At 41.9% G+C, this 144,179-nt stretch overlaps 5 protein-coding genes across 11 annotated transcripts in view; 3 read left to right on the top strand and 2 right to left on the bottom strand.

The window, feature by feature from the left end:
• The window catches only part of slmapb (sarcolemma associated protein b), an 18,423-nt gene extending 17,643 nt beyond the window's left edge, over positions 1-780 (bottom strand). For both annotated transcript variants that reach the window (XM_060936928.1, XM_060936927.1), the window contains exons 1-2: positions 716-780; positions 358-439 (exon numbers count right to left, since the gene is read on the bottom strand). In XM_060936928.1, coding sequence (XP_060792911.1) covers positions 358-412 — 55 coding nt within the window. In that variant the 5' untranslated portion in view covers positions 413-439; positions 716-780. The remainder of the gene's footprint in view (positions 1-357; positions 440-715) is intronic.
• An 11,979-nt stretch (positions 781-12,759) lies between these two features.
• Positions 12,760-18,952, bottom strand: atp6ap1lb (ATPase H+ transporting accessory protein 1 like b). The gene is made up of 7 exons (XM_060936926.1): positions 18,852-18,952; positions 14,800-14,840; positions 14,333-14,418; positions 13,867-14,108; positions 13,589-13,639; positions 13,232-13,475; positions 12,760-12,996 (listed from the first exon to the last, which is right to left on the bottom strand). The coding sequence occupies exons 1-7, from the start codon at positions 18,950-18,952 to the stop codon at positions 12,760-12,762; spliced, it is 1,002 nt and encodes a 333-aa protein (XP_060792909.1).
• A 7,074-nt stretch (positions 18,953-26,026) lies between these two features.
• Positions 26,027-93,376, top strand: dnah12 (dynein, axonemal, heavy chain 12). Its single transcript, XM_060938155.1, has 74 exons — positions 26,027-26,075; positions 26,507-26,684; positions 37,870-37,948; positions 38,039-38,065; positions 38,170-38,359; positions 39,321-39,387; positions 39,480-39,638; positions 41,284-41,479; positions 41,561-41,749; positions 44,565-44,718; positions 44,859-44,950; positions 45,046-45,224; positions 45,349-45,484; positions 45,568-45,693; positions 45,823-45,957; positions 46,056-46,249; positions 46,419-46,653; positions 47,737-47,922; positions 49,283-49,483; positions 49,657-49,851; positions 49,968-50,089; positions 50,231-50,513; positions 54,019-54,138; positions 54,259-54,415; positions 54,655-54,827; positions 54,959-55,111; positions 55,227-55,466; positions 55,586-55,831; positions 55,925-56,044; positions 56,484-56,593; positions 56,921-57,104; positions 58,951-59,091; positions 59,961-60,044; positions 60,210-60,398; positions 60,564-60,683; positions 65,188-65,376; positions 65,473-65,624; positions 65,828-65,966; positions 66,077-66,243; positions 66,330-66,585; positions 66,717-67,016; positions 67,108-67,286; positions 70,816-71,008; positions 71,092-71,253; positions 71,377-71,571; positions 71,713-71,846; positions 72,414-72,576; positions 72,718-72,798; positions 72,909-73,085; positions 75,503-75,634; positions 75,723-75,812; positions 75,898-76,038; positions 77,346-77,587; positions 77,689-77,836; positions 78,101-78,246; positions 81,576-81,790; positions 82,114-82,306; positions 83,318-83,510; positions 83,599-83,771; positions 83,875-84,015; positions 84,141-84,299; positions 84,413-84,557; positions 87,186-87,336; positions 88,104-88,357; positions 89,865-90,005; positions 90,089-90,226; positions 90,390-90,623; positions 90,736-90,924; positions 91,739-91,842; positions 91,958-92,162; positions 92,355-92,492; positions 92,608-92,699; positions 92,787-92,854; positions 92,968-93,376. Exons 2-74 carry the CDS (start codon positions 26,509-26,511, stop codon positions 93,159-93,161), a joined length of 11,871 nt encoding a protein of 3,956 aa, XP_060794138.1. The 5' UTR covers positions 26,027-26,075; positions 26,507-26,508; the 3' UTR covers positions 93,162-93,376.
• A 913-nt stretch (positions 93,377-94,289) lies between these two features.
• asb14b (ankyrin repeat and SOCS box containing 14b) lies at positions 94,290-113,261 on the top strand. Its single transcript, XM_060936925.1, has 9 exons — positions 94,290-94,396; positions 94,489-94,544; positions 100,567-100,698; positions 100,794-100,952; positions 101,218-101,463; positions 101,947-102,124; positions 104,190-104,733; positions 112,037-112,190; positions 113,083-113,261. The coding sequence occupies exons 1-9, from the start codon at positions 94,290-94,292 to the stop codon at positions 113,259-113,261; spliced, it is 1,755 nt and encodes a 584-aa protein (XP_060792908.1).
• Positions 113,262-125,375: 12,114 nt separating this feature from the next.
• tasorb (transcription activation suppressor b) lies at positions 125,376-142,860 on the top strand. Of its 6 annotated transcripts, none has more exons than XM_060938154.1 (23): positions 125,376-125,803; positions 127,663-127,808; positions 128,310-128,402; positions 128,737-128,809; positions 129,162-129,253; positions 129,356-129,490; positions 129,616-129,731; positions 129,897-129,928; positions 130,070-130,175; positions 130,385-130,488; positions 130,667-130,770; positions 132,824-132,896; positions 132,987-133,061; positions 133,149-133,829; positions 134,748-135,073; positions 135,368-135,491; positions 137,923-138,791; positions 138,895-139,014; positions 139,154-139,313; positions 139,697-139,796; positions 140,050-140,228; positions 140,405-140,542; positions 141,072-142,860. In XM_060938154.1, the coding sequence occupies exons 1-23, from the start codon at positions 125,497-125,499 to the stop codon at positions 142,466-142,468; spliced, it is 5,550 nt and encodes a 1,849-aa protein (XP_060794137.1). In that variant the 5' UTR covers positions 125,376-125,496; the 3' UTR covers positions 142,469-142,860. The 6 variants fall into 6 exon arrangements, with proteins under 6 accessions (XP_060794137.1, XP_060794136.1, XP_060794135.1 ...); XM_060938153.1 differs by having other exon boundaries at positions 125,376-125,821; XM_060938152.1 differs by having other exon boundaries at positions 125,376-125,821; positions 129,897-129,964.
• Positions 142,861-144,179: the final 1,319 nt, after the last annotated feature.

Genomic DNA, 144,179 nt, shown 5'->3' with positions numbered 1-144,179 from the left:
TGCCACTCTGGATCAGGCACACAAGCTCTCTACAGAGTGAGGACACAGAGGGACGCAGACGAACGCTCTGGCCTATATTAGCTTTGGAACTGAAAATATCCTTGCTTAAGCTGCACCGCACGTATTGTATTGTATTACATTACATCCATGCAGAATGAAAGAACAGAACAGCTCAGCACACCATTTAATGTCAGTTTTCTCAGCTCTTACTTTACATCAACAATAATGTTTACAATGTACTCAAGGATGATTTCAAGAGATGCTTAGAAACTTGAACATGCTTTAGTGTGTCTACTAAGTAAGTTAAAGATGTTGTTGTTGTTGTGTGTTAGAGTTGTAGCTACTTGAGTCAGGTACCTTTGATTAGTGAAACTTTACTCAGCTGGTCAGCCTTCAGTTGTTGATCCTCCATTTATTCCTCTTTATCCCTATCACTGGACTGTGAAGGGACACGACACCGTGGATTAAAAACTAGTATTAACTAAATAAAAACACAATGGCATCCTGAGGTTTTTTTTTTTTTTTTAAATCTGTTTGGAGCTGATAAGATAATCTCTAAACAAAGCTGAACAAACCAGTTAGATTCAAAAGTTTAACAACGTTTAATGCACAACAATTATAAAACACGATAGTCTAAGCTTTTATTTACCAAAAAAAATTAATATACATGTATGTAAAATCCTGACAACCGCTAATGAAGGTTTGTGAAGGATACCTGCTGTTCCGCTGCGTTGCTGAAGGTGAAGCTGAGGGCTTTTACAACCTTCTATACATTTGCTTTTCTGAGGGAGCTAATGGACGATTCCATTTCTGAAGAGAGAGGGGGGGACTGCAAAAATGATATATTCTGCTTCTAAAGCAGAGTTTCTGTTTTACAGAAAAGGACAGGAAGTTAAGTCAAAAGGATATCAATGAAACTATTGAACCCTATGTGGATTATTATTATTTGTGAAATGCGAAAGTTTGGGTTTAGGAAGTCACTCTGTTCTACCCCCGACCCACGTATTTGGAGATCCCGTGTGACCCATCCGGTCACAGAGCCGAGCCGAGGCAGTGGATGGAGGCTGCAGCTGCACTCTAGCACACTCAGCCTCTTTGTTTCACTGCGCCTCACTGATGCGCTCGAGTAGGCTTCATCATACAAGGGTCACTTGTGTTGTGTACTTGTGCCCTTTGGCCCTCTTACGTCATGGGAGTCATCCCCACCAGATGACACACATCACATATTAAAAGTATCAGCTGTGCATGTAGATCTATTTTGCTGGAGGTTGTCTTCATTCTGTCTGAACAGTTTGATACTCATCTCATCTCATCATCTCTAGCCGCTTTATCCTGTTCTACAGGGTCGCAGGCAAGCTGGAGCCTAACCCAGCTGACTACGAGCGAAAGGCAGGGTACACCCTGGACAAGTTGCCAGGTCATCACAGGGCTGACACATAGACGGTCTACGGTCAATTTAGAGTCATCAGTTAACCTAACCTGCATGTCTTTGGACTGTGGGGGAAACCGGAGCACCCGGAGGAAACCCACGCGGACACGGGGAGAACATGCAAACTCTGCACAGAAAGGCCCTCGCCAGCCACAGGGCTCGAACCCGGACCTTCTTGCTGTGAGGCGACAGCGCTAACCACTACGCCACCGTGCCGCCCGTAAAAGTAGATAGACAAGCATAACTATATTGTTTAAAATTATGTTAAATTTCATGTGTTTGAATTATATGCTGTATGGGCTGTATAGTCACATCTCATCTCATTATCTCTAGCCGCTTTATTCTGTTCTGCAGGCAAGCTGGAGCCTATCCCAGCTGACTACAGGCGAAAGGCAGGGTACACCCTAGACGAGTCGCCAGGTCATCACAGGGCTGACACATAGACGGTCTACGGTCAATTTAGAGTCACCAGTTAACCTAACCTGCATGTCTTTGGACTGTGGGGGAAACCGGAGCACCCGGAGACCACGCGGACAACATGCAAACTCCGCACAGAAAGGCCCTCGCCGGCCATGGGGCTTGAATCCGGACCTTCTTGCTGTGAGGCGACAGCGCTAACCACTACACCACCATGCCACCCGTCACAACTGTGATCAAGAATAAAGAAGAAGCCTTTATTTGCAGCCCTCTGATGACCTGGCGACTTGTCCAGGGTGTACCCCGCCTTTCGCCTGTAGTCAGCTGGGATAGGCTCCAGCTTGCCTGCGACCCTGTAGAATAGGATAAAGCGGCTAGAGATAATGAGATGAGATGAGAAGCCTTTATTTGTCACGTGCACACTCGAATTGAGTGAAATTCATCCTCTGCATTTAACCCATCTGAAGCAGTGAACACACACAAGTGAGCAATGAGCGCACACACACATACTCAGAGCAGTGGGCAGCTATGCTACAGCACCCGGGGAGCAGTTGGAGGTTAGGTGCCTTACTCAAAGGCACTTCAATCCAAGGCTGACTCACGTTGTCTTTGAACTGTGGGGCAAACCGGAGCACCCAGAGGACACCCACGCAGACATGGGGAGAACGTGCATACTCCATAGAGAAAGGCCCCCGTCGGTTGCTGGGTTCGGACCCAGAACCTTCTTGTGTTGCTGTGAGGCAACAGTGCTAAACACTACACCACCATGCCAAACATGTGGCCAATAATAAAACTTGTTTTCAGACTTATTTATAATTTTCTAAAATGCATATACTCACATCCATCCATTATCTGTAGCTGCTTATCCTGTTCTACAGGGTCGCAGGCAAGCTGGAGCTTATCCCAGCTGACTATGGGTGAGAGGCGGGGTACACCCAGGACACGTCGCCAGGTTATTGCAGGGCTGACACAGAGACAATCAACCATTCACACTCACATTCACACCTACGGTCAATTTAGAGCCACCAATTAACCTAACCTGCATGTCTTTGAACTGTGGGGGAAACCGGAGCACCCAGAGGAAACCCATGTAGACACGGGGAGAACATGCAAACTCCATACAGGAAGGCCTCGCTGGCTGCGAATCCAGGACCTTCTTGCTGTGAGGTGACAGTGCTAACCACTACACCACCATGCCGCCCCATATACTCACATAGTTTGGAATATTTGTGATGAAGTAGGTTAATATCTGTTCGGCCGACCAATTCATCATCAATGAGAACATCCACTGGCATTATCAGACTGGATACAACAAAAATTATGGAATCACCACACTTTTTTTTTTACACGTCATAGCAAATAATATATATTACACAACATAATTTTTGTTTAATAGCTGAACATTCTGGCTTTGTAAAACATTTTTAAATTATTTTAATAAATTATTTTAATTAATGACATTTTTTCCCCCAGATCAAGTACAGGAAAAATTATGGAATCACTCAATAATGAGGAAAAAATATGGGATCACCATCATTCAAGATTCAAGATTGCTTTATTGCCATTGCGTAAGATACACAACGAAATTCAGTGTGCTGCCTTACGAAACAGTCCTCAATATATACATACATAAAAGAGATTTACATAAAGGATACAAGATTAAAAACAAAAAGATGTGCAGACATAAGGGTTTACAAATTTACAGGATATGGACAAAATTTACAAACAAGAAAGATATACAATCTGCAGATGTTTGTATAACATACACTGAGTACTTGGTACTAGATATTGCACTGGTAGTAGATATTTCACTGGTAATAGGTATTGTGGTTATAAATATTGTACAATACAGGATAGTGCACTTGATAATAATCATAAAAATAAATATTGCACAAGATGTAGGTAGATTGACACATTATTGACTGTGGTGTGTGTATTACATCAGAGCAGAGTTCAGCGTGGTGATAGATCACCACCACCATCATCATCATTAACAACAAATTACAACTGATACTTTTTTGCTCCGGGGTGGCACGCTGGTGTAGTGGTTAGCGCTGTCGCCTCACAGCAAGAAGGTCCGGGTTCGAGCCCCGTGGCCGGCGAGGGCCTTTCTGTGTGGAGTTTGCATGTTCTCCCCGTGGGTTTCCTCCGGGTGCTCCGGTTTCCCCCACAGTCCAAAGACATGCAGGTTAGGTTAACTGGTGACTCTAAATTGACTGTAGGTGTGAATGTGAGTGTGAATGGTTGTCTGTGTCTATGTGTCAGCCCTGTGATGACCTGGCGACTTGTCCAGGGTGTACCCTGCCTTTCACCCATAGTCAGCTGGGATAGGCTCCAGCTTGCCTGCGACCCTGTAGAACAGGATAAAGCGGCTAGAGATGAGAATGAGACTTTTTTGCTCCTGTTTGGGATTATTTGAGGTATGGGCTTTACTAATTTAAAAACAATATTTTACATCAAACTGGTTCCAACTTTCTTGAATAGGACTTGGTGGATCAGCTTTGCAGGATGGAGCCTCATCATGGACCAATTTAATTTAATTTTTTAATTTCCACCATAAATTTTCAATCAGATTGAGATCCAGACTGTTTGCTGGAAATGTCATATGCTGAGATGCTTTTCCTGAAGAAAACACTCTTTGCTCTGTGGCAAGGTGCATTATCATCCAGAAAAATGATTTCATGACCACCAAACCTATTTTGTATCGATTAAATTTTGGACACTTTTATCATTCCAATGTATACTTGTGCATTGTCTGTTGAGGTAATGACTGACATCCCCCCTGGTCCTTTACCTGATATGCAGCCCCATATCGTCAATGAGTGGGGGACATTTACTTGTTTTCTTCAGGCAGACATATTTATATGTTTCATGAGAACGGCACGAGAGAAAAGTTCCAGAATCATGTTTTTGGTCAATGCAGATTTGTGATTCCTTACTGAATATCACGTTCATCCAGGGTGGCACGGTGGCGTAGTGGTTAGTGCTGTCGCCTCACAGAGCAAGAAGGTCCGGGTTTGAGCCCCATGGCCGGCAAGGGCCTTTCTGTGCGGAGTTTGCATGTTCTCCCCGTGGGTTTCCTCCGGGTGCTCCGGTTTCCCCCACAGTCCAAAGACATGCAGGTTAGGTTAACTGGTGACTCTAAATTGACCGTAGGTGTGAGTGTGAATGGTTGTCTGTGTCTATGTGTCAGCCCTGTGATGACCTGGTGACTTGTCCAGGGTGTACCCCGCCTTTCGCCCGTAGTCAGCTGGGATAGGCTCCAGCTTGCCCGCGACCCTGTAGAACAGGATAAAGCGGCTAGAGATAATGAGATGAGATGAGAGACGTTCATCCAGTCATCCATACTCCATGATTGTTTCTCTGTAACCTTGTTTTCTTCTGTTTAGGTGTTAGTGCTGGTTTTCGTTTGTCTTTTCTGTATGTAAATCCCATTTCGTTCAGCCGATTTCATACAGTTCAGTCACAAACATTTACTGATTCCTGGTTCTGCCCATTTGTTTGGTTGTGCATTTCTATCCTGACACTTTGACATCTTCCTTCGTCTACCCATATAGTTTCCTTTTATAACCTTCCCATTTTGTTTATCCATCCATCCATTATCTGTAACCCCTTATCCTGTACAGGGTTGCAGGCAAGCTGGAGCCTATCCCAGCTGACTACGGGCGAAAGGCAGGGTACACCCTGGACAAGTCGCCAGGTCATCACAGGGCTGACACATAGACACAGACAACCATTCACACTCATATTCACACCTACGGTCAATTTAGAGCCACCACTCAACCTAACCTGCATGTCTTTGGACTGTGGGGCAAACCGGAGCACCCACGCAGACACGGAGAGAACATGCAAACTCCACACAGAAAGGCCCTCAACAGCCGCTGGGCTCGAACCCCAGAGCTTCTTGCTGTGAGGCAACAGTGATAACCACTGTGCCGCCCCCATTTTGTTTATACGTGTACCAAATTTTAGACACAACTGACTGGGAACAACCAACATTTTTTGCCACACAAGGAGTTTTATAATCTTTTCCATTGTGCCAGTTGACAGCTCATGTTGGGGCCTTGTTTCCTTTCCGTTAGCCATGTCCAACAGCTTTTTAAAGTCTGTAAGTACTCTCTTTTAACAGCAGACTTATTTTAATTTTTAGACGTGTTGGCATTTGTTTTAGAAATGCAAATTATAAAGTGGTTCCAAAATGTTTTCCTTTGAGTGATTCCAATACACCCCCCCTGCCAATTTATTAGGAATACCTGTACACCTGCTGTTTTATGCAGTTCTCTAATCAGCTAATTCCTTGACAGCAGCACAATGCATAAAATCATGCAGATACAAGTCAAGAGCTTCAGTTAATATTCACTTCAAACATCAGAATGGGAAAAATTGTGATTTCTGTGACTTTCACTGTAGCGTCGGTGTTGGTGCCAGATGGACAGGTTTGTGTATTTCAGAAACTGCTGATCTGCTGGGGTTTCCGCACACAACTCTAGAGTCTACAGTTTACACAGAATGGTGCGAAAAGCAAAAAACATTGCGTGAGCGACAGTTCTGTGGGTGAAAACGCCTTATTGATAAGACAGGTCAGAGGAAAATGGCCAGATCGGTTCGAGCTGCCAGGAAGGATATAGTAACTCATATAATCACTCTTTACAACCGTGGTGAGCACAAAAGCATCTCAGCATGCAACCGCAGAAGACCACATTGGGTTCCACTCCTGCCAGCCAATAACAGGAACCTTAGAATCAAGAACAAGTTTCTATTAAAGTGGCCGGTGAGTGTATCTCATCTCATCTCATCTCATCTCATCTCATCTCATCTCATCTCATCTCATTATCTCTAGCCGCTTTATCCTGTTCTACAGGGTCGCAGGCAAGCTGGAGCCTATCCCAGCTGACTACGGGCGAAAGGCGGGGTACACCCTGGGACAAGTCGCCAGGTCATCACAGGGCTGACACATAGACACAGACAACCATTCACACTCACATTCACACCTACGGTCAATTTAGAGTCACCAGTTAACCTAACCTGCATGTCTTTGGACTGTGGGGGAAACCGGAGCACCCGGAGGAAACCCATGCGGACACGGGGAGAACATGCAAACTCCGCACAGAAAGGCCCTCGCCGGCCACGGGGCTCGAACCCGGACCTTCTTGCTGTGAGGCGACAGCGCTAACCACTACTGGTGAGTGTATATGCCATAAATTAAAATAATTTAATTTGTTAGAAGTACATTTCACAAGGCCAGAATGTTCAGCTTTTAAACAAAAAATTGTTTTGAGTTATATCTGTGATTTGTTTATTTGCTGCCAAGTAAAAAAGTTGAGTGAACATGCTCTAACTGTGGTGATTCCATAATTTTTGCCTGGGGTTGTATTACAGGAAACCTCTCAAACCAGAGATCATATTAACCTGTGCTGCTATTGTTATTTTTTTCCTCTATTTGCATGTAATGTATCAAATGATGTAGGCATTATTTAAAGACAAAATGTAATCTTGCACAAGTTGCACAGCATTCACATTCAAAATGTTCGAAAAAATATTCAAAATGTATATTTTAGAAAGCAAGCAAGCAAGCACAACTTTATTCATCACACACTTGTGAAATTTCTCTCTGCATTTAACCCATCTGAAGCAGTGAACACACACATGCACACACACGTGAGCAATGAGCACACACACATACCCAGAGCAGTGGGCAGCCATGCTAACAGCGCCCGGGGAGCAGTTGGGAGCTAGGTGCCTCACTCAAGGGCACCTCAGCCCAAGGCCGTCCCATATTAATCTAACCACGTCTTTGGACTGTGGGGGAAACTGGAGCACCCGGAGGAAACCCATGCAGACATGGAGAGAACATGCAAACTCCACACAGAAAGGCCCCCGCCGGCCGCTTGGGCTCGAACCCAGAACCTTCTTGCTGTGAGGTGACCGTGCTAACCACTTACACCACCATGCCGCCCTTATTTTGTCATTCTTTCCAGAGAAAGGCCTGGCACAATGATGGCATTTCTGTAAACATTTAATTTAATTTCAGCTACATAAGAATTCTCAATGCTTCTCATCTCGGCAACTGCATGTGACAGTGGAGGTCATAAAACTGTTATATGAGAAGTGTCAGGGAAAATAGAGCCTACATCATAAAGTAGTCATTTTAAGAACGTGTTTAGATTACGAATGTGAAACTAAGCAAAAATTTCATAAATTAAAAAAACAGCTAGACATAAGTTTGTTCAGTATGCACATGCATTCACGATATATCCAGAACCATATTTTAAATCATATACTCAGGTCCTCTTTCTGCCAGATATTGATCTAGCTTTGAAGGAGTTTGAAAAAGAGAGACTGATAGATAGTTCAACATGCATGCACACACACAGAGCGATTGAAAAAAAGAGACATTTCCTTACAAAAGGAAATAACTTTGTATAGGCAAAAGCTAATTGACAAAAAAAATGTTTATAAGCTGTGTATAATGACATGATACCCAACACACTCCAAATCTTCTCATCTCATTATCTCTAGCCGCTTTATCCTGTTCTACAGGGTCGCAGGCAAGCTGGAGCCTATCCCAGCTGACTACGGGCGAAAGGCGGGGTACACCCTGGACAAGTCGCCAGGTCATCACAGGGCTGCACATAGACACAGACAACCATTCACACTCACATTCACACCTACGGTCAATTTAGAGTCACCAGTTAACCTAACCTGCATGTCTTTGGACTGTGGGGGAAACCGGAGCACCCGGAGGAAACCCACGCAGACACGGGGAGAACATGCAAACTCCGCACAGAAAGGCCCTCGCCGGCCCCGGGGCTCGAACCCAGGACCTTCTTGCTGTGAGGCAACAGCGCTAACCACTACACCACCGTGCCGCCCCTTATTTATCTTATTTATAAATAAATAAGATAATGGATATGACAGTTTCCATAATGGAGACTACTTTACTTGTGATCTCATTTGGCCTTGGATGATGAAAAAAGAAAAATGTGCACTGAAGACCACTGGCCTGGAATGACTTTGTCCTTTTCTGATTAATATCTATCTGAAAGGGATGAGTCATTTGTCCATAAATGTTCCTAATATAGCTGGCTCTTTGAGTGGGATTTAATGATCCAAATGATACATCCCCCCCCCCCCCATTTATATCTCTCTCTACCTATATATCTAAGCTTCAACTTGTTACCTTTAAAAGAAATAAACAAAAATTTGACATACCACTATTCAAAATGTTCATACAAACAGCAAAGAAAATCTTTCCTGTAACAAAAAACATCCTCATGTTATCTTAAAACACATGTGCCAAAATTACTGACACCCAAATGATGCCTAAACAGATCCTGTTTCCCTTTGTATGAATATGAGGTTCCTGGATGTATTTATGAGATTGGTAAATGACGTTAAACTACACAAATGGATAAAATTACCACACAGTCATGGCTGTAATAAAAAATAAAAAAAATTTTAAAAAACAGTTGGAAATTTGTGAGGTGTGAGACTTATGAGCATAATATCTCCGCACAGTGAGAAGGATGGTGAATTTCACTATACTTTTCACAATTTAGTCAGTTTTTGGGGTTGTAAAGTTCCAAAATTTACTCTTAGACATAAAGTCGATAAGAACAATGTATTTGGAAACGTAGCACAAAAGAAATCCTACCTTAAAGGGGCCAACTCACCCTTCCTAGAATCCAATTCGTTGTTTTCATTTTGAAAGCATACGACCGCTACCTGTTAGCTCTCTGTGCAGCAAAACCTCTGCAAATTCACTGTTAGTGATCCATTCAAAACCCATCTCCAACTTTTCTTCATCTGTGTCATGCGTGGAAGCTGTGAACAAATATGCTTTACTTTTTCTTTCCTTCACGGCTGGCCATGAGACAGACAAGGCTGGTTTGGGTCTATTACAAAACAATAACCATAATGGCTTGGTCAAAAGAATTTAAAATATGGATATTTAAAATATCTTCAAGTTCACGTTACAATTTAAGATCTATGGCCTTGGATGTTGCTGAATGGTTGTGGATCGTTTTTGAATATCATTAGCATTGAAAATGGCACCATGCTACTTGGTGCAGAGGATTCTGGGAAGGTTGAGCTGGCCCCTTTAAACAATCACAAATGCAATGGAATTGAATCCGTCTACCTGCTATATCTGTATGCCATACTTTTCTCTTTATTTTTCCTCCGAAGATCCCCATTCTTCCATCCATTATCCATAACCGCTTATCCTGTGCAGGGTCACTGGCAAACTGGAGTTTATCCCAGCTGACTATGAGCAAGAGGCGGGGCACACCTTGGACAAGCCGCCAGGTCATCTCAGGGCTGACACACAGAGACAAACAACCATTCACACTCATATTCACACTTACGGTCAATTTAGAGCCACCAATTAACCTAACCTGCATATCTTTGGACTGTGGGGAAAACGAGGGCACCCAGAGGAAACCCACACAGATACAGGGAGAAAATGCAAACTCCACACAGAAAGGCCCCCGTCAGCCACTGGGCTCAAACCCAGAACCTTCTTGCTGTGAGGCAACGGTGCTAACCACTACACCACTGTGCCACCCCCTTCTAAAACGATAATCAATTAATTTTTTAACTTAAATCCATCCATCCATTATCTGTAGCTGCTTATCCTGTTCTACAGGATCGCAGGCAAGCTGGAGCCTATCCCAGCTGACTATGGGCGAGAGGCAGGGTACACCTTGGGCAAGTCACCCGGTCATTGCAGGGCTGACACATAGAGACAAACAACCACTCACAATCACACCTACAGTCAATTTAGAGCCACCAGTTAACCTAACCTGCATGTCTTTGGACTGTGGGGGAAACCAGAGCACCTGGAGGAAACCCACACAGACACAGGGAGAACATGCAAACTCCACACAGAAAGGCTCTCGCTGGCCGCTGGGCTCGAACCCAGGACCTTCTTGCTGTGAGGCGACAGTGCTAACCACTACACCACTGTGCCACCCCCTTCTAAAATGATTGTCAATTAATTTTTAATTTAAATCTGATTGGTTTAATTTTTCTGTTTGCCTAAACGGTCTGAACAGTCAGAAGGTATAGATGTAATTGGAGAACATAACCCAATACATTCGTTCATTTATTTCAGGCAGGAATGAACGCATCCTGGATAGGATGCATAAGGCACCATGCCAACACACATTCACACTTAGGGAGCAATTTAGAGTTACCAATTCACTTGCTGGTATGTTTCTGGGACATGGGAGGAAACTGGTGATTCTGGATGAAACCAATATCACATTAGAAACAATCTAAATTTTGTGTATTAAAAAATTGAATAGTAATGACCAAGACTGGATAAATAATAATAGACATTATTATTATTATTATTATTATTATTATTATTATTATACAGTACAAATTTTGGCAACAGACACGTGTCTCTGGTTCAGAGCCGACAGGTAAACTGTCCCAGTGAGGGGTTGGCTATGCTCCTGTTGTGAGGTGAGAGGGGAGAACAGATGGCAGAAAGGACAGAGAGGAAAAACAGAGGCAGGAGGATGAGGTTATGTTCACTCGACTCCAGTATCAGGAACTCTGAACCAGGTGACTGCAGCCAGTGAGCTGGCGTCATCTGCAAAATTAACCACTGATTCTCCTCTTGCCATGTCACATTTCTGACTTCCTGGTTCTTGTTTTGAATACTGCATATATGCAACACGCCCACATATGGCAGTTCTAAAGACTGGAAGTTGATGCACACACCATTTTCATCTGATCGTTGTTTATTTTTCAAACTACATTGACTGGAAACCTTAATGTGTATGTAAGCTTCCATTTGGACAAAAAGAACAAGTTACACATGAGTGTCAGAGCCCCCCTGAAAGGTTTTCTCTTTAGCTGTTGTCATGCTGTGGGTTATTGCAATAATGAGTTACTGATGTTACTTGTAGATATATAAAGGCTTACTGAATATGATACTGAGGGGATACACCTACATGAGTTATCATACAGAATTCGTTCATTCTTTTAACAGGACTTCCCTATAGTTACACAGCATTTGCTGGAAATTAGTGTATGTATATTAGACCTAATACATTCCACCTAGAATCCAGGAGAGAGTTTAAATAGGTCTAATACATATGTTCATATAAAATTTGTTGCACTGAAATTTTTTTTAAACATATTTATGAATTAGAAACGAAAACGTTTTTGATGCATGTTTGATATATGTTTTGTACTTGTAGGCTGTTAAATACTGAAATCAGTAGCCATGATCTATACAACTACATCATTAACTGCATATTTTGAGATTGAAGGCTGAACTGAATCTATTGTACATGTGGTGTTTGGATTACTTAAAAAACTACAGTCGAGTTTGTAAGCACTGTACATTTGCAAGTTTGTTTTCTTCTTTCTTATATTGTTTTCATATTCACATTTTTACTGTCAGTGATTTGTCAAGGCTGACAAATTTCGCCAAATTGGCATTCGCAAAACGTTTTGTTTGTTTTGTTATTCACATCAGTAACCTCCACTGTTTTTTGACCATTGGCTCACAGGAACACTTTTTCACTTCTTCATTCATTTCTTCTTCTTCTGTACTTGTTCAGGTTGCTCTAAAGTCTACCTATTTTTGGTCCAGTGAAAATCCAGTTCAATACTCCATCTTCACAGGCTTCCCAGTCCTGGTCCTGGAGAAGCATGATGTGCCCAGGTTCTGGTTCCAGCCTGGGATTAAACACAGAATTCAGCAGATTATCTCACCTCCTGTCTCAAGACTTAAGACCAACAGCCAATCAAGTTTATTTCCAGGCAGGACTAAGACTGAGAGCACAGTGCAGCAATCCAGAATCAGAAGAGGCAAGATTAAGAAGAGGTCTCTGTCTGGTCCCTTGCAGAGCTGCGATTGGTTCATAGATGGCGCCATGGTGGCAACCCTGCCCCTAAACACTGTTCTTGTCAGGGAGTTCAGCCTCAGGCATACGTGGAAAGTAGACAGTGGCCTTGTGCTCTTCATATCGGTCAATGTGCTTGAGGTGGACTACCATGTGCAGGGCATAGGCCAACACCAGCAGCAGAATCAGAGACGTGATGAGTCCCATCAGGATGGCTGGCGTAAAGAAGGTTGCACAATCACTGGCCGAGGCAAATTTGTTGGATTGCACATTGAAGGCTTGGATCTGGCGAGGTGAAATGGAGAAGCATATCAGTTGGTCCATATGGCAAAGAATAGAAGCCTGTAGGTAATGCTCTCTCTGTCTATAAGGCAACATTCAGTTAATATTCTCCATATTAAACTTGCTGAACAGTACTGCAAGTTACTTGTAAAGATAAATATCTAAAATCTTGCAAATTAGTATACTACTGCTTTCATTTTTACATTAAGAAGCAGTATTAAGGAATTTGTGCACCTACTTGGAAGTCTGTAAAAGTGATGTGCCAGTTCGCAGAGCTATCTGTGTGGGAGCTGGGCACCAGTAAGGTGTCATATTTCTGTAGGCTACTGACGTGCTGGCAGTGGTATGAGTAGGTAGCGGGAGCGTAGACTTCAGTGGCGTTGAATGTAGCCTCATGGGTCCAGTTGTAGTGGATATGAACACTGTCCAAAGTGAACCAGTTCTGGCCGACTGACTCGTAAAATGTGTTGGACATTTGGAGCCTGTGGTAAAATCGTATGATCACAAGCAGTGTTATAGCAGTGGTCATTCTGTCAGATTCTATGTTTAGCGTAATCAGGTGGGATAAAAAGTTGGAAAAGAAAAGGACACTCACCTTATGACAAGTCCCTTAATGTCCTCCACATCTCCCAGGCGAAGAGAAAGGCTGTTGACAAACAACACATACAAATGTCACTGGTGCCATCAGGTAAATCTTTAAAGTCAGTCAGTATAGCTCGTAGCGAATGTTAAATTTAAAAAAAATTGAATGCTACTTTTTGATAAATTTTACAATCTATGACAGATTGTTCAACATTGAAAAAATGAATAAACATTGAAAAACATTGAAAAATTGAACAACAGCTGAAAAAATGAGGTTTTCTAATGACATACGTAGCTTTTTCTTTGGTGCATAAGGAGCCTTTGGTGTCTACAGAGGCATTGGGCCCAAATACCCTTTCTGTTAAGTCCAGAAAAGTGTTGTTTCTGTAGCGAATAGCCAGTCTCTTGGCCTTGAACAGGATGCATATCTTGCCATTATAAGCAACAGTCAGAGGAGAGTATGGCCCTGAGCTAGTAGACTGAAGTAACTTCCTTTTAGTTCTGGGCTGAGTGTGCAAATGCCATCCGTAGGGCTGTTGGCAGGAAAGAACAGGTTGCTATTGGTATTTAAACCTTAAACACACAGCTTTCAAAATAGAACATTTCAACACTTTAAACACATTTCCTTCGAATTCATTAAACATGTCTCTATTGTGCATGAGTATCTTGAATATCATGGAGGATGCTTTGGATTGACTTGGGCAGTGATAATATTCTTGTTGTCCAAGGTCACATTGGCAATGTGAAAATGCAATACCTGCAACATTTTTCGGAGTGGGTTTTCAGCTGCAGGCGAAAAACTCTCCTCATGTGAGACACTTGAACTTTCAATGCCTACTCCATCTGCATCATAAATTGTGGAAATGGGACAAGCAGGACAGGATGACAGTGAGGTCATACAGCAGAGTGAATCAATGCCTCATTTAACATCAGATACTTCACATTTACCACAAGAAAGAAACTGCCATATACACTGCACATGTATGTATCGTGCAAAAGCACGAAAAGAACAGAACCAGACAGCTGAAGATTGGACAAACGTTATCTGTTTTTTTTTCTCCAGTTTTCAACTGCATAATATTTTATTTTTGCTCTAAAATTGCCTTTTTACATTTTAATTATGATTGTACAGCATTAAAACACAGAACAGTGTATACAATTAATTTGAATGATGATTCAATATGATGAAATCACACAAAATCATATCAAGAGCTTGTCACTGACCTGGTCTGATTCTGATACTTTGAAATGGTGGGACCTCCAAGCTTAGAAAAAAAAGGAAAGGAAAGAAAGGCATAATAAAACGAAAGGTTCTCATTTTACTTGGAACAGAGCATTTCACAACCTTAAGAGGTAACATGTCGATCTTTAATGCAAGTTCAGTGATAGAAATCCAATTGATCCACTGACACTGATCCATCCATTTAACTAACAAGTCTGATGTCTAAATTAGATGTAAATCTCAGTAAAACTTTAAATAAAATAAATTATGACGTTCTTTTCTTCCAAAATTACTGTACTGGCAATTCTGACATGACTAAGCCTATTTATCTGATTGATCCATCCATCCAGCTATCCATTATCCATAACTGCTTATCCTGTGCAGGGTCACTGGCAAGCTGGATCCTATCCCAGCTGGCTATGAGCGAGAGGCGTGGCACACCTTGGACAAGTCGCCAGGTCATCTCAGGGCTGACACATAGAGACAAACAACCATTCACACTCACATTCACACCTACGGTCAATTTAGAGTCACCAGTTAACCTTACCCGCATGTCTTTGGGGAAAACCAGAGCACCTAGAGGAAGCCCACACAGACACAGGGAGAACATGCAAACCCCACTGGGCTCAAACCCAGAACCTTCTTGCTGTGAGGCAACAGCGCTAACCACTACACCACTGTGCTGCTTTATCTGATTGATCTTACTTCATAATTGTCAATAAATGTAAATCCTCCATGGTGTTCCTCAAAGACCAATCTTTGGTTCCTTCCTTTATCACCTTTTATATGCTTTCTTTTGGCCAGATCACTTGGCAGCATGGTCATAGAGTACATTGCTATAGGTACTAGATCTACCACAGCTCTGCCTCCCACCTCACTGAACTGCAGACATCCCTTAGCTGTACAGGTATGAACTCCAACTTCCTCCAAAGTAAAAATCAAATCCTGATGAATTTTCTAAACTACCTGAATTGTAATTGAAATAGATGGCGTTCCAGTCTACAAATGTTTGATATATTGGCATGAGCATCTTTTCAAACTCATACCAGGTCCCTTACTAGATGCACTTCTTATCAGCTCCATAACACTGTCCAACTTTAAGCCTAACTTAATTTGAAAGATAAAAACTCTGATACTTTCTAACTATTCCCATAGCACCACAACCTGCAGGATTATCCTTAGATGAACAATATACACTTCATGATGACAAGCTTGGCGAAGGATCTTAAACATTTTTAAGAGTCCTCTGTAATTGCTCTCCTCCACATAGGTCACGCCAGGATTTATGCAGGTACTGGGTGACCTAAGTTTGGAATTGTGGGATTCATATGCAGTTAGACAGTCAGACACAACACTGTGGAGAAAATAAAGAATTTATGGCAGGAGATACAAGTGTATGACACACCTCATCTCTTAAGAGAAAGATGAATGTTGAACTGACAACAGCATGACATCTTGAGTCAGGAATACTAACTAGAACTGAATCTAACGCAGGCACTCTGTGTGTAAATACATGCACTGGATGCATCCTTTAAAGGTTCTATAACTGGTGCTGTAAACAACACAGAAACCAACTATTTATAGCAATTCTTTCCAAATGCTATAATAATTAATAAATATATTTGTAGAGCCCTGATTGTGTTGGGGTTGATGTGTGTGTAAGGAGGTTCTTGCCTTTGTTCTAATGCCATGTTACTGAGGTCAGCAACTGAGCCTCTACTGCCATTATTGGTTATGGCTAGACACTGGACTAAGTGCCGAACTGGATATTTATGTAATGAAAAGCAGTGTTCCAACCATGTCTCTACCTTCATGTTCTCAAACATGTCAACATGTGCTCTCTCTCTCTCTCTATGTCTCTCTCTCAGGATGTAGAAAAACCCTGCACCAACCAAGATACCCAAGAATAGATTACTTCATTGGATCAGATTAAGATTAAAGGTTTCTGTTTAGGCGGCACGGTGGTGTAATGGTTAGCGCTGTCGCCTCACAGCAAGAAGGTCCGGGTTCGAGCCCCGTGGCTGGCGAGGGCCTTTCTGTGCGGAGTTTGCATGTTCTCCCCATGTCCGCGTGGGTTTCCTCCGGGTGCTCCGATTTCCCCCACAGTCCAAAGACATGCAGGTTAGGTTAACTGGTGACTCTAAATTGACCGTAGATGTGAGTGTGAATGGTTGTCTGTGTCTATGTGTCAGCCCTGTGATGACCTGGCGACTTGTCCAGGGTGTACCCTGCCTTTCGCCCGTAGTCAGTTGGGATAGGCTCCAGCTTGCCTGCGACCCTGTAGAAGGATAAAGCGGCTAGAGATAATGAGGTTTCTGTTTAGTTCCACTTGCTGCCAGTCTGGTCCATCGGTGTTGGTTTTGATACCAGTGAGTAACGTGAGGATGACCAAAAACCACTGAACCAGTTGTAGTCCAAGACACATTGGATAGACACACTGGCCAAATAAATCACAGATATGTTTACTACAGGGCCATGCGACAATCATCTGTCCCCTCGCATTGGGAAGAACTGTATGGTGTGGCCAGACAAGATCGAAGACATGTGAAGACATTCTTTTTCTTAATGTTGTTTTGCTGTTGTATATTTCAAGGTGGGCGGCACGGTGGTGTAGTGGTTAGCGCTGTCGCCTCATAGCAAGAAGGTCCTGGGTTCGAGCCCCATGGCCGGCGAGGGCCTTTCTGTGCGGAGTTTGCATGTTCTCCCCGTGTCCGTGTGGGTTTCCTCCGGGTGCTCCGGTTTCCCCCACAGTCCAAAGACATGCAGGTTAGGTTAACTGGTGACTCTAAATTGACCGTAGGTGTGAATGGTTGCCTGTGTCTATGTGTCAGCCCTGTGATGACCTGGCGACTTGTCCAGGGTGTACCCTGCCTTTCGCCTATAGTCAGCTGGGATAGGCTCCAGCTTGCCTGCGACCCTGTAGAAGGATAAAGCGGCTAGAGATAATGAGATGAGATATTTCAAGGTGAAAGGACTTAAAGATGCTGTTGGAAGTAAATTGATTGAATTTATATATTTCCTACACAGTGCTAAATGGTTCATTGTTTTGCCCATTTGGGGAAACCATTAAAAGTCCCATGTAAAGCCTTAATTGCCCAAAGAGAACCTAAGGAAACTTTTTCAAGAGTGTTGGATGGGTATGCAAGTTAAAACATACAGTATGGATATAGTAGCATGGTGTGTAACATAGAAACATGGCAATATTTTAAAATATACTGTTCTATAGATTTCATGCCAGGCTCTCTGGTAGGCACAGTACCATATTGCTCCAGATATCAGAAGGTAATTCTTTCAGTTACATCACTAAGAGTCTTAAGTCAGGAGCTCAGTCGCATCAAAAACACCTCTGTCCTTATCCCCTATGGCCATATGCTCTCTCAAAAATAACATCAACTGTCATACAATGCATAGCAACAGAAATAGACTGCAAAACTGCATGAGTTTGCTGATATTTACCCATAACTTACAATCATCAGTTGTGCTAAAATGAAGTTCATATCTACAAGTTCATGAGTCCAGCGTTTTCATATTTAGCCCCCATTTTCAAACAGACTATCCTAAGAAATATGGCAAAGTACATAGGCTCTAAACTGAGAGCCATTCCAGGTAAAGTAAAGGAATGCTAGCCTAACAAGTAAACAACACTGCAGTAAGTCTAGGGAGTGTTCACTGCTTTCTGGGGTGGTTCAGTCTCAGCTTCTTCTTCTTTCTTAGCACACAATAGAGTAGCGTTTGTAAACTGATTCCTTCAGACGAAACACTGGTCAAGGGTCCGCGTCATGTCCCATTGTCACAGCCATGTTTGAACATCTTGCAGTTACAGATAGAGGGAGAAAACTGCATCACAATAAGCAGATCCTTTGTAGGGTGATTTTATTATTACACAAATATTATGCATGAGCTCAGGCTAATCCAGGAGTGTTGTTTCAACAATATTTGCCTATTATATCCCTGGTCCTTGGTGTGCACTGGCCACAGTGGAGGACTACACAGCATCACTGCCTCTCCCTCTCCACCCTCCTCCTCATGCTGTAGTTGAAAGAACTCCCCTTACCTCCTGTCCAGGATTGCAGGCACTTGATCAAAGGGCCATGCCGGCTGCATGCACACAAAAAGCCACAGCAAGAGAAGCATGGAGAACCTGTGTTTAGCCATTGAGACAAGTGCAGGAGAGCACCAGAGATGAGATCTGCTTCATAATCTGCCCTGATGGCATAGCCCCTGAACCTGAGCTCACTGACGGGCGGACCCAGCAGCCAATGAGTCGGCAGAGGGAAGATAATTGTGCGTCACAGCCTTCATTCTTTCAGCCTTGCTCTCTGTCTCTCCCTTGCTTGCGCATGCCTGCATGCTCCCTGCACCCCTCCCCTCTCTTCTCTCTTCTCTCTCCTTCTGTCTCTCTCTCTCTCATTCTGTCATACAAACAAAGCTGTTGCCAAATCTGAAGCACATGCTCTCACTGATTTAAATCATCACAATAAGAATACAATTTTTTTACCCCATAAGCACATTTGAGATATGCAATAGTTTACCATTAATTGAGGAAACTTACAGGACATTTATAAAAACAAAGTACATGCATATAAGCTAAGATCCTGACCTACATTTGCATTCCCTAGCTTAGTTGTAATGTATACAGGAATTTAAGGTTTACAGAAAAAATATGTACTGTGCTAGTGCATCTCAACCAAATAGAATACCAGCGAGTTCATTTTTTTCGTAACTAAATTCATAAAGGTAAATTTTCATATATTCTATCTATTCTATATTCATTACACATAAAGTGAAATATTTCAAGTCTTTGTTTTAAGTTTGATGATTATGGCTTATAGCTCATGACAATTAGAAATCCAGTATCTCAAATTATTATAATATTTCCTAAGATCAATCAAAAAAGGATTTATGATACAGAAATGTCCAACTTCTGAAAAAAATATATTTTTTATACACTCAATACTTGGTTGGGGCTCCTGTACCATGAGTTACTGCATCAGTGCGGTGTGGCATAGAGGCGATCAGCCTGTGGCACTGCTGAGGTGTTATTGAAGCCCAGGTTGCTTTGATAGCAGCCTTCAGCTTGTCTGTATTTTTGGGTCAGGTGTTTATCATCTTCCTCTTGACAATACTCCATAGATTCTCAGTGGGGTTCAGGTCAGGCGAGTTGGCTGGCCAATCAAGCACAGTAATATCATGGTCAGCAAACCATTTGGTAGGAGTTTTGGCACTGTGGGCAGGTGCTAAGTCCTGCTGGAAAAGGAAATCAGCATCTCCATAAAGCTTGTCAGCAGATGGAAGCATGAAATGCTCTAAAATCTCCTGGAAGACACTGCGTTGACTTTGGAGTTGATAAAACACAGTGGACCAACCCCAGCAGATTACATGGCACCCCAAATCATCACAGACTGTGGAAACTTCACACTGGACTTCAAACACCTTGGATTCTGTGCCTCTCCACTCTTCCTCCAGACTCTTGGACCTTGATTTACAAATGAAGTGCAAAATTTAATTTCATCTGAAAAAATTACTTTGGACCACTGAGCAACAGTCCAGTTCCAGGCGGCACGGTGGTGTAAGTGGTTAGCACAGTTGCCTCACAGCAAGAAGGTTCTGGGTTCAAGCCCAGTGGCCAATGGGGGCCTTTCTGTGTGGAGTTTGCATGTTCTCCCCGTGTCTGCGTGGGTTTCCTCTGGGTGCTCCAGTTTCCCCTGCAGTCTAAAGACATGTGGTTAGGTTAATATGGGATGGCCTTGGGCTGAGGTGCCCTTGAGTGAGGCACCTAACTCTCAACTGCTCCCCGGGTGCTGTTAGCATGGCTGCACACTGCTCTGGGTGTGTGTTCACTGCTTCAGGTGGGTTAAATGCAGAGAGGAATTTCACAAGTGTGTGATGAATAAAGTTTTTCTTTCTTTCTTTCGTTCCTTAGCCCAGGTAAGATACTTCTGATGTTGTCTCTGGTTCAGGAGTGGTTTGATATTAGGAATGTGACAGTTGTAGCCCCTTTCCTGAAGACACCTGTGCGTGGTGGCTCTTGATGGACTGACACCAGCCTCAGTCCTCTCCTTGTGAAGTTCTCCCAAGTTCTTGAATCGACTTTTCTTGACAATCCTCTCAAGGCTGCGGTCATCCCTGTTGCTTCTGCACATTTTCCAGCCAGCCTTTTCAGCAATGACCTTCTGTGGCTTACCCTCCTTGTGGAGGGTGTTGATGATCATCTTCTGGACAACTGTCAAGTCAGCAGTCTTCCCCATGATTGTGGTTGCATGTACTGAACTAGACCAAGAGATACACTGTATTTATACTGTTTTACTCAAACTCGAAATGAAATATTCTAATATTTTGAGATTTTTTATTTTTTGCACTGTGGGCCATAATTATCAAAATTAAAAGAAAAAAATGTATGAAACATTTTAGTTTGCATGTAATTAGTCTAGAATATACAACCACAAATCCATAAATTTGGGATACTGTGTAAAACATAAAAAACAGAATATGATGATTTGCAAATCTTGGAAACCCTATATTCAACTGAAAATAGTACAAAGACAACATATAAAATGTTGAAACTGAGAAATTTTATTCCTTTTTGAAAAATATATGCTCATTTTGAATTTGATGTCAGCAACACATTTCAAAAAAAGTTGGGACGGGGCAACAAAAGACTTAAAATGTTGTGCAATGCTTAAAAAAAACTAATTTGGTTAATTGGCAACAGGTCAGTAACATGATTGGGTATAAAAAGAGCATCCTAGAAAGGTAGAGTTTCTCAGAAGTAAAGATGGGGAGGGGTTCACCGCTCTGTGAAAGACTGTGTGGGCAAACAGCACAACAGTTTAAGAATAACGTTCCTCAATGTAAAATTGCAAAGAATTTGGGGATCACATCATCTATGGTCCATAATATCATTAAAAGATTCAGAGAATCTGGAGAAATCTCTGTATGCAAGAGACAAGGCTGAAAACTGACATTGGATGCCTGTGATCTTCAAGCCGTCAGGCGACACTGCATTAAAAGCAGACATGTGTCTGTAGTGGAAATCACAGTATGGGCTCAGGAACACATCAGAAAACCATCGGCTGTGAAACAGTTCATTACTGCATCCACAAATATAAGTTAAAACTATATATAAACAATATCCAGAAACACCGCCACCTTCTCTGGGCCTGAGCTTATTTACAATGGACTAAGGCGAAGTGGAAAGCTCTTCTGTGGTCTGATGAATCAAAATTTGAAATTCTTTTTTTGGAAAACATGGACGCTGCCTCCTCCGAGCTAAAGAGGAGAGGGACCATCTGGCTTGTTATCAGTGCACAATTCTAAAGCTAGCATGTGTGATAGTGTGAGGGTGCATTAGTGCACATGACATGGGCAGCTTGTACATCTGGGAAGGCATCATTAATGCTGAATGATATATACACGTTTCAGAGCAACATGCTGCCATCCAGACAAAATGTTTTTCAGGGAAGGCCTTCCTTCTTTCAGCAAGACAATGCCAAACTGCTTTCTGCACATATTAAAACTGCATGGCTCCATAGTAAAAGAGTCCGGGTGCTAAACTGGCCTGCCTGCAGTCCAGACCTGTCTCCGATTTAAAACATTTGCTGCATTATGAAGCGCAAAATATGACAAAGGAGATCCCGAACTGTTGTGCATCTGAAACTGTATATCAGGCAAGAATGGGACATTTCTTTTTCAAAACTACAGCAATTGGTCTCCCCCGTTCCCAAAAGTTTACAGAGTGTTGTTAAAAGTAGAGGTGATGCAACACAGTGGTAAACATGCCTCTGTCCCAACTTTTTTGAAATGTGTGATTTATTTTTCAAAAAAACAATAAAATTTCTCAGTTTCAACATTTGATATGTTGTCTTTCTGTTATTTTCAATGGAATATAGGATTTCCAATATTCGCAAATTGTCGTATTCTGTTTTTTATTTATGTTACACAGTGTCCCACATTTATGGAATTGGGGTTGTATTAAATTTTCACTTTCTTAAACAACTGATGAAAAATATTTAACTTTTTCATGGTATTCTAATTCTTCGAGATGCACTAGTATGTCCATGAAAGTCCATGGCAACAGAACGATTAGATTAAACAAAGTTTACGATAAAACAGTGTGAATACGCTAAGGAAACTGCATTTGCATTTTTCTACAGTGTATCCCACTAAATTTCCAACAACTGTCATGAGGTATTATGACCATGATATGCAGGAAGTCACTGACTATCAGTTATAAACTATAAACTATAAACTATACATTTCAAATATAAATTTATTTCTGTAAATAACTCTGGAATAATAACACACGGATTAGCCATTTCTGAGTCATGAACATGTTTGTGTCCAATAGTAAATGCTGTAAATATTACATTTGTCTAACTGCTTACAGACAGATGGTAAATGAGGGTACAAATATGCACTGTATCTCAAAGTGGTCCATGAGGTCCATGATTAAAAAAAAAAAGTTTTTAACAAAGTAATGACCCACAGTTATCATGGTTATTATATTATTATTATTATTGAGTTCTTATAGTTAATTAATTTGAATGGGTTCAATCCAACTCTCAGTAGTGCAAAAACAAGTGAGCCTTTATGCTGTATATAGTCAGCTTGGAGCATAATTTGTTCTGTCAGGAATGATAAATCAAACAAATATCCAAAATATCAATTTACACACGTAAGTAATGCTCTGAATATTTAAATAGTTTGCTGATGTGTGATGATTATTTTACAGGTTTATTTTACAGTTAAAGGGGTCTCTGGTAAGAAAAAAAAAGGTTTGAGAGCCACTGAGCACATTATTATTATTATTATTATTATTATTATTATTATTATTATTATTATTATTATTATTATACACTTTAAAGCACCGCTGACTCAGTTTGGTATGATCAATAAATCAACAGTAATACTACTTTTTGCACTTTCTTTTAGGTAGGAAGTCATTATTAGTGAGTCGAAAGAACAGTTGTAGAGCCTTTTGGGTCTAAAGACATTTTATTGTTTGATGGAGGACTTGTTTAACGCCATTTTCTTCATGAAGGAATGTCTCCCCCTTGTGGCTAATCTGAAATATTGTTCAAAAGGTTGAACGAAGATAAGAATTCAACTTTCATTTACAATTTAAAGCTAGATGCTGGAGCAATGTCAGAAAAGGTATACAATTTGAATGTGTATGCTATTAGTTTAGCGATTTTATTATGATATTTAAAAACCCTGAATGTCATTCTTGGAAAATAGCAAGGGAGAATTAACTTACTCTTATCTGCATACATTAATAATTCTACATCCAGTCACCAGATTAATTAATTATTTTAGCAGACAAACTGAAGTTCCAAAATTCACCTCTTAATTCTTAAATCCATAAGCATCAGTTAGCTCTGCATTAATTTCAAGTGGAACCTAAAATAGTAAAAAATTGGATTGATAGTGCACTAAAGTATAAGAGCGCAATGCTAAATATGTTAGATCTAGGCCCTGGCTTGTTTTTTACCTTTGTCATAAAATTAAAATTTTTTTTGCAGTCCGGTTTCCATTAAACGTGTGCTCTGATTGGCTTGCGAGCGGTCCGGAATCCTACGATCCGGACCCCGGTTACGGACCTTTAACGACTCATTCACAACAACAACAAACATAGTAGCAATTTTTTGTCAACATTTTTGTCGCCTAGATCAGGGACGTGATCTAGATCAAGTTTTCTTTTCGGAAAATTCCGAGCTGACGTAGCTTGTCAAACAGGTTTTTGACAAGCTTATAGTAGGTTTGTTCTAAATATGGTTTCCTTTTCGGGCGCTCTCATTTTTAGAATTTGGTAAAGAAAAAAATAAATATATTATTTACCAGCTTAAGGTCGGTCCGTATCGTGAAATACCGTGACCTCGGCCTTGAAAATACTGACCTTGGCCCAGAGACCTCGGTTAGTATTTTCAAGACCTCGGTAATGGTATTTCATGATATAGACCTCCCAGCTGGTAAATAATATATATGTATTTTTCTTTATTAGGAATTTCCCATAACATTCCGGCAGTAAACCTGCCTCGAAATATTAGTAGGCATCTGTACTTTTATATGACTTTAGCATCCCTGGTGTATTTAGAAGTCCCAAATATTAAATTGCTCAGGATTTCGTAGTGTCCCAAATCTGATAGCTGGTTTGTCATACACTTTTCAAGCGGAATACATTTGTGGGTAAATTAAGAAGAAGAAGAAGCCTTTATTTTTGTCACATGTACAGTCAAGCACAGTGAAATTCCTTCTCTGCATTTAAACCATATGAAGCAGTGCACACACACACACACACACACACACACACACACACACACACACAGATTAGATTAGAACTTTATTGATCCGTTTGGGAGGGTTCCCTCAAGGAAATTAAAATTCCAGTAGCATCATCATAGGATAAACAGAGAAAAGAATAGAAAAAAGAGAGAACTGAGAGAGAGAGAGAGAGAGAGAGAGAGAGAGAGAGAGAGAGAGAGAGAGAGCTGAATAAATAAATACATTCGTGGGTAAATTATAGGGCTCTGTGATGCCTGCATGTTTCAGCTTTTCGATGTAACATCATCGACTGGTACAAATAAGATTTTAATTGTTTCAGAGAGCTTGTACTGACTGCAGTCGTCTCGATTTTCATTGTTAACTGTCACGGCGGGTGGCATGGTGGTGTAGTGGTTAGCGCTGTCGCCTCACAGCAAGAAGGTCCAGGTTTGAGCCCCGTGGCTGACGGGGGCTTTTCTGCACGGAGTTTGCATGTTGTCCGCGTGGGTTTCCTCCGGGTGCTCCGGTTTCCCCCACAGTCCAAAGACATGCAGGTTAGGTTAACTGGTGACTCTAAATTGACCGTAGGTGTGAATGTGAGTGTGAATGGTTGTCTGTGTCTATGTGTCAGCCCTGTGATGACCTGGCGACTTGTCCAGGGTGTACCCCGCCTTTCGCCCGTAGTCAGCTGGGATAGGCTCCAGCCTGCCTGCGACCCTGTAGAACAGGATAAAGCGGCTAGAGATAATGAGATGAGATGAACTGTCACGGCTATGTTTATTTGTTTGCCCAGCAATATGGCGGACGTCGCGTGACGAATGAAAAAAAAAAATCTGTGACGTCAGTGAAAGGCCCCTTTATGACTGACGCCACGTGCAAGCAAACATAATGTGCCGTCATTGAAGCCCCCTTGTGACGTCAGCCATCACGTGCAAGTAATGGTTCCTTTGTTCCCATAGCAACAGTAGACTCAGCCACCAGACTTCAGCCAGTCTACGGGTGAAACTGAAACACTTAGGTAATACAAACCTTTTTAATTATATTAACTAATACGAATAGAAAGAAAACTAAAACCGTGTTTGTTTACCAAATCTGTGTACACAACTTTCACCCGAATTACAGCTCTGCAGCCTGGAAACGCGACACATTGCCTTTACTTTGGCCTCCACTGAGCTGTTAACTCTTTAACCATTTGTGTGCTTTTGCCATTGACAAGCTGATTAGCTGCGCTGCTAGAAATTAGCCTTGCCGTATATACAGTAGTCACTGCTAAGTACCTTTTTTTTTGTTGGTTGTTTTATTTATTTATTTATTTATTTATTTATTTAAAAAAATAAATTCTATCTTAATATAAATTATGTCTGAATATAAACTTATTACTGGAAACTTTGTATTACACTGAACTGTTACCATTTTATAAATATAATATGCTGGATATTATTTCAATAGAAATGACGACCACATCGGCAGAATTTAAAGGTTCCTTAGAAGATGTGTCGACAAGCTCCACAGTTTTATCTCCAGACCGGAAAACCTGCAGCCTTCCTGAGAACAGAATAGCAGTGCGGAAAAAACTGCTTCGCTACAGCAGGAGTAAACAAAAGCAACATGAACTGCATCAATACATGTGAGTCTTTCTTTCTTTCCTTCCTGTCTTCAATAATAATGTTGCTAGCTACTGTTTAGTACAGTGGGGCAAAAAAGTATTTAGTCAGCCACCAATTGTGCAAGTTCTCCCACTTAAAAAGATGAGAGAGGCCTGTAATTTTCATCATAGGTACACTTCAACTATGAGAGACAGAATGGGGGGAAAGAATCCAGGAAATCACATTGTAGGATTTTTAATGAATTAATTGGTAAATTCCTCAGTAAAATAAGTATTTGGTCACCTACAAACAAGCAAGATTTCTGGCTCTCACAGACCTGTAACTTCTTCTTTAATGCCCCTTTTCCACCAAAGCAGTTCCAGGGCTGGTTCGGGGCCAGTGCTTAGTTTGGAACCGGGTTTTCTGTTTCCACTGACAAAGAACTGGCTCTAGGGCCAGAAAAAACGGTTCCAGGCTAGCACCAACTCTCTGCTAGCCTGGGAAATCCCATGCTGCTTTGCACAATCGTTCCGATCTGAAAAGACAGCATGGAAACTATGGTCTAAAGGCTCGCCTGAGTTAGGGAGCCAATCAGAGAGTGGGGAGGGGTGGAAAGACGGTGACGTGTACTACTCGACAAACGGAAGCTTGTAGTTTATTTGGGACTGTTTACGGATCACATTTAACATGGCGGCGAGCGATACGAACCAAACTTTCGATCAAGCTTTAGACACTTCTGAATAGTTTAGAGCGAAATTTTGTTTTAAAAAAAGAACAGCGTTTGGCGTTACAGTCTTTCTTCACCTCTTCGTCTTCTTCGTCGCTCTAACTACGTCACCGGGTACAACTGCCATGATTGGCCATGGGCTACGTATACGCCAAATGATAGACATTCGCAACGTCCAATAAATGGCCGTTGATAATCGTAAACCACACCTCCCCTACGAGAAATTCAATAGGCGGATTCCAGACCATATTTCACTTGTGATATGGTCTGGTGTTAACCAGACTAACTCTCTGCTGGGCCAGAGGAAAGAACTGCTTACATCACCGGGGGGGGCGGAGTTGTTAAGACCAACAACAATAACAAGACCGCGAAAGGTTGCCATTTTTAAGCGACGAGAAGCCACAGCTGTACAAACGCGAAGTCATCCATTATTATTATTGTTGTTGTTGCTGCTGCTGCTTCTTCCATGTTGTTTTTGCTTCGATATTCACGCCAAGCTTTAAGCAAACGTAGTGACGTAACTGACATATACAGCGACGTAATGACGTATACAGCGACGTAATGACGTGGCACCGCGAGCTATGGAGAAGCAAACTGGTTCTCAGCTGGCTCGCAAGTTGAACGAGTTGTGAACCAGCACCAGCACTGGCCCCGAACCAGCCCTGGAACTGATTTGGTGGAAAAGGGGTATAAGAGGCTCCTCTGTCCTCCACTCATTACCTGTATTAATGGCACCTGTTTGAACTCGTTATCAGTATAGAAGACACCTGTCCACAACCTCAAACAGTCACACTCCAAACTCCACTATGGCCAAGACCAAAGAGCTGTCAAAGGACACCAGAAACAAAATTGTAGACCTGCACCAGGCTGGGAAGACTGAATCTGCAATAGGTAAGCAGCTTGGTGTGAAGAAATCAACTGTGGGAGCAATTATTAGAAAACGGAAGACATACAAGACCACTGATAATCTCCCTCGATCTGGGGCTCCACGCAAGATCTCACCCCGTGGGGTCAAAATGATCACAAGAACGGTGAGTAAAAATCCCAGAACCACACGGGGGGACCTAGTGAATGACCTGCAGAGAGCTGGGACCAAAGTAACAAAGGCTACCATCAGTAACACACTACACCGCCAGGGACTCAAATCCTGCAGTGCCCCCTGCTTAAGCCAGTACATGTCCAGGCCCGTCTGAAATTTGCTAGAGAGCATTTGGATGATCCAGAAGAGGATTGGGAAAATGTCATATGGTCAGATGAAACCAAAATAGAACTTTTTGGTAAAAACTCAACTTGTCGTGTTTGGAGGAGAAAGAATGCTGAGTTGCATCCAAAGAACACCATACCTACTGTGAAGCATGGGGGTGGAAACATCATGCTTTGGGGCTGTTTTTCTGCAAAGGGACCAGGACGACTGATCCATGTAAAGGAAAGAATGAATGGGGCCATGTATCATGAGATTTTGAGTGAAAACCTCTTTCCATCAGCAAGGGCATTGAAGATGAAATGTGGCTGGGTCTTTCAGCATGACAATGATCCCAAACACACCGCCCGGGCAACGAAGGAGTGGCTTCGTAAGAAGCATTTCAAGGTCCTGGAGTGGCCTAGCCAGTCTCCAGATCTCAACCACATAGAAAATCTTTGGAGGGAGTTGAAAGTCCATGTTGCCCAGCGACAGCCCCAAAACATCACTGCTCTAGAGGAGATCTGCATGGAGGAATGGGCCAAAATACCAGCAACAGTGTGTGAAAACCTTGTGAAGACTTACAGAAAACGTTTGACCTCTGTCATTGCCAACAAAGGGTATATAACAAAGTATTGAGATGAACTTTTGTTATTGACCAAATACTTATTTTCCACCATAATTTGCAAATAAATTCTTTAAAAATCAGACACTGTGACTTTCTGGATTTTTTTTCTCATTCTGTCTCTCATAGTTGAGGTATACCTATGATGAAAATTACAGGCCTCTCTCATCTTTTTAAGTGGGAGAACTTGCACAATTGGTGACTGACTAAATACTTTTTTGCCCCACTGTATGTATGTACAGTGGAGACCACGATAAATAATTTCAAAACTTTTCCCACCTTTAATGTGACCTATAACCTGTACAAAGAAAGCACAACTTTATTCATCACACACTTGTGAAATTCCTCTCTGCATTTACCCCATCTGAAGCAGTGAACACACACGTGAGCAATGAGCGCACACACATACCCAGAGCAGTGGGCAGCCACACTAACAATACCCGGGGAGCAGTTGGGAGTTAGGTGCCTCGCTCAAGGGCACCCCAGCCCAAGGCTGTCCCATATTAAACTAACTGCATGTCTTTAGACTGTGGGGGAAACCGGAACACACACACGCAGACAACATGCAAACTCCACACAGAAAGGCCCTTGCCGGCCACTGGGTTCGAACCCAGAACCTTCTTGCTGTGAGGCGACCATGCTAAACACTACACCACCGTGCCGCCCAATTCAGTTGAAAAACAAGCAAATCTGTTAGGGAGATAAAAACATTTTAAAAAACGTACAATAAGCTGGTGGGTCAGCACGGTGGTGTAGTGGTTAGCGCTGTCGCCTCACAGCAAGAAGGTCCGGGTTCGAGCCCCGTGGCTGGCGAGGGCCTTTCTGCGTGGAGTTTGCATGTTGTCCGCGTGGGTTTCCTCCGGGTGCTCCGGTTTCCCCCACAGTCCAAAGACATGCAGGTTAGGTTAACTGGCGACTCTAAATTGACCGTAGGTGTGAATGTGAGCGTGAATGGTTGTCTGTGTCTATGTGTCAGCCCTGTGATGACCTGGCGACTTGTCCAGGGTGTACCCCGCCTTTCGCCCGTAGTCAGCTGGGATAGGCTCCAGCTTGCCTGTGACCCTGTAGGACAGGATAAAGCGGCTAGAGATAATGAGATGAGATGAGACAATAAGCTGGTTGCATAAGTGTGCACACCCTTAAACTAATACTTTGTTGAAGCACCTTTTGATTTAATTACAGCATTCAGTCTTTTTGGGTTCACACCTGCCATCAGTTAAAATGACTCTGATTAACCCCAAATAAAGTTCAGACATTTACTCAGTTCAGCGCCAAAGCTGGGGGGTCCTGGGGTGCCCGTGACCCCCCCCCTTTGTCGGACCATACGTTTTTTCAATAGCCGCATAAGAATATTAGAAAAGCTCCCAGTGTAATTTTTCTAACATTTTTTAAAAACTAGATTGTCACCTCAGCCTCATTAGGGTTTCTATAACCTTGTATGGACTTCCTGTGGTTTGGGTGCGAAGACCCAGTTTGTCAGAGTGTGTGCGGGAGAGGCGGATGTAAGTGCAGATATGTTAAATAATACGCAGTGCGATATGAGCATAAAGTGCGTGAAACGCACACAACAGGCAAACAGCAGGCAAATTCGTAATTGAGGAAACAGGCAGAAGGTCAATCGAGGCGCGGACAGGATATCAGAGGCAAAACTATACAAGATCAAGGGACGAGAAACAGGAGTTGAAAAACCAGGAGGTCAACAAGGACAGGAAACAAGGCTCTGTAAGGCACACTAGACGCGGCGTGATACTTCGCATCATCCTTGCATGGGCGCAGTCCTTAAATAGCCCAAACATAGTTCATTGATTAAAGACAGGTGTTCTTCATTAACGGGGCGCGTGCGCAGGAGGCGCGCCTTCAGGTGCACGAGCCAAGGTGCGCAGGACTGACACAGTTCTGTGCAAGTGCAACACGATCGCACTAGAAAGCACGGTCAAGCTGCCAGTTGTGAATTACGAGTATTTCCTCTTGTGTTAATAATTCACCATGTCAAAACAAGTGAAACTTTCCTCCTTCTTTCAATGTGAAGAGAGGTAAGCAATTTATTATATATTTTTTCCATCAAAGTTGCATTTTGTGGCTTTGAAGCTAAGTTTTAGTGTGCCATTTCTAGAACACAACATCAAGAAAACGTGGAAGAAACAGCAATAATGGAATAGCCGGTTTCTAAGCTACCTAAAACTAGAAATGGTAATTATTTTTTTGTTACATAATGTACTCAGGCTGCCAGTTAGTGTGTGACACCCCCCCCCCCCCCCCCCCTTTGAAAAATCCTAACTACGCCCCTGCAGTTGCATCCTCCAGCAAAAGCCAGGGTTCACAGAGAGCTTACAAAGCATCAAAGGGATCTCATTGTTGAAAGGTATCAGTTGAAGGGTACAAAAACATTTCCACGGCATTAGATATACCATGGAGCACAGTGAAGACAGTCATCAAAAAGTGGAGTAAATATGGGACAACAGTGACGCTACCGAGAACTGGACATCCCTCCAAAGTTGATGAAAAGACAAGACGAAAACTGGTCAGGGAGGCTGCCAAGAGGCCTACAGCAACACTGAAGGAGCTGCAGGAATTTCTGACAAGTACTGGTTGTGTACTACATGTGACAACAATCTCCCGTATTCTCCATATGTCTGGACTATAGGGTAGGGTCACAAGATGGAAGCCTTTTCTTATAAAGAAAAATGTCCAGGCCCGGCTAAATTTTGCAAAAAAAAAAACATCAACTCTCTCTAAAGCATGTGGGAAAATGCATGATTGGTCTGACGAAACCAAGATTGAACTTTTTGGCCATGATTCCAAAAGGTATGTTTGGCGCAAAAACAACACTGCACATCACCAAAAGAACACCATACCCATGGTGAAGCATGGTGGTGGCAGCATCATGTTTTAGGGTTATTTTTCTTCAGCTGGAACAGGGGCTTTAGTCAAGGTGGAGGGAATTATGAACAGTTCTAACTATCAGTCAGTTTTGACCCAAAACCTTCAGGTGTTTGCTAGAAAGATGACGATGAAGAGGAATTTCATCTTTCAGTACAACAATGATCCCAAGCATACATTGAAATCAACAAAAGAATGGCTTCACCAGAAGAAAATTAAAGTTTTGGAATGGCCCAGCCAGAGCCCAGACCTAAATCCAATTGAAAATCTGTGGGGTGACCTGAAGAGGTGCACAAGAGATGCCCTCACAGTCTGACAGATTTGGAGCGCTTTTGCAAGGGCAAATATTGCCAAATCTAGATGTGGCAGGCTGATAGACTCCGACCCCAAAAGACTGAATGCTGTAATTAAATCAAAAGGTGCTTCAACAAAGTATTAGTTTAAGGGTGTGCACACGTATGCAACCAGCTTATTGTACTTTTTAAAAAAAAATGTTTTTCCCCCTAACAGATTTATTTGTTTTTCAATTGAAATGTACAGGTTATAGGTCACATTAAAGGTGGGAAAAGTTTTGAAATTATTTTGGCCTCTTACTTGTCTGAGATTTTAACTATTCGTGATCATGGTGGGGCCCTGCGTTCTTCGGGTCAGCTTCTGTTAGAAGTTCCAAGGTCGAGATATAAACAGTGGGGTGATCGTTCTTTTGCTGTCGCTGCTCCCAGACTGTGGAACAATCTGCCCCCCGACATTCGCACCACTATTGATCCCGGCCTTTTTAAATAAAAGTTGAAGACCTACTGTTTTAGATTGGCATACAATCCTGACTAGGGGAGTCTTGTTTTTGAGGGGTGCTTCGTTTCGTCTGTTTTATTTCATGTACTTCTGAAAGGCTTTTGGTAATCTGTAGCACGGTGGCACCTTCCCAGTTAAAACCTGTGTTTTTATGTGTTTTGGTGTTCTGTTTTATGGCTTTGATGTAAAGCACTTTGGGTACCTTTTGGTTATTGTAAAGGGCTATATAAATAAAATTTGATTGATTGATTTATCGTGGTCTCATTTTTTTACATCACAAAAACCTATCATTTTAACTGGGTGTGTACACTTTTTATATCCACTGTAAGTCCTCTGCTGTGTGTAAGGAAAACTGCAATTATACCACTATCAAATCTTCCCCTTAACCCTCAACTGATCCGCTCTGTAGGAAGTACATATACTTTGTTTGTTAGTTTCCTCTTCAGGAAAACATTTTTGTTTGAACTGGTGGCAGAGATCAATTCCAGACAAGGGAAAGTTAAAGCCTGGAATAGACAAAATGGCTACATCCAATGTACAATCCTGTTGGGACGCTGTGTAAAATGTAAATACATTACATTACTGCTGTCTGTCCTGGCTCCCCGTTGGTAGAATGACCTTCCCATTGAGGTCAGAGCTACTGACTCCCTGACCACCTTCAAGCACAGACTGAAGACTCACCTCTTTAGGCTGCACCTCTCCCCTGCTTCCCTGTTCACTGTGTAACTGCGTATTGGTCAAGACCAACCCAGGCTGTGTACTGTCGAGCCCAGGGTTAGCTGTTTGAGTTCTCTATTTAGTTGTACTTTATACGGTTGGTTTGTTTCTTTGGCTGTTTGAGTACTGATACTTCAACAGAATATTACACTAAGTATTATTCTGCCACTTGTTCAGTTGGCACTAGAACTTTTTTGTCTAGAAGTTCAACACTTGATGTACCTGACTTTTGCACTCGTTGTATGTTGCTCTGGATAAGACCGTCTGCTAATTGCCATGTAACGGAATGTTAATAAAAACAATGTGATGATTTGCAAATCATGGAAAATTTAATTGAAAATAGTATCAAGGCAGGGGTGGTTAGCAATGTCACCTCAGAGCAAGAAGGTCCTGGGTTTGAGCCCAGTGGCTGACGAGGGCCTTTCTGTGTGGAGTTTGCATGTTCTGCCCGGGCTTGCTCCGGTTTCTCCCACAATCCAAAGACCTGCACGTTAGGTTAATTAGTGGCTCTAAATTGGCCGTGAGTGTGAATGGTTGTTTGTCTCTATGTGTCAGCCCTGCGATGACCTGGCGACTTGTCCTGGGTGTACCCCGCCTCTTGCCTATAGTCAGCTGGGATAGGCCCCAGCTCGCCTGCGACCCTGCACGGGATAAGTGGTGACAGATAATGGATGGATGGATGGATGGATAGTATCAAGACAATGTATCAAGTGTTTAAACTGTATTTTTGTTAAATAATATATGCTCATTTTGAGGTGGCACGGTGGTGTAGTGGTTAGCGCTGTCGCCTCACAGCAAGAAGGTCCGGGTTTGAGCCCCGTGGCCGGCGAGGGCCTTTCTGTGCGGAGTTTGCATGTTCTCCCCGTGTCCGCGTGGGTTTCCCCCGGGTGCTCCGGTTTCCCCCACAGTCCAAAGACATGCAGGTTAGGTTAACTGGTGACTCTAAACTGACCGTAGGTGTGAATGTGAGTGTGAATGGTTGTCTGTGTCTATGTGTCAGCCCTGTGATGACCTGGCAACTTGTCCGACTCCAGGGTGTACCCCGCCTTTCGCCCTTAGTCAGCTGGGATAGGCTCCAGCTTGCCTGCGACCCTGTAGAACAGGATAAAGCAGCTAGAGATAATGAGATGAGATGAGATCTTCTACGGTACTTAATATCATTAAAAGTTTCAAAGAATCCAGAGAAATCTTTGTACCCAAGGGATAAGGCTGAAAACCAATATTGGATGCCTGTGATCTTCAGGCCCTCAGATGACACTGCATTAAAACAGACATGATTTTCTCGTGGAGAATGCTGCATGAGCTCAGAAACATTTCTGAAAACCATTGTCTGTGAACACAGGTCGTCACTGCATCCACAAATGCAAGTTAAAATTCTACTGCGCAAAGAAGAATATATAAACAATATCCAGAAACACCGCCACCTTCTCTGGGCCTGAGCTTATTTATGATGGACTAAGACGAAGTGGAAAGCTCTCCTGTGGTCTGACAAATCAAAATTTGAAATTCTTTCTTCGAAAACATGGACGCTGTCTCCTCTGGGCTGAATAGGAGAGGGACCATCTGGCTTGTTATCACAGTTCAAAAGCCAGCATCTGTGATGCTATGGGGTGCATTAGTGCACATGACATGGATAGCTTGCACATCTGGGAAGGCATCATTAATGCTGAACCATATATACATGTTTTGGAATGACATGCTGCCATCCAGATGACGTCCTTTTCATGGAAGGTCTTGCTCATTTCCGTAAGACAATGCCAAACCACATTATGCACATATTTTATTGAGCCATATTCATGGCTCTATAGTAAGAGTGGTGGGTGCTAAACTGTTGTGCCAGCAGTCCAGACCTGTTTCCCACTGAAAACATGTGGTGCATTATGAAATGAAATGATGTGATGCAACACCATGGTAAACATGCTCCTGTCCCAACGTTTTTGAAATGTGTTGCTGGCATCAAATTAAAAATGAGCACATATTTTTTTCAAACAACAATAAAATTTCTCAGTTTCAACATTCAATATTTTTGTTTTTGTACTATTTTCAATGAAATATACGGTTGTCATGATTTGCATATCCTTGCATTCTTTTTTTATTTTCATTTTATACAGCATCTCACCTTTTTTGGAAACTGGGTTATATAGTAATATTATATATATATGTTTTTTGGGGGTGGCACGGTGGTGTAGTGGTTAGCGCTGTCGCCTCACAGCAAGAAGGTCCTGGGTTCAAGCCCCGCGGCCGGCGAGGGCCTTTCTGTGCGGAGTTTGCATGTTCTCCCCGTGTCCGCGTGGGTTTCCTCCGGGTGCTCCGGTTTCCCCCACAGTCCAAAGACATGCAGGTTAGGCTAACTGGTGACTCTAAATTGACCGTAGGTGTGAATGTGAGTGTGAATGGTTGTCTGTGTCTATGTGTCAGCCCTGTGATGACCTGGCGACTTGTCCGGGGTGTACCCTGCCTTTCGCCCGTAGTCAGCTGGGATAGGCTCCAGCTTGCCTGCAACCCTGTAGAAGGATAAAGCGGCTAGAGATAATGAGATGAGATAATTATTCCAGGTCTAGAATAATTAACTCTTTGATGCAAAACATATGCACACCCCTTCTAATGCACAACATGGGTCAAAAATGACCTGCATTCGTTTTCCAGGTTATTTCATGCTGACTGAGTTTTTCTTTGCTCTATCTTTTGAAATCAATTTATTTTATGATTGAATATTCCAAGTATTTAAATATCTTGTTTTTAATTACCACAAATCATTAATTTAATTTTTTCTTTCCTACTTTATGAACAAAAATACTTTTTATATTACTACACATGGGTCATCCAAGTGTGATTTAAAATTAAATGTCTTAATACTATAATAATAATTTGTTTCAAGTAATTACTTTAGCAGTGAATGGGGCCAATTATTTATTTATTAACTATGTAGTTAGCTAAGCCAACTACAATAAAATTAGCTAACTAAAGTAGAATATGTCAACAGCTCGGTAGCTAATAGTAATTACTTGTAACTTTCTGACAAGTAATCTACTCAGTCTCAAGGTATCCTAAACATAATCAATTTTTTTCTAAGGTAATGTTAGAACAATTGAAAAACATTACTTACATGTATTAGATGGGCAAAGGGCGCTGTGCTGAGCTGTGAAATGTCTGACACAAGCACAATTCACAGTTCCCACCAAACGCTGGAGTAAATGCATGCGGGTCGTTTCTGACCCATGTGTGTAAACTTGATGTAGAATTACAAAAGCTGTGCTTGTTTATAACTTAAGAAAGGAAAAATTAAAATGATGATTTGTGCTAAACAAAAACAAGATATTTATTGCATATTTGGAAAAGTAAATGACAAAATGAATTTATTTCAAAAGTATATCACAGAAACACTCAGCCATACATGAAATAACCTGGAAAATGAATGCAGGTCGTTTTTGACCCATGTTGTGCATTAGAAGGGTAGTGATACAAAAAGGGTTTTTATTCAAAAAGTAAGAAAGGAAAAAATAAAATAAGGATGTATGATGATCAAAAACAAGTTAATTGAGGAATACCTTGAATACTGAATGATGGAATTAATTTATTGCAAAGATATAGAAGATAAAAACTCACCCGGGTCACTTTTGACCCATGTTTTGCATCAAAGGGTTAAACACTGTGCTTTTAAAAGTTATATGGTAATTTGTAACGCTAACGATTGCTATTCACCTAAACTGTATCCAAATATAAGGGTTACACAATGAGTGCTGTATATCAATTATATTATTCTGCTTGATTGAAAACATGTTGGTTATCCCTTGGGCGGCACGGTGGTGTAGTGGCTAGTATGATCACCTCACAGCAACAAAGTTCTGGGTTCGAGCCCAGCGGCCGACGGGGGCCTTTCTGTGTGGAGTTTGCATGTTCTCCCCGTGTCCGCGTGGGTTTCCTCCAGGTGCTCCGGTTTCCCCCACAGTCCAAAGGCATGCAGGTTAGGTTAACTGGTGACTCTAAATTGACCGTAGATGTGAATGTGAGTGTGAATGGTTGTTTGTCTCTATGTGATGACCTGGTGACTTGTCCAGAGTGTACCCCGCCTCTCGCCCATTGTCAGCTGGGATAGGCTCCAGCTTGCCCGTGACCCCGCACAGGATAAGCGGTTACGGATAATGGATAGATGGGCTGGATGGTTATCCCTTGATGTGACATAGCTATGATTGGACTGTATTATTCTGATCAAAATTATCTACATTTGTTTGCACAGTATTGTAACTATCAACTAATGATAGATTGTGCGTCCCTGGCTATTCTAATTCTCTATGGTCTTTTCAGTATTGCAAGTGCGGCTCAAGCCTATAAAAAGGCCAAGGACACAACCCCAGTGGATTCTCAACCTGAGTTTCCCCCAACGGTATGAAAATTTTCTTCAAATATGTTCACATTATATGTTATTGTACTTCCTTGATTTTTACTGCTTTCTAACACAAAGCGTTTTTAACAGATGATGAGTGAAGCAAGAAAGCAACGTGTAAGTACTTTTTATTCTGTTTAATACAGTACACCTTATCAGCTAAGCGTTTATCAGTTTTTCTTCTCACCTTGGCAACATCTGTCCATGCTACCTGTCTGTAGATGAACTACCTGTTCCTAAAGCAGTGTGCGGAAAGTAGACCCATTGTACCCATTCAGCAGCAGTGGCTGGACAACATGTTGAGCCTTATACCACCTCAGCTCGGGCTGGGGCCTGGCAGACCGGAGCTCCTGGAGGAACTGTGCAAGGAGGTCAGCGAGACATTCCTTAGCACCATGCTCAAGTTCACAGGTGAGCTGTAAAAAAAAAAACCTCTTACAGGAAATAATAACCCAGCATTAACAATGCTACATTTAAATATTGAGTTATTATAGTTATGAGCCTGTTCAACTGGTCACTTGAATGTGGTTCAGTCCAAACCTTTCGAATTAAAAAGCAAATAGACCTGCAAATAATGCCAGCTTGTGCCTTAAGTGTTCTGTTTGTCAAAAGTGTAGAAAAAAAATGCTAAGGCTTTTATGAATAGCCAGAATGTTCCTGCACCAATTAGAATAATTAGTCTAATATTTAAAATAGTTGGGTAAAATTAATCTGTACTGGAGAAGTTTATTTATTTTAAATTTTTTTCTTGGGCGGCACGGTGGTGTAGTGGTTAGTGCTGTCGCCTCACAGCAAGAAGGTCCGGGTTCGAGCCCCGTGGCCGGCGAGGGCCTTTCTGTGCGGAGTTTGCATGTTCTCCCCGTGTCCGCGTGGGTTTCCTCCGGGTGCTCCGGTTTCCCCCACAGTCCAAAGACATGCAGGTTAGGTTAACTGGTGACTCTAAATTGACCGTAGGTGTGAATGTGAGTGGTTGTCTGTGTCTATGTGTCAGCGCTGTGATGACCTGGCGACTTGTCCAAGGTGTACCCTGCCTTTCGCCCGTAGTCAGCTGGGATAGGCTCCAGCTTGCCTGCGACCCTGTAGGACAGGATAAAGCGGCTAGAGATAATGAGATGAGATTTTTTTTCTTAAGCAGTTGAATACAAAACATTTGACATGAGAACCCCTGGTTTAGTTGATTGAGCTTATTGCAGGCAGGTTATAGTTCGGACAGTGGAGTGCTGTTAAGGATATTTTCATTCACATCTTTTTAATTACTTACATTCCCAGAAGTTTTATGTGCCAGATTATTACCTTTTTTACTCTGCAAAAAAAATACACTTTACAGAAATACAGAATTATGATTGTTGTTGCTGTGTTTTGTTTTTTTTAGTTGGCAGTATCCTCCAGAAGCCACAGATGGATCCAGCTCTTTCCTTAGCAAAACAAGCTGCACCCATGTGAGTGCACTGGAGTCTAATAATGCACCCTTAAGCTGGATTCTTTCATATTTATATCAGTGATTATAAATGTTTCTCTCCTTTTACTGTAGGACTCTTGATTTCAGCAGCCCATGGCATAAGACCTTCATCAGGAGTCAAAAGAAGATTAAAGAGAATTTGCACATCCTACACCCAGTAATGAAAGTCATTTTGGATACCTGTTACACAACATTTTCTCAGCTGCTCCTGGCTGATATCTCAAATTGCAGGTATTGCTTTTTGGCTCAGCCTTTGGCTGAAGCCTATAGAGGCATCTGTCTGTATGTATATGTTTAACCAAGTTCGAGCGTGTTTAAGAATGTAATTGGCGTGCCAGCCTCAGGTAGGGATTCCACAGTCGTGCTGTGGCGCCGCTGCATACTGGCAATGTAAGTGCTATGTTACATAACCTCAGCTTGTAATGTAATCCTCTGTGGCTGAGTGGGCTAGAGTGCTGTCCAGGAAAAGAACAGATTTTGCAACGTTGGTTTGAGTCCTGGCGTCAGCGTATTTCTGAGCGGGCTATTTTTTCTATTTATGTACCGTAGCTTCTATCTCCTAATCAGACAAAGGCTGAGCTCAGACCTGCACAGGTCTCTAGTTTCTGAATGCAGTTCACATTTCAAATATTAGTGTAGTTACTGCTTTATACTGGTCACGGTTGCAGTGGATCTGGAGTCTATCTGGGGATACAGTTAATTAACTAAAGAGCACTTTTTTCCTGCACCTGGATCAGTGTCAGTGTTTCTAAATACTCGCATTCTCACTACAATATTTAGGCTTCTAAATCCAACTATTCCACCATATGGTTTACAAACTTTAAAAGCCTTTACATTTGGTTCTCTACACTACTGTTCAAAAGTTTGGGGTCACTTTGAAATGTCCTTATTTTTGAAAGAAAAGCACTGTTCTTTTCAATGAAGATCACTTTAAACTAATCAGAAATCCACTCTATACATTGCTAATGTGGTAAATGACTATTCTAGCTGCAAATGTCTGGTTTTTGGTGCAATATCTCCATAGGTGTATAGAGGCCCATTTCCAGCAACTCTCACTCCAGTGTTCTAATGGTACAATGTGTTTGCTCATTGCCTCAGAAGGCTAATGGATGATTAGAAAACCCTTGTACAATCATGTTAGCACAGCTGAAAACAGTTTAGCTCTTTAGAGAAGCTATAAAACTGACCTTCGTTTGAGCAGATTGAGTTTCTGGAGCATCACATTTGTGGGGTCGATTAAATGCTCAAAATGGGCAGAAAAATGTCTTGACTATATTTTCTATTAATTTTACAACTTATGGTGGTAAATAAAAGTGTGACTTTTCATGGAAAACACAATTGTCTGGGTGACCCCAAACTTTTGAACGGTAGTGTATATCAGCACCTGATATTTTTCTCCTGCTCCCATGGCTTGTCTTGAAATAGAAAGTAATCTCTATTGCCTCTTTGGTAACTGTACATGCTTGTGTGTCGAGAAATATAACAAGGCAATACTTTTCTCTGAGGCATTTTACCAGTCAGCCGTTCAGGTTTTTTGTAACGCATGTATGTGTCGTCAAAACGACTTGTAATATTACTAATAATAGGCATATCAGACGCTCGCTGGCCGTGCTGTGAAAATTATGCATGCAGATGCTCATCTAGGTTTCCAATATCTGAAGAATGGATAAACATATTTTAATTCTGTAAAAAGTATGTTGTTTAGCATTCAATTCTGAATTCAGTGAGAGCAGTTTCAAGTAATTTGGACTGAATTTTCACCTGATATGCCTACTAATATTAAACAGCCATTGCTTTCTGATAATTTTTGTCAAGATTTATTGGAGGATTTTACTGCTCCATTCATTAACTTTTCAACTGTATTTGTGATCTAAAGGTCTAAAGGGCCTCTGGACTGTGAGAATGTCAAGAACAACGTGTCTCTTCAGTGTGAGAAAAACGAGGTGAAGCTCATGAACACCTGGTTCCCAAAGATTATTAACTTGCTTACCAGCAACAACACGGTGCGAAAAATCAAAGCAGAGAAGCTTGATGCCTTTTACAACTGTGCTTCGACACTTATCTCCAATCAGGTAAGTTTGGGAACCTTTTTTTTTTGTTGTTGCCTACTCAGTACTGATGACATCTGGATGAGATATATTCTTCATTTGTAGCTGAAGGCGCTGATTCAGAGAACTGTGGAGGCATTCGTCAACGTGTTTGGACCCCTCAACAAGCAGAAGCTTCCCCTCTTCAAGATGGACCTGACCTTTGACGATGAGAAGATGGACTTCTATCCCAGCATTCAGGATCTAGAGGAGAGTATGTTAGAGAGTCTCAACGCAATCACTAGTACTTTGCAGGTATGAAAAAGTTATGGTTTTATTATCTTTATTGGCCTTACATAGTTTCAACAATGTATTTGTGAGGGTGAGTTAAAGGAAAACCTTTAATTATTTTTATTTTTGCATTGTTTATTGCAAATAAGTGTTCATCGTTTTTCCACATAATCCCAATTTTGTTCAATGCAATTTTTCTAGTGTTTAATGAGTGTCCAAATTCCTTGAGAAAAAAAAAAAGTTTGATTCAATTCTAGTTTGTCACACTTTTAAGGTTATTTGACACACCCTCATAATATTAATAGCAATAAGTTATCTATATAATAAGCGGCAAAGTTTGTTTGTTTGTCTTGAGCTAACGATGCCATTTCTTGATGGATTTTCACCAAATTTGGCAAGTAGGTCCAGAGATGACCCGGAATTTTGCAGATATAAACAAAATTCATGTACAGGCCCCAGGGAGGTCCCTGGGGGGGCACAACATCCACCCACCCCCTCCCTCAATGCCTTTCATGTTACATTTATCAACACAAACTCTCGACAGATCTTCACTAAACTTGGCACGTAGGTACAGGAGATAGCCACAATTTGGCAGAACTCAGAAATTCCATATCTGGGCCCCAGAGCATCCCCAGTGGGCCCCTGGGTGGTGGATGTTTGGATTTTTGTTTGTCTTGGGTTAACATCACCATTTCTCGACAGATCTTCACCAAATTTGACATGGAAGTCTGGGGGCAACCCAGAATTTTGCAAAACCTGGGCAACGCCAGGTAACCTAAAAAGTCTAAAGTCCTTTCCGCACAGCGCATTAGGCAGCGCCAATCTCCGTTTCTGTAGCCCTCAGCCTCTTGCCTATTACAACCCTGATTCCAAAAAAGTTGGGGCAAAGTACAAATTGTAAATAAAAATGGAATGCAATAATTTACAAATCTCAAAAACTGATATTGTATTCACAATAGAACATAGACAACATCAAATGTCGAAAGTGAGACATTTTGAAATTTCATGCCAAATATTGGCTCATTTGAAATTTCATGACAGCAACATATCTCAAAAAAGCTGGGACAGGGGCAATAAGAGGCTGGAAAAGTTAAAGGTACAAAAAAGGAACAGCTGGAGGACCAAATTGCAACTCATTAGGTCAATTGGCAATAGGTCATTAACATGACTGGGTATAAAAAGAGCATCTTGGAGTGGCAGCGGCTCTCAGAAGTAAAGATGGGAAGAGGATCACCAATCCCCCTAATTCTGCGCCGACAAATAGTGGAGCAATATCAGAAAGGAGTTCGACAGTGTAAAATTGCAAAGAGTTTGAACATATCATCATCTACAGATACATAATATGATGATACATAATATCATCAAAAGATTCAGAGAATCTGGAAGAATCTCTGTGCATAAGGGTCAAGGCCGGAAAACCATACTGGGTGCCCATGATCTTCGGGCCCTTAGACGGCACTGCATCACATACAGGCATGCTTCTGTATTGGAAATCACAAAATGGGCTCAGGAATATTTCCAGAGAACATTATCTGTGAACACAATTCACTGTGCCATCTGCCGTTGTCAGCTAAAACTCTATAGTTCAAAGAAGAAGCCGTATCTAAACATGATCCAGAAGCGCAGACGTCTTCTCTGGGCCAAGGCTCATTTAAAATGGACTGTGGCAAAGTGGAAAACTGTTCTGTGGTCAGACGAATCAAAATTTGAAGTTCTTTATGGAAATCAGGGACGCCGTGTCATTCGGACTAAAGAGGAGAAGGACGACCCAAGTTGTTATCAGCGCTCAGTTCAGAAGTCTGCATCTCTGATGGTATTGGGTTGCATTAGTGCGTGTGACATGAGCAGCTTACACATCTGGAAAGACACCATCAATGCTGAAAGGTATATCCAGGTTCTAGAGCAACATATGCTCCCATCCAGACGACGTCTCTTTCAGGGAAGACCTTGCATTTTCCAACATGACAATGCCAAACCACATACTGCATCAATTACAGCATCATGGCTGCGTAGAAGAAGGGTCCAGGTACTGAACTGGCCAGCCTGCAGTCCAGATCTTTCACCCATAGAAAACATTTGGCGTGTCATAAAACAGAAGATACGACAAAAAAGACCTAAGACAGTTGAGCAACTAGAATCCTATATTAGACAAGAATGGGTTAACATTGCTGTCCCTAAACTTGAGCAAATTGTCTCCTCAGTCCCCAGACGTTTACAGACTGTTGTAAAGAGAAAAGGGGATGTCTCACAGTGGTAAACATGGCATTGTCCCAACTTTTTTGAGGTGTGTTGTTGTCATGAAATTTAAAATCACCTAATTTTTCTCTTTAAATGATACATTTTCTCAGTTTAAACATTTGCTATGTCATCTATGTTCTATTCTGAATAAAATATGGAATTTTGAAACTTCCACATCATTGCATTCTGTTTTTATTTACAATTTGTACTTTGTCCCAACTTTTTTGGAATCGGGGTTGTACATAGCTAGGGATACAGTGGGGGGCTGGTCCTCTGGTAACTGTGAGAGTTTGACTCCCCCTTCATGTCTGTATTGCAGTGTGCCTTGCCAGATGGCAGTAGGTACCATTTTTATAATGGTCTTTGGTATGACCCGACCGCGAGTAGAACTCACAATCTCCCGATCAAGAGGCGGACTGGATAACCACTCGGCCAATTTGCGGTAACCTGCCGCATAACCTGCTAGTATAAATATACTGAACAAATTTACCAATGGACAAATCTGAGGTGGCAGCTTTTCACAACACGTTTCTATTCTGCTATCCAAAGTCAGACAGCCATGTAAGAATGGGTGTATTTAACAGATCTTACCTTTCCACAGAAAGTACAGACTGTCCAGTCCTGGCTAGATAATGCCAACAGGTCAATGGTTGATGCTAAACTGGCTGACCACATTATCGTATGGGCACAGACTACGCTGAGGAACGCTGTTCGTGAATACCTAGAGGCACCCAAGAAACACTTTCAGTATTATTGTGAGCTTCTTACATTTTTTTAAATCTTAATAATGCAGATTTAAAAACCAACACGACTGCTTTCTTTGAACTTCTGTGAATTACCAGAGTGCTTCATGATGACCTGCTTGTTGATTTACCCAAACTTCTCTTTTCTGTAGTTGACAACTATAACTGGCTCGTCAATGGGAGTGCACAGAATCTGATAGACAGCTTTATGAAGGAAGAGCATAGTTTTGATCAGTATACTGAGGTAAATTTGACCAGTCAACATAGCTTCAATTACAGCATGATAATGTGAAATGTGGTGTTGTGTTTCTGACTGTGCTGATGTACACCGCCTCCCAGCAAGTGGAGGTTTTCCGTGCTCTGTCCAAAGAGATCTCCAGCCTCCCCTCAGTGGCTCATTTTGACATGATCCAGCTGGGCTGTGAGGAACTCAAACAAGGGTTGGCAAAGAAAGCACAGATTTTTGCTCAGATCCTTATGGCACGACTCATCAGTACACATCGTGAACAATGCCTTCAGTAAGACTACCTAGACCTAATTTTTTTTAATATTCTTTCCTCAATTTAATTGATACATTTTTATATTCAACTTATTAGAAAGTCTTCAATATACATTTTTTTTTCGTCTTGATTTTTTTTAAAGAATCTGTAAAGAGTTTGAGACCATTCGGGACAAGGCTATAAAAACCCCAAAGACGACAGAAGAGATGACTGAGATGATTGCTTATATTGAGCATGCAAAAACCACGGGAATAGAAAAGCTCGGCAGTAAGATAATGGTGAGCTCTTAACGTTTTATTTTGTTATCTACACAGTGGATAACCACAAAAATATTAACAGGAATAATCAATATTTCTTCTAGGAAACACGTCATCGATTAAAGTACCTGCTGGATGTACACATATTTAAAGCAGAAGACTTGGAGCTTCATTCAACAGTACTGCTGTGGCCACAAAATATTAGTCCAGTTTTTGAGCTCAGTGATGAGGTAACATTTGCCCATCAGTCACGATTCAGATTCGGACATAGATATCTAGATTTAATGTAAGATAAATATAAGTCGTGTAAGTTATATGAATGTATCGCAACTGTAGTTGTTTTGGTTCTGTGGTTATAGGTGTTGGAAAAAGCCAAGCAGGAAGGAGCACAGGAGCTGCTGGGCAGGAAGGAGAAGCTGATGCTGGAGGTAGAGAAACTTGGCCGAAGGACTGAGGAGTTTGCAGAATGCTCAGAACTGGATATGATGCAACAGGTAGAAAAACAACATAGCATTTTCTACAAAAGAGGTTTTCTAATTATTATCAGAGCTCCTTAACTTATGAAAACATTTCCCCCATCATTCTTGTGCAGTATGTGATGGATGTAAGAACAGTGCAGAAGAGGCTTCAGGAAGTCGAGGAGTCGATTGCCTTCATCAACAAAGAGGAGGCTCTGTACAATTGGGACCCAAGTGTTTATCCAGAGGTTGATGTGATCAAGGAGGGAATTGAGCCATATCAAAAGCTGTTTGGGCTTGTCCTAAAATGGCAGCGCACTGAGAAGAGGTTTGGTTGATCCTCAGTGTATTGTTTATTCTTCATTCTTCTTATTAAGAAGATGCAGTGATGTGTACAAGTTTCTCTTTTGACTTTGAGATTGTTATGGACTGAATTACTTTGTCTAACTTGGTGCATACCTGCGTTTGTCTTTTCTTCCATCCCTGATCCTGTTCAGATGGATGGATGGTTCCTTCTTAGAATTGAATGGTGAAATCATGGAAGTAGAGGTGGACGAGTTTTTCCGGGAAATCTACAAGAGTCTGAAGTTTTTCCAACAGAAACAGAAGAAGGCTGAGCAAGAGAGAGAGCGCATGGCTGCAGCAAAGAGAGAGCCTGGAAAAGAGGACGTGCAGGAAAGTGCTACTGCTGTGGTCTGCCACAGAGTCATGGAGCAAATGAAAGAATTCAAGGTACACCAAAAATAACCAACTTCTGCATTGTATATTGTGATTTTAATTATCATGCTGAGTTTGCTTGTTCTTGTTTATTTCTTGTCTTAAAGAACTGTCCCTCATCTTTAACCTTCATCCTACCAAGTGGGGTCCATCTGGACCCCGCACCTATATGTTTGTTTGCCATTTTAAAAATATGTGACATACTGCCTCACCGTTTTATGAATTTGTCGGAATTTATGTCTTAATTAAAACACTAAAGCACCGGAAGATCAGCTTTTTGCATTGTGAAGGTATAATTAATTTGTTACTGGGGTCCAACCGGACCCCAGAGTAAAGTTTATCTGTCTTTCATTTTATAATTGAATAGCACACTGAAAGTTAACTTCTTTTATTTCTTTTATGTTCCATAATGAAACTACCAAGGCATTCCTTCTTGGGGTCCGTGTGGACCCCACTGCTGCAATAAGCACAAGCTGCAAAACAAAAGCCCTAAATTATTTTACAATTACTTTTTTGTTTTAAATTCTGTAAGAAAAGACCTAAGTTGTAATCCAGAATGTTTTACAGCTGCATGAGCTGCAAAAATCATGTATATAATGCCAATTTTTTTTGTGGCGCTATAATTTGCTACATGTATGCTAGTTATTGCAATATTATTGCAATGTTATTGCATTTATAATACATCATTGATATTCAGCCATAGTGGATTTTGTTCTTCAATAAAGTTATGTCTGTTTGCTGCATTGAATTGGGTCTTACTGCATTGATTTCAAGGTATTCCCTCCTGGGGTCCATACGGACCCCGCCTGGTAGTTTGTGTATGTAAAATTGGCTGGTAGGATGAAGGTTAAGTGTGTTCTTTATGCCTTGGGCCCTTTAGTGTATTGCTGTTATTAATACAAGATGTTCTGAACAAAACTTATCTGGTGAGTTTGTCTTTATAAGCTTTAATTTTAAAGAAAAGTATTGGGGTCCAAACGGACCCCACATGGTAAGATTAAGGTGTAAAATAGCATGGTAGGATGAGGGTTAATATGTATTTTACTAACATGGTATGGGACGATGCATTCAAAAGTTTTGATCATTTTCTGTTTACAGGAGTACATTCCAACAGTGTCCATACTATGTAATCCTGGACTTAGGGTTCGACACTGGGAACAGATGTCCAAGATTGTGGAATATGACATGATGCCAAACTCAGGCACCACACTACGTAAAATCCTTAAACAAAACCTCACTCCATACATCGAGCAGTTTGAGACCATCAGTGGAGCTGCCAGCAAAGTGAGAAACTTGATTAATTGGAAGTCAGTAATCTGGTATCGTCATATAAAATGTTTCATGACTTTCTAACTTCAAGGTGTTTTAACAACATATTCTGCACTTTTTTCCGGGGGTATTTTTCCCTGATTTTCTCCTTAATTTAGTCGTGGCCAATTCCCACCTACCACTGGGTCTCCCCTATCACATAACAGCTACCAACCAGAGAGGGTGAAGGCTATTACCTGCATCCTCCAAGGCATGTGATGCCAGCTGACCACATCTTTTTGAACTGCTACTCATGCAGTATCAGGGGCGACGTAACACAAAAAGCGCTATCCCACCTCCACATGCATGAGCTCATAGTAGTGTTGTAGTTGAGTCACTGAACCTCGAGTCCGAGTCCAGTCTCGAGTCCCCATTGTTCAAGTCCGAGTCAAGTACAAGTCATTAAAGAAAATTTCGAGTTGAGTCCATGACTGGGCCGAGTTGAATCCGACAAAAAAAAAAAACATGAGAGAGGGTTAACAAGAGCTAGTTCATCAGTCAGCAAGCAAGCCCTGCTATCAACAGAGCAATGAACATAGCGTGTCACTTACTTCTCTGGGTGTAGTCTTGCCAAATGACGACTGAAGTTCGAGGTTGTCCCCGTCGTCTCCTCGATAGTTTTTCTACATATGGAACACATAGCAGTGCATTTGTTTCCCACTGCACGAGAAGTCTGTATAAGCAAAGCAGACAGTCCTAGGGGTATTCTCTTCAGGAATTTTAGCGCCATTAACATTAGTTTGTTCCTGAACATGACATATGCACAGGTCGGTGTGCATTCTCTTGCACGAAATTAGTATAAAAATTCATGTAGATATAAATATCTTAGGCCAAATTATTATGGCATGTTACAGAAATACAGAAAAAGAATCCAAGTCCTCATCTCCAATTTACGAGTCTGAATGCAGTTAATGCACGAGTCCGAGCCATCAGTGATCAAGTCCAAGTGAAGTCATGAGTCCTTAAAATTATGGCAGGAGTCAGACTCAAGTCCAAGTCCTGGATTTGAGTACTACAAGCCTGGCTCATAGATACCCATAATTGGCTAGTGTCTCTGTAATTGACAGAGAGAGAGAGAGTATGCCATCCATCCCTCTGAGAGCATAGCCCAGTTTTGCTCTCTTGAGCTCCTGACCATGGATGGCTCAAGCTCGCTATCTCCGGATGATAGGGCGAATGCTTTTCTGTTGTGGCACTCGGGAGCCTGCATTATGCATTAGTTTTAAATAATTCCCTTTAAAGAAGTAATGTATCTCAGCTAAACTCTCAGTACATTAATTATTTTAAGCTATACTGTAAGATAAATTATTGACAAATTCATTCTTGGTATGCACAGGAATTCTCTCTAGAGAAGGCTGTGCAGAACATGGTGGAGGCCTGGGATGTCATGTCATTCCACCATAATGCGTACAGGGAGTCTGATGTATCTATCCTTAGTGGAGTGGATGAAATTCAGACCATGTTGGATGACCAGATAGTGAAAACCCAGACCATGAGGGGTTCCCCGTTTATCAAGCCTTTCGAAGCAGAGATCAAGGTAATTTGGCTCTTTCAGTCCGAGTGCACTTTTTTGTATGCAAATTATTTTTGCACTGTGTTGGTGCAATGTGTATGACTATTACAGAATTAAAACGATGATGATTTTTATAAGTCTTCTGCATTGATCCTGCGTACTATAAATAGAAATTATTGATCACTGTTGTTGCTTAGGCCTGGGAGGAACGTTTGATACGTATCCAGGACACCATAGATGAATGGCTGAAGGTACAGGCCCAGTGGCTTTACTTGGAACCTATCTTCAGCTCACAGGACATCATGCAGCAAATGCCCGAAGAGGGGCGTCTATTCCAAACAGTGGACAAACACTGGAAGGACGTTATGAAACACTGTGTGAAAGACTCCAAGGTAATGATAGCATGCTAGTATCACCCCAAAATGACTCAAATTGCTTTTTCTCCAATAGGTTTTAATCTTAGTCACTCACTTCTAAAGTTATTTGAACTTAAGCACGGTCATTGCAGGTTTTAGCAGCAACTTCCCTGCCTGGCTTACTTGAGAAGCTTCAGGAGTCAAACAACCTTCTGGACAAAATTTTGAAGGGATTGAATGCTTACCTTGAGAAGAAAAGACTCTTCTTTCCACGGTATGAGGCTTGTTAATTGATGATGGCTGTAATCTTCAGCAAAACTACATTTATTGAAAGCCATATTACTTTTTTGCTCTACTGACAGAACGTACCCCTAAATTTAGCTTTATATTCCCTCCTTCTTCTTTTATCCCACAGTTTTTTCTTCCTGTCAAATGATGAGATGCTGGAGATCCTCTCTGAAACCAAGGACCCTCTGCGTGTACAGCCTCACCTGAAGAAGTGCTTTGAGGGCATTGCCAAACTGGATTTCCTACCCAATTTAGACATTCAGGCCATGTACAGTGGTGAGGGTGAGCGTGTGGGCCTGATTCAGCTGATCTCTACTTCAGAGGCACGAGGAGCAGTGGAGAAGTGGCTTGTGCAGGTGGAGGATGTGATGCTGCGTAGCGTCAGGGACGTAATTAACCATGCCAGACTGGTGAGATTTTGAAATGTAGTACAAATGCCTTGTGTTACCACTCTCATATTTATTCTGTTATCACTTATATTTATTCTGTTATCACGCTCATACTCTAGCACATACGCAAGATAGTTTCTTTATTGTTTTCTGATCTTTTAAGCACACTGCATTGTCTTAGAGATTGTGTTAGTTCTGTGACATATACTTAACAGTTATTCCACAAAATCAAGTCGCACATGAGCTGATAGCCGATGAGGCACATAGCACCGGCTTGGCTACTAGCCATGTACGACAAGATTGAGTGGAATAACTGTTTAATTATATTCACATTCACTGGATTTTTAGAAACGGCATTTTTATTTTTATTTTTGCAAATTTGATAAATAAAAGCAGGCGGCACGGTGGTGTAGTGGTTAGCACTGTCGTCTCACAGCAAGAAGGTCCTGGGTTCGAGCCCAGCGGCTGGCGAGGGCTGTTCTCTGTGGAGTTTGCATGTTCTCCCTGTGTCTGCATGGGTTTCCTCCGGGTGCTCCGGCTTCCCCCACAGTCCAAAGACATGCAGGTTAGGTTAACTGGTGACTCTAAATTGACCGTAGGTGTGAATGTGAGTGTGAATGGTTGTCTGTGTCTGTGTCAGCCCTGTGATGACGTGGCGACTTGTCCAGGGTGTACCCCGCCTTTCGCCCGTAGTCAGCTGGGATAGGCTCCAGCTTGCCTGCGACCCTGTAGAAGGATAAAGCGGCTTGAGATAATGAATGAATGAATGAATAAATTGACTGTAGGTGTGAATGTGAGTGTGGATGGTTGTTTGTCTCTGTGTCAGCCCTGCCATAACCTGGCAACTTATCCAGGGTGTACCCCGCCTCTCGCCCATAGTCTGCTGGGATAGGCTCCAGCTTGCCTGCGACCCTGTAGAACAGGATAAGCAGCTACAGATCATGGACGGATGGATGGATAAATAAAAACCTTATACAAAACGTCTGACAAAATAATTTCTGCTTAGAATTAGACAAACCGGCAAAATGACAGGAGCAATTTGGGAAAAATGCTACAATAATAATTCTTGAAAAATAAAAAGAAGATACGTTCTTACCATCAAATCATTTTATTCTATATTTTGGAGGGTTTTTTTGTATTTTGGGGGTTTTTTTTCAGGTAGAGTTTTTATTTCATCCACCGTTCGTTCAGCAACACGCTCCGCCATTTTGTTTTTCTCTACTCACGGTATATGAGTTGATCACCTAGTAGTAGAGTAGCCAATCAGAGCATATGATTGCTCATATCCAGTGAATGTGGTTAGAATAAACATATTTATACAGTCTCCGACGAAAGTATTAACAGCTAGGGCAATTGGTAATGTCTGGTGATTTAGACTGATCAAGTGAAACCTTCTACTTTTCCCCCCCGATGAAGTCCTTTGTTGTTGGCAGTGTGTTTTGGGTCATTGTCTTCCTGCATGATGAAGATCGCCCAATTAGATTGGATGCATTTCTCTGTAAATTGACAAACACAATGTTTCTCTAGACTTCTGAATTCATTCTGCTGCTATCATCATGAGTTACATCATTAATAAAGATTAGTGAGTCTGTTCCAGATACAGCCATGCAAACCCAAGCCATGGCACTACCTCCACCGTGCTTGTACCTCCACACAATAAGCTTGTATGCTTTGGATCATGAGCAGACCCTTACCTTTTCCACACTGCTCTTTCTATCACTTTGTTAGAGGTTAACCTTCATCCTACCAAGTGGGGTCCATCTGGACCCCGCACCTATATGTTTGTTTGCCATTTTAAAAATATGTGACATACTGCCTCACCGTTTTATGAATTTGTCGGAATTTATGTCTTAATTAAAACACTAAAGCACCGGAAGATCAGCTTTTTGCATTGTGAAGGTATAATTAATTTGTTACTGGGGTCCAACCGGACCCCAGAGTAAAGTTTATCTGTCTTTCATTTTATAATTGAATAGCACACTGAAAGTTAACTTCTTTTATTTCTTTTATGTTCCATAATGAAACTACCAAGGCATTCCTTCTTGGGGTCCGTGTGGACCCCACTGCTGCAATAAGCACAAGCTGCAAAACAAAAGCCCTAAATTATTTTACAATTACTTTTTTGTTTTAAATTCTGTAAGAAAAGACCTAAGTTGTAATCCAGAATGTTTTACAGCTGCATGAGCTGCAAAAATCATGTATATAATGCCAATTTTTTTTGTGGCGCTATAATTTGCTACATGTATGCTAGTTATTGCAATATTATTGCAATGTTATTGCATTTATAATACATCATTGATATTCAGCCATAGTGGATTTTGTTCTTCAATAAAGTTATGTCTGTTTGCTGCATTGAATTGGGTCTTACTGCATTGATTTCAAGGTATTCCCTCCTGGGGTCCATACGGACCCCGCCTGGTAGTTTGTGTATGTAAAATTGGCTGGTAGGATGAAGGTTAAGTGTGTTCTTTATGCCTTGGGCCCTTTAGTGTATTGCTGTTATTAATACAAGATGTTCTGAACAAAACTTATCTGGTGATTTTGTCTTTATAAGCTTTAATTTTAAAGAAAAGTATTGGGATCCAAACGGACCCCACATGGTAAGATTAAGGTGTAAAATAGCATGGTAGGATGAGGGTTAATCTTGGTTCCATAAGTATTGTGGCTCATCTCTTTATATCTTTGAGAATTCCAAACAGTCCTTCTGATTTCTTACTGCTGCTGAGTGGTTGATATCTGCTCTCGAAATCTTCTTTGAAACAGTGGACTGTGATACCAGCAGCTCTGCCCCATGAAGGTTGTTGGTGATGTCACTGACATTTTTTTTGTCACAATGTTTTTGTCATCAACTAATTTTTTCCCTTGGCTTACCTGTTCAATGTTTGGTTGTTAGTACACCAGTGGTTTCTTTTTCAGGACTTTTCAAATTGTTGTATTGGTTATTCCCAAAGCTTGTGCCTTGGTTCTGATCATTTTCCCCCTCTTTCCTCAGCTTCAAAATGTCTTGCTTTTCTCCCATAGACAGCTCTCTGGTATTCATGTTGGTTTATCCTTTTTAACCACAAGTGCGGTCTTTACAGATGAAACCCAGGACTCAAACCAAGAGTAGACATTCAGAGACATTGTTAAAAAAAAAAACCTCAATCTAACAGGGCACACCTGAGCAACAAGAAACACCCGTTTCAGTATTTTTAATCACCTTAAAAATGGGTGGATTCAAACAAAAGGTGCCATGTTCAAAGTTGTTTAATGCACTGAGATGAAATGAAAGCTGACATTCTGATCTTTTGTCTATATTCATCCTTCGATCTGAAACCCAAATGTCTTCAGCGTATAGCAATAGTGGCCTTGCCGTTCCAGTACTTTCAGAGGAGACTGTATTTCTTATATCTTGTAGAATATATAAAGTGACACGGGTTTTTTTGTGACATTACCTTAACAGTCCCTTAAATAATTGTAAAAGTTTGCATATACAGTGTTGTAAATATTTGTATCAACTTCATTCCCTGTTTGTATTGCATCACAGGCTTACCCAAAGTCCAAGAGGAGTCAGTGGGTTTGTGATTGGCCTGGCCAGGTGGTGCTCTGTACCTCTCAAATATACTGGACTCTAGAAGTGCATGAAGCTATCAGGAGTGGAGCTAATGTAAAGAAATATTCATAGGATCACACAGTGTATTTACTGCAACATAGCATTAGTTTTAATTTTCTTTCTTTTTTTTTTCGAAACAGTTTTTAAAATAGTATTTTTTGTTTTTGGTGGCAGGGTCTGCAGAACTACTATGATCAGCTGCAGAGCCAACTGAATGACCTTGTGGAACTAGTCCGGGGAAAACTGCCCAAACAGACTCGTATTACTCTCGGAGCTCTGGTCACTATAGATGTGCATGCCCGTGATGTTGTTATGGAAATGATCCAGAAAGGTACTTTCAATTAATTCATAAATGAAGTTGATTCTCATAGTTACCGGTATTTTATTGTACATTATGTTGTTAAAAATTCTCTTTGCTTTTAGTGTAGAAAGTTAAATATTGGCTGTACACTGATATTTTATACACTGACTTTGCAATTGTTGGTTTTTTTTTTCTTTATCATTTGTCTTTACTGTTCCATTCCTTGTAATATTCTTATGATTCCTATGTACTGAATTTGTTTCTTTCAGGAGTTTCTTGCGAGTCAGACTTCCACTGGTTAGCACAGCTGCGATACTACTGGTCAAATGAAAATGTCCGTGTCCGCATCATAAATTGTGACGTCAAGTATGCTTATGAGTATTTGGGAAATTCGCCTCGTCTGGTCATCACGCCTTTAACAGACCGATGCTACCGAACTTTGGTAAATCAAAACACAGCCACCAATCAGTCTTTCAATTATGTAGTCATTTTGTTAAAAGGACAAATAAAAAAAACTGACAAAACTTGTAAAATCATCATTTGATTCATGTGAGTTTCATGTCTCCATTGCAGATTGGAGCATTTTATCTGAATTTAGGTGGCGCTCCTGAAGGCCCTGCAGGAACAGGAAAAACAGAGACCACTAAAGACTTGGCCAAAGCCCTCGCTGTGCAGTGTGTAGTATTCAACTGCTCTGATGGACTTGACTACCTAGCCATGGGGAAGGTAAGTATAGCTGCTTTCAGACTGAATGGCAGAACCTAGAGAAGGGAATATTACTTTTACGTTGACTAGTGTAATTTTATCTACTTTGATTTGACTCATTGTTTATCTGTTGCAGTTCTTTAAGGGACTGGCATCCTCGGGGGCATGGGCATGCTTTGATGAGTTTAACCGCATTGAGCTGGAGGTGCTTTCTGTGGTTGCACAGCAGATCTTGTGCATTCAGAGAGCCATTGAGATGAAGCTGGAATGTTTTGATTTTGAGGGTACAGAGCTTCGCCTCAATCCCAACTGCTTTGTAGCCATCACCATGAACCCTGGATATGCAGGAAGATCGGAGCTTCCTGATAACCTTAAAGTAAGAACTCGGCTGGCTTAGTATTTGTGTGACTGTTTAATTGATTTTTTTAACCTACTGTTATTTTCTGTGTACTATTCTGAATAAATGCTATTATATTTCTCCTCTGTGTTTTCTAGGTTTTGTTTAGAACAGTGGCAATGATGGTACCCAACTATGCTCTGATCGCAGAGATCTCCCTGTATTCTTATGGCTTCTTGAATGCCAAACCACTTTCAGTGAAAATAGTAATGACCTACAGGCTGTGCTCTGAGCAATTGTCCTCCCAGTTCCACTACGATTATGGAATGAGAGCTGTCAAAGCAGTACTGGTGGCAGCAGGGAACCTCAAACTCAAATTTCCAGATGAAAACGAAGATATTCTTGTAAGGGAAAAGAAAGATAGTGTGTCTTCATATAATTAAATCATTAAATTGTGCTATTTGGGTCAAGACTCATGTGCTATTTGTACTGTTTAGCTTCTACGGTCCATCAAGGATGTGAATGAGCCCAAGTTTCTCTCCCATGATATCCCTCTCTTTAATGGAATTACCAGTGATCTCTTCCCTGGAGTCTCTCTGCCTGTAGCGGACTATCAAGTGAGTATTTAGGGGTCTTATAATGTTTGTTTAGATTATGATGTTTCCAGGGTGGCACAGTGGTGTAGTGGTTAGTGCTGTCGCCTCACAGCAAGAAGGTCCGGGTTCGAGCCCTGTGGCCGGTGAGGGCCTTTCTGTGTGGAGTTTGCATGTTTCCTCTGGGTGCTCCGGTTTCCCCCACAGTCCAAAGACATGCAGGTTAGGTTAACTGGTGACTCTAAATTGACCGTAGGTGTGAGTGTGAATGGTTGTCTGTGTCTATGTGTCAGCCCTGTGATGACCTGGCGACTTGTCCAGGGTGTACCCCGCCTTTCGCCCGTAGTCAGCTGGGATAGGCTCCAGCTTGCCTGGGACCCTGTAGAACAGGATAAAGTGGCTACAGATAATGAGATGAGATGATGTTTCCATGTTTTTGTAACTATTCCTTCTGTTTCGTTAGCTCCTTCTTGCTTGTGCTCATGAATGCTGTATGAAGCACAATGTCCAGCCTGTGAAGATTTTTCTGGATAAAATTATCCAGACATATGAGATGATGATTGTACGCCACGGGTAGGTATATATTCTTTCACAAAGTAGCAAATATGCTCAGAGGTACCCAAATTTTACTTCCAGCTAGATCCTTGCTATACATGACCAGGAATTAACTAATAGCTTTTTATAATAATATCTTTTCAGGCCAGGTAGATGCAGTCAAGCAGTTTGCACTCTACTACCAACAATTCTAAGGAAGCATGTGATAACTTTCACTCTGTAACACTTGTAGTTATTATTTAATACAGAGCTGTGCAGGAGGAAGAAAACAAATACTGCTGAAAGACAACATCCAAAAATCATTGAAATATGACAATATATGGTGACAATATTCTGCTTTTTTAGGTTCATGCTTGTTGGGGAACCTTTTTCTGGCAAAACCAAAGTGCTCCATGTTTTAGCTGACACCCTCACACTTATGAATGAGAAGGGCTACAATGAAGAGGAGTGTGTCCAGTATCTCACTGTCAACCCTAAATCTATTACAATGGGCCAGCTTTTTGGTCAGTTTGATCCAGTGTCTCATGAGGTGAGTATAAATCTGCCAAATTGGTTAAAGATGTGGACTGCAAAGTCATCTGAAATTTTTTATTTTTTTATTGTGCATGGCATTTTCCTATGTCTCCCAAGAACAATATGATGCAGACGAGTTGTGATCATTTTGATGTGCTGAGGGTCGCTTTTCTCCATTATGGGATCATTTTCCTACCTCTTGTGGTAAACTGTATGGCCCAGCAAGGAGCTTTAACTAATTAGTATAACTACAGAACTGCGTTACACCAAGATGGCAATGCACGGAAAACATAGTGTCGATTAAAATTTTAGATTATACCAGCAGATTGTGTTACATCCAAAAGCTGAAACATGCAGGCATCACAGAGCTATATAATTTACCCACAAATGTATTTATTTATTCTGCTCACTGCACTCTCTCTCTTGCCCTCTTGCCCTTTCTCTCTCTTTCTCTGTGTGTGTGTGTGTGTGTGTGTGTGTGTGTGTGTGTGTGTGTGTGTGTGTGTGTGTGTGTGTGTGCACGTGTGCGTTCACAGCTTTAGATGGTTTAAATGCAGAGGAGGAATTTTGTGGTGTTTGCATTTACAAGTGACAAAAATAAAAGCTTCTTCTTAATTTACCCATAAACGTATTTATTCCACTTGAAAAGTGTTCGGCAAACTAGCTACCGGATTTCTAATACTACGACATCCTGAACTGTTTAGTATTTGGGACTGCTAAATACACTGGAGATGCTAAAGGCTTACAAAAATATAGATGCCTGCCAATATTCCGAGGCAGGTTTCATGCCAGAATGTTATGGGAAATTCCCGATAAAGAAAAATACCTTATGACAAAGATAAGCTCAAATGTGGACTTATAACAATAATAAACAAGGCAGGACCTAGATCTAGCATATTTTCTGGTGTTTATCCTCGTCTACATAACAAGCATGCTGCTCATCAAGCCAAGCATTAGGTCTAAGAAAATATATCGCATCCAAAGCCAACATCCAGATCTACATTTTAACGTTGCACAGAGCTTTCATACTAACATGATATAAAATGTTCTCCACACACGGGAATGCTTTATCATCTGGTCTTCCCGTTTAACTGCAGCTCGCCATTTTTCTCGTATTTCTGGGTTCACTAGGAAGCGGTGAAAAGTTAAACCAGGCTCATCTCCACATCTGTTATTACATCCAAAAGCACTACAGGTCTCTGGCATTGTTCTTTTAGATGTAACTTCTACAAGTTTACCTGTAGATGTTTACTGAATTGGGCTTACAGTCACTCGCGTACACTTGTGCCGGTTGTTGTCAAACACAAAGCTTGGCAATATAAACAAAGCCACAGTTATGATGATGCCACATGAAAGGCTCCTATAACTCCATACTCGCTATGTGAAGTCAAGCCCATGCATTCTAAGGCTAAGATAGCTAAGCATTAGCTAGAATGATTTAGTTATCTGTCCAGAAAAATGACACGTCATCAAACCTTGCTCTATCTTGCAGTTGCACTCACTAGGCAGGCTTTCCTTTTCTTTTCCGCTGGCTTTTAGCTCGCGGGAGAGTGGAGTTCACCATGTTTGCCCACGCCGACTTGTTCTGGTTAAAAGTAGGTCAAACAAGCCCCACTGTAGTCACATGATATTGCCACTTGCTTGCTTTAGGAATTTTCAGAACCATAAAATGCGGGACGCATTTTTATCTTGGCCAAACAGCGACACATAGGTCACATAGGTGACACACGGTGTGTGCAGCATTTCAACATCTCAAAACTCCAACAGCTATAGCCATAGAAGATTTTGCCCAGAATTCAACTTGGCAGTCAGCACCTTAAAATTCTTGAACGTGCCTTCTACAAGTGTTGTTTGTTTTTCAGTGGACTGATGGGATTGTGGCAAATACGTTTCGGGACTTTGCTTCAGCTGAGACGTCAGACAGGAAGTGGGTGGTGTTTGATGGACCAATTGACACACTTTGGATTGAGAGCATGAACACAGTGCTGGATGACAACAAAAAGGCAAGCTTTTAATCTAGAATTAATTTCTTATTATATGTAGATGTTATATTGCAATTGGTTTAATGGTGTGTGTGTGTATTAGGGTGCATCGGTTGCCCCCTAAAAATGAAAAGTTCCTCCGATCATGATGCATTTTTGTTTTTATGTTCCTTTTGGTAAGAAAACACACTGGGTGAAATATTTTGACAAAATTCAAAAGTTTAATGGTGGCACCAGGAGCTCAAAGTTATGGAAAAAGCTGCTATTTTATGACTTTTATGACAAAATTTCGATCACTTTTCATGAAACATTATGGCACCTTATAGAGTATACCAAATATCTTAGATACACATTTTTAGTACATATTCTAATTATATTATCAAGCACAGTTTGAGTTTTAGCTGTTCATTGAATCATTGTTCAACTACTTTTAAACAATACAAAATGTATTATGAATCACATTAATGCTTCTCAATCCCTTGCAAAGGTTCTTAACATGATCTCTGGGTCAGAAGAAGTCAATAAATGGAGTCCAACATTGTGATTCAAACCTTACGCGAAAACATAAAATAAGCGTTTTTTGGCAAAAAACGAACCTCATGGTGCCACCATTAGACTTTTGAATATGGTCAAAAAATTTTACAGGATGTCTTTATTGGTGAAAAGGAACACCCAAACAAGAATGCATCAGATTTTATGAAAGTGAGGGCAACTGATGCACCCTAGTGTGTGTGTGTGTGTGTGTGTGTGTGTGTGTGTGTGTGTGTGTGTGTATATATATTGGTGCATTTAAAATATTGATCATTGTAACCAGAAAACCTCTATATATTATCCAGTCTGTTCTGTAACAAACTGTATCATCAGGTGACAAATGAATATTTCTTTTGCAGCTGTGCCTCATGAGTGGAGAAATTATCCAGATGTCCAGTCAAATGAGTCTGATTTTTGAAGCAATGGACCTATCACAGGCCTCAGTAAGATAATTGGACCACTAATTTCTTGAACCCCTAGTGGAACTGTATCGTCTTATATACTACATGAAAATTAGTCTTAGTTGTAAAGATTCGTTAACAGGATTTGCTGACCAGGTTGAAATATACTGTTACACTGATTAGAGCAGTATTGACCTTTTGTTACAGCCAGCCACAGTAAGCCGTTGTGGAATGATCTACATGGAACCGTCTGAGCTGGGATGGCCTCCTCTGGTGTCATCCTGGTTAAAAACTCTACCCCAGCCTCTTCAGGCTGAGCAGAATTCCACACTGCTGCTGGAGCTGTTTAATTGGCTGATCCCACCAGCACACAGGATGTTAAGAAAAAACTGTAAGGTATGTGCATCTTTACTGACCTTCATTGACCTAAGTTAAGTTATTAATTTCTTAACACTGTATTGGAGTTAAGGGAAGAATTTCACTACATATTCACATTTTGTAAGAAATTGATCGCAAATTATTGTTTCGTAAACCAGCCCTGATCATCTGTTTCTGTTACAGGAGGTTGTCACCACCAGTAACAGTAATACAGTTGTGTCCCTTACACGACTTCTTGAAATGCTTCTTACGGAACCTGTAAATAATGATCCTGAAAACAAGAATATTCGTACGTGGATCATGGTAAGTATTCATTTGTAACTTGTGATAAAATTTGACCTAAGCAAAGCAAGATTCCAAACTATCAACTGTTGCAATTATTAAAAAAAAAAGTTTTTTTTAAACTTGTTTTCCAAAACTAGCTATATGAAATTGGATTACCATTTTATCTGACATTAAATGAGTACACCCCCTTTGAAAAGTAACATTTTAAACAATATCTCAATGAACACAAACAATTTCCAAAATGTTGACAAGACAAAGTTTAATATAACATCTGTTTAACTTATAACGTGAAAGTAAGGCTAATAATATAACTTAGATTACACATTTTTCAGTTTTACTCAAATTAGGGTGGTGCAAAAATGAGTACACCCCACAACAAAAACTACTACATCTAGTACTTTGTATGGCCTCCATGATTTTTAATGACAGCACCAAGTCTTCTAGGCATGGAATGAACAAGTTGGCGACATTTTGCAACGTCAATCTTTTTCCATTCTTCAACAATGACCTCTTTTAGTGACTGGATGCTGGATGGAGAGTGATGCTCAACTTGTCTCTTCAGAATTCTCTGTCCTCTGTAAGGACAGGTTGATGGTCAATTTCACTGGTAACAGTGACAATAAAGGGTTCATTCATTCATTCATTCATTCATTCAATTCCCCATAGGTGTTCGATTGGGTTCAGATCAGGAGACATACTTGGCCACTGAATCACTTTCACCCTGTTCTTCTTCAGAAATCCAACAGTGGCCTTAGATGTGTGTTTAGGATCATTGTCATGTTGGAAAAGTGCACGATGACCAAGGGCACGGAGTGATGGTAGCATCTTCTCTTTCAGTATAGAGCAATACATCTGTGAATTCATGATGCCATCAATGAAATGCAGCTCCCCGACACCAGCAGCGCTCATGCAGCCCCACATAAGGACACTGCCACCACCATGTTTTACTGTAGGCACCATGCATTTTTCTTTGTATTCCTCACCTTTGCGACGCCATACAGTTTTGAAGACATCAGTTCCAGAAACATTTATCTTGGTCTCGTCACTCCATAGAGTCCCAGCAGTCTTCATCTTTGTCAGCATGGGCCCTGGCAAACTCTAGGCGGGCTTTTTTGTGCCTGGGCTTTAGGAAAGGCTTCTTTCGTGGACGGCATCCATGCATGCCATTCCCCTGCAGTGTACGCCGTATTGTGTCACGGGAAATAGTCACCCCAGTTTGGCTTTCTACTTCTTTAGATAACTGCAGTGAACTTGCATGCTGATTTTCTTCAACCCTTCTCATCAGAAGACGCTCCTGTCGAGGTATTAACTTCCGTGGACGACCTGGACATCTCTGTGAGATGGTTGCGGTTCCATCTTTCTTAAATTTTTGTACCACTTTTGCTACAGTATTCTTTTTTTTTTTTAAAGATATTTTTTTGGGCTTTTTTGCACCTTTATTGGATAGGACAGTGTAGAGACAGGAAATGAGCGGGAGAGAGAGAGAGAAACGGGAAGGGATGGGGAAATGACCTCGGGCCGGAATCAAACCCGGGTCGCCCGCATTCATGGTATGGCGCCTTAACCACCTGAGCCACAACGCCCCCTTGCTACAGTATTCTGACTGATAAGTAAAGCTTTGCTGATCTTCACATAGCCTTCACCTTTGTGGTGTAAAGAAATTATTTTCTTTCTCAGGTCTTGTGTCATTTCTCTTCCATGTGGTGCCATTACTGACAGCATGAAATGGGAAGGGGTTTTCTTTAAGTAACACCCTTTTATAGTTAACTGTCTGCTGGACACCTGTGTAATGACTAATTAGACTCACCTGTGATTGTATTCTTGTTAAATTAGACATTTGTAGTCTACAGTTTAGCTTTGCTCCAGAGACTTTCAGTAGGGTGTACTCATTTTTGCACCACCCTAATTTGAGTAAAACTGAAAAATGTGTAATCTAAGTTATATTATTAGCCTTACTTTCACGTTATAAGTTAAACAGATGTTATATTAAACTTTTGTCTTGTCAACATTTTGGAAATTGTTTGTGTTCATTGAGATATTGTTTAAAATGTTACTTTTCAAAGGGGGTGTACTCATTTCTGTTCTAGACCTCTTCTTTTTGTCGGTCCCACTGGCACTGGGAAGTCTGTTTATGTGAAGGAGAAACTGATGAACAGTCTAGACAAAGACTGCTACATTCCATTCTTTATTAACTTTTCATATGCTATAAGCAATGTATGATGAAAATGAGTGAAATAACTGATTTATTCTATCCACATTCACTGGATTTTGAGAAACAGAGCATTTTTACTTTTTTGCAAATCCGAGAAATAAAAACGTTATACGAAACGTCCAACAAAAGTAAACAAACTGGCAAAATGACAGGAGCAATTTGTGAAAAATGCTATAATAATAATTCTTGAAAAAAAGATACATTCTTACCATCAAACACTTTTATTCCATATTTTGTTACTTTTTTGCATTTTTGGGGGTTTTGTTTTTGAGTAGAGTTTTTATTTCATCCTTGGTTGGTTCAGTAACATGGTTCGCCAGTTTCTTCTTATGGGTTTCTGGTGGTTTGGTGCCACCGACTGGGCTGAACTGTGGAAGAGGCGCTATTGGAGGGGGGAATGACTATATTCTTTTAGCTATTTCTGTTTCTTTTAAATACTTGATAACAAAGTGATACATCTGACTTGATGTGCTCCGCCATTTTGTTTTTCTCTACTCATGGTATATGAGCTGATATCCTAGTAGTAGAGTAGCCAATCAAGGCGCACAATTGCTCATATCCAGTGAATGTGGATATGTATAAAATCTAAATATATATATCGGGTGGGCAGAAAAAAGTGATACCTCTGTTTAATCAAGAATAACTCAAAAACTAGGCTATGCATACAAACTAAATTTGGTACATGTCATGAGCAGCTAGTTTTAGTCAAGTGGTGAAATTTTCAGCCAAAAATATTCATTAACGCAGGAATAATGAGGAAATACAAAATTCAGGTAAAAAAATGCAATGCCAGACGTTCTTATTGTGTCATCCAGTGCATCTACCAGTGCGTCTGCTGCCTGATGACGTAACGTCTGCGCGTGGCAGTCCCTATAACCTAAACATTCTGAACAGCCTGGTTTTGGAGCATTTGATTTTGTAAAGCCCTTGAGAGAAGTCATGGTTTTGAGTGAAGAAGATAAAGCTGTTGTTAAGGCCTGTGTGGAAGAAAAAGGCTGGGGTGCTAAGCGGCTAATAAAGGAGTTCCCTAGGAAACAGTGGAGCATTGCTACTCTTAACAGGTGGATTAAAAGAATTAAAGAAACTGGTTCCACAGATAGGAAGCCAGGCAGTGGACGACCTCGAACAGCTACAACTGATGATAACAAGGCCCGAGTTGAGGAGCTCATCGCATCCCAGGAGGACCAGCCAGGGTCACAAAAATCTCAAAGACAAATTGCGCACGATTTGAACATCAGTCGTACTTCTGTTAGAACCATTACCAAGGAACTTAATTTGAAACCATTCAAGAGAATCAGGGTTTCAAGACGTGATACTAACGTGAAACAGAAGCGAAAGACTCGCAGCCGGAATTTAAACGACAGGTATTCAGCCAAGGATGTAAGACGGATGGTGTTTACGGATGAAAAGGATTTTACGTACGAAGTTGCACGCAATAGACAGAACGATAGGGTTTATGGAAGAAAGAAGAATGACATTCCTCCCACAAGACTCTACCATGAAACTTCAAGGTTTACCAAGAAAGTCATGGTGTCGGCTGGTGTGTCTTGGAATGGAAGAACTAACATCCACTTTATCGATACGAACAAAGTGAAGGTGAACTCTCAATCTTACATGCAGCTGTTGGAAAACGGACTTCTGCCGGATTGCAGACAACTCTATCCAGACGACATGTACATTTTTCAGCAGGATGGGGCCACCTCGCATACAAGCCGCGTTACCCAGGAATACCTAGAACAGAACACTCCAATGTTCATAAAAAAGGATGAGTGGCCCCCACAGTCACCTGACTTGAATCCAATGGACTACAGTGTTTGGGATTCGTTATCCGAAAAAGTTTATGCTGGAAGGACGGAAAAGTTCACAGAACAGGAACTGAAGGACAAGATAATAGAAAAGTGGGATGAAATATCATTTGCTGAAATTCGAAAGTCCATATCTTCCTGGAAAAAGAGACTTCGATTGGTTGATTCCGAGGATGGAGGCCATATCGACCATCTTCTCGATTAAAGCCGTGGTAAGTAAATAATAAGTCAACGTCTGGCATTGCATTTTTTTACCTGAATTTTATATTTCTTCATTATTCCTGTGTTAATGAATATTTTTGGCTGAAAATTTCACCACTTGACTAAAACTAGCTGCTCATGACGTACCAAATTTAGTTTGTATGCATAGCCTAGTTTTTGAGTTATTCTTGATTAAACAGGGGTATCACTTTTTTCTGCCCACCCGATGTGTGTGTGTATGTGTGTGTGTATATATTTTTTAATTTATTTAATATATCTTGTTCCCTGTAAACTGTTTACACAGGCTGCCTTTGCCTTTTCTTTGGTGTGGTCTGTTGGTGGAAGCTGTGATGGTGACAGTCGTGAAAGATTTGATACATTTCTGAGGGAAATCATAATGGGGAACTCAGACAAGCACCCCATCCCTGAGACTGTCTCAAAATGGGAATGCCCTTTTGATGAAAAAGGTCTCATTTATGACTATTCTTATGAGGTGTGTATTGTGATTTAAATGTCTCTTTTAATACTACTCTGAGACAGTTCAGTGGTTCTTTGAGAAAAGGTACATGACCCTGACTCCAATTTCTAGTTCCAAGGGAAAGGTCGTTGGATTCATTGGAATGAATCAATAATGAATGTCACATTAGGGGACAAGAACACCAAAATGCAGGACATCATTGTCCCTACAATTGATACAGTGCGCTACACCTACCTAATGGACCTCTGCATTAATTATGGAATGTAAGTGGGTGATTCTATTAATAAAAAAAAGACATTATTAAATTTATTGCAATATTTTATTAGTCTAGATTGTATGCTATATATTGTAACATTTTCAAAATAAATGCAGTTTGTGTGCAATTTTCACATATTTTTAAAGCTAATAATTTGTGTTTATGAATTTAAATGAATAGAATACTTAAAACCTTACATTTCTGTTCTAGGCCTCTTCTTTTTGTCGGTCCCACTGGCACTGGGAAGTCTGTTTATGTGAAGGAGAAACTGATGAACAATCTAGACAAGGATCGCTACATTCCATTCTTTATTAACTTTTCAGCTCGTGCTAGTGCTAACCAGACTCAGGTAACCGCAATTGCAAACTTTTTTAAACGAATCAGTCTTATCAGATCTCCAGCCATGTTGGTTGCCATGTCAGCATAAATGAAGCACTATTTTTCCCATCTCCTTTCTAGAACGTAATTATGTCCAGGCTGGATAAGAGAAGAAAGGGAGTATTTGGACCTCCGATGGGAAAGAAGTGCATTATTTTTGTGGATGATATGAACATGCCAGCAAAGGAAGTGTTTGGTGCGCAGCCTCCTATTGAGCTGCTTCGTCAGTATTTTGACCATGGGAACTGGTATGTTTTAGTTAGAAACTGATCTATTTATGTCTGATCCTTTTCTGAACGAAAGATTTAGTATGTTAAATGTGTTGATCTTGCAGGTATGACCTAAAAGACACCTCCAAAATCACACTGGTGGATTTGCAACTGATTGCAGCTATGGGTCCCCCTGGTGGTGGGAGGAATGCAGTTACTTCTCGCTTCCTGCGCCACTTTAACATTTGTAGTATGAATGCATTCAGTGACAACACCATGTCACGAATATTCTCTAACGTGGTTTCCTTTTACTTCCGTAACAATGCTTTCCCACCCGAGTGCTTCACCATCGGCAACCAGATAGTTTCTGCTACCTTGGAGGTAAACCCTACAACTTTACAGTCATTTGAGATTCTATACGTTTGCAATCTTAGTCTAGAGTGAGAATGGTCCATTTAATTCATACATATAACATAATGGTACTCTGTGTTTTGTTTCTGTGATATGAACAGGTTTATAAAAAAGCAGTGCAAAATCTGCTTCCCACTCCTGCTAAATCTCATTACACGTTCAACCTGAGAGATTTCTCACGTGTAATACAAGGCTGCCTGCTGATAAAGAAGGAATCTGTGGAGAGCAAGCACACCTTGATTCGTCTGTTTGTTCACGAGGTGTTCAGAGTCTTTTACGATCGCCTGGTGGATGACCAGGACCAAGCCTGGCTCTACAACCTCATGCACATCATTGTGAAGGAACATTTTAAAGAAAACTTTAATACAGTCTTTGAGCACCTCAAATCTGGCAAAAAATCTGTAAGTACCAAACAGGTGATTTAGAAGCAGGTTATTATCATTGAAAACTGTTAACTTGGAGCAAGTTGTAAACGTTATACTTGCACCCTAGCTGTGTGAGGAAGACATGAGGAGCTTGTTATTTGGAGACTATATGGCCCCTGATGTGGATCCCAGTGAAAGGCTTTATGCAGAGGTTCCCAGCATGGAGAGCTTCAGTGAGGTGGTGGAGTCCTGTCTGACAGAGTACAACCAGACACACAAGAACCGCATGAACCTGGTCATCTTTCGGTAACTATTATTTAAAATGTTATTGTGAACAGTTTAAAAAAAAGATGAAAATAAGTACACAAAATATGTGCTTGTGGATTCTGATGAAAGAGATATAAATCATGTGACAGTATTTCATAACTAAGTGAAGTGATCATGGAATTTGTTTAAAGTGCATATCACGGGTAAATTCAGGAGCAAGATCAATGTAATTCTCCTATTTTATATTAAACTTTGGTCAAATATCTGTAACATTCTGCATTCTCTGCAATTTTTTTTACCTCGCGCAATACCAGAAAAATTCAGTTGAAATCAAGCCATTTGAGGCGAATTGGTCCGCCTCTGAAAAAACTTGGCATTTGGATTTCCCGGGAACCATTGATTTTCGTGACGTCATCTGCGGGACGCCTCCCTCGGAATTCTACGTCAGCGCTGGTTTGTTTATGAGAAAACGACCTGGTGGTTTTCTGCAAATTTCTTCAACGTTATCACGTAATTATTAAAATGGTTAACAGATGTATCGTAGGAGGGTGTAGCAACACCAATCTTGATGGGATTAGTACTCATCGCTTTCCAAAAGACCAGACAATGAGAGAGCGGTAACGTCACGAATCTGGCTCCAGACTCCCTTGGGATTTTTCCAGACGCGTTTTGTTGTTTTATTTTTTTCTGCTGTAGACAGATGGCCTTGTACAAAATTACCCTTCTGGATGAGTGTAAAGGGACATACTTTCATATAAAAAAAAAAACGAAATTGGTCCAGAATATGCACTTTAATATTATTCCTCTTTTAGTAAATAATGTAGAAATACTGTCATGTTTTTAGACTAATCTCCATCTATTGCATCTGTATCGTAGTGGCAGTTCCTAAAGACAAACATTTTTCTACATTTTCCTGTACTGTATTTTGTGCATTCCCTTAAAGCTAGGGATTTCATAAAATCGGTGAAATTTAGTTCCCTCTGAAATGTGATCATTGTAATTTGTTTCTTTCTGTAATATCTCACAAAATATCAGGCTATTCTGTGGCTGGGAAGTTGTTTAATTTGAAGGGATGCCCTAGCAAATAATGTGCATGAAATCGCTCGCTTTGCGCAGTCAAGCAGACAGAGGAAGTCCGTGTGCGCATGCACAGGTTTACCATCGACCGTGCACTGACAGTTACATCATTTTGTCGCTGAATGAACAGCTGATCACACCAAGGTGCTCGCTGACCGCCGATATGTATTAGTTTGGTCCTGCGTTTCCTTTCCTTCACAACATAACGTCTTTTCTTCTCGCCTTCCGTTACTGTAGTCGGTCTTCCACGTTTCATTCGCACACATTGTATCCCACAATGCCTTGTGCGAACAGGGAAAGCCCACCACGTGATACATGACATAGTATCTTGAATTGGGTCATGGTGAAGCAGGAAAAAATAGCGGAGAATTTAGGGCTACGTGGCCTTAAATTCATGAATTATTCTATTTAAAAAAAACTAATAAAATTGGAAGTCTGTGTGTCAGAATGCAGGCACTTACGGATGTATGTGCAGAAGAAGGCATGAAGCAAACTGTAAACAAAGCCAAAACGAGAGACTGGAATCATAGTTGGTGACAAGCGAGGGTCGGGCGATCGGCGAACAACGTGGTAGAGAGAAGACAAAGGGCAAAAACGTGAAAGAGTAAGCAAAGAGTCAGAAAACGAGAAGCAGTCAGATTAAACAAGGCCTGGTATGAACTAAATGGAGCAGAACGATACTTTGCACTGAAGAGTGCGAGAGGCTTAAATGGGGAGAGCGGTGATTAGGAGAAATGAGTGTCAGCTGAACTCAGTAATCGGGAGACAGAGGGCGCTGTGAAACTTTCTCAGTCGTTTTACTGACACTTGCCCCTTTTCCACCAAAGCAGTTCCAGGGCTGGTTCGGGGCCAGTGCTTAGTTTGGAACCGGGTTTTCTGTTTCCACTGACAAAGACTTGGCTCTGGGGCCAGAAAAACCGGTTCCAGGCTAGCACCAACTCTCTGCTGGGCCAGAGGAAAGAACCGCTTATGTCAGCAGGGGGGCGGAGTTGTTAAGACCAACAACAATAACAAGACCGTGAAAGATCGCCATTTTTAAGTGACGAGAAGCAGCAGCTGTACAAATGCGAAGTCATCCATTATTGTTGTTGCTGCTGCTTCTTCCGTGTTGTTTTTGCTTCGATATTCGCCCCAAGGTTTATGCAAACGTAGCGACGTAACTGACGTATACAGCGACGTAATGACATGGCTTCCCTTAGCACTGCGAGCTATGGAAAAGCAAACTGGTTCTCAGCTGGCTCGCAAGTTGAACGAGTTGTGAACCAGCACCAGCACTGGCCCCGAACCAGCCCTGGAACTGATTTGGTGGAAAAGGGGTATCAGTGATTCAGATTCAGTAGCTTTGCTAATCATTTGTGTTAGTAAATTTTTTATAGATAGTAATTCTAAAAATAATAGTTATTTAATAGTTAATTACGATGACTACCTGAGCACCTGTTCATGGCTATGGTGCCAGCCGCCCCTGCCCAAGCTAAATCATGATGGGACGACAGAGGGGAGGGGGAGGTACTGCATGAGGCAGGGCTCCGGGCCCGGACGCCCCACACACCGACTCCAGCCCCCCATAACCTCCGCACAACACGCCCTACCTATCCTATATATGACTGTATATGACAAGAATGTGTGCCTTCTCTAAAATGTACTGCATTAAAAGAAGAGGGCATGCAGGGTGAAAACCTGCCCAGATCTCCACCTACACGCCCCCCACACCCTATGTAATCAAAGATATAAGCCTCCTCTAAGATGTATTTGCATTAAAAGAGGCAAGGAGTGCAGCGAAGCACCTGCAGAGGTTTCCCACATGCACTCCTCCCCTGCCCTAGTCTATCATGTTGTTCTTATTGAAGATGGACAAATGGTGTGTGCTTCCTAATGTGTAGAGCATTTAAAAGAGGATAAGGTGCGCTGTGCAATACCAAGAATAGGCAGGTATCAGAGTGCATGCGTGGGGTGGGCGGGGCGCCAAGAAAACCTCGGGACCCTGACCCGGAGGGGAACCCTGACCCATCAACCCTCCCAATGGCATCCGTGTTGTTTTTGCTTCGATATTCACCCCAAGGTTTATGCAAACGTAGCGACGTAACTGTCATATACAGCGACGTAATGACATGGCTTCCCTTAGCACCGCGAGCTATGGAAAAGCAAACTGGTTCTCAGCTGGCTCGCAAGTTGAACGAGTTGTGAACCAGCACCAGCACTGGCCCCAAACCAGCCCTGGAATTGATTTGGTGGAAAAGGGGTATCAGTGATTCAAATTCAGTAGCTTTCGTTCCATTAAACAAAAATAGCTGGGTGTCAGGGAAAATTCTTTTTATGACCTACACTTGAAAAATCTGAAAGGCAGTCTAGTCTACCTTCCATTATAAGTAAGTTTCAAGTAAACAGGTTTTGCATTCTTCTTCCTCACAGGGTGGTAGTCATACATACACTACAAATCCATGAGATAGAGATTAGATTGAAAAGGCATAAAACGTTGTAATGTGTATGGCAGCTATGTCCTAGAGCACTTGTCCAGGATAAGCCGTGTGCTGAGGCAGCCTGGAGGAAACACTCTGCTGGTGGGAGTTGGTGGAAGTGGCCGTCAGTCCATCACTAAGCTGGCCACCTTCATGGCTGGCATGACTCTGTTCCAGCCTGAGATTTCCAAGAACTACGGCATGCCCGAGTGGAGAGATGACCTTAAGGTAATATGTGATTCCTGTCAAGTAAGATGTATCCGAAAATAACTGGGGCACCATTAACTCAGATCTGTTTGTCCCATTCTCAGCTTGTGCTGAAGCAAGCAGGCGTCAAGGGCGAGAAGACAGTGTTCCTGCTAACAGATGCTCAGATAAAAGAAGAGGCCTTTTTAGAAGACCTGGACAGTGTGTTGAACACTGGAGAAGTTCCAAACATATTTGCTGTGGATGAGAAGCAAGAGATTATGGAGGTATTTTATAAGAATATTAAGTAATGACATTATAAGCTTACCATGGATATTGGTATTAGTGGGATATTAAGGATTATGAATCTCAGTGTGATGGACTCCTGCTCCCTTTTGTGTGTATCTCAGACAGTGCGGCCGATAGCCCAGGCTGGGAATAAGAATTTGGAGTTCACCCCTCTGACTCTCTTTGCCTACTTTATAAATCGCTGCAGAGAGAACTTGCACATAGTGGTGGCATTCAGCCCTATTGGAGATGCCTTTAGAAACCGCCTAAGACAGTTCCCATCTATTATCAACTGCTGCACAATCAACTGGTTCCAGGTAAGGAAATTTGGAAAAATGTACCTCTAGCGGTAGTAAATGAAATGCAGAATGTAGTGAATGCAGCATGGCGTTGATGAACAGTCTATATATTTGGCAGCTGCTTGTAATCCTTTTGACATGCCAGTTTATTTCTTATAGCCATGGCCCGAAGAGGCATTGGAGCGAGTTGCCAACAAGTTTTTAGAGACTCTAGAGATGACTGACCATGAACGACTAGAAGTTATGTTAATCTGCAAGACTTTCCATACTTCTGCTACTGAACTGTCCAAAAGGTATGCGATTGACAGTTATTCCATGAAATCGAGTCATATGAGATTGAGTGGAATAACTGCTTTATTCTATCCACATTCACTGGATGTTGAGAAACAGAGGATTTTTATTATTTTTATTTTTTGCAAATTCGATAAATAAAAACTTTATACAAAACGTCCAACAAAATCATTTCCGCTTAAAACAAACCGGCAAAATGACAGTAGCAATTTGTGAAAAATGTGATAATCTTGAAAAATTAAAAAAAAAAAAAAGATACGTTCTTACCATTGAATACTTTTATTCCATATTTTGTTGCTTTGTTTTTTTTATTTTTTAGGGTTTTGTTTTCGAGTCGAGTTTTTATTTCATCCTCGGTTAGTTCAGCAACACGCTCCAACATTTTGTTTTTCTCTTCATGGTATATGAGCTGATAGCCTAGTAGTAGAGTAGCCAATCAGAGCACACGATTGCTCATATTCAGTGAATGTGGATAGAAAAAACCTAATATACCAGTTAACCAGGTCATCGATCTTTACATGAATCTAGTACTATACACGTTTAATCAATTTATTATATTTTATTTCAAGGTTTCTGTCTGAGCTCGGTCGCCATAATTATGTGACTCCCACTTCCTACTTGGAGCTTATAGCCGCATTTAGGCTGCTCCTTACTCAGAAACGGGACGCTGTAATGAAGGCAAAGAAGAGGTATACTAATGGGCTGGACAAACTGGCTTTTGCTGAGTCTCAGGTATTTTTTTTAAATTGTGTTTTCTGACTTATCCTTTAAAGATTGATTAAATCTTTTAAAATTTAAAACAGAATTTTATGACTTTTAGTATTTGTATTGTTTTACTATCAACAAAATTAGTGACTATTTGCATTTCATTAGGTGGGTGAAATGAAGAAGGAGCTTGTTGATCTTCAGCCCAAACTAGAACAGGCCAAAATTGAAAACACCAGTATGATGAAGGTGAAGATAGCCAAGATATCTTCTCAGAATTTCTTGATGTGCTAATTAAATATGCTTCTTTTTGACTGGTAATAAAATCCTCCACATGGTAAAATGTTGCTGTGTTCCAGGTGATCGAGGTAGAGTCAGTGGAAGTGGAAGCTAAGAGTAAAGTTGTGCGTGTAGATGAGGAGGCAGCTACTCTAAAAGCAAACGAAGCACAAGCTCTGAAGGATGAGTGTGAGAGTGACCTCGCTGAGGCCATCCCTGCTCTAGAGGCTGCTCTCTCTGCTCTTAACACTTTGAAGGTATCAGAGTCCTCCTGTGACCCCAAACACACTGACTCAGTGCGTTTACATGCAGATAGAGAAAATTGAATTTCTGCCGTAGCTCGACTGAAATCGAAGTTCTAAATGCCATGGAAACACCTTAGCTCGGCTGAAATTGAACCGAACTGGATTTCTCGTAATCGAGCTACGCAACCTAGATTATGCAATTGTAGCCGAGCTACTTAGTGCATGTAAACCCTATCGAGCTACGTAGTCGAGCTACTTACTTCAGCACTGCCCCTTCCGGAAGTGACGAGTGATGAGACCACAAGCAGGAAACACAACAGCCTCGGTCGGCATGACAGCAGTAGTAGAAACGTGCACTTCTGGAGCAATGAGGAGATAGAGTTCATGCTCATTCAGCTTAAGGAGTTGAATATATATATATATATATATATATATATATATATATATACAGTGGGGCAAAAAAGTATTTAGTCAGCCACCAATTGTGCAAGTTCTCCCACTTAAAAAGATGAGAGAAGACTGTAATTTTCATCATAGGTACACTTCAACTATGAGAGACAGAATGGGGGGAAAGAATCCAGGAAATCACATTGTAGGATTTTTAATGAATGAATTGGTAAATTCCTCGGTAAAATAAGTATTTGGTCACTTACAAACAAGCAAGATTTCTGGCTCTCTCAGACCTGTAACAACTTCTTTAAGAGGCTCCTCTGTCCTCCACTCGTTATTTGTATTAATGGCACCTGTTTGAACTCGTTATCAGTATAAAAGACACCTGTCCACAACCTCAAACAGTCACACTCCAAACTCCACTATGGCCAAGACCAAAGAGCTGTCAAAGGACACCAGAAACAAAATTGTAGACCTGCACCAGGCTGGGAAGACTGAATCTGCAATAGGTAAGCAGCTTGGTGTGAAGAAATCAACTGTGGGAGCAATTATTAGAAAATGGAAGCCATACAAGACCACTGATAATCTCCCTCGATCTGGGGCTCCACGCAAGATCTCACCCTGTGGGGTCAAAATGATCACAAGAACGGTGAGCAAAAATCCCAGAACCACACGGGGGGACCTAGTGAATGACCTGCAGAGAGCTGGGACCAAAGTAACAAAGGCTACCATCAGTAACACGCTATGCCGCCAGGGACTCAAATCCTGCAGTGCCAGACGTGTCCCCCTGCTTAAGCCAGTAGTACATGTCCAGGCCCGTCTGAAGTTTGCTAGAGAGCATTTGGATGATCCAGAAGAGGATTGGGAGAATGTCATATGGTCAGATGAAACCAAAATAGAACTTTTTGGTAAAAACTCAACTTGTCGTGTTTGGAGGAGAAAGAATGCTGAGTTGCATCCAAAGAACACCATACCTACTGTGAAGCATGGGGGTGGAAATATCATGCTTTGGGGCTGTTTTTCTGCAAAGGGACCAGGACGACTGATCCGTGTAAAGGAAAGAATGAATGGGGCCATGTATCGTGAGATTTTGAGTGAAAACCTCCTTCCATCAGCAAGAGCATTGAAGATGAAACGTGGCTGGGTCTTTCAGCATGACAATGATCCCAAATACACCGTTTGGGCAACGAAGAAGTGGCTTCGTAAGAAGCATTTCAAGGTCCTGGAGTGGCCTAGCCAGTCTCCAGATCTCAACCCCATAGAAAATCTTTGGAGGGAGTTGAAAGTCCGTGTTGCCCAGCGACAGCCCCAAAACATCACTGCTCTAGAGGAGATCTGCATGGAGGAATGGGCCAAAATACCAGCAACAGTGTGTGAAAACCTTGTGAAGACTTACAGAAAACGTTTGACCTCTGTCATTGCCAACAAAGGGTATATAACAAAGTATTGAGATGAACTTTTGTTATTGACCAAATACTTATTTTCCACCATAATTTGCAAATAAATTCTTTAAAAATCAGACAATGTGATTTTCTGGATTTTTTTTTTCTCATTTTGTCTCTCATAGTTGAGGTATACCTATGATGAAAATTACAGGCTTCTCTCATCTTTTTAAGTGGGAGAACTTGCACAATTGGTGACTGACTAAATACTTTTTTGCCCCACTGTATAATACGGTATATCTCAATGTTGCTGTCCTCGTCGTCGTTCTTCTTGTGAACACGGAACTGATAACTTTGTTTGTACTCTTGAATAGCTCTTCTTCATGACGACAACCGGAAGTGTACCAACACGATGGGGCGTGTAGCGCCACCTGTGGCTCAGGTGCACAATGTACCTCACACAATAGCTCAATTTCCTTGTGTGCATGTAGGATTGGATTTCTCTGGCACCCCTGCTGGGACCCTTAGCTCAATTACCGACAGTAGCTCGATTTGGATGTGCATGTAAACGCACTGACTGTTTTAAATCACAATGCAGAATTCAGAAATTTCTGAAGATTGTTCTTATGTATTGGTAAACATTTTTTTTCTTTTTAGCCCTCTGACATTACAATTGTAAAGTCTATGAAAAACCCTCCATCTGGAGTGAAGCTTGTGATGTCAGCAGTGTGTGTAATGAAGGAGATCAAGCCCGAGAGAGTCAATGACCCTGCAGGAACAGGAAAGAAGGTGAACGAATTGATTGATTCAATAGTGTTAACTGATGATAACGTGGTCTGTTACTTTGCTAAAAACATATTGGCATCTTTATCTACAGGTGGAAGACTATTGGGGTCCCAGCAAGAAATTGTTGGGTGACATGAATTTCCTTAGGGACCTGAAAGAATATGACAAGGACAACATTCCTGTAAGTATATTTTACAGGTTAAGATAAAGATTTGTATGACCATGTCATGCATTGGTAATATATCACTAATATCACTTTGTCACAGGCACCAGTCATGAACAAAATCCGGAGTGAGTACATGACCAACCCTGATTTTGACCCCACCAAAGTGGCCAAAGCTTCCTCTGCAGCTGAGGGTCTGTGCAAATGGATCACTGCCATGGAGGTTTATGACAGAGTGGCAAAGGTAAGCATTAGTAAATCACCTCATTTATTAGTTCGTCTGGCCATAAAGCCAATGAGCTTTTGCCATGGCGTGGCATCTGTCATTCATCGTCCGCCCGTCGTCCACAATTCAGTTAAATTGTATCTCCTCCGTCAATACTCCACGGATTTCCGTTCCGATTGTTTTGTTTGAAAGAACTCATCACTCCGCACAAAACTTGGTCATTGTTTTATCAAAGTTTTTTGCTAATGAGTTAGTAATTAGGCCAAATTAACAAATTTCCCAGGCCTCTCACTAGAATTTTATCTTCTCCCTCATTTCTCATCCAATTCCAGTTCTGATCGATGTTCTGGGTAGATCTTCCCTTGAGGAACAAAACTTGTTCGCTTGCTTGCCGATTTTCCTGTTGTAAACAATTTGTTTCCAGCTTTGTTTATTTTCAGACAAATCGTATCTCCTCCCTCTATTCTCAGTGGATTTCAGTTCTGATTGTTTCGTTCGAAAGAACTAGTCCTTCTGCACAAAACTTGGTCATTGTATTGTCAAATTTTTGCTAACGAACTGCTAATTGGGTCAACTTCAAGAATTTTGGGACTTCTCATTAGAATGTTATCTCTTCTCATTTCATCCAGTTTCAGTTCTGATCAATGTTTTGGGTATATCTTCCCTCGGGGAACAAAACTTGGTTGTTTGTTTGTTGATTTTCTTGTTATAAACAATTTGTTTACAACTTTGTTTATTTTCAGTTGAATCGTGTCTCCTCCCTCAGTTCTCAATGGATTTCAATTCTGATTGTTTGATTTGAAAGAACTAGACCTTCTGCACAAAACTTGGTCATTGTATTGTCAATTTTTTGCTAACAAATTAGTAATTAGGTCAACTTAACAAATTTTCTCCGAACTAGAATTGTATCTCCTCTCTCATTTATCATACGAATTCAGTTGTGATTGATGTTTTGGGTAGAGCTTCCACTGGGGAATGAAATTTAGTCCTTTGCTGATTTTCCTGTTGTAAGCAATTTGTCGTGGAGGTTAGTTCTCTCTCACATTGTCACATTTCAGTTCTGTTTGTTTTGATGGCAGGGCAGATGAGCTACTACGTCCTTGATGTTCTGTTTATATCTTCACTGAATTTTTTTTTTTGTCCTAGCTGGTGCCTTTTAGATTGATCTGTCTCCATCTTCAACTTTAAGCACATGCTTTTAACTTGATAAACTGCTTTTATCTGTTGGTTCATGCATTCATTTGTTTGATTTTCTACCCAGGTAAGCTAGTTAATTCTTTTTTGGAGTAAGCTGGAATAAACTGGAGGTAATGTTCTTCTCATAGGTTGTGGCTCCTAAGAAGGCTAATTTGGCTGAGGCAGAGCAGTCGCTGGCTGCTACTATGGAGCTGCTGAATCAAAAGAGAGCAGAGCTAAAAGAAGTGGAGGACCGCTTGGCTGCCCTGCAGAAGACATTTGAGGAGAAGACTGAGGAGAAGGCTCAGCTAGAATTTCAGGTGGACCTTTGTGCCCGCAAGCTGGAGAGAGCCGAAAAGCTCATCGGGGGCTTAGGAGGAGAAAAGACCAGGTTGCGATAATATTTATGAAAAATAACTTTTCCTTTGAAGACATTAAAACCCTTAAAATTCCAATCTGGATGTTATCTGAGGTGTTTATTGTGTTCTTCAGGTGGTCTAAAGCTGCAGATGACCTTCAGAACACTTATGATAATTTGACAGGGGACGTGCTGATATCTGCTGGTGTAATTGCTTACCTTGGAGCCTTCACTGCTGGCTTCCGCCAGGAATGCAGTAAGGACTGGACGACACTCTGTCAGGTACTACACCCATTGACAATATGCAGACCAGCACTATGTATCAACTAGGAGCATGAGGTCAGAAAAGTCACCAAAATATCTGTCCAATATTGTTTAATTTAGTTATCCCATTTTACATTGTATGTTCCTAGCATGACTTGGAACAAAAGCAGGTCATTTGCATTATTATCCAGTCAGATAATACTGGCTCTAAATGTCCAGTTCAATTCAGTTTGTTAAGCCATGCTATGAAATATCTGCAGTGATATATATGGTTATATGCAGAACAAGAAGATCCCATCCTCAGATGACTTCTCACTGAGTAAAACCCTTGGTGACCCTATTAAGATCAGAGCCTGGAACATCGCTGGACTACCCACTGACAGCTTCTCCATCGACAATGGGGTCATAGTGAGCAACTCCAGAAGATGGTACTTCAACACAAATACAATATCAAACACAAAGCAGGGCTTTCCCCAAAGCGCGGATACATGGCACGTCAGCGCTGTGCTGTCACTTGCACACCAAAACAAAAAAACAATACCATACATTGAACAATGCAGAGTACGTTCCACACCTAAATATCTCCTATTCCCCTCTGAAAATGAGCAATAACTATAGAAATAGGAAGATATTGTAATATATAGGTCTAGACTATCCTGGTACTCAACCCAGAAGTGAAAATAAAGGGTTTCGCTGTGTGCACTGACTGCCATTCGCAACCATACGTAAAACCACGTTCTAGGTGCTAGTCGCTAGATGGCACTTTTGTGTGATTTGACTTTGATTCTGTTCCTGGCATCCTGGAATAGGAAAATGAAGAAGCGTGCTTCAAGGCTGCCCAAAATCACTGAGCGTTTCAAGTAGTACACTAGACACTTTTAGTATCAGGGCTGTATTCAGTAGCCAAGACGTTGTCACATGTGTACGGACCCGTTTCATGCTAGATCCATTCATGATTACGTGGCAAAACAGCACGTGTTTACTGCTGCGGTCAGTTTATTGCACGTGAGTGATAAAAACGACACACTACATCCACGGCATTAGTGTACGACAACACGGGGTTCAGTCTCCCATTGCACTGGAGTTGCTGTGGAGTGTGGTTCTAATGTGCAAAAGAAATATTTGTATCCCAGGTGAAGCAGCTGGCCAGTACTGGCAGGAGACAATCTTGAAACTGAAACTGAATATCTGCCAGTGACTTATTATTATTATAATGTGATTGACTAATATTGAATGATGGATGAATCTGCATCTCCAGGCCTACCATCTTAAGACTTTTTATTTAAAAAGGTAAAAAAAAAACCCAGCAAATTTATGGTAATGATGTTGAATTGTGCCTAAATCAGCCCTAGATGCCACCAGAATGCACCATTTGAAGTCTCTAATTTCAAAATTTTCCAGGGGAGAATTCCCCTGGACCCCCCTAGCAGCCAGCAGTTTGGGGCCCTCCGGGCTAGGCCAGCCCCTACAGGCTGGGCTCCGCATCAGTAGCACTGCTCTGATGTTTTTTCTGGGGAAAGCCCTGCAAAGCAAAACATTTAATCATTCATATTTAATGATTTCGACCATGAGTTGGCCTAGTAGTTAGCGTGTCTGCCTCTCGACCGGGAGATCGCGAGTTCTACTCGCGGTTGGGTCATACCAAAGGCCATCATAAAAATGGTATCTACTACCTTCTGGCAAGGCATGCTGTGATACAGATGTGAGCAGGGAAGTCAAACTCTTGCGGTTACCAGAGACCAGCCACCCCCCCACTGTAACCTGAGCTGTATAGGCGAGAGGCTGAGGGCTATCGAAACGGAGATCGGTGCTGCACCCATACGCCTTAAAGGTCATAGGCAATGGTCAGAAGTGAAACGTAGAATATCAACTTTATTTTCTAGAAGAACAACCCAAAAAGTGAACTCAATCTTCCTAGTGTCTAATTTGCACCCTAAAATTGAATAAAACGGTTAAAATATACTGGTTTGCCCAATTTCCGAAGGTTTGTTTACATCTCACTTATGCGCACTTTCACCGCCAGGGGACCGTCGTCATGACGTCATTTAAGGCAAACAGACCGGGAGCAGTTCTGTGTTTACTTGCGAACTGAGCACACATGTACGGACTTTGGTCGTGAGAGGTTGTGTAAAATGTCTGAAAGCGATAGCGATTTTGAAGTAGGAAGTCTCCACATTGAATATCGAGAGGTGAAACCATATATGTATGAACTTATGGCCATTGCGAAGCAATCGGTGAATGTGGCTCACTGGTTTGACCGTGCACCCTCAGAATCGGACAGCAACTCGGCCGACTCTGATCGCGGTGACCCCGGACCTCAACAAGACTCGCGCCCAAACGATTTATCCTGGTAGTTATGATAAATTCTTACTTTCGTCGTAATACTAAATAAGAGCCCTTTTGAAGAATAATTAAACCGCCCTCCCTAGTGGATATAGGTAACGATTACTTGACAGTGCGCCGGTAGGCCACATTAGCCTGCCATCCGCGGCATTATACTATTTATAGCCTACTCTGTTCTGTTCATTCCCGTAACCGCATTGTGGTCGTAGGGAGGCATGAGAGATGTTGACATAGTCACTCATCTCTCATGTCTTTTCTCTGGGCTTGGATTGCTTGGTGGCGCCCATCTCCTCTCCAAGCATATAGCCTACTCTAAGCAAGGAAATATCCCTTTGTCTCATTTCCATAATGATTGTACCGGATCCCTCAGGATTCTTGACTTGTCAATTGTAAGCAAAAGTAAAAATGTTTACCTCCAATCTTCTCCTTTTTGCTTGAGCATTGCTGCTCCGTTTCTTCTTTGACTGCTTGATTTTGTTTCACGCGCACAATCCACTCTCTCCGCCTCTTCTCCTCTTTCGGAAAAAAAAAAACAACCCTTTGGCTTCACGCACACAATCCACTCTCTCCGCCTCCTCTCCTCTTATGGAAAACCCTCTGGCTTCACGCGCACAGTCCACTCTCTCCACCTTGTCTCCTCTTACGGAAAAAACCAACCCTCTGGCTTCACGCACACAGTCCACTCTCTCCGCCTCTTCTCCTTTTTTGGAAAAAGTCAACCCTCTTGCTCCGCCTCTTCTCCTTTTTCGGAAAAAGCCAAACCTCGCTCCGCCTCTTCTCCTTTTTCAGAAAAAGCCAACCCACTCGCTCCGCCTCTTCTTTTTCGGAAAAAGCCAATCCTCTCGCTCCACCTCTTCTCCTCTTCCAGAAGAAGCCAATCCACTCTCTCTGCCTCTTCTCCTCTCTCAGAAAAAGGTAAAAACTTCTTCCTGAACCGGTCCCATTGTTACAGTTCACTGCACAACAATAAGGCGTGGTTTTTCTTTGGAAATTCCTGAACGCACGTCTGCACTCAAGCCGAACGGCAATGCAAGTAAACAGAAGTGGACTCAACTCAAGCGGTTTGTTTGTCTTAAATGACGTCACGCGCCGAGTGGTCACGAAAATCGGCGAACAGAAATTCACCGCGATCCGCACTAACTTATTTTTATTATTACTTATTAACAATACTTCTTAGGACCAGGAGAAAATTACAGAGGGTTTCTTAACATATCAAGTTTCAAATGTGCATAAATTGAAAACCGTTGCCTATGAGCTTTAAAGAGTTGGTTAGTACTGGGACAGGAGACTGCCTGGGAAGACCAGATTGTGTTGTTAGAGGGACTTTGACTTGATTTGATTTAATGATTTCATTCATATATAAGGATCTGTCCATGATGCTTTGGAGTCCATGCATATTGAATTATCTTTGCAGGCCTTTGATGATTGACCCTCAGGGTCAGGCCAACAAATGGGTGAAAAACTCAGAGAAAGACAACAACCTCAATGTGATAAAACTCACTGATCCAGATTATATGAGGACCCTGGAGAACTGCATCCAGTTTGGAACTCCACTGCTGTTAGAGAATGTGGGAGAAGAACTGGACCCCTCTATCGAGCCTTTACTGCTCAAACAGATATTTAAACAAGGTACAAAGTGGAAAACGTCACCAATTTACTGATTACAATTCATGTGCTATTCTGATGATTTCTTAAATAAGTATCAAATTAGTATTTGTTGTTTAGTATGAGACTAGGCTTAATCAGTGTCAAGAAAATTGCTCATTGTATTATATACAGTGTTTAGATTAGATTAGATTAGATTAGATTCAACTTTATTGTCATTGCACATGTCATAGGTACAAGGCAACAAAATGCAGTAAGTTTGTTAATGTTCAGTAGAGAAGTCTGATAATGTATATCAGTCAAGGCCAATGACAAGCATGGTTATGTTTTCTGTTGTCTAAATGTAGGCGGTATGGACTGCATTAGGCTGGGGGAGAGTGTGATTGAGTACTCCAGTGAGTTCCGGTTTTATATCACTACTAAGCTTCGAAACCCTCATTATCTCCCTGAGCTGGCGACCAAAGTATCCCTGCTCAACTTTATGATCACTCCAGAGGGTCTGGAAGACCAGTTACTGGGCATTGTGGTGGCTAAAGAGAGGTGATGAAATACACAAACACACAGGTTGTATGAGTGGGTAAAACACATAGCTACTCACTCAGACTACGTTCACACTGCAGGCTGAAGTGACTCAAATCCGATTTTTTCGCCCGTATGTGACCTGTATCCGATCTTTTATTGACAATATGAACGACACAGATCCGATTTCTTCAAATCCGACCCAGGCCGTTTGGATATGTGGTCCTAATTCCGATTCCTATCCGATCTTTTCATATGCGACTTCAGTCTGAACCGCCAGGTCGCATTTATCCGACTTACATGTCATCATCAAGCCACAAACGTCACTATTCTGCGCTGAAGTAGGCGGCGGGTCTCTCAAAAAAAGTTACAACAACATGGCGCATGACATCAATGCGACTCCGCACCCACACGTTCCTTTGAACGGAGGTTGCAGTCACTACCTCGCAGAACGCCTGAGCCAAAACCCTTGCCCTCTTCCTTCTCAACCTCCTCCTTAACATCAGGCTATTGTGCATGTTCTGGCTCCGTCACAACAACAACTGCATCATCGCCAGGTACTCCATGCTGGCTACTGTCATACACAGGAAACTTTAGGTTACTTCCGTAAACACTGGCCATGCTCACTGCGTGTGACGTCGTCGTATCCTGCAATGCGCATGCGGAACACTTTTAGGTCGCTTTTCGTTCATACTGAGGATCACATACAAGTCGCATATATTTGTTAATGTGAACGACCTCACAAAAAAAATCGGATTTCACAAAAAAATCGGAATTGAGCATTAAGCCTTGCAGTGTGAACGTAGTGTCAGTTGTGCTTGTACATGCACACATTTGCTTTTCTGTATTGCATACGTCCAGTTTATAAGGCAATGCAGAGCACACATTTAATTATTAACTGTTGTTATTTTGCAAGGGATAATGTGAGAAGCATCGTTATTCAGTGATGAAAAGATTATTTTCAAAGGTTGAACCTCGTATGCTATCACAACCTTTCTTCTCAACATTCTTGAATGTGTCTACTTAACATAGGCCTGAGTTGGAAGAGGAGCGGAACGCTCTCATTCTTCAATCTGCAGCCAATAAGAAGCAGCTGAAGGAGATTGAGGACAAAATCCTGGAGACTCTACAGTCCTCAGAGGGGAATATACTGGAGGACGAGAGTGCTATTCAGATCCTAGACTCTGCAAAGATAATGTCTAATGAGATCTCCAAGAAACAGGAGGTCTGGTGCTGAGAAACAGTGGCTTTAAAGATTGTCCCAACACTGCACTGTCACTGAGTGACTGACTGTCATTTTTCTGACTTTTCAGATCGCAGAGAAGACAGAGATTAAAATAGCAGAGTCGAGGGAAGGCTACAGAAGCATCGCCAAGCACTCATCCATCCTGTTTTTCACCGTTGCAGACCTGGCCAACATTGACCCCATGTATCAATACTCGTTGAGTTGGTTTGTCAACCTATATATCAACTCCATACATGACAGGTAACCAGTATGCTGATAGTCTCATTTATTTGAGCAATGTCTCAGAGTTTATAAGTATTTTTTTTCTCTGTCCGTGTTAATTATTGTGTACTGTATATTTTAGTAACAAGTCAAAGATTCTCGAGAAAAGACTGAGATACCTGACTGGCCACTTTACCTACAACCTATACTGCAATGTGTGTCGCTCTCTCTTTGAGAAAGACAAGCTGCTCTTCTCCTTTCTGCTCTGCTGCAATCTGCTCTTGTACGTCAACACAGCAACTTTAAGGAACCTTTCGTTGCGAATTAATGTAATTAAAATAATTGATCTTATGAGACAACAGTGCTTCCCTTTTAAACTGTTTTTGACGGTCTCTGTGTTTCATTCAGGGCTGAGACGGAGATTAAGTACTCGGAGTTCATGTTCTTGCTCACAGGTGGAGTGGGCTTACAGAATGATATTCCCAATCCTGATCCCAGCTGGCTTCAAGAGAAGACCTGGGATGAGATCTGTCGAGCCAGTGAACTGTCCGGCATGCAGGGCCTCAAGTCTGTATCTCTTTGTCTTTGTACGCTGAACTTACTTTAAAATATATCTAATAAGTCATGAAAGGTTTGTTTTTAGTCTCATCAGGTTTTACATGTCTCTGCCTTGAATATAGGGAAAGTGTCATCAAGACACCTGAGAGTTTCCTGCCTATTTATGATAGCAAGGAGCCTTATAACACTCCGTTACCGAGCCCATGGTGTGACAAACTTAGTGACTTTCAGAAAATGATCATCTACCGTTGCTTCAGGCCAGATAAAGTGAGACGTTTTTCTTTTTTTTATATACATTATATTTCCTTATTTTTTTACACACACACACACACACACACACACACACACACACACACACACACACACACACCCCTTTGCAATTTTACATTGAGGAATGTTATTCTTTATATATATATATATATATATATATATATGGATGGGGCGGCACGGTGGTGTAGTGATTAGCGCTGTCGCCTCACAGCAAGAAGGTCCGGGTTTGAGCCCCGTGGCCGGCGAGGGCCTTTCTGTGAGGAGTTTGCATGTTCTCCCCGTGTCCGCGTGGGTTTCCTCCGGGTGCTCCGGTTTCCCCCACAGTCCAAAGACATGCAGGTTAGGTTAACTGGTGACTCTAAATTGACCGTAGGTGTGAATGTGAGTGTGAATGGTTGTCTGTGTCCATGTGTCAGCCCTGTGATGACCTGGCGACTTGTCCAGGGTGTACCCCGCCTTTCGCCCGTAGTCAGCTGGGATAGGCTCCAGCTTGCCTGCGACCCTGTAGAACAGGATAAAGCAGCTAGAGATGATGAGATTATATATATATATATATATATATATATATATATATTCCACGAAATTGAGTCGTACATGAGCTGAAAGCTGACGAGGACATGTAATATAAGCCTATATAATATAAGTCTATAAGCCGTGTATGACGAGTTCAAGTGGAATAACTGTTTTATTCTATCCGCATTCACTGGATTTTGAGAAACAGCATTTTTATTTTTTGCAAATTTAATAAAAACTTTATACAAAACATCCAACAAAATCATTTCCGCTTAGAACTTAAACAAACCGGCGAAATGATGGGAGCAATTTGTGAAAAATGCTATAATAATAGTTCTTGAAAAATTAAACAAAGATACATTCTTACCATCATATACTTTTATTCCATATTTTGTTGCTTTTTTTGTATTTGTTGAGGTTTTGTTTTCGAGTAGAGTTTTTATTTCATCCTCGGTTGGTTCAATAACATGCTCTGCTGTTTTGTTTTTCTCTACTCACGGTATATGAGCTGATAGCCTAGTAGTAGAGTAGCCAATCAGAGTGTGTGTGTGTATATATATATATATATATATATATATATATATATATATATATATATATATATATATATATATACTCTGATTGGCTACTCTACTACTAGGCTATCAGCTCATATACCGTGAGTAGAGAAAAACATATATATATATATATATATATATATATATATATATATATATATATATATATATATATATATATATATATATATATATATATATATAAAAATGTAGCGGTGTGATCAAAAAAGTCTAGACTATTCCTGTTGTGAACCAACAGTGTGCGGCAAGGTCACGCGCGTGCAGTAGGACTGAGCAGTAACTCTCATGAGTCAGTATGCCATGCGACGTGTAACACTAGGGCCTATGTTATACACCATTTTGTGACAACGTGCACTTGTGCATTTGCGATCTGCACAATGCGGAAAGCATTTTCGATCTTTAAGCCTAAGTGGCATGGCGTTCGCACTTCAAGAGGGGCAGGACGTCAGTGGAGGATGACATTCTGTCCCTCTTAACACAAGAATGCACCTCACACAGCTCATTGCTGATTTATCATTACAGATCTCTTCTAGACTGCACCCACGGACCTAACTCACCTATTCTGTGACATTTGCTACACTATTTGGCATTACTACCAGGGTGTTTATTTGCTTGTTTTTCCATGACATTGTCTAAAATTTGTAAGGGGAATGAAATAACCAAAGTTCATGCACTGTAGGGGGTCTTGAACCTTAGTCCTCAGCTCGCTAAACCTGTGCTTTCACCATTACACTGTGTCACTCTACAGTACACTGACAGCCCAACAAGTTGTACAAGTTCATACTTGGGCTTCTCATTAGGCTACCAAAATGAATAGCATGACAAACGTCACAGAAGAGGTGAGTTAGGCCAGTGGGTACAGTTGTTGTGCAGCAAAGGAGATCTGTGCTGAATTAATGTGTTCTGCCCTTCTTTACAGATTGGGTGATAACAGTTCAAATTTAATACCTGTGTAAACCACAGGGTGGAGATCATTGTCATTTGAGACAACAGTGCTTTTTACACCATCCTTGGTGACACTGGGCAGTGTTAAAAGTGGTGTTCCAGCATATAGAATACTCATCTCATCTCATCTCATCTCATTATCTCTAGCCGCTTTATCCTTCTACAGGGTCGCAGGCAAGCTGGAGCCCATCCCAGCTGACTACGGGCGAAAGGCGGGGTACACCCTGGACAAGTCGCCAGGTCATCACAGGGCCATATAGAATACTGGGTGCTTTTATTTTTATTTTTTTCCAAGCTTGTAAATTCCACGACACTTTTTACACCATTTACCATCACACATCCTGACAGTTTCAAATGCTGCTTTTTACGCCATTTTGAGAGTTTGAACACCACATTTTACTCTGTTTTCTTAACAAAGCATGTTAGAAATGTGTTGACGGAGCTTGCCACAGCGTTGGCTTGCTTTAGAGTTACTGAGTGCATGACGTTGCCGCACTCCACTCATTCTCAACAGGAACAGTTCCAGGAACTTTTTTGATCGCACCTCATATATCTTAACACTCTTATTTTGCTTCTCTTATATTAACAGATTGAACCAGCCATTACCAATTATGTGTCTGACAAACTGGGCAAGAAGTTTGTTGAACCACCACCGTTTGACCTAAATAAGAGTTACATTGATTCTAATTCTACGATTCCACTGGTGTTTGTGCTCTCTCCTGGAGCAGACCCTATGGCCAGTAAGTATTGTCCATTACTGTAAGCACTGTTATCCTGGTCATAACTCAGACAGGGTTTATATTGTTAATGGAAGCTATGACTAAATCTAAAACTAGCAGTAAAAAAATTATTTTGTTAACTGAAATAAAGGTAAAAATGACAGTTTAAAAAAGAAAACAAAATAAAACCTACAATGAACAATGCAACACGAAGTAAAATGAAAGAGAGTTGCAGTTGCAAGTAAAACCAACTTTGTTTTCATTTTGTTTTCCCCCTCAAAACATTAATGGACTAACTCCAGAAGGTGGCAGTGATGCTGGCTGCTGTAAAACTCCAAAGAAGAAGATGCTTGCTGTGCAATACCTGAAAAACTAACACTAAAACGAATTAAAAACTAAATTAAATTAGTCAATTCTTAAAAATAAAACTACATATTTTTTGGTCAGGCACCACCCGAACTGATGATCACATCATCAGCTTTTCTTTGGCTAATCAGACACAAGGTACGCCACCACTCTTGCCAGAGCAGTTGGTGGTTAGGTTCCTTGCTCAAGGGCACTTCAGCCAGTCCTCCTGGTCCAGGGACTCAACCCAGCGACCTTTTGGTCCCAAAGCTGACTCTCTAACCATTAGGCCATGGCTAATATGCACATGTAAAGTTAACTAAAACTAAACTGAAAGACAAAATAAAAAATAATGATTTTCAGTTTTGAAATTTATAATAAATCTGTCTCAGATGCATCCTTATGCCCTCCTTAATGACTGTTGAAACTTTTTTTTCCTACAGGTTTACTGAAGTTTGCAAACGACAAGAACATGGGTGGTACAAAGTTCAAATCAATTTCTCTTGGCCAGGGTCAGGGTCCTATAGCTGTAAAGATGATTCAGTCTGCGATGAAAGAAGGTACATGGGTGTGTCTACAGAACTGCCACCTAGCTGTATCTTGGATGTCCACTCTTGAGAAGATTTGTGAAAACTTAAGCCCAGACACATGTCACCCAGACTTCCGCCTCTGGCTCACCAGCTACCCCTCCCCCATGGTGTTTATGCATTTTAGTCTTGTGCTAAAAGATTGTACATATTCAGAAGCTACTGCCTTGTGTCCCAGTCGTTTGTCTAATTAACAGTTATTCCACAAAATCGAGTCGTACATGAGCTGATGGCGGCTATAAGCCATGTACGACAAGATTGAGCGGAATAATTGTTTTATTATGTCCACAATCACTGGATTTTGAGAAACAGAGCATTTTTATTTTCTGAAAATTCAATAAATAAAAACTTTATACAAAACGCCCAACAAAATAATTTCCCATTACAATGGAAACAAACTGGCAAAATGACAGGAGCAATTTGTGAAAAATGCTATAATAATCAGGGCTTTGAACCAGAATTTTTTTCCTATTGGTTCGTTCCGAACAGAAACGGAATTTTAACATTTCCGGTTTTGGGTTCCACCATTAAATAGACGTTCCCGAACCGGTTAGAACAAAAAAAATTTCGTTCCCGGAACGGTTAATTACGTTCCCTGTCAGCTGTTTAACAAATGGCTATAAAATTATGTCTCTGTCTCATCCAGCTTAAGCCAAATGTAGGCTAATTCTATTACAACCTTCATTAAATAAGACAAGAAATAATACAAAACAATTATTATTTCAAATGTTGGCGATTTGGATTCTCAGTATGTCTTCCCATCTACACAAACAGAAAAAGTGCCAAAAATGAAAGATAATTCATTTAGTGTGTTACCAAAGGCTAGTCAGGCCCTATGCATTGATAGGCTAACAGAGGTTAACGTCATTTAATGTTCGCGAGCCTCTCATTAATGTGGACAAATATATTGATATCATGTTTGAAATTGACGTTTTTGAATAACAATAGACTGCAATATTTACCTCTTATTTAAGATGTGGAGACGTGATAGTAGTCTACCCTCCCGCTCTCTCCATTCAGTCAGTGAACGTCACACAGGAAGTGAACCCCAGCGGGTCATAGAAACTTGCGCAGGAGAAGAATGACTTTTTTATTTGTAGGCTACGGAAACTTTGAGGAACGAAATAAAAACCGGTATTAACCGGTTACCATTATTTTTAATAAGCATTTCTGTTCCGGAACATAAAAAATAATAAAGTTTCTGGTTTCGTTTCTGTTCCATGTGAAATAGAAAAAGTTCCCGGTTTTCGGTTTCGTTCCTTGAACCAGTTCAAAGCCCTGATAATAATAATTCTTGAAAAATTAAAAAAGGATGCGTTCTTACCATAAAATACTTTTTATTCCATATTTTGTTGCTTTTTTTTTTGTTTGTATTTTGGGGGGTTTGTTTTCAAGTAGAGTTTTTATTTCGTCCTCGGTTGGTTCAGCAAGACGCTCGGCCATTTTGTTTTTCCTCTATTCATGGTATATGAGCTGATAGCCTAGTAGTAGAGTAGCCAATCAGAGCGTGCGATTGCTCATATCCGGTGAATGTGGATAGAATAATAGCTGTTATTATGCATTCTTTCATGTATTTGTTCTGCAACAAATTACAACCTGGCCTGTTTGCTGTGACAGTTCCCAGTGACCATCCTGCAGAATGGAGTAAAAATGACAAATGAGCCTCCCACAGGCCTTAGACAGAATCTGCTCCAGTCCTACCTATCAGACCCTATCTCAGACCCCGAGTTCTTCTCAGCATGTCCAAACAAAGAAGCTGTAAGTGTGGACACTCAGTGTTCATCAAGATTGTCATGTTAAACGCACAGATATGACACCAAACTCCCCTTTTGTGTTTATAGGTTTGGGAAAAGCTTCTGTATGGGGTTTGCTTCTTCCATGCCCTTGTCCAGGAAAGGAAGAAATTTGGACCACTGGGTTGGAACATTCCATATGGATTTAATGAATCAGATCTGCGTATCAGCATCAGGCAGTTGCAGGTAAAGACTTTTGCATAAATAATGTACATAAACTGTTTATACTAAAAAAGATGGTGGCGGTGTGAATAGCTTTGTAAAATACTTGGTCCCCAGAGTAACTGCAAATAATAGAGATTGCAGCAACATGAACATTTGTGCTTGATCCAGTATTCCTTTTTTGCAGCTCTTTGTGAATGAGTATGAGGATGTTCCCTTTGAGGCCATCACATATCTGACTGGAGAGTGTAACTATGGTGGGCGGGTGACAGATGACTGGGACCGCCGCCTCCTCCTGACCATCTTGGGTGACTTCTACAATATGGACATCATTAAGAACCCCCACTACAACTTCTCTCCTAGTGGAATATACTATGCACCTCCGAAGTCCAATCATGAAGACTATGTGGAGTTTATCAGGGTGAAGATAATAAAGCACAATGGCATATGCACCAATAAGCCCATACACGCAGTATTTTTTTTTTCTCAACCACAAAAGATATGTAAAGTAAAAGGATTTTGTTTGCTTGCAGAATCTGCCTTTTACCCAGCATCCGGAGGTGTTTGGTATGCATGACAATGTGGACATCTCGAAAGACCTTCAGCAGACCAAACTCCTGTTTGACTCCTTGATCCTGACTCAGGGGGGTGGCTCAAAGGGAGGAGGAAGCTCTGGAGGTGACAACAACCTGTTGGATATTGCCAGTGATATCCTGTCGAAAGTAATCACCCATACTATGATTTCCTATTATGTAATACAAGAATTATTATGTAAAACTACGGAAGCCGAGAGAGGTCCTTCATATAATCCTTTTTTTAATTCACCTTGTTATCCCGAGATAACAACATAATTAATTCAGGATCTCGAGAAAACAACACAACTAATTCGAGATCTTGAGAAAACAAAACAATTATTTCATGATCTCGAGTAAACAGCTGAGAAATGGTTCATTCAGGTACGCCAAGAGACTTGTGATATGCTGACTTTGGGGCTATTTCTCATTCTGTATAGACGCAACTTTAGTCATTAGAATGTCTGGAATAATCGATCACCTAATAAGGCAATATTTTGATCAGGGGTTGACACAGGGAGAGATTGCATTAAGTCTTTTAATAAGGGATAATTTCAAAATTAGTCCGCGGCACCTCCGCAGAAGACTGGCCCGGCTTCGTCTCTACCGACGGAGATACAGTGATCCAGCTGAGATCATGAAATAATTGTTTTGTTTTCTCGAGATCACGGAATAATTGTTTTGTTTTCTCGAGATCTCGAAATAACAGTTTTGTTTTCTCGAGATCTCGAATTAGTTGTGTTGTTTTCTCGAGATCCTGAATTAATTATGTCGTTATCTCGGAATAACAGTTTTGTTTTCTCGAGATCTCGAATTAGTTGTGTTGTTTTCTCGAGATCCTGAATTAATTATGTCGTTATCTCGGGATAACAAGGTGAATAAAAAAAGATTATATGAAGGGCCTCTCGCGGCTTCCGTATAAAACAATGCATTTTATTGAATTATTTTGCTGTCAAATATCTAGCTTCCAGAAAAGTTTAACATCGAAGCTGCCCTTGCCAAATTCCCAGTGCAGTATGAAGAGAGCATGAACACAGTGCTCGTTCAGGAGATGGAACGATATAATAAGTAAGTCCTTAAAACTGCGATTCAAACGTGCAGTGTCTTATCGTCTGCACTTGTGTTTTTGATTTTGCTCTTTTATACGTCATGGTAATTATATTGCACGTCCTTTCTTCCTCAGTTTGTGCACAACAGTTTGTGTGAGCCTGCAGAACTTGCTGAAGGCAATTAAGGGGCTCGTCGTAATGGATGCAGAGCTAGAGGCGATTGCAAGCAGCCTGCTTGTGGGAAAAGTTCCAGACAAGTGGGCAAAGTGCTCCTACCCCAGTCTCAAGCCCCTGGGCAGCTACATCACCGACTTACTTGCTAGGCTTAAATTTCTGAAGGTTAGAACAAACATATTTTCAGAAAATAGTACTGTTCAAATTTTTTGAATATACACCTTAAATTGAATATGTAACTAATATAGTCATGTGATACAAAATGCTTCGATGGGCTGTCAGAATAGTTATATCATGCAATGAACATTCTGCTGTCTCTAGTAATTGAATGCCTCTATGTACGGTACATTCTTTTAGGACTGGTATGACACAACCAAGCCCCATGTTTTTTGGCTGTCTGGCTTCTTCTTTACTCAAGCATTCCTGACAGGAGCCATGCAGAACTATGCCAGGAAATACTCCATCCCCATTGACCTCCTCGTATTTGACTATGAGGTATCGGCTGCAAGATACGTCCTACAGTTTTATACTCTGCTAGCAGAGAGTTTTGGATCGCATATGTACAAAGCATTCTAGTGGTTCTTGAACTTCCACTGATTATTTTATGCAGGTTATGCCATTTGACACCTCAGCCACCGCCCCTGAAGATGGCGTCTATACTCTTGGCCTTTTCCTGGATGGAGCCCGATGGGATATAAAAAGGTGTGAGTTTTGTTTATTTGAGAACAAGTATACACCTATTTTACATTTTAATGAAATCTATTTTAAGACATTTTTCTTTTCATGCAGTGGTGTCTTAGCTGAACAGTACCCCAAAATCCTGTTTGACTCCGTCCCCATTATATGGATAAAGCCGAGTGAGTGAACACCAGAATACTATAACAAGAAAAGAACCTAAATATGATAATCCATCATTTTGCTCTGCAAGCTAATGGAATTTATTTATTGCCTTCCAATTTTCATATTCTAGCGGATAAGCGGGTTCTGACGCAACACCAGAATGTCTACATGTGTCCTGTCTATAAGACCAGTGAGCGTAAGGGAACTTTGTCGACCACAGGTCACTCCACCAACTTTGTCATCTCCATGACGCTGCCCACAAGCAAGAACCCACAGCACTGGATTAAGAGAGGAGTGGCTATGCTCTGCCAGCTTGACAATTAATGACATACCTTTTGACCTTTTGCACTTTAGTAAATTTTAGATAGGGGTTAAAGCTGAAGTGCCCTTGAGCAAGGCACTTAACCCCAACTGCTCCACAGGCTGCTCTGGGTACATTGTACGTCGCTCTGGATAAGAGCGTCTGCTAAATGCCTGTAATGTAATGTAACTGTTGTAATAATTCTCTATTAAACGAGTCCCTGAATGCAATAATCAAATCTTTCTTCTGGACTGAATTTTCTCTGTTTAAAATATATTAAATCCTTGCCCTGTGGTCATTTGCATGCTTTGTGAAACTATGTCTTAAACATTTACTGATAAATTGCAGTTGCTTTGGGTGCCGCATCAAGCAAAACCGCACGCGTACTTTTGTTTGGAAGACTTTACACTTTGCCAAATGTGTACTCTGGCTTTCTTGTTGCCAGCCTTGATACCTTATAGCCCCAGTATGTCAGCTGGATGGCCAAGCTGAGGGTCAGTGTGATCCATGTCAGAGAGGGGTTGGCTGGACTTGTCCCATGACTACATATTTTTAACTGTGTCAGGATATAAATAGCTGTGTATCTGCAACGAGTCTGAAACGCTCTGAGGTTATAAGTGCAACACAAAAAAGCAGTGTCCATTGCCTAAAGGTAAAAAAGAAAAAACAATTTGCATCTGAATCTGTATATGTAAAACATTGTTCTTCCAGGAAGTGTGTCCGAGATCAGTTGGAGTGCTGCATGGCATGGAGTGTTGCATGTTTACAAGCCACCAGAGTTCAAAATTCTAATCAGTAACCAATATTTTATTCAGAGGTGTGGATAAACAAGCTCTCCTTTATAGAAGCGCACAGCTTTCAGTTGTTTGCCAGTCTTGCTTTTACCTCATATGTTTGAGTTAATTGCATAAAGGCTTGTTCCGTGAGCTCTAATGATTACTACATTAAAACTATTATTACACAATACTACACTTAGCAAATGTTTTGCTATTATCTAATTACTATTGCTATCTGTACGGGTAGTGGAACCTAACCCCATCCCGTTTATCACCATCTTAACTTAGAAATACACCTTGTCTTAAAGACACCTTTCGAGGCACTGTTAAATTCCATTTGGCTTTTGTGGTTCCACTGTATTAAAAGTGTGTAAGATGGAAGGCCTGTATGATGAGGAAGAGTGGGATGAAGATGAAGCAACACAGTACATGATTGAACAGAGTCTGCTGGAATATGGCAAGTGCAGAAATGAAACATCTAGGTAAGCCTCCACATGACATTCTCCATGTTTCCAGGTCATAATCTACTTGCCTATTTGTGTAAGGAAATATAATCACTTGTGATTTTCCATAGTGAGCCTACGCTAGAATACGTTGACCATGAAGAAATTTTTACAGCCATATGTGCAGGTAAAATAATTCACTATCATTGGGCCTCATTTATCAATGTTTTATCAATGAAATGTTTATGTAAGTCAAAATAAACTAAACATTTCCACCAGATTTATAAATGTTTTTTTCAATTAAATTCAGCTTTACTCACACACAATATATGAGAAAGAAGATTTACGAAAAAGCTTAATAGCGTAATACAATTGTACACTACCGTTCAAAAGTTTGGGGTCACCCAGACAATTTTGTGTTTTCCATGAAAAGTCACACTTTTATTTACCACCATAAGTTGTAAAATGAATAGAAAATATAGTCAAGACATTTTTCTGGCCATTTTGAGCATTTAATCGACCCCACAAATGTGATGCTCCAGAAACTCAATCTGCTCAAAGGAAGGTCAGTTTTATAGCTTCTCTAAAGAGCTCAACTGTTTTCAGCTGTGCTAACATGATTGTACAAGGGTTTTCTAATCATCCATTAGCCTTCTGAGGCAATGAGTAAACACATTGTACCATTAGAACACTGGAGTGAGAGTTGCTGGAAATGGGCCTCTGGAGATATTGCACCAAAAACCAGACATTTGCAGCTAGAATAGTCATTTACCACATTAGCAATGTATAGAGTGGATTTCTGATTAGTTTAAAGTGATCTTCATTGAAAAGAACAGTGCTTTTCTTTCAAAAATAAGGACATTTCAAAGTGACCCCAAACTTTTGAACGGTAGTGTATATAATAGAAAAAGAATTTGTAGACAATAGTTACTACAGTTATTGATGTAAGGTGTGTGTGGCTGTTGAAATAGTAAACTTTCATGTCAACAGCCACCCATGTCATATTACAATTTGTTTTAATTAATTAATTAATTAATTAATTAATTAATTAATTAATTAATTAATTTTTTTAAGAACAAGAGAACTAAACAAATATACATTGCGGCTAATGCACTAAATGCACTATACTTATTTACACACAATACGCTACACAAACTTACACTACTTACACAACCACTGAGCCTATAACTTCATCATAATAGAATTTTTAGGGTAGAAAGAAAATGCTTATTGTTGATTGAAAATAAGATCGGATTTTAAGACTGATTTAAATATTGGAAGTGATCCTAATTGTTTTTTTTTATTCTTCTGGGAATTCCTTCCCAGAGTTTGGAGACAGTAAACTGAAAGGAAAATTTACTATAATTTGTCTTGGCAGGTGGACGAACAATATTCCCATTAGCTGAAAATCTGGTGTTGTAAGAATGTTGTTCGTTAGCCATCCTGAGCAGATTTCTAAATGTTTTAGGACCTAGTGAGTTATTATTTACAATTTTATGCGCTAGTACAGACAGTACATTCAATTTGAAAATATTCTTAAAAGTTAAGATTCCAAGGATATTATATAAAGAAGAAGAACTTTACTCATCACACATACACTTGTGAAATTCCTCTCTGCATTTAACCCATCTGAAGCAGTGAACACACGCACATACCCAGACCAGTGGGCAGCTATGCTAACAGCGCCCAGGGAGCAGTTGGGAGGGTTAGGTGCCTCGCTCAAGGGCACCTCAGCCTAAGGCCGCCCCATGTTAACCTAACCGCATGTCTTTGAACTGTGGGGAAAACCGGAGCACCCCCACTCAGACACAGGGAGAAAGAACATGCAAACTCCACGCAGAAAGACCCCCATTGGCCACTGGGCTCAAACCCAGAACCTTCTTGCTGTGAGGCAACAGTGCTAACCACTACACCACCGTGCCGCCATGTTCCCTTGCACTGGCAAAGGAAATATTTCTAATACACTTATTTTGTATTTGGAAAAGCTGATTTTCTTTGTATTCCTGTGTGGATGTTGCTGAAAAGCAATCACCTGTAAATTCCTGGGCATGTGCATGGCACTGCGGATTTGCATTTATTTATTTTTATTTATTTATATACCACATTTAATTTAGCACTCTTTTCATACATTAAGCACATTCAAAAGTGCTTAACAATAAAATGCAGGGCTCGAAATTCGCAGTGGTCCGGTCGCCCGAGGCGACTTAATTTGTCATTTGGCGGGTAATTCCTGTCACTAGCCAGCCCAGCTGGCTAGCTGAAAATAAAAAATATATATGAAGCGAAGATTCAGACACACCGTCAACTAAAGCCGCCACATATTAAGCGTGTGCTGTGTCTGTGTTAATCAATGTGTTTATCGGCAGGACGGAAAATACCAAAGAATTCTGAATCATATCGTGTACGAGTCAGGCTGTCGTTTTTTTCACTACTGCGCATGCATATAACGCATCTTGCTGAATATCGCGGTAATCACGTGTAGTATTGAACCAGGTGGGTGGAGCACAGAAGCAAGGCAGGCCAGAACTGAGTTCTCAATGAACTATTTATTGCTAGCTTTTCAGCCTTTTATCACTTCCCAGCCGCGTGCACACGCGCACACACACACACGTGTTCTGGTTGGGGAGAGAGAGCTCCCTTTTTCTGCTCTCCTCTCCTTTTAAAGGGCGCTGTCACTGGGGAAGACACACAAACACAGGTTAATCCCCATCAGGTGCAATGATTCCACCACTTACCTTCCCTGACTCCGCCCTCCATTCACAGACCGACGCTTGGCCATGCCCCCGCTGCCACATCACGTTATCAAATTCAATAGATGTGGCCACATTATCGCCCATTTAACACGTGTTTTTGTTGTTATTTACATCTACATCTGCCAAAGCTACGTTGCGATGGGAATTTTCTGAAGGGTGTACAGAAACCGCCAGAGACTGGGACAAAGTGACCTCGGTCTGAAGAGGAGAAAAAGGCCGCCGATAAAGCGTACGAGAAGGAGGAACGACAAAGGACTTATAAGCAAACATGGGAGCAGGGTAGGCCTTGGCTGCGATACGATTTTTATGGAATAATTAATTTTTTTCAAGTTGATTCCTAGTCAATATGAAGCTCCTAATGCTTTCTCTCTCATAAATGGTTAAATACAGAAAGCATGTTGGACATATTTTGGGTGCTATAGTCATGATAGTAAGTATATTTGTTTTCAATACTCATACACCAAGTTTTCCAACATATTATTATTTGTTGATATTATATTATGGTGCTCTGTGTTGTTCTCATTTATGTATTTAACAACAGTATCAAAATACTTGGGTCTTGAAATAAATGCACATTAGTCATGAACAATGGTAACTACTCTCTTTTGTGTTATTTTTGACAGAAGTAAAATTCATACATGAACAAATTTTGGCTAGTTGATTTTCTGTTTGGGCGGCACAGTGGTGTAGTGGTTAGTGCTGTCGCCTCACAGCAAGAAGGTCCGGGTTCGAGCCCCGTGGCCGGCGAGGGCCTTTCTGTGTGGAGTTTGCATGTTCTCCCCGTGTCCACGTGGGTTTCCTCCAGGTGCTCCGGTTTCCCCCAAAGACATGCAGGTTAGGTTAACTGGTGACTCTAAATTGACCGTAGGTGTGAATGTGAGTGTGAATGGTTGTCTGTGTCTATGTGTCAGCCCTGTGATGACCTGGTGACTTGTCCAGGGTGTACCCTGCCTTTCGCCCGTAGTCAGCTGGGATAGGCTCCAGCTTGCCTGTGACCCTGTAGAACAGGATAAAGCGGCTACAGATAATGAGATGAGATTAGATTTTCTGTTTGGCTAGTTACTTTGGAAGGTAACTAGTCCGGCTGGCTGGTGAAAAAATATATGAATTTCTAGGCCTGAAATGTATATAGAAACATGGAATTAAACCAAAAACAGAATACCAATTAAAATCATAATGTATAAAACAGTATATAATTAACCCCGCCTTTCACCCGTAGTCAGCTGGGATAGGCTCCAGCTTGCCTGTGACCCTGTAGAACAGGATAAAGCGGCTAGAGATAATGAGATGAGATGTATAAAACAGTATATAATTAACCCCGCCTTTCGCCCATAGTCAGCTGGGATAGGCTCCAGCTTGCCTGCGACCCTGTAGAACAGGATAAAGCAGCTAGAGATAATGAGATGAGATGAGATGTATAAAACAGTATATAATTAACCCCGCCTTTTGCCCGTAGTCAGCTGGGATAGGCTCCAGCTTGCCTGCGACCCTGTAGAACAGGATAAAGCAGCTAGAGATAATGAGATGAGATGAGATAATGTAAACAAGTGAGTTTTGAAAAAACGCTTAAAAATGTCAACTGATCCTGAGTCTCTTATATGGCACAGAAGATTGTTCCATTGTTGCATTTAGTGATGCCCAAAAAACTCAGAGTTTAAAGTGCAAAATGACTAGTAGGCTATTAAATGGCTTACAAAGAATAATTTATCAACGTGGCAGTACTTTTGACTTACATTTATGAGAATAAAAATATTATTTTGTAGTGTGACCAGCACAGTCATAGCACCTGAATTGGCTAAAATATGTCTAGAAACCAAGTGCCCTCACCAATACAGTCTTGGAAAAGCAGGAGGCTATGTTCATATCAGTGGACAACATTGCAGCAATACTAAGAAATATGAGTTCGAGTTTAAAGTCCATCCATCCATTATCCGTCACCGCTTATCCTGTGCAGGGTCGCAGGCAAGGTGGAGCCTATCCCAGCTGACTATGGGCGAGATACACCCTGGACAAATCGCCAGATCATCGCAGAGCTGACACATAGACACAGACAACAATTCTAGTTGAAAGTAAATATGTCAATGACTGCACAATGTGAAAAGGTGAATATTCTCTAAATATCTGTTGCTTCTTATCTACACTATGTGTCTACACTTCTATTCTGCCATTTGCACTGCCTCGCCTTACTGCTACCATACACACAGACCATGGTGGCATTTCTTCTTAAATGAATGACTAGACTCATTCATCTTGAAATGGATTCGGTTTGGATTGCTTTCTATTATTTATATATAAATGTTTTTAATGTCAGTGATATGAAAAAAATATGTGAAATTGAAATAAATGTTAGGTGGCATGGTGGTGTAGTGGTTATCACTGCCGCCTCACAGCAAGAAGTTTCTGGGTTCGAGCCCCGTGGCCGGCGAGGGCCTTTCTGTGTAGAGTTTGCATGTTCTCCCCGTGTCTGCGTGGGTTTCCTCCTGGTGCTCTGGTTTCCCCCACAGTCCAAAGACATGCGGTTAGGCTAACTGGTGACTCTAAATTGACCGTAGGTGTGAATGTGAGTGTGAATGGTTGTCTGTGTCTATGTGTCAGCCCTGCGATAACCTGGCGACTTGTCCAGGGTGTACCCCGCCTTTCGCCCGTAGTCAGCTGGGATAGGCTCCAGCTTGCCTGCAACCCTGTAGAAGGATAAAGCGGCTAGAGATAATGAGATGAGATGAGATGAGATGAGATGAGATGAAATAAATGTTAGGTGGCACGGTGGTGTAGTGGTTATCACTGCCGCCTCACAGCAAGAAGGTTCTGGGTTTGAGCCCAGTGGCCAACGGGGGCCTTTCTGTGTGGAGTTTGCATGTTCTCCCCGTGTCTGCGTGGGTTTCCTCCTGGTGCTCTGGTTTCCCCCACAGTCCAAAGACATGCAGGTTAGGCTAATTGGTGGCTCTAAATTGACCGTAGGTGTGAATGTGAGTGTGAATGATTGTTTGTCTCTGTGTAATAGCCCTGTGATGATTTGATGGCATGTCCAGGGTGTACCCCACCTCTCACCCATAGTCAACTGGGATAGGCTCCAGCTTGGCTGCGACCCTGCACAGGATAAGCGGTTATGGATAAATAAATGTTTTAAACCTAATACATATATTAAAATGCAGTAACTTTTGCAAATTATATGATTCGAAGCAGATCAGTCAAGGTTTACATTAGTTAGCCTTCTTATACGTGCATTTACACGCACTCGGGAGAATGAGTTGCTGGCATTTTGCACAACATACAGGATTTTCATGAATGCCAAATTTCTTAGGTAATTGCTTACACAAACAAATTGCAACTGTTCATATCCAGCTTGATAAATGAGGCTCTTTGTTAGTATTGTTACTAATTCATTAGCACTGCTCTTACTGACAAAGACTTTGGACCATACGTCCTGCTCTGTACATTCCTTGTGTATGATCACAGGAAATGAGGATGCCTTGCAGATACTTGTGCAGCACAAGGCAGCCATGTCCATGGCAGACAATAGGGGATGGATTCCTCTGCATCAGGCAGCAGTACAGCAAAAAAGGAGCATTTTGGAGATCACTTTTTCAGGTCTACATGCTTTAGTCCAGAACCATCAATTTACAGGTTCAAAGTGTCTAAAATAAGCATTGGGCGTTTTCATTTAATGAAAGTTTTATTATCAGCATCTCCTCAGGGGTCGAGTGAATCCCGCACACTGAAAGGAGAGACTCCTCTGTTTCTTGCCGTTGTGAATGGTCTCAGAGAGAATGCTACATTCCTGCTCCAGAATGGCTGCAGCCCTGACTGTCAGAATGATGACGAGGACTCTGCGTTAGTCGGGGGTGTGTAATAGCAAGGCTTGTTTAAAGCGGAGTTACTGGATACCATTGTATTTAGGTGACAGAAAAGTTTACCGCAATGAACAACTTAGCAACAGTAACAAGACATTTGGGTTATGGTTTTACGTACAGCCCTGTGTTAGTAGTTTAAGATATGTAAATCTTCAGTTAAGAGTATCAACAGTGGCTCTTAGTATTTGTTATTGAGATGTTGTGAATAATTGAAACCAACATTTTTTTTTGCATGTTTTTGTGTCTCCCTGAACAGCCATAAAAAATAATCACTACGACTTGGCCTCTCTTCTTCTACGTTATAATGCTACAGTGGACCAGAAAGGCAGCCTCCAGAGAACTGCTCTACATGAAGCGTCTCTGTTGGGCCTAGAGGATTATGTGTACCAGCTTCTCCAGGCTGGTGCCAACCCAGATGCCTGTGATTCCAATGAACATACACCTTTAGGACTCGCTGCACAAGCTGGGCGTTTGAACGTTGTGGAAATCCTATTACAGAAAGGTTATTTAAGCTTTTTAGAGCCTTTGTGATATCACTGCTTAAGGGGTAATTCCCATCATTTCAGTTCGTCTTTGAATCCCAACTACATTATATGCCACCTGAGGGTCCTTGAGCAACAACAATGGCTTTTCCCTCCTTTCTCCCCTGTTGCTGAAGTAATGTGACAGCCAATTAAGCACGAGAAGATGTGTGAGAGCAATTAATACTCTATGAGCACACTGAGGCACTTGACACAGCTGTGTAGCTCAGAGTTTGAAGACATGCTATGCTTAATGTGCTTTGTTGGAAGCTTTTTCTTTCCCGATGGAGATTGATGGTGTTTATATGCAATAAGAAAGTTTAGTAGACTAAACTTTCACAAATTTGTAAAGTATTTATGTATGTATATTTGCAGTATGTATATAAATGGACCTAATTTTTATGTGTATTATAAGTGAAGGCAATTAAGTGAATTGTTCATCTTTCTCCCGCTCTCATTCTTAGGAGCCAGCATATGGCCAAAGTTTCACTCTGTAGAGTCTGTATCAGTGCTGTTTGAGGCAGCAGCATCTGGAAACCCTGATATAATCTCACTGTTGTTGGAGTACGGCGCTGACCCCAACACTCCCACACACACGGGCCATCTGCCCATTCACCGTGCTGCTTATCAAGGCCATCTGTTGTGAGTGATGGATGGTATCTTATATGAATTCTCATAACAGTTCTGGCCCATAAGGATGCCTACTTACAGTTGTAATAGAACAATATTTGTAACATGGTAAATATCTTGGTTATATTCTATCTATGTGCACATCCGTGATACGGTATCTTTCTCTTTTACATGCACCTCTCCATTCAGAAGGTACACTACATGGCCAAAGTATGTGGACACCTGACCAATCGGACCTTTATGTACTTGTTTAAGATCCCGTTCCAGATTTAGTCCTCACTTTGCTGTTATAATAACCTTCACTCTTCTGAGGCGGCTTTCCACTCTGTGTGTGGTTTCCTGCAGGCCACTTGAGTTTTACCACACCAACCTTGACAAGTCATGTCTTTATGGACCTCGCTTTGTGCACAGGGGTATTTTTATGCTGGAAAATGTTTGGGCCCACTCATTCCAATGAAGCAAATTTGTAATGCTACAGCATGCAAAGACATTCTAGACAATTGTGTGCTTCCAACTTTGTGGCAACAGTTTGGGGAAGGTCCATTTGTGCGTGGTGGTCCGGTGTCCACATCCTTTTGGCCACACACACTTTATATATATTCTGCATTCATTATATGTACAGTGTAATATTTCAAACCTTTTTTGTTTTAATTTTGATGATTATGGCTTATAACTCATGAAAATCAGAAATCCAGTATCTCAAATTATTAGAATATTTCCTAAGATCAATCAAAAAAGGATTTACAAGACAGAAATGTACAACTTTTGAAAAGTATGTTCATTTACACACTCAGTACTTGGTTGGGGCTCCTTTACCGTGAATTACTGCATCAGTGCGGCGTGGCATGGAGGCGATCAGCCTGTGGCACTGCTGAGGTGTTATTGAAGCCCAGGTTGCTTTGATAGCAGCCTTCAGCTTGTCTGTATTTTTGGGTCGAGTGTTTCTCATCTTCCTCTTGACAATACCCCATAGATTCTCAGTGGGGTTCAGGTCCAGTGAGTTAGCTGGCCAATCAAGCACAGTAATATCATGGTCAGCAAACCATTTGGTAGGAGTTTTGACATTGTGGGCAGGTGCTAAGTCCTGCTGGAAAAGGAAATCAGCATCTCCATAAAGCTTGTCAGCAGATGGAAGCATGAAGTGCTCTAAAATCTCCTGATAGATGGTTGCCTTGACGTTGGAGTTGATAAAACACAGTGGACCAACACCAGCAGATGATATGGCACCCCAAATCATCACAGACTGTGGAAACTTCACACTGGACTTCAAACACCTTGGATTCTGTGCCTCTCCACTCTTCCTCCAGACTCTTGGACCTTGATTTACAAGTGAAATGCAAAATTTACTTTGATCTGAAAAGAGGACTTTGGACCACTGAGCAACAGTCCAGTTCTTTCTCTCCTTTGCCCAGGTAAGATACTTCTGATGTTGTCTCTGGTTCAGGAGTGGCTTGATATTAGGAATGTGACAGTTGTAACCCCTTTCCTGAAGGCATCTGTGGACGGTGGCTCTTGATGCACTGACACCAGCATCAATCCAGTCCTTGTGCTCTCCCAAGTTCTTGAATCGACTTTTCTTGACAATCCTCTCAAGGCTGCAGTCATCCCTGTTGATTGTGCACCTTTTCCAGCCAACTTTTTCAGCAATGACCTTCTGTGGCTTACCCTCCTTGTGGAGGGTGTCGATCATTGTCTTCTGGACAACTGTCAAGTCGGCAGTCTTCCCCATGATTGTGGTTGCGTGTACTGAAATAGACAGAGAAACATGGCATTTATACTGTTTTACTCAAAGTCAAAATGAAATATTCTAATATTTTGAAATGGTTTTTTTTTGCACTGTGGGCCATAATTATCAAAATTAAAATAGAAAAATGCTTGAAACATTTTAGTTTTCATGTAATGAGTCGAAAATATATTATATTTTCACTCTCTTAAATAACTGATGGAAAAATTGAACTTTTTCACAATATTCTTTTTTTTGGAGATGCAGTATTATTATATTAGTGTATTAGTAAAAAATGCTAAATTTTTTCCCTTTTTTCTTTGATTTTTTCCCTATTGTCTCTCATCATTACAGAGCATCGGAACAGCTGATCCCAGTGACCAAAAAAGAGGCCATTAAGGAGAGTGGCATGAGCCCATTACATTCAGCCGCTGCAGGTGGACATTCTCAATGTCTTGAGCTGCTCTTGAATGCTGGATTTGACCCCAACTTCATGCTCCATCCGAGGGTGCGCAGGAACTACGAAGATGAGCGCAAATCAGCACTTTATTTTGCTGTGTCAAATAATGACGTGCAGTCAGCGAGGTTACTCCTGAAGGCTGGTGCTATGCCAAACCAGGACCCTGTCAACTGTCTGCAAGTGGCCATGCGTCTAGGCAACTATGAACTGATCAACACATTGCTGCGCTATGGAGCAAATGTAAACTACTACTCGCGTGTAAATACCACACACTTCCCCTCAGCCCTACAATATGCATTAAAGGATGACGTGATGCTCCGGATGCTGCTAAACCATGGCTATGATGTACAGCGCTGTTTTGACTGTCCCTATGGCCAGGGATCTCATGTTCCTGTGGACTACGAGGGCTGGAGCACTTCTGTGATAAGAGATGTAGTGGTAAGATGACAGTTTTAGATTGATGTCAAATTCAATACCTTTTCTTCATAACTACTATTGTCCAGAGGCAGGGCTGTCTGAAAGGGTGGGTGAAAGGGGCAGCTGCTGGCTGGGGAGTAGGGTTGGGACACACTGACTATGTATCAGCTAAAGTTATCATATGTGAGATGGATGCTGAAATTAAATTCTTCACTCTGCAAGAAAAATGCAAGAGATTGTAGATCACTTATGGTATCAGGGTGTGCTCTGCCTAATGACAAATAAAATAATGAGGAGTGTGCTTATTAGTGTGCAACTGAGTAGATACTATGACAGGAACCATGTATACATTACAAGAAGGGGAACGTATTTCACAGGGGCAGAAAGAAGCATGGTAGTGAACATACGACACAGGATTTGCAATAAATAATCCTGTCATACAGCCATCTCCCTTTCATCTTTGTGCAGCATCCCTCATTCTCCACACCAATCAGTTTCTTCATTACTGTTTTTTTTCCACATCTCCCATTGTCTGGCTGACTAATGGGCCTATGGCTATGCCCTGGTAGCATGTTTGAGTGTCTTTTTCCACCAGTATAACACTGTTTTTAGTAACCACTTGGCCAGTGTTTGAAAGTGTATGGCGATTCTGATGCCAACATGGTGTGGAGTCAAATCTGACCCAAACTTCACTGCTTAATAAACATGCCTGTCAGAAATGTCTATGTCCAGCAATGACTGACAAACATAGTAAAAAGCTGAGGCATACAGATGGCCTGGTGACAAAAGTAGCTTAACTGAATACATTTGTTCTGGAACTGAGACCACGCAGCACAAAAGCTCGTGTTCATCAACAGAACCTTCCTCATAGCATACTGACTGAGCTTCCTTCCTGCTGCTTGTTTAATACTGTCCCAGACAGAGCTGGCCTCAGTAGCATTGGAAAACAAGTCTGGATCAGACTGTCAGCTGACATGAGTCTAATGCCGCTTTTCCACTACAAACGCGGCTGAGTCGGGCTGAGCCGTGCCATGCTGAGTTGGGCTGAGTCGAGCTGAGCGGGGCTATTGAAGTTGCATTTCGACTACAACCGCGCTGAACCGTGCTGGCTGGAAGTGGGTGGACACATTGGGTGGAGTTAGCGAAAGTGGGTGGACGTCACGTGATGTCGTTAAGTAGCGCAAACAGTGACATCAGTGAGCTTTTAAGCGGTAGTCTCACGACCCGGATAGTAAACAATAAACATGGAGTCGTTAGTGTTGCTGGTCTTGGTGCTGTGGCTTGTTGTCACCGACAACGCCAACAGATACTGGCAAGAGCGTATAGATGAGGCGAGGCGCATAAGGCTTCAGAAATTCTCGTAATTCGTAATTCTTCTTCTTCCGGGTTTACGGTGTTTACAGATCCCAGCGTGCTCGCGGGGCGTGTGTGGGCATGTGAGGACACTCCTCCTCACCAATCAGTGCACAGGGGAGTGTCTGCTCACGCCCCCAACCTCACTCGGCTCGCTTTGACTCGCTTCAGCCCCACTTCAAAACGGTGCAAGTTTTAGGGGCTAAGCAGGGCTGAAGCGAGCCGAGTCGTGCTGTTCTTTGGTAGTCGAAATGCGAGCCGTGTCGGGCTGAAGTGAGCTGAAAAAGGGTAGTGGAAAAGGGCCATAATGCCGCTTTTCCACTACCAACGCGGCTGAGTTGGGCTGAGTCGAGCTGAGTGGGGCTGTTGGAGTTGCATTTCGACTACAACCGCGCTGAACCGTGCTGGCTGGAAGTGGGTGGACACATTGGGTGGAGTTAGCGAAAGTGGGTGGACGTCACGTGATGTCGTTAGGCGGTGCAAACAGTGACATCAGTGACCTTTTAAGCCGTAGTCTCACGACCCGGATAGTAAACAATAAACATGGAGGACATGGAGTCGTTAGTGTTGCTGGTCTTGGTTCTGTGGCTTGTTGTCACCGACAACGCCAACAGATACTGGCAAGAGCGTATAGACCCCTTGCACTGACGTCACCCGAAACCGGAAGTAAACAAACCCTGCGCCATATTGGAAGACCAACAAACTCGTGATTAGGGGGAAATAACGGCAGCGGTATGTGAACCCACGAGAATAAAGTGGAGTGGCTTTATTTATGATTCATTGGCCCAACAGTAGACTTGAAAGAAACCTGTGTGAGACTTGGCAAAAAACTGTGGATATAATGGATAAGTCTGTGCATGATCTGTGGATATGGCAGATTATTTCAAAACCCTGAAGCCTGCTGAAAGGAAGCGATAAGTTGAGAAACTGACTCTGATTGATGGTTTTGTCCCTTGGCTGCGTTTATTACAGCCAGCCACTGACACATTTAGTGTGTCTAATGACTAGGGTGTTTTCGTTAGAATTTCATGCACTTGGTTCATCAAACAACCTACAATAGTAAACTTTTGTGCTGTGTTAGAGTCAGGCCCGGCGCCATGGGGGGGGGGCGAAAGGGGGCGTCGCCCCCTCGTGGCTACAGCCCCGCCCCCTCAACGGAGACTCAGATCACTTAATTGTTTTCTTATGAAAATATAATGTATTATAGACGTATTAATAATTTGCATTTTCAAATACGAAATATTAAGTGGTTGCGCATTGCACAAAAATACATTTCACATAAATCACTACTAAAACTGGCACGGTAGAACAAATCTGATTGGTTGTTATGATTCTTACGTTGCAATCGTAGAATTCAACTGTATTAAGGTAGGATTATTTCAAAAAGCCTGAATTTAATATTAACCCTGTTTTAGACATATGTATCAATCCTAACTACTGGGGACTAGTTATTGTGGGTGTATGTGTGAAATGCTGACACAGCCGCGCACACACAGACCTGTGATAAGGACAAGGGGAGGGGTCGTGCGGGCGGGCGGGCGGGGGTTTTACATGTACACTTAGAGCTGTCTCTGCAATATCCTGCAATATGCAGTCAGTTTACGGGAGTAGTCTTTCCCCCACCGAATTAAATCATAATATTGTGAATCCATTTTCTTTCTTTGTAGGCTAAGTTTATCTCCGTTTATGTTGGTGCATGTGTTCATATATGGTCCGCTTTGTGCGCAAATAGCGTAAGAATGTGTCGTTGACGTCACCCCCCATGCAGCGGGGGTGAAAATTCATCACTTCAGAGTGTTTAGTCCCCTACACGCCTAAACTGGGATCGCGGATTAAGTGGTTAGCGTTGACTCGGTGCGAGTCAGGAAGGCTATTACTGGTGCAGCCGCGGGGTCTGTTGATTTTTTTAAATTATTATTTTGGCCGCCGAGCCAAGTACCTTAGACTTGCATTGACGTTTTGTTTTCATGCCGCGGAGCTATTTGTATGTATTTTAAATGTAAAGGACTTGCCTGTAGGTTTGTGTGTGTTGTTTTATGTTTGGCATCTTTCCGGTTGTAACGCGTGTCTGTGAGAAAATCGGAGGGGAGGGGTAACAGGTGGGCACGGGAGCTGATAAAGCGCAACTGCCCTGGTAATATGCCACATGATTTTCCCGGACTAAAGCAACCTTCGGGGCCGTGGTTTTGTGGTTGGCGCAGTTAATTGTTTGAAACACGTTGTCAGACCGCCATCACTACTACACACTATATGAAAAAATATTTGCCCCCTTAGTAAACTGTTCCTGGCGCCGGGCCTGGGTAGAGTGTTCTAACAAAGCTGATGGGAAAGGTGAAAAGAAGTCTTTCTACAGAATACCAGCTGTGATTGAGACACAAGGGGAGCAAACCAAGGAGCTTTCTGCCAGGAGACAGAGAGAGTATTTAGCTGCTTTATGCAGAGCTGATCTGAATACTTCAAATCTACAACAGTACAGAATATGTTCAGACCATTTTGTTACTGGTAAGTCACTAGGCTAGAGTGTTGTAGAACATTTTTTTAATGTTTACTGAATAAAAACATCCTTAATTTTATCACATTTATGTTATATATTTCATTTCTTTCTTTTTTCATTTTCCTCCCTCCATCCCTCTTTGGATTTTAAATATAGTTTTTCCCCATGTCCAAATAATTCAAAGATATATAAATAAAAACAGATAAGTAGTAAAAAACTCTCGCTCGTAGTTTGTTTTATATTGTATGTATGTATGTACTTGAGGTCTTCCAATATGGCGCCCTAACAAAATCTCGCGGTACGGTGACATCACGCGGTAGCCCTCTATAGATGAGGCGAGGCGCATAAGGCTTCAGAAATTCTCGTAATTCGTAATTATTCTTCTTCCGGGTTTGCGGTGTTTACAGATCCCAGCGTGCTCGCGGGGCATGTGTGGGCATGTGAGGACACTCCTCCTCACCAATCAGTGCATAGGGGAGTGTCTCCTCACGCCCCTAGCCCCACTCGGCTCGGTTGGGCTCACTTCAGCCCCACTCCAAAACCATGCGAGTTTTGGGTGCTGAGTAAGGCTGAAGTGAGCCCAGTCGCGCCGCTCTGAGGTAGTCGAAACGCGAGCCGTGTTGGGCTGAAGTGAGCTGAAAAAGGGTAGTGGAAAAGGGCCATAAGACTCTAAACTTATGGCAGTGGCCAGAGTACAGATCAATAGTGTCATGCAATCACAGCACAAAACACACACTTTCCAACAGCACCAGCCACAAGGGAATTCACTATGTCATGGTGCAAGGATTTTATTGAGATCTTTAAAGTCTGACAGTTCAAATGCACCTAAGATTGGAAGTACACAATTTAGCTAGTGGGATGGACCATAAGGAGTCAACCTAGGCCACATTCCTACCAGTGAAACCTACATCACGTCACTGGTGGTCTCACTAGATGAAAATGGGCACTACCCAAGCACTATACGCTTGGGTAGTGAGAGCTTACAAGTGAGAGCTTACAAGATTGCATTGAGTATGGATAACACATAAAAATATGTCAGCTTTTAGCTAACTAGAAGTGAGCAGAGTCCACCTTGCCAGACATGTATTAATCAACCCTACAAAATGTGCCCTGAAAGTCACGGATGCACTTTGGACCTGCTGCTAAAGAGGGCCTGGAATAGAAAGTGCACTTTGCAGAATGAAACCAGCATGGTGATGCAGACTAGCTATGTAGCACCTTTAGGTCACCATTTGGGGCTATCATTGCATTGATTTACAGTTGAACACATTGTTTATTGGGCAGCGAATATAGGTACTAACGTAATATATGTCCTGATGACAATGTCCCAAGTACACTTTCCAGTTCCAACATCAGCTCCAAATATTGTCAGCGCTCCAAGTGAAATATACCATAGAGAGAGATATACACCAGGAAGCAGGCAGCTTGCATGTATGCCTAGGAGAGTTGGTTCTGCACCCAGAGGTGGTGAGTTTGGAAAGGTGAAGGTAAACGTTTTCATGAATGCAAAGTCAACTTTTGGTCCTCCGTAGCAAGTAGCCCACTGGGATATGATGTACCAACCCAAGATTGGCCACGCTATGTAATGTACTTCTTTCCTACTCTACCACTGCTACATAGAATTTAGTAACTAGACTGCAAGTACGACTGGTGAGATGGCCAGCAAGACTTTGGTTCCTACTACTAGTTTTACTAGTGGTGGAAACACCCTGATGGCTTCCTCCCTGTGCAGATCTGCTATCCTAACTGGAAGGAAATTGATAGATTTGGCACCCCTAGCCATGTTACCTATACCTGTGGCTAGGTCCCTTGGGATGAAGTCCATCCATCCATTATCTGTAACCACTTATCCTGTGCAGGGTCACGGGCAAGCTGGAGCTTATCCCAGTTGACTATGGGCGAGAGGCAAGGTACACCCTGGACAAGTCACCAAGTCATCGCAGGGCTGACACACAGAGACGAACAACAATTTACACTCACATTCACACCTACGGTCAATTTAGAACTACCAACTAATCTAACCTGCCTGTCTTTGGACTGTGGGGGAAATCCACACAGACACAGGGAGAACATGCAAACTCCACACAGAAAGGCTCCCGTCAGCCACTGGGCTTGAACCCAGAACCTTCTTGCTGTGAGGTGACAGTGCTAACCACTACACCACCGTGCCGCCCCCTTGGGATGAAGTGTGGACTGAAAATTGTGACCTAGAACTCCAGAAAATACTCCTGAATGCAAGAGCACCTAGTACACTGGCCTTGGATGGTATGCGCCTCATCAACTAGCTCTGGGTTGCTGGCCAATTTCCAAAATACTGTTCTTTCAGGAACTGCTAGACAATCCCCATCAACAGTAAAAGTGTACTGTATGTAGCAGCCATTGTGGCACATCATAACACCATGATTGGCATTTTTCTAGTGGCTCATAAACTTATTGTGACCTTTCTGAAAGGGGTGAGACCCTACCATCCACCACAATTCACTCAGCACGAGCTGTCCCCCTCGGCACGGTGGTGTAGTGGTTAGCGCTGTCGCCTCACAGCAAGAAGGTCCGGGTTCGAGCCCAGCGGCCGGCGAAGGCCTTTCTGTGCGGAGTTTGCATGTTCTCCCCGTGTCCGCGTGGGTTTCCTCCGGGTGCTCCGGTTTCCCCCACAGTCCAAAGACGTGCAGGTTAGGTTAACTGGTGACTCTAAATTGACCGTAGGTGTGAATGTGAGTGTGAATGGTTGTCTGTGTCTGTCAGCCCTGTGATGACCTGGCGACTTGTCCAGGGTGTACCCTGCCTTTCGCCCGTAGTCGGCTGGGATGGGCTCCAGCTTGCCTGCGACCCTGTAGAACAGGATAAAGCGGCTAGAGATAATGAGATGAGATGAGCTGTCCCCCTTGTGCTTGAGTCCCATCAGGCCCCTCCCAATCCAAGATGACAAATTGACATGGATGGCTCCAAAAACTGTATTTGGACACTGGTTGTGTTCAGTTCCATAGCTTGTCTGTGCATAATGTGCACTGGGCCCCATAACAAAATATTAGCCTATGCCCTGCACCCCACTTGAGACAGCCCTGTCTGGAGGGGTGTAATAGAACTTGTTTTGCCGTTGTTGTTGTTCTTGTTGTTGTTTTTTTAACATGCAGCAAAAATGGATGACAGATAAGCGTATAGCTTGCCTTACCCTTGCTACCTCAACACAAATCACACCTCTGAGGGGTTCCTGCTATGCAATTAAATTCAGACTTAACTAATCATATCTGGCATAATTATTAGAACACCTGTGAAGATAGCAATGTCATGTAACCATTTATTTTGCATATCCAGGTATTTCATATTCAGGTCAGATATTCTACAAATGTGGCTTTGGCCTATACATAATTAAGTAGTGCTATTTCCTAGTTGTGTTTCTTTACCCTCTTTGTCACTCCATGTCTAAAAACCTGCACACACCACTAAGCAACAATAATTACATGGTATTTCTGTCTGCAGTTCTGTGAAGTGATAACAGTGTCCTGGCTCAAGCAGTTTGCAGGCCAGGTGGTAAGAATCTTGCTGGATTATGTTGACCATGTCACCTTCTGCTCCAAACTGAAGAACGTCCTGGCAGAACAGAAGCAGTGGTCAGAAATATGCAAGATTCAAGGTGTGATCAGCAATATAAATATGCCATGCAGCATCCTGAACTTTAAAGTGCATATCATGGGTAAATTCAGGAGCAAGATCAATGTAATTCTCCTATTTTATATTAAACTTTGGTCAAATATCTGTCACATTTTGCATTTTGTGCAATTTTTTAACTTGCGCAATACCAGAAAAATTCAGTTGAAATCGAGCCATTTGAGGCGAATTGGTCCGCCTCTGAAAAAACTTGGCATTTGGATTTCCCAGGAAACATTGATTTTCATGACGTCACGTGCGGGACGCCTCCCTCTGAATCCTACGTCAGCGTTGGTTTGTTTATGAGAAAACGACCTGGTGGTTTTCTGCAAATTTCTTCAATGTTATCACATAATTATTAAAATGGTTAACATATGTATCGTAGGAGGGTGTAGCAACACCAATCTTGATGGGATTAGTACTCATCGTTTCCCACATTGCGCTCAGGTGACAATTCCATATTTCAATGCAAAATTGCTAGCTGCTAAACTTGGTCTACACAGGCTGTGCACTGAAACCGTGCAAAGCTCTCGCAGCCTGCTGGCGCTTCCGCAGGTGACGTCACAAATCTGGCTCCAGACTCTCTTGGGATTTTTCCAGATGCGTTTTGTTGTTTTATTTTTTTCTGCTGTAGACAGATGGCCTTGTGCAAAATTATCCTTCTGGATGAGTGTATAAAGGGACATTCTTTCATACAAAAAAAAAAACGAATTTGGTCTAGGACATGCACTTTAAAAGGATGACTGTCAGCAAACTGCATGAAAAAGATGTCACCTAAAATTACATAAGTATACTTAGTTATAAATCCCCAAATAACAGATGTCAAAAGGGTTTTACGTTAGCTCAGTAATACAGTAACATTTGCACTTTCTTTACAGAAAACACTCGAAGCCTGAAGCATTTGTGTCGTCTTAAGATCCGTGAGTGCCTTGGTCGTCTGCGCCTTCGGGCTCCAGTTTTTATCAGCTTTTTACCTCTGCCAAACACTCTGAAGGACTATATCCGGTTCAAAGAGTATGATATTTACAGCAAAGGAACTATGGAAGAGCTTGAATAAGACAGAAACATTTCATTTTCATGCCACTTGTTGCCACACGATACAACTGATTGTTTATTGTGCATCATTTGTTTTATTTTGAATATAGGTTCTGGATTTTTTTTTTTCATCATGGTAAAATTTTGTATGATGTACAGTAATATATTTTTAGCCATAGCCTACTGACAGGCCAAGTTAATTCCATTTTCAGTCAAACAGCAATGCAGTACTTGTTTATGCAAGGCAATATTAAAGGAACAGTAGTCAGGATTTTTATTTCTTACTAGTACAAACAATGTGGGAATTTATGTAGAAATTATTTTAAAAAATAATATGTTAAGCCATTATCGCATAACTTTGGTAACAAATGTATTACTGGGGGGGGGGGGGGACAGTTTGGAAACCTGTCTTATAATCTAGAATGTGTGTTTGTATTTGGATTGGCTTCTTGTCAGTTATTTTATAAAAACCATTCAAAACTTATTCAACTCCACCTGTTTAACCATTAGAGACCTTTCCCCCACAAATCTTACCTAATGTATTTTAAAGGTTAAATATTACAAATAAAATATTTACAGATCAATCCACATTTACATGAAGAGTGTGCATGCTATTTTTTTTTTTACTATACTTTAATTTATTTTTTACTAGTCACACAGGACTAGCATAGGAATTCAACAATAGAAACAGACCAGTTTCCCTGTCCTACTCCTTCCACTAAACTAGTGTTCTGTCTCAAATTGGATATTTGTGTACTAACACAAACTGTATTCCTATTCCAGTTAATGTTTGAATTTTAAAGCCTTCCATGTAGCCTAAGGAAAGCTCTATTTTGCCTACCAGTTTTCTGGATTTTTGAGAGTAGAAGAAGAGCCTTTATTTGTCACATGCACACTCGAGCACAGTGAAATTCATCCTCTGCATTTCACCCATCTGAAGCAGTGAACACACGCATGCACACACACATACCCAGAGCAGTGGGCAGCTATACTACAGCACCCAGGGAGCAGTTGGGTGTTAGGTGCCTTAGGACACTTCAGCCCATGGCCGCCCCATGTTAACCTAACCGCATGTCTTTGAACTGTGGGGGAAAACAGTGCACCCGGAGGAAACCCATACAGACATGGGGAGAACATGCAAACGCCACACAGAAAGGCCCCCCCATCAGCTGCTGGGCTCAAACCCAGAACCTTCTTCCTGTGAGGCAACAGTGCTAACCACTACACCACTGTGCCACCTAGAGTAAAGACTTTTGAATCTAAGGTCAGAGTTTTCAATTTGTGAAACAGCTCATGACATGGCAGAAAACGCAATCATGAAGATGGCAGAAAGTTTTAAAGAGAAACATCATCTTAGCCTGATTAAGATCAGTGCGCATACTTCAAGAAGTGTATGATTACCATTGCCACAAGACACCCATCTTGGTTTAACCAGTGCAAGGAATATTTCATTGGTTTGTAGTCACTTATTGTACACTTATGTTACTAACATAATAAAATGTTCAAGTTTTACAGTAGTCCTTAATTGTAACTCTGAATTAAAAAGTAGGATGGTCAAGGTCTGGGGTTGGAGAAAATTCATAATGGCCTTTTGGGGTTGTTTGCCCAAAAAGTTTGGGAAATCCGATATTAAACACATTTTCCCATTATTCATGTTCAGTATTATTATTCGTAAATCGCACAAAGGTACATATCACTATCAGGCATGGCAGCAGAGATTTTCTTTTGCTGATGCTATGGGGTTGTTTGACTTTTCAGTGAGAATGGTCTGAAATTTAGGGTTCCCGTTTATTGTGCCGGTCACCACAGTTTAATTATGTCCTTCAAGAAGGCTATGCTTTCAGTTTGTTTGTCTGACTGTAGGATTATGCAAAAACGACTGGCCAGATTTTCATGAAATTTGGTAGAAAGGTGTAGCGTGGACCAAGAAAGAACCCATTAAATTTTGGAGCAGATCAAACTCTCAGGGCAGCTCAACAAACTTAGTTCCTCTTTCGCTAACATTGTGGCATTTGGCCTTGGCAGAGGTCTGTGGTCTCCGAGTGCCCTTCTGATTTCTACTGAAACACCACTGGCACATGTACACGGTATCCACTCAGTTACAATGTCATTCTGTGTTAAACACAAAGCAAGATATTCAGCTCACGGGATGGAGATGTAAGGTTCACAAGCCAGCCTACGTAAACACACCTCTGAATATAAAATTTCACACAGTTAAACCATGGCCAAGGCTTACTGTACACACAAGCAACAGCAGCACCAGACACAGCGGTTTGTGTACATTCCAGCCCTAGATTCTGAGATCATAAACTCATGCTGCCAGTTACCAGCACCTCAACTAATGAATCAACAGTATTCACCTCCATACACCTAATGTTATATGAATGAGCATCACACAGAGATAACTCAGTATTGCATTCTGGCTAACAGGATGTGAAAGTAAGGTCAAAAGTTTAGTGCATGCTGCGCCCACTGGCTGAATCAGATCACCTGTGTTGGCTTTCTGTTTATTAGTCTAAAAATAATCAATTTGCTTTTTTTATCTATATGTCTATTTATGAAATTATAAATTGTAGTAGGGCGGCACAGTGGTGTAGTGGTTAGCACTGTCGCCTCACAGCAAGAAGGTCCGGGTTTGAGCCCCATGGCCGGCGAGGGCCTTTCTGTGCAGAGTTTGCATGTTCTCCCCGTGTCCGCGTGGGTTTCCTCCGGGTGCTCCGGTTTCCCTCACAGTCCAAAGACATGCAGGTTAGGTTAACTGGTGACTCTAAATTGACCGTAGGTGTGAATGTGAGTGTGAATGGTTGTTTGTCTCTATGTGTCAGCCCTTTGATGACCTGGCGACTTGTCCAGGGTGTACCCCGCCTTTCGCCCGTAGTCAGCTGGGATAGGCTCCAGCTTGCCTGCGACCCTGTAGAACAGGATAAAGCGGCTAGAGATAATGAGATGAGATGAAATGAGACAACACAGAAATGTCTTCAGGGTGCTATGGCTATCCTCAGGGTAGCTGCAGCACCCCCAAGCCCTTCCCTGGTGCCACCCATAATCACTATCATACAGCCATCTTTCCCTGGTACAACGAGTTCATGTGGGTTCAGTGTTGATTCTGAATCACAAGTAATCCTGAGAGTCATCCGGGGTTCATAGAACCATAGTTACATCGACACTAGAATCAGAATCAAGTTTATTGCCAAGTATGTTCTCACAATACAAGGAATTTGCTTTGGTGATTGGTGCTTGAACAGTTATGATAGAAGAATTTAGCAAAGACAAAAGTAGCTATATACATAGATTAAAAATAAGAAGTATCTAAACAAATTTGGAAAGTGGATATATTTACGGGGTATGAGTTACAACCAAAAAAGTTGGGACAAAGTACAAATTGTAAATAAAAACGGAATGCAATGATGTGGAAGTTTCAAAATTCCATATTTTATTCAGAATAGAACATAGATGAGATATCAAATGTTTGAACTGAGAAAATGTATCATTTAAAGAGAAAAATTAGGTGATTTTAAATTTCATGACAACACCACATCTCAAAAAAGTTGGGACAAGGCCATGTTTACCACTGTGAGACATCCCCTTTTCTCTTTACAACAGTCTGTAAACGTCTGGGGACTGAGGAGACAAGTTGCTCAAGTTTAGGGATAGGAATGTTAACCCGTCTCATCTCGTCTTCATCCGCTTTATCCGGGGCCAGGTCGCAGAGGCAGCAGTCTGAGCATGGAAGCCCAAACTTCCCTTTCCCCAGACACCTCGGCCAGCAACTCGGGAAGAACACCAAGGTGTTCCCAGGCCAGCCGAGAGACATAGTCCCTCCAGCGTGTCCTGGGTCTTCCCCGGGGCCTCCTCCCGGGGGGACATGCCTGGAACACCTCCCCAGGGAGGTGCTTTGGGAATGTTAACCCATTCTTGTCTAATGTAGGATTCTAGTTGCTCAACTGTCTTACAGTGGTGCTTGAAAGTTTGTGAACCCTTTAGAATTTTCTATATTTCTGCATAAATATAACCTAAAACATCATCAGATTTTCACACAAGTCCTAAAAGTAGATAAAGAGAACCCAGTTAAACAAATGAGATGAAAATATTATACTTGGTCATTTGTTTATTGAGGAAAATGATCCAATCTCACATATCTGTGAGTGGCAAAAGTATGTGAACCTCTAGGATTAGCAGTTAATTTGAAGGTGAAATTAGAGTCAGGTGTTTTCAATCAATGGGATGACAATCAGGTGTGAGTGGGCACCCTGTTTTATTTCAAGAACAGGGATCTATCAAAGTCTGATCTTCACAACACATGTTTGTGGAAGTGTATCATGGCACAAACAAAGGAGATTTCTGAGGACCTCAGAAAAAGCGTTGTTGATGCTCATCAGGCTGGAAAAGGTTACAAAACCATCTGTAAAGAGTTTGGACTCCACCAATCCACAGTCAGACAGATTGTGTACAAATGGAGGAAATTCAAGATCATTGTTACCCTCCCCAGGAGTGGTCGACCAACAAAGATCACTCCAAGAGCAAGGCATGTAATAGTCGGCGAGGTCACAAAGGACTACAGGGTAACTTCTAAGCAACTGAAGGCCTCTCTCACATTGGCTAATGTTAATGTTCATGAGTCCATCATCAGGAGAGCACTGAACAACAATGGTGTGCATGGCAGGGTTGTAAGGAGAAAACCACTACTCTCCAAAAAGAACATTGCTGCTTGTCTGCAGTTTGCTAAAGATCACATGGACAAGCCAGAAGGCTATTGGAAAAATGTTTTGTGGACGGATGAGCCAAAATAGAACTTTTTGGTTTAAATGAGAAGCGTTATGTTTGGAGAAAGGAAAACACTGCATTCCAGCATAACCACCTTATCCCATCTGTGAAACATGGTGGTGGTAGTATCATGGTTTGGGCCTGTTTTGCTGCATCTGGGCCAGGACGGCTTGCCATCATTGATGGAACAATGAATTCTGAATTATACCAGCGAATTCTAAAGGAAGATGTCAGGACATCTGTCCATGAACTGAATCTCAGAGAGAAGGTGGGTCATGCAGCAAGACAACGACCCTAAGCACACAAGTCATTCTACCAAAGAATGGTTCAAGAAGAATAAAGTTAATGTTTTGGAATGGCCAAGTCAAAGTCCTGACCTTAATCCAATCGAAATGTTGTGGAAGGACCTGAAGCGAGCAGTTCATGTGAGGAAACCCACCAACATCCCAGAGTTGAAGCTGTTCTGTACGGAGGAATGGGTTAAAATTCCTCCAAGCCGGTGTGCAGGACTGATCAACAGTTACCGCAAACGTTTAGTTGCAATTATTGCTGCACAAGAGGGTCACACCAGATACTGAAAGCAAAGGTTCACATACTTTTGCCACTCACAGATATGTAATATTGGATCATTTTCCTCAATAAATAAATGACCAAGTATAATATTTTTGTCTCATTTGTTTAACTGGGTTCTCTTTATCTACTTTTAGGACTTGTGTGAAAATCTGATGATGTTTTAGTTCATATTTATGCAGAAATATAGAAAATTCTAAAGGGTTCACAAACTTTCAAGCACCACTGTAGGTCTTTTTTGTCGTATGCTCCATTTTATGATGCGCCAAATGTTTTCTATGGGTGAAAGATCTGGACTGCAGGCTGGCCAGTTCAGTACCCGGACCCTTCTTCTACGCAACCATAATGCTGTAATTGATGCAGTATGTGGTTTGGCATTGTCATGTTGGAAAATGCAAGGTCTTCCCTGAAAGTGACGTCGTCTGGATGGGAGCATATGTTGCTCTAGAACCTGGATATACCTTTCAGCATTGATGGTGTCTTTCCAGATGTGTAAGCTGCCCATGCCACATGCACTAATGCAACCCCATACCATCAGAGATGCAGGCTTCTGAACTGAGCGTTGATGATAACTCGGGTCGTCCTTCTCCTCTTTAGTCCGAATGACACGGCGTCCCTGATTTCCATAAAGAACTTCAAATTTTGATTCATCTGACCACAGAACAGTTTTCCACTTTGCCACAGTCCATTTTAAATGAGCCTTGGCCCAGAGAAGACGACTGCGCTTCTGGATCATGTTTAGATACGGCTTCTTCTTTGAACTATAGAGTTTTAGCTGGCAACGGCAGATGGCACTGTGAATTGTGTTCACAGATGATGTTCTCTGGAAATATTCCTGAGCCCATTTTGTGATTTCCAATATAGAAGCATGCCTGGCTTGTGATGCAGTGCCGTCTAAGGGCCTGAAGATCACGGGCACCCAGTATGGTTTTCCGGCCTTGACCCTTACGCACAGAGATTCTTCCAGATTCTCTGAATCTTTTGATGATATTATGCACTGTAGATGATGATATGTTCAAACTCTTTGCAATTTTACACTGTCGAACTCCTTTCTGATATTGCTCCACTATTTGTCGGTGCAGAATTAGGGGGATTGGTGATCCTCTTCCCATCTTTACTTCTGAGAGCCGCTGCCACTCCAAGATGCTCTTTTTATACCCAGTCATGTTAATGACCTATTGCCAATTGACCTAATGAGTTGCAATTGGTCCTCCAGTTGTTCCTTTTTTGTACCTTTAACTTTTCCAGCTTCTTATTGCCCCTGTCCCAACTTTTTTGAGATGTGTTGCTGTCATGAAATTTCAAATGAGCCAATATTTGGCATGAAATTTCAAAATGTCTCACTTTCGACATTTGATATGTTGTCTATGTTCTATTGTGATTACAATAGAACAAGTTTTTGAGATTTGTAAATTATTGCATTCCGTTTTTATTTACAATTTGTACTTTGTCCCAACTTTTTTGGAATCGGGGTTGTATTTTGAAGTCCAAGCTGTTCAGTATGTTCCGGAATGTGCAAAAATAGGTCATGTGATGAAGATGGAGAAGGGTCATGATATGAATGTGTGAGAGAAAGAGAATATGTCCAGTGGGTTAAATAAATAGTCAAGCTGTGCAGTGTGTGCCGGAATGTGCAATAAAAGTTCACAGAATGAAGATGTATGACATGACCTTGTAATGTGCAAAATCGCAATTCAGAGATGAAATGCATTAATGTCACAGATTAAAAGAATCACCTGGATAACATATTCCACAATGCCATGAGGAAATGACTGACCTCAGGACTCACTGGAAAGGTGTTTGGAAATGACCACACAGCCAGAGAGCTTTTTTATTCCTGAATTTTCCAGTCACATAAGACATTCATTCATTTATTCATTTATTGACTGATCTTTGCCATTGATCAGAAGGTCAGCGGTTCAAGCCCCAATACTGGCAAGCTGCTACTGTTGGGCCTTTGAGCAAGTCCTTTAACCTTCTCTGCTCCAGGGGCGCTGTATCATGGCTGACACCGCGCCCTGACCCTGTACCCTGACCCCGCGCCCTGACCAGGGTCGTAGCTAGGATTTTTCAAAGGGGGGAGGTGTCACACACTGACTGGCAGCCTGAGTACATTATGTAACAAAAAATAATTACCATTGTTAGTTTTAGGTAGCTTAGAAACCGGCTCTTCCATTATTGCTGTTTCTTCCACGTTTTCTTGATGTTGTGTTCTAGAAACGGCACTAAAACTTAGCTTCAAAGCCACAAAATGCAACTTTGATGGAAAAAATATATAATAAATTGCTTACCTCTCTTCACGTCGAAAGAAGGAGGAAAGTTTCGCTTGTTTTGACATGGTGAATTATTAGTCAAAGTCCTTCCCACGTCACGTGGCGCAGAGGGCGGCGCTGACCTCCGTTTCCGTAGCCCTCGGCCTCTTGCCCATTACATTGCTAGGGTTACAGTGGGGGGCTAGTCCTCTGGTAACCACGAGAGTTTGACTCCCCACTCACATTTGTATTGCAGCGTGCCTTGCCAGACGGCAGTAGGTACCATTTTTATGATGGTCTTTGGTATGACCTGACCGTGAGTAGAACTCATGATCTCCCGTTCGAGAGGCGGACACTCAAACCACTAAGCCACTTGCTGGTATGGCGAATTATTAACACAAGAGGAAATACTCGTAATTCGCAACTAAAAAGACTGCAGCTACACTGGCAGCTTGACCATGCTTTCTAGTGCGATCATGTTGCACTTGCGCAGAACTGGGTTTTCGCACCCAAACCACAATTAGTCCATACAAGGTTATAGAAACCCTAATGAGGCTGAGGTAACAATCTAGTTTTAAAAATATATATTAGAAAAATTACAGTGGGCGCTTTTCTAATATTCTTATGCGGCTATTGAAAAAATGTATGGTCCGACAAAGGCGGGGGGGGGGGGGGGGGGGGGGGGGGGTCACGGACATCCCAGCTACGTCCCTGCTGACCCCAACTTCATAACAAGCTGTGATATGGGAAGAAAATAATTTCACTCTGCTGTAATGTATATGTTACAAATAAAAGCTTCTTTGAATCATTATTCAACTTTTAGGACTGTTTGTTTTTGAGTTATTTAAGTTTGGATTAAAACCATCCAATTCAAGTGACAAGTGGAAAAAAGCTAAGAACTATAAGAACTCCATCCATCCATTATCTGTAGCCGCTTATCCTGTCCTACAGGGTTGCAGGCAAGCTGCAGCCTATCCCAGCTGACTATGGGCGAAAGGCGGGGTACACCCTGAACACGTCGCCAGGTTATCGCAGGGCTGACACATAGACACAGACAACCATTCACACTCACATTCACACCTACAGTCAATTTAGAGCCACCAATTAGCCTAACCTGCATGTCTTTGGACTGGGGGAAACCGGAGCACCCAGAGGAAACCCACGCAGACACAGTGAGGGCAGGGGAACTGTCCAGGGTCGTTCGGCTCCGCAATTGAGGCCTTCTTTCTTCTTGTTCTCATGTCGGTGATGTCTTCCCGTCTTTTTTCTTCAAAGTTGAGCTGGGCTCGCCATGTAAGTGTGCACCAGTTTGATCTGTCTAGCGCTTGTTGTTCTAGCTGTTTTGGGGTGATTCCAGTGTGTGCAAGGTTGGCCTTTACACAGTCTTTGTAGCGTTTTTGTGGCCTGCCTTTGTTTCGCTTGCCTGAGCACAGTTCTCCGAACAGCAGCTGTTTGGGTAGCCGATGAGCTTCCATTCGAACAACATACCCATCGGAGTTGGTTTTTCAAGATCATGGTTTCGATGCTGGTGGACTCAGCTCTGTCAAGGACTTCAACTTTTGTAACCCGGTCCTGCCAGCGAATGTTCAGAATGGACCTGAGGCTGCGCATGTGGAAACGCTCTAGCTGCTTAAGGTGTCGTCTGTACCGGGTCCACGACTCACATCCGTAGAGGAGGCTGGTGAGGACCATGGCCCTGTATACCTTGAGCTCGGTGGACAGCTTGATGCTGTGCTGGTTCAGGAAGATCACTTACTATAAGAACTCAATCTTCTTCTTCTTCTTTTGGCTGCTCCCGATTAGGGGTCGCCACAGAGGATCTTTCGTCTCCATTGCTCCCTGTCTTCCGCATCCTTCTCTACCACACCTGCCACTTTCATGTCCTGTCTCACCACATCCATGTATCTCCTCTTTGGCCTTCCTCATATTCGTTTGCCTGGCAGCTCCATCCTCAACATTCTCCTTCCCACATGCTCTGCATCTCTTCTCAGGATGTGCCCGTACCATCTCAGTCTCATCTCTCTTAGCTTAATTCCCAAGCTCTCCACATGTGCTGTTCCTCTGATGTGCTCGTTCCTTATCCTGTCCAACCTTGTCACTCCCATCGCAAACCTTAACATCCTCAACTCTGCCACCTCCAACGTTGCCTCCTGTCTCTTCATTAAGGGTACGGTCTCCAATCCATGCATCACAGCTGGTCTCACTACTGCCTTATACATCTTACCTTTCACTTTTGCTGGGACTTTCCTATCACAAATGACTCCCGAAATCCTTCTCCAACTGCTCCACCCTACCTGCACTCTCTTTCTCACCTCACTATCGCAGCCCCCATTTTCCTGTACAGTTGACCCCAGGTACTTGAATTCACCAACTTTCTTTACATCTGCTCCTTGCATCTTCACTACAATCTCATCCCCATTCTCATTGATGCACATCTATTCTCTTTTGCTACTGCTCACCTTCATTCCTCTTCGTTCCAATGCATACCTCCATCTCTCCAAACCCAGCTCAACCTCCTTTCTACTTTCACAATCTCATCTCATCTCATCTCATTATCTCTAGCCGCTTTATCCTGTTCTACAGGGTCGCAGGCAAGCTCGAGCCTATCCCAGCTGACTATGGGCGAAAGGCAGGGTACACCCTGGACAAGTCGCCAGGTCACCACAGGGCTGACACATAGACACAGACAACCATTCACACTCACATTCACACCTACGGTTAATTTAGAGTCACCAGTTAACCTAACCTGCATGTCTTTGGACTGTGGGGGAAACCGGAGCACCCAGAGGAAACCCACACGGATATGGGGAGAACATGCAAACTCCGCACAGAAAGGCCCTTGCCGGCTGCTGGGCTTGAATCCGGACCTTCTTGCTGTGAGATGACAGCGCTAACCACTACACCACCGTGCCACCCCATTAACATTCTTAAAGCAAAAATTGCATCCGACGTGCTCTTCCTTGGCATAAACCCATACTGCTGTTCACAGATTGCTACCGCTCTTCTCAGTCTCGCCTCTAATACCCTTTCCCATAGCTTCAAGGTGTGGCTCATCCATTTTATTCCTCTGTAATTACTGCAGCTCTGTACATCTCTGTTATTCTTGTATATTGGGACTAGCACGGGGCGGCACGGTGGTGTAGTGGTTAGCGCTGTCGTCTCACAGCAAGAAGGTCCGGGTTTGAGCCCCGTGGCCGGCGAGGGCCTTTCTGTGTGGAGTTTGCATGTTCTCCCCGTGTCCGTGTGGGTTTCCTCCGGGTGCTCCGGTTTCCCCCACAGTCCAAAGACATGCAGGTTAGGTTAACTGGTGACTCTAAATTGACCGTAGGTGTGAATGTGAGTGTGAATGGTTGTCTGTGTCTATGTGTCAGCCCTGTGATGACCTGGCGACTTGTCCAGGGTGTACCCCGCCTTTCGCCCGTAGTCAGCTGGGATAGGCTCCAGCTTGCCTGCGACCTTGTAGAAAGATAAAGCGGCTAGAGATAATGAGATGAGATGAGATGAGATGGGACTAGCACACTCTAAGAACTCAATACATAATAAATAAATATTTATTCAGGCGGCACGGTGGTGTAGTGGTTAGCGCTGTCGCCTCACAGCAAGAAGGTCCGGGTTCGAGCCCCGTGGCCGACGAGGGCCTTTCTGTGCGGAGTTTGCATGTTCTCCCAGTGTCCGTGTGGGTTTCCTCTGGGTGCTCTGGTTTCCCCCACAGTCCAAAGACATGCAGGTTAGGTTAACTGGTGACTCTAAATTGACCGTAGGTGTGAACGTGAGTGTGAATGGTTGTCTGTGTCTATGTGTCAGCCCTGTGATGACCTGGCGACTTGTCCAGGGTGTACCCCGCCTTTCACCCGTAGTCAGCTGGGATAGGCTCCAGCTTGCCTGCGACCCTGTAGAAGGATAAAGCGGCTAGAGATAATGAGATGAGATGAGCTGAGATGAGATGAGATGGGACTAGCACACTCTAAGAACTCAATACATAATAAATAAATATTTATTCAGGCGGCACGGTGGTGTAGTGGTTAGCGCTGTCGCCTCACAGCAAGAAGGTCCAGGTTCGAGCCCCGTGGCCGACGAGGGCCTTTCTGTGCGGAGTTTGCATGTTCTCCCCGTGTCCGTGTGGGTTTCCTCTGGGTGCTCCGGTTTCCCCCACAGTCCAAAGACATGCAGGTTAGGTTAACTGGTGACTCTAAATTGACCGTAGGTGTGAATGTGAGTGTGAATGGTTGTCTGTGTCTATGTGTCAGCCCTGTGATGACCTGGCGACTTGTCGAGGGTGTACCCCGCCTTTCGCCCGTAGTCAGCTGGGATAGGCTCCAGCTTGCCTGCGACCCTGTCGAACAGGATAAAGCGGCTAGAGATAATGAGATGAGATGAGAATGAAATAAATATTTATTCAATTTCCACCACTGTAGCTTTTTTATTTTATTTTAATTAAGGACCCCTTGGCTTTGGAGGTTCTCAGCCCCATTGCTCCAGAGTGCGTGACCGCTTTCGGCCTTTAGGTGGCGCTCGGCTGCTTGTAAACAGAGTGACGCCAGAGTTTTCACAGCGCAGGGAAGCCGCACGTCAGAGGCATAATGGCGGAGGCTGGTTGAGAAGGAGAATTACTCCGTGAAGCGGTGCTGAAACCAACTTCATCGCCAGTCGACGAAGTGATTAGTGGCCAAAATGGCCTGTAATCTGAACGAAGACAGAAAATACGACCGGGATGGCACCAAACCCAGCGGCTTAGGTCTGGACGGCAGCGAGAGCCAGGAACAATTGTCACCCTCGACCACGACTACATCCAAGCAAAATGGCGATCAAGCTGGATGCGAAGACGAGCAAATGTCTGAACAAGATGCTGGTGAGCGGCGGAAGAGCGGGCTGTCAGATATGAAGAACTGCAGCACTTCGCCGTCTGCGCTGCACAGATCAGCCGAGGAGTGGTCGCGGAAGACTTTCCAAATCCCGCGGAAGATTAAGGAGCGCAAAGGTTGTGTTCCCTCCCCTGGTATTCCTGAAACCGAGCTCGGCTCGATTCTTGCGCTTCTTCACGGTCCGCTCTGCATGCCTGCGAACAGCACGAACCGCTACAGGCTTTGTTTAGTTGGCAGTGGTAATGCCGCTGTGTTTTCTCTAACGTGCACAAGCGCTGGTTTGTTTTGCACTTATGTAATTAACCGTCGATTTCAGCTATTTAGCCACCACATGCAAATATGGGCTAAGTTAGCAGACGTTAGCTAGCTAGCTAACTAGCAAATGCTTCAATGCAAGACGGGAAGCGCCAGAGAAGCTTCGCACCTTTTGTCTTTGCTAAAATACGGTATTTTATGGAGGTTCTACATTGTGTTACTTCTTCTGTCTCGTAATTTGAGCCTGGCGGTGCTAAGTTGCTAAGTGGGTGCTAGCCAAATAGCTCCATCGGTAGTTAAGACAACAGTGGTGCTACCATAGAGCTCACTTCTGCCACTCCTCACTCACCATTGCTCACGGAGCGGCATTGTAGCCCACCAGAACATCAGCTCGGCGTCTTATTTCCTAATCTCTTAATGACTCAAAGCGTTTTTTTTTTTGGTTTTTTTTAAAGAGCAAGTCAGAAAACCATGGGCAAATTAAGAAGCTCCAGGAAGAAACCCCAACTTTTTTTGTTTAAGTCATCCAGGTCTTATTTGACCCTTTAACACAATGAGTGCAAAATTGCTTGATCTTATTCTTAGCAAAGATGCACTTCCAGTTCCTCTGGATCCAAACTAATCCCTAGGCACTTTTCAGACAGGTTTGTAAATGTCATGTTATGTCATGTTGTGATTGAAAGCATGGGCGGCACGGCGGTGTACAGTAAGTATCGCTTCACAGCAAGAAGGTTCTGGGTTCGAGCCCAGCTCCCGGTGGGGGGCCTTTCCGTGAGGAGTTTGCATGTTCTCCTCATGTCCGTGTGGGTTTCCTCCGGTTTCCCCCCACAGTCCAAAGACATGCGGTTAGGTTAATATGGGCTGAGGCACCTAACTCCCAACTGCTCCCTGGGCGCTGTTAGTATGGCTGCCCACTGCTCTGGGTATGTGTGCGTTTTATGGAGTTCAGATGGGTTAAATGCAGAGAGGAATTTCACAAGTGTGTGATGAATAAAATTGTGCTTTCTTTCTTGGTGGTGGTGGTTTTTTTTTATGCACTAGTGGTTTCTAGTTTCATAATACACACATTTTCTATATATTTACTAGGAGCACTCGACGAACGGAAATGAATTCTAGGTCTAAAAAAAAAAAAATGATCTCTGTCAATACTGTATAGTATTGTCTCACAAGACGTCTCTTTATTTCGGCACGGTGGTGTAGCACTGTCGCATCACGGCAAGAAGGTCCCAGGTTCGAGCCCAACGGCCAACGAGGGCCTTTCTGTGTGGAGTTTGCATGTTCTCCCCATGTCCGCATGGGTTTCCTCCGGGTGCTCCGGTTTCCCCCACAGTCCAAAGACATGCGGTTAGGTTAGGTTGGGCTAATTAGTGGTTCTAACTTGACCATAGGTGTGAATGTGAGTGTGTCAGCCCTGTGATGACCTGGTGACTTGCCCAGGGTGTACCCCGCCTCTCACCCATACCCAGCTGGGATAGGATCCTGTTTGCCGGCGACCTTGTACGGGATAAGCGGCTACAGATGATGGATGGATGTCTCTTTATTTCCTCTGTGACTCCTTACCTGCAGTTAATTCACCAGTTAAAACACTGCTCGGTGTTTACGGCTGGATAATTTCCTGTCGTCAACTTTTTCATCTTAGATAGCCAGTATTCTTGTACTGCCCATGCTGCCATTCTGATGACATACTCTTATGCTGTTTTTCTCTTTCCTGATTCTCCAGGTCTGCTCCAGCAGTTAGTGCCAGAGTCATGGGAGTTTGAGGAGCTTTTCAAACTCCTCTCTTCCTCATACCTGGATGCTTCGTCTCGAGGAGCTTTCACCTACACTAAAGCATGTCTCATTCACAATGAGCTCCTGGAGAAAGAGGTAAACTTTCTAAATATTGTATTGCTTTCATGAGCTTGCTAAACATCATGGACAATCTGTAACGAGGGGTGAACTTGTTTTTTTGCCTTGTAGGAGGGGAAAAAAAAATTTACTTCTAGTGACACTGACACACCAAGTCTGTCAGCTATGCGTTTTCATTAAGAAGTTATTTAAAGGCCCGTGTTATAGTGATAAAAAAAAAAAAACTACAACAAACAAACAGCTTGTTAGTCGCTTGATTTCTGATTGTGGCATTTTGTAAGGCAATATGCTTATGACCAGCCCTCACATACAAATGTCAATTTGAGTTCATGATGTCACAGGCTAAATTAAGTATAGTTTGGGAGAGGCCAAGTTTTGATTACTATTCTTGCTGTGGTGTACATTACAAATGCCTTTATTGTTATAGTACATGTACAGCGAGATTCGGTGATCAGATTTATTACTGACTATTATCCGTTAGCGGAACGTGTCTCTAACGCGCAATCGTAATTTGTCCAGTACGTAGAGAAGAAAAGGGAACTCAAGCAAGCTGGGCGGACAGACACTGAGCTTACCGACTCCTACGCTTTTCTGCTGCCTGATGCAAAAAAGGTGAGATGAGCAGCTGATTCAGTCTCTGCATAAATTGTGAATTATTTATTTATTTTTAAAACTTAAACTGAAGTAACTATATTTTAGTCAGTCTGTCGTTATTCTTCCTTGGGCATTTCTTTTGAGTTTTTAAGAGAAACTTTTTTTTTTTTTAAGCTGTGTGTCCAGCACCTGCGTTTATCACATCTGAATGAGTTCACAAAAGCTCTGATAATTCATTAAAAAGCAGAATCAAGTGTGTTAGAACTGGTAAAGAAGTGTGTTGTGCAGTAGGATTTTGAGTCTGTATTCAAGGGTGTAAAGAGTTATGTAACAGTTGTGCCTCTTATTGCAGACTCGCTGGATCTGTGAAAAGGGCCTTTCAGTGGGGCATGCACGTATTAACAATTTGGGAAATCCCATTAAAGGTAACATTAGACGAAAAACAGATTTGTGTTTATTCTGTTCCATGCTATACCTGTTTGCAAATAATAAATCATGTTCTAAGTTTTCAGAAAGCTTTCTCATGACTTGGGGCAAATTTATTTCATAAATAAATTCTTTATATAAGTGAATGCTTCTGTCTGTTATCCCTTGGTCTGGTCTCACCAAAGTATTGTAGCATAAAGAACAGCAGTTGATTTACTTAATCTGTGTACGTTGGTTTTTGCTGTTTTGTTTCTCTTTGAGGTGTAATGGAAAATATGCTGTAAATATTTGATATTTGTCTATAATTTTAGAACTAGCAGGACTGTGTTTTTCTTTTCCTTTCTCTTTTAGGAGTTTACCTTTCAAAATATTCAGATTTGTTGCAAATGAATCCGTTTGAAGCAGGTGCTTCTGGGGACATAATCATATTTAAAGTTATGAAGGTAATATTTCTTTTTACGTTACAACCATAAAATGTAATGTATATATTTTTGTTTTCAAATGGTCTGTGGCCTCCCCCCCTTTTTTTTTTTTTTGGTCTGCAGGGTAGAATAAAGAGCATATTTGAAAATATGCCCAAGAGTAATCTGGAACCTACACCTAAGTTTGATTGCCACGTCCACAAAAACGCCAGCAAAGTCAGTTCGTTATTGTCATATAGGGCCTTTGAGCTCACTCAGGTATCGTACATGGGTTATTTCTATTACTTTATGATAACTCGTTATTTGCCTGAATTATTGTTACATGTTATAGCTGGTCTTATTGTTGTATGCGTGTCTTCTCTCTCCTCCCATGTCATCTGCAGCAATACTTTTATGAGTTTGCGTTTGAGGAGCTGAGGTCACGGCCCAGACACGTGTGTCCCTATGCTGTGGTGTCTTTTCAGTACAAAGGCAAGGAGTCAGCCACAGTTGCTCACAGGTACAGGTTCTCGTCTGTGTTGTACTGTGTTATTCCATGTTAAAATTGTTATTCAGTCAATTATAAAGTTACAGCTTAAGCATTTTTAATCAGTTCAGGGTTCAGTTATTCACCAGCTGCAAGGATGTTGTATACAATTTAAACTATTTTTCTTATCTTTTGTAGATTAAGCAGTGGCGTGCATGAAGGACATAGAGGTAATCTGCCTCCATCTGGACTGTTTAGGATTTGCAGTATTGAGATTTTTCTTACTTTGAAGAAAAACCTATTCTTATTAAAGCCCTTATTCTATATATTAGGTGTGTTAGACATGCTGACTCGAATCTTCTGTTTCGCAGGATGGCGCAGGTATACAGTGTGGAGCGGCTCGTTGGTGAACAGGGGAGAAGAGCTGTATCACGTGTGCATCCGGTCGCCCAATCTCCCCTTTTTGCCCCTCAAACTGTAAGTGGCCTTTATGGTAATTCTTTTTTTTTTGTTGTTGTAAAAGGAGGCACTTAAATGCAGTTAATGATATCACACAAAACAGTTCACTCAGATGATGCTGATTTCCCTGCCATACTTTTGAGGTTTAAATCTAACTTGTCTTTCTAAGTGGCATTTTACTGAACTGTGGTGATTTTTTTTTTTCTACCCCCCCCCCCCCCTTGTAGTCCTGACAAAATTGACATAAGTATGGCAATGCACCTTGATCAAGTGAAGAGGAAGATTCCCTCGACACTGCTTTCATGGGATGCATATAGTGGAACACAAGAGGGTAAAATAATTACATAACCGTTATGATGAATCACAAGTGCTGGTAGCTGTAATTCCTCTACTCTTAATTTATTTAGAGGCTCAACGTTTCAAGCTGTCGTTGTTCCGAAGAAATTTGTCCTTTTTACTGTGTTATTGTTATGTAATGACCTTCTATTATTTGTTGTTTTCAATCGAAGCAATGAAATGTGGGATGTACTGCAGCCTGTTTGATGTCATGGCAAAGACCAAGCAGGGAAACTGCCTGTCTGCCCTGCTACACAAAATGGAGAAGGAAAAAATGGTGAGGTCGTCGTCTCCCCCCTCCCCCCCTCCTTTTTTTTTCTTCTTTTTTTAAAATTAAGGTTGCACTTGCTTGTAAATGGTTATTACAAAGAGTGTGTGGGTGAATCATTTATAAGAAGTATTATTTTTAAGTTTGTTCGAGTGCTTCTACATTTTCTATCAAGTGCTGATGCTTTTATATCGGTGTACTTCATAGTTTTCCCCAAAGTGTTTTAGCGTATCAGGCCCGATACTCTTGCTCTGCCTGCCGATACGCTTAGTCGCTTTAGTTAAAATCCGATACGCTTAGATTTATACCGATACGTTAAATTTCCTACCCACAAGTAACTAGATATATGGAAGAGCAAATAACAGATCCATTTACATATTGATTGATACTTGTGTTAAACAAGCGGTCTTTTTTTCCAATGTTTGTGTTGATTCTGTCAAAGTAATATGTCCGTGTGGTATGATGTAAACAAGCTGTAATCTGTCGGCTATGTCAAGATCACGTGTTCAAACCGTCCAATAAAAATATCGAAAGAAAACGTCAGACATCCCGGAATTTTCCGATTCATTATAAGCGATCTCATTGGCTGCCGATGTCGTCCCCCACCAGACGGGCAAAGCCGACTGATTTTAATCGCAAAAGTTTGACCTAGTCTATTATCATTATGGCTTCGATCAAAGATTGGTTGACTAAACGTCAGCAAACCCACGTGAGTGATGGCGCACAAAACCAGACAACTGTCACGACAACGAAAACGTCAATTTTGATCACAGCGACTGGCTCAAAAAGCGCTCGCTGGACAATTTGATCCACATCAGCATGGATGACAGCGAGATGGACTATGAGAGGGTCGCCCAACATTGGGCCAAGCAAACGCCAAGGAGAATTAATCTGCTTTAAAGGAGTAGAAAACTTAATTCATTAGTTTGGGTTTGCAGAAAGATTATGTACTTATGAACACTCTCACGAAGTGAAGTTGTCCAAATGTGTCAAATATAGCATCATTTCAAATAATAATCATAAGCATTTTTGGCAGTGTGATGTCACTGGGATCCATTTAACAAAAGGCAGCTTCGGATTATTCTTTTGTTAAAGGGTCACAGTGACATCACACTGCCAAATACGCTGATCATTATTATTCGAAATTATGCTACATTTGACACTTAACACATTCATGAAGAGAATTTGTTAATAAGTATATAATCTTTCTGCAAACTTAAATGTATGAATTAAGTTTTCCTTTAAATATGTTTTAATCTTAATCTAGTCCATTTAATAAAGTGCCAAAATTTAAACTTTATAATATGCAGTTGCCTTACTTTTCTTTTCAGTGTATCTTAGTTATACATTTATTATGGTAATTGCATCAGAAACATTCTAAATCCTTATAGTAATATAGCAACTTTATTTTAAGGTGGCAGTTCTTAGGTTCAGATCCCTTTGTGATCAACAGGTGGTCATGATGATCGATTCTCTTCATTGGATTGCATAAGATGGAGCAAACCACTGGTCATGCACATTTTTGTTACAACGCTACTTGATCATAGATAATTAAGGGATCCCCGTAGATTTTCAATCTATCATACCTAAGTAATCTATAACAAAACAGTTTAACTTGCATGTTGAACTTTAAGGTGAAATTTCAAATGTGTATACATTTAATACTATTTAGGTCAGAAATCATTGAAACACTGGTAAAATCTATCCTATAATCATGTATCTAAAACCTCTGAGACCCTGAAAATGCACCTGAAAGCATCTATTTTCAAAAAATTTTCCGTGGGAGCATGCCCCCGGACCCCCCTGGTTTCGCTTCGCGCCATTGGCGCTCAATTGTCTGTGTATTATCATGCCAGAATTTAGGGCTTTAATTTTTTCTGGGGAAAACACTGTACTTGAGTTCTTTAGCTGGATACCGATAGCCCAGAAGACTCCATTGCTCCGTGATCTCCTCTTCCTTCCACGTTTTCCTTTGTTGTAAATTGTCAAAATGTCTGTACTGATGAAAAATAAAACCAAGTTTCTTGGCTGTTTTGTACATTTTTATTCCGTTTTCATCCAGGTTCTTGTGAAGCCACTGGCAGAAAGAGGCTTTCTTTTCTTCCTGTCATCATCTCACCTGCACAGTTCTCATGGTATACTCGTGGTGCATATTCATATCTACACAGCTGTATTTTTTTGTTGTTTTATTATACCTTACAAAGGCATTCTTTTCTGAAATGTAGAGAAGCGAGGGAGACACGACAGAGGGTTACAGGCGCTTTTTGTTTTTCAAGAGTCACGAATCACAGGCAGGTTAAGTAAGTATGAACGTCCATAGATATAATTTGGAGATGTTTTTGTATTTACCTGACCCTCATGACTTTTTTCTTTTGCTCTCTCAAAAGTGTCCAAGCACGCTGGCCTACATGTGGACACTCTGGTTCCATTAGAGCCCAAAGACCCGATCACTGAGCACCTAGAGACCTTTGCTCCTGCCCTGCATCATGCTTTCTTTAAACTGCGCTCCAATCCACCCAAAGATCTGGCTAGCGCAGTGAAAACCCGGGTTCTGGACTATCTGAGTTTGACGGATCATGGCTCAGGGCGGCCCTTCTCTGTGCCCGAGTACAGGTCAAGCGTGGACGAACGACCCGGGCCATACTCACCACAACGGCCCAAGAGCATGGACTCGGTGCTGAGTGTGTATGTCCATGCACCTGCAAACTTCCAACTGGCCATAACATGCCTGCAGCAGGACGTGGAGGACAGTGGTCCTCCTATGGTTGACGAATACAGTCCTGTATCTGACTGGAGTGGCTCGGGCAGCACCAGGACCGGACTGGTGCAATCTAATGGTAGTGGTGCTCAGAAGCCTCAAGGCGAGTATGACAAAGAAAAGATGGAGAAGCTGCTGAAACTGATTCAACTACACAAACGGTCACTGGGCAAGGAGGATGGAGGCATGCAGGAGCGCAGCGAGGACTGGGAGCCAGCCGGGCACAAGCGGAGGCCTGAGGGTGACCTCTCAGCTGGAGTCAGCAAATACCTAAAGACGGATGTCTTGAGTAACGGAGAGCTAGGAAGAGGTGAGGTTCCTTAGCTTGACCAAGCGATTGGTTTTCTGTGCTTTGTGACAGTTTTTCACACTTTTAGCAGAAACAGTATTCTTTAAAGGGTTTTTAGATAGTTAAGGGTTCTTGGCTTTCTAAATGGGTTCTATCTGGAAGTGTCCGTGATGGGAACCCCTCTGTTGTTCTACGTAGGGCTATAGATAGAATCTTTAGGGTTCCTCACATGGACAAACTGAAGAACTCTTAAAGCAGTAACATAAAACTATATATCTGAGACGGAGAGAAAGTTTAATTAAAATGTTAGTTTATTAAAAAAAAAAAAGAGTACTCAAAGGTATCTGAATATTAATTAGCCTTTAATTTTATACCTATAAAGATGTATAATATTTACAGCATTAGCAGTCTTTATGCATTTTTCCGTTTGTAGCTTCGAAAAGAAAATCATATAGAGAGCCATCCATAATTCTGTCCTAAACTTTCAGTTTCGTTTCTCGTCAGTAATATTGAGCTGGATTTACCATTTGTAAGGGTGTGTGTGGGGTGTGGTGTTTTTTTTTTTGTTGTTGTTGTTGTTTTTTTTTTTTTTTTTCTTTTTAACTTACATTTTTTTCTTGTACAAAGTGTTAATTCCTAATTTAAGCCTCCTTTTAACATACAGTTAGGCCAAATTTAAATATTTTAACTTTGTAGAGGGTAACGTAATGCTGGATTTTTGAAATTTATCACACAGCTGTTTTAATTTTCAGGCTCAGAGTTAAAACGGTTTTTTAAACGCATACTCCTTTGTTAGACTCTGATGCAGGAAGTTCTGACGCACGTAGGGGTGGGGCTACAGATCAAAAACGGCAAAATGCACAGCTTGTGGTGCACCTGCTTGTCCCAGATACACTGCGAATTTAAGTGTGTGTTCTTTCATTCTCCTGCATCTTGCAGTTCCTCAGGGCGAAACGTCCATGTCCCTGTCGGCGGTGATGGACAGCATGGTGATGTGTGACACAGACCTACGTGAGCATGTTAGCCACCCCACATCTATCCAGGACACGCAGACTCTACTTAAGTTCTTTATCACTGCTCTGAAGAAAGTGTCTCAAAGCACTGCTGCTTCTGCCAATGCTGCACATCTTATGGTGCCCACGCAACTCCAGGAGAGCCTGGTACCTGAGCGGACATGCGAGCCAGGTGACCCCACGGCCCACTATGAGCGCAGCCTGCGAGCCAGACACACCGAGGATGAGCAGGTCTCACTGGATTACCTGGAGGTTTGCGTTTTACTCTGAATACCAGTCTCATCATTATAGGGTCGTTCATCCCTTTGTCACAGTAATGGGCTAGCATTTTTATCACAATTTACAATAATTCAGAAATGTTCGCTTGTACCTGTTTTGTTTGGCAGAAACAAATGTGTTTTGTCAACAATCAGAACGTGCCTACTAAATGCAGGGTTTAATCTTTTTATTATGTATACATAATGAGTGTGTATGGAGATTCCCACCTTTGTGAAAAAGCACTGAAATATATAACCACATTAACTGACTGTGTTTGTGTTTGTATAGGATCAGATGGCATGCAGTATTGGCAGCGTGGACTTGTGCAGTCCATCCTCCAGCTTCGAGCAACAGGTGCAGCTCCCTGCCGAAGCTAGTCAAAACCGCCTCCAATGGAGAACAACCTCGACAGGTATGTCTTACCCTTATGCTTTTATTTATAGTATGACTCTTGTGAAGGTGAAGTACTACAAGACTTGAACAAACATACACTGCCTGGGCAAAAAAAAAAAGCATAATATTCACTCTAATATTTATATTCTCTATATATACTCTAATATTTATATTCTGTTCTACTATTCTAATATCCCAAGGACTTTCCGTGGGGTTAAGGTCAGGACTCTGTGTGAAAATGATCCCTCATGCTTCCTGAATTACTCGTTTCACAGTTTGAGTCTTAATTTTATGCCTGTGCCATCAGGGAAGAACAAATCCAATGATGGGATAATCTGGTCATTCAGATAGTCAGCTGATATTTTATTGCCACATAATGTTTGAGCCTAGACCTGAAGCAACCCCAGATCATAATCCTGCCTCCAGAGACGTGTACAGTGGCCACTATACATGCTTTTATGCATGTCCCTTCTTACCCTAACATGTCCATCACTCAGGAATAGGGTAAATCTGGACTCCTCAGACCCCATGACCTTTTTCCATTGCTCCAGAGTCCAATCTTTTATGCTTCCGAGAAAACTGAAGCCTTTTCTTCTGATTAGTCTTACTAACAAGTGGGTTTTGTTATGACCGCACAGATGTTTAGTCCCAATCCTGCGCGTCCTTGTCACATTGTGCGTGTGGAAATGCTCTTAATTTCACTACTAAACATAGCCGTGAGTTCTGCTGTTGATGGATTATTATTATTAATATTATTATTATTATTTTTTTTTTAAATGATTCAACTTTCAAGTGTTTTAGTGATCTCTGACCATGGTCAGTCAGGATTTTTTTTTTTTTTTTTTTCCTGACCAGATTTCTTCTGCATAGTTGACAGTTTACCACTATCCTTCCAGGCTTTAATAATGCCTTGGACAGTTAACCCAATTCAAGTCATTTCAGCAATCTCCTTAGTTGTTTTCTTTGATTGATGCAGGCCAATAATTTGACCCTTCTGAAACACAGTAACGTCTTTTTCCGCGACCACAGGAAACGTCTGTTGACATGGTTGTTGAAGAAATAAGAAGCTTCTCACTGCATCAGTTAGGCTTAAAAGACTTGTTGCCTGCTGAAACATATTCATCACTGCAGTCATTTTCTAGTCAAGGGCGCTAAAGTATTTGCTGATGTAAATCCAAATGGCAGCTTTTTCTTTTGGCCAATTTTGATGCACACAGGGCAATGCAAATTTATTTTGTAGTCTAAATTTGTTGCATGTTTATATAATGATCGGAAAGTTTAAATGCAAAAGTATGAATGGCTCAACGTGTATTTGTGCAGTATGTTTGTAAAATGAGTTGCCATTATCCTGTGATAATACTTTTAAATACAAATTATATTTTATTATATTAATAATCTTATTTAAATGTTTTAATGTCTACGGAAGCCACGAGAGGCCCTTCATATAATCTTTTTTTTTTTATTCACCTTGTTATCCCGAGATAACGACATAATTAATTCAGGATCTCGAGAAAACAACACAACTAATTCGAGATCTCGAGAAAACAAAACCGTTATTCCGAGATAACGACATAATTAATTCAGGATGTCGAGAAAACAACACAACTAATTCGAGATCTCGAGAAAATAAAACAATTATTCCGTGATGTCGAGAAAACAAGACAATTATTCCGTGATCTCGAAAAAACAAAATTATTTCATGAGCTCGAGAAAACAGCTGAGATTTCTAGCAGAGCTGCGCCCCCCCGTGGGTCAGACAACGAAGACTTAAAAATTGGCGGACATGTAACAGAGCAGAAATGGCTTTTTACGATGCCTTGAGAGAGAGAGGGGTCCCAGAGGAGATTATTCCAGACATTCTAATGACCAAAGTTGCATCTAGACAGAATGAGAAATAGCCCCAAAGTCAGCATATCACAAGTCTCTTGGCGCACCTGAATGAACCATTTCTCAGCTGTTTTCTCGAGATCTCGAAATAACGGTTTTGTTTTCTCGAGATCTCGAATTAGTTGTGGTGTTTTCTCGAGATCCTGAATTAATTATGTCGTTATCTCGGGATGATAAGGTGAATAAAAAAAAAAAAGGATTATATGAAGGACCTCTCGCGGCTTCCGTAAATGTCTCAACTTTGTTTTATCCGATATCTTTTCCAATGTTATGCTACAGATAGAAATTACTTTTCTGTTACATGTAGAACATTTTTTTTTTTTGTACATTTTACAGTTACATTTGCGAGGGTGAAAGTTTTACCTTCACAACTGGTGTCAGTAATGTCTCATTTCTGCCACAGCACGGGTTTTTGTGTGACCACAAAATTTTTAATTATTCTTTGTAGTCCATTTACTTTGATATATTTCAGTGTGCCGACTTGTAGGATCTCTTTTTCTATTTGCTTTAATTAATCTCTCCCCCCCCCAATCTTTCCCTTTTCCATCCTTTTCTGGCCACAGTCCCAGTTGCTGAGTGTGAGGCAGGGACATCAGGTACATCAGTGAAGGACAGCTCAGTACCTACAGCAGTACAAACGCTCGACTCCATCCTGGACCAGGAGTTTCTGTCTCTCTGCACGGGCATCCAGGAGCTGATGGAAAGGCAGCAAATATTTTACATTTCCCAGCCTACACTGCCCCGGCATGAGGCTACGCCCAGCAGATTGGAGTCCACCTTCTCTCCGTACGTCTCCGAATACATTTCACCTCTGCCGATACAGGGTTACATCAGCACGCTATGCGAAAAGATGAACCACATGATTGGCTCATCTGCTGGTCCTCTACACCCTGTTGCTCCCAGTGATGCAGTTCAACCTGCTATTGCTGCTCCTCCTCCTCCTCCTCCTCCATCTGTTGCTCCTCTTCCTGCTGCACTTAGTGCACCTCCTACTGTTACTCCTGCTGCTGTCCTCCCCTCCAGACAGCCAGCTTCGAAGGTTAAACCAGAGGAGTCCTTACACAAGGCGGCCAGCAAGCCACAGACGCTTGCGTCAACCCCGACACTGACTCCTACCCCAACTCCACCTTCTCTTGCCCCCAACCAACAGCCCTCCCCTTCCAGAAAATCACACCCAGCGAAAAAGACAGATGCAAAGGTTCCAAATGTTGCAGACAGTCCCAAATGCATGCCCACACTAAGCACTGGTCTCTCATTGATACCCGAGGTGCCCCCTGAACCAGCCCAGACAGGTGCACCAGGAAATGACGTGATTGGCCAGCTCAAGCCAGATGTGCTGTGCACACTGATGGAGATCATGCAGATGAACACAGTTCGGTTTTACATTCAGCGAGGGGATGAAGAGGAAAATGAACTCTGCACTGAGATTAAGGTAGGGGTTTTAACTCGAACTGTCCTCTGGCTTTTTCTGTTTAGTTTGCTGTTTTAGCTAAATGTTCTGTATGTGACTGACTGACTGTCTCAATTTATCACAGGGTTACTTAGAAAACCTCGGCAACATTGAGTGCAATCCTCTGACGTATCTGGAAAACAACTGTCAGCAGAAGTTTATGGTCATCATTCAGAATGAAGACATAGCTTCTCATGTTCACAAGGTATATAATGTTGCTAGTTTTTTTTTTTTTTTTCTCCTGCATTTGCAAATTCAATGAACATCCGTTAAGTCCATTGAATATTCAGCAACTTCAGGAAGCACGAACCTCTTTAAATGCTTTCTTTTTTTTTTTTCTTTAGATTCCAGCTTTGGTGTCATTAAAGAAGTTGACAACAGTGTATTTTGCTGGTGTGGACAATCTAGATGATGTGAAAAATCGTACTTACAATGAGCTTTTTATGTCTGGAGGCTTAATCGTATCCGACGAATTCATCCTGAACCCAGACGTAATCACTTTAGGTAAGTGCTTGACGCTGGATAAAGCGAGCTATCAAGACTGTCATTGGATTGGAAAGGGTCAAAGCCTGAGTACACTTAAACTAACTTTTGTCTTTATTTACGAGGCTGAATTGAAGGTTTCTGCCTCCTCTGTCAAATTTACTCTAAATAAGGGTTGATAACTGATAGTTTAGTTAAAATTTGGCCACTCTCCAATGTACGTATACCTGTGTAGCTGGCTCTTCTTCTTCTTCGGTTCATATTCAGAAAGTAAGTCTGCTTCTGTCTAATTTTTTTTGATTGTACATCCTGTTACAATTTTAATTCAGAAGTCACACGTCTACATTAACCCTTCAAATTTCCGTCTCTGGCCTGTGGCTTAATGTTGTACGTTGGTGTTGCAGAGAAGCTTCAGGCATTCCTGCAGTTCTTGGAGGAGCAGAGCATGCCATGGAAGTGGAAGGTACACTGTAAGACTCAGAAGAAGCTGAAGGAGCTCAGCAGGTTAGTGCCTTTAGCAGAACCGAGTGACACCTTGCATTACTCCACCATTATTTTAGAAGGTGGTTTATTATTTACCATCATTTGTTGGTCAGTGAATGAAGGGACTTTGGTTTGAGTGGCATGCTTGTTTTGTTTATGCCTCTTTTAAAGAGGAGAGTAACCGCTCATTTTTGTCAGTGGTGATTCCTGTTCGAAGCTGTGACAAGTTTTCTTTGCTATTGCTCTCTAATTAATGCTCCTTCTCTGCTCATAGGTCCAACAGTGAAGCTTTGGATCTGCTAAATCTGCTGACAACTTATCAAAAGAAGCATCTGGTGGAGTTCTTGCCATACCACGAGTGTGATGCTCCGTTACGACAAGCTCCAGATCTGGACTGTTTGGTGAAGTTACAGGCTCAGCACACACAACTGCGACACATCATCTTCCTCACAGGTATATACATAAACACTTGCGGTATTCAACTCTAATCCTATTTATTTACTTAATTTATTTCTCCTTTTAGCTTTACTTGTTAATGGTACTAAAGGAATTAGAGCCTGAAGTAAGTGAGAATCATTAGCAACATCATTTGGGATTTTTATTATTTCCTTTTTTTTTTTTTTTAACAGATAAGTCCATTGATGTGCCCAAGTTTTCTAGTAATGGGATCATCACTGCTAGCTTGAATGACGTCATGAGAGACTTTGAGAGCCTTATTAGCAGGACTCGTGATGAAGACTCCACCCTGCCCGCTGTCCCGGCTCCAGGTAACACCCTGCCAAGTGTGTAATTAGTGACTAATGAGGCGTTTGATTCCACAATAAATGTTTTAATGCCTTTTATTATTTTCCGAAGCAGATCTAAATTGCTGTCTTTCTTTATGTCCTTGTCTTTTTTTTCCCTTCCTTCCTTCCTTCCTTCCTTCCTTCCTTCCTTCCTTCCTTCCTTCCTCCTCTTTTCTTTTCTTTCCCCCTCCTCCTCCCCTCTTTTGTACCTCCAGAGTATCGCCTCGTCTCTGGGAACTCCTCCAACAGTCACTCACACTTCAAATTCGAGTTGCACAATAATGGTTAAAATAATCCCGGCTGTTTTGCTCCATATCGAAATCAATTACAAGTTAAAATGCAGTTAATTTACGCAAACCTACATCACATTTTCGAAGCCTGTCATGAGATTTCTCTTTCTTCAAGCCTATAATTGACCACATTCATAATCTCAGTTCTCCAGAACTAAGAGTCCTTTGTATTTTTATTCAAATTAAATTGCTATATAATTAATGTTGCCCTTCATCTCCAGCAGAGCCAGATGCGTGCATGGACGAGGAGGACATGTCCCTAGACTCAGATGAGGATGCAACCGTGCAAGCAGAGGGCAAGGCAGCGGAGAAGCGGGCCACTCTACCTCCTCAAACCGTGAATGAGGACGTTCCGCCCCCTGTCTCTGAACCACACAGCTCAGACCCTCAGTCTTCTTGCCCTGTTAATTACGATGTTCTCAAGGCAGCCATCTCGCAGTATAAAGCTTCTAAGCAAGCTGGAATAAACATGACTGAGGGGGAAGACAACTTGATTAGTTTTGGTGTGAATCCCCACCAGAGCTACTTGTACCCCAGCTCGGCACAGTGGAGTCCCTATTCTGGTTCTCCTGGCTATCCCATGAGCTCTGCCTATTCTTCACCTGCATGCTCAACATCACAAGGCCAGGAATACAGCCAAGTGAGCAACATGAGTGTAACCCTGGCCAACACTGTCCCGCTGTCCCAACCTGCTATTCAGACGAACCCCAACTCTTCTTGTGTGAACCCTTCTGCTAACGCTGCTCCCGCAGGCCTGTCCCAAACCTCCTGCAGCAAAGGGGACATAGATGGGCTGTCTTGCCCTCCACCCTTGCCTCAGGCTCAAACTCGGTCTCTTGCTGAAGACAGTCAGCCGTTTTTGCCTGGCTCTCAGAATACACAGACTAAAGCCATGGAACCTCCCGCCCTCTCCTCCTCCTCTTCCGCTTTACCTTGCAGTTTGCCCAGCTACCCAGATGCTCCTGTATTCCCTGGTCCCATACCCACACCCCCTGCTCCACCCGTGTATAACTGGGCAGCCCCAACAGGGCCGCAGAACAGCTATGTGCCAGGAGTGAGCACCGCACCTTTCGGGAAGAATGAAGGTGCACCTTCAGGTGAAGGATTATGCATGGGGACTGGTGAAGGTTTGACTCTTAATAGTAAAGTTGATGGAAGTACATCTGCAGGCATACTGCCTTCCTCAGTGCAGTTCCAGGATGGAGGGACTGCGAGGAGCACCATGTTGGGCAATGTAATGCCCAGCAACCAGGCCAGTAGGACCTCATTAAACTCTTGCACCGAGAGCTACAGAGGTGGCATGGCACCTATCCGTGGCATGGCTGGAGGATGCATGCCTAATAACCCCAGAGGGCTCCTACCCCGACCGGGACTTATGATGCGTCCCGCGTGCCGAGGAGGGCCTCACGGGCCAATCCCACACGGCGGGAACCGCATGTTTGGTCCCCGAGGGCCCATACCAGGGCTTATGGACATAAGGCGTGGAGGCTTCAGAGGGAGAGGAATGCCCCCCATGCCCATGAGATCCAGACCAGGCAGAGGGTCAATGTGGGGAGGAACGCACTGTAACCGGGGCCATGGTCCTCCAAAGGATTACTACTCAGACTACACATACTAAAATGTTGGGAGCAGTCAGTACTTAGACTACTGCCATACAGAATGTATATATTCAACGTGAAGAGCACATTTAAATTTAAGGAAAAAAAAAATTGGTTTTGTACCATTAGCTCAACAAATCAGACATGATCGTGTCACTCAGAAATGCTCTTCAATGAGTTGTTTGAAACCTTGTTCAGACCACTATATTTATATCGCCAAGAAATGTAATTGCCTTTCAATGTTTCTTTTTGTGTTCTAATTTTCAAAATGGTTTGTGAACAAGGGGCAAAACGCAGGCAATATTTTTTTAAAAAGAAAAAAGTGAATCACTCTTCATTTTAGCTGCTTTTGTTTTTTTTTTACATTCTTGGTTGTACAAATGTTCTATTAAACAAGGTTGTATCAAACATATATCGTGTTGAGTATATTACCTTGAGGTTCTTTTATTTATAATAATCTTTAATGCATTTCAATGGATTGCTCATTTACAGATAACCTTCTTGAGGCTGTTGAACCTCACGGATTTGCTGTCTGGCCAACAGAGGGCAGCATTGGAGTCAAGTTTCACCCTGCAGAGATGATTTGGTCTTGTTTGGTTATATATTTTTTTAACCTTACACTTTCGTAGGTTTGGGATACAAGTGCTCCATTTTTCATAAATTTTTCTTTAGCAGGGAGACAGTTTGTGTCTTCACTTTATCAAGATATTGCCTTTTGTTTGTGTTCAACTAAAGCTTCATGTTTGATTTTGAACATTAGAAATCGGCACTAGTTTCTTTAAAAAAAAAAACTATAGTACCAGTCAAAAGTTTGAAGACATTTACTCATTACTGCACACTTAGTACATTTTGACTGGTTTTGCATGAGTGATTCAGGACAGCATTACACATTTTATATTTGTTGTTCTACTTGAGAGCTCATCTGGAAAACTCAGCTATGCACTGGAGATGTCCTCTGAAAAAAGTTACAATAGAAGAAGAAATTTTTATTTGTCACATGCACACTTCAAGCACAGTGATTCATCCTCTGCATTTAACCCATCTGAAGCAGTGAACACACACGCGCACACCCAGAGCAGTGGGCAGCCACACTAGAGTGCCCGGGGAGCAGTCAGGGGTTAGGTACCTTGCTCAAGGGCACTTCAGCCCAAGGCCGCTCCACGTTAACCTAACTGCACGTCTTTGGACTGTGGGGGAAACCAGAGTACCTGGAGGAAACCTACGCAAACACGGGGAGAACATGCAAACTCCACACAGAAAGGCCCTCGCTGGCCGCTGGGTTCGAACCCAGAACCTTCTTGCTGTGAGGCAAGCAACCGTGCTAACCATTACATCACTGTGCTGCCAGCGGGCATTTAGGTCTTCAGGGATTGCCAGATAGGACTGTCAAGGTATGATGGACAGCATATGGTTACTAAAAGCACATAGCACAACCTAAACTAATGTCAAAATGCAGCAGTAGATATCTTGCTTCTATAAGAATGGCACAACTATAATCTCACTTGCACTGTATTGCCAAAAGTATGTGGACAACAGTGTATCACACCTATACGTGCCCATTCCAAAACCATGGGCGTTAAGTGTGGGGGTTTGTGCTCATTCAGGTACTGATGCTGGACAACAAGGCCTGGAGTGCAGTCTGTTGTTCCAATTCATCCCAAAGGTGTTTAGTGGGGTTGAGGTCAGCGCTTTGTGCAGGCCACTGACTCCAACCTTGGCAAACCGTGTCTT

The sequence above is a fragment of the Neoarius graeffei genome, chromosome 13, assembly GCF_027579695.1.
Source record: "Neoarius graeffei isolate fNeoGra1 chromosome 13, fNeoGra1.pri, whole genome shotgun sequence".
NCBI lineage: Eukaryota > Metazoa > Chordata > Actinopteri > Siluriformes > Ariidae > Neoarius > Neoarius graeffei.
This window is presented reverse-complemented; position numbering and strand designations above follow the sequence as displayed.

Coding starts and splice junctions, on each gene's coding strand:
- dnah12 (XM_060938155.1), top strand. CDS start 26,509: ATGACGACCACATCGGCAGAATTTAAAGGTTCCTTAGAAGATGTGTCG. Junction 45,958..46,055: donor AACTGGATATGATGCAACAG/GTAGAAAAACAA, acceptor ATTCTTGTGCAG/TATGTGATGGATGTAAGAAC. Junction 84,558..87,185: donor GTTGCTTCAGGCCAGATAAA/GTGAGACGTTTT, acceptor TTATATTAACAG/ATTGAACCAGCCATTACCAA.
- atp6ap1lb (XM_060936926.1), bottom strand. CDS start 18,952: ATGGCTAAACACAGGTTCTCCATGCTTCTCTTGCTGTGGCTTTTTGTG. Junction 14,841..18,851: donor CCTGCAATCCTGGACAGGAG/GTAAGGGGAGTT, acceptor TTTTTTTCTAAG/CTTGGAGGTCCCACCATTTC. Junction 13,640..13,866: donor TGCACCAAAGAAAAAGCTAC/GTATGTCATTAG, acceptor GTTTGTCAACAG/CCTTTCTCTTCGCCTGGGAG.
- tasorb (XM_060938149.1), top strand. CDS start 125,497: ATGGCCTGTAATCTGAACGAAGACAGAAAATACGACCGGGATGGCACC. Junction 128,403..128,736: donor TGCTGCCTGATGCAAAAAAG/GTGAGATGAGCA, acceptor CTCTTATTGCAG/ACTCGCTGGATCTGTGAAAA. Junction 129,491..129,615: donor GGGCCTTTGAGCTCACTCAG/GTATCGTACATG, acceptor TGTCATCTGCAG/CAATACTTTTATGAGTTTGC.
- asb14b (XM_060936925.1), top strand. CDS start 94,290: ATGGAAGGCCTGTATGATGAGGAAGAGTGGGATGAAGATGAAGCAACA. Junction 94,397..94,488: donor TGCAGAAATGAAACATCTAG/GTAAGCCTCCAC, acceptor GATTTTCCATAG/TGAGCCTACGCTAGAATACG. Junction 112,191..113,082: donor AGAAATATGCAAGATTCAAG/GTGTGATCAGCA, acceptor CTTTCTTTACAG/AAAACACTCGAAGCCTGAAG.